The sequence below is a fragment of the Xenopus laevis genome, chromosome 4S (assembly GCF_017654675.1).
Source record: "Xenopus laevis strain J_2021 chromosome 4S, Xenopus_laevis_v10.1, whole genome shotgun sequence".
In the NCBI taxonomy this organism is placed as follows: domain Eukaryota; kingdom Metazoa; phylum Chordata; class Amphibia; order Anura; family Pipidae; genus Xenopus; species Xenopus laevis.
In genome coordinates, this window is record NC_054378.1 from 96,774,498 (window position 1) to 96,918,676 (window position 144,179).

At 39.6% G+C, this 144,179-nt stretch overlaps 1 protein-coding gene across 1 annotated transcript; it reads right to left on the minus strand.

Annotated features, from left to right (window-relative positions):
- Window positions 1-12,051: 12,051 nt before the first annotated feature.
- Window positions 12,052-111,735, minus strand: notch2.S (notch 2 S homeolog). Its single transcript, XM_018261160.2, has 34 exons — window positions 111,137-111,735; window positions 80,322-80,403; window positions 58,695-58,954; window positions 57,444-57,779; window positions 55,892-56,014; window positions 54,486-54,719; window positions 53,047-53,202; window positions 50,682-50,870; window positions 48,648-48,761; window positions 42,328-42,441; window positions 41,729-41,962; window positions 40,589-40,699; window positions 38,976-39,168; window positions 38,672-38,817; window positions 38,238-38,351; window positions 33,437-33,556; window positions 32,966-33,118; window positions 31,594-31,822; window positions 31,049-31,250; window positions 29,787-29,940; window positions 28,437-28,621; window positions 27,782-27,914; window positions 27,300-27,545; window positions 26,875-26,987; window positions 25,809-26,296; window positions 25,235-25,585; window positions 23,434-23,576; window positions 21,967-22,177; window positions 21,554-21,650; window positions 20,880-21,048; window positions 20,162-20,463; window positions 18,295-18,442; window positions 17,310-17,407; window positions 12,052-17,028 (listed from the first exon to the last, which is right to left on the minus strand). The coding sequence occupies exons 1-34, from the start codon at window positions 111,195-111,197 to the stop codon at window positions 15,694-15,696; spliced, it is 7,344 nt and encodes a 2,447-aa protein (XP_018116649.1). The 5' UTR covers window positions 111,198-111,735; the 3' UTR covers window positions 12,052-15,693.
- Between the last annotated feature and the right edge of the window lie 32,444 nt (window positions 111,736-144,179).

The window sequence follows — 144,179 nt, forward strand, 5'->3', positions numbered from 1 at the left end:
TTCTTCTAAGTCTTATTCTCCTACTGCCTCTCTGACTCTCCGTCTCTCCATCTGAACTACCCTCCTCTTGCTCTCTTCTACTAGGCACCCACAAAACATCAATCTCCTCATCATCATTCTCCTCAGATGCATCAATTTCTTCTGACACATCACAGAAGGAAGCAGCAGCGGGGACCTCCTCCTCATCACTCATTATGTCCATCTCTATCGTGTTCTCTGCCAGAATTAAATCTGGTGTAAGGTCCTCATCTCCTTCATCTTCTTCTGGCAATAATGGTTGCGCATTACTCAGTTCAAGAAACTCATGGGAAAATAACTCCTCTGACCCCAGTGAAGAAGGGGCACCGGTGGTGGAGGAAGTGTTACGTGGGGTGGCCATAGCAGTGGAGGATGAGGAGGATGTTGTGGTAAAGTTAGAAACGGTAGAGGATGGGGTGTGCTGTGTAAGCCAGTCAACTACCTCTTCAGCATTTTGGGAGTTCAGGGTCATTGGCTTTTTAAAACTGGGCAATTTGCTAGGGCCACAGGATTGCATAGCAGCACGGCCCCTAGCACGGCCTCTGCGTGGCGGCCTGCCTTTGCCTGGCATTATTTTTAAAAAAACAACAACAACAACAAAAACTCAGTTGGTTTTTCTGGAAACGATAATACACACAGCTAGATGGCGGGTTGAAGAAAACACTGTGCAAATAATGCCTACAAAGTCAACGTATACACTACTACAGCGGTGGATACGGATTACGTAAAATATATGAATGCTGCTTGAAAAAAAGTAACTCAAGTGGTTTTTCTAGAGACGATAATATTATCAATATTTAGACAAAATGTGAACAAGGTCACACAGCTCGATGGCGGGTTGAAGAAAACAGTGTGCAAATAATGCCTACAAGGTCAACGTATACACTACTACAGCGGTGGATACGGATTACGTAAAATATATGAATGCTGCTTGAAAAAAAGTAACTCAAGTGGTTTTTCTAGAGACGATAATATTATCAATATTTAGACAAAATGTGAACAAGCTCACACAGCTCGATGGCGGGTTGAAGAAAACACTGTGCAAATAATGCCTACAAGGTCAACGTATACACTACTACAGCGGTGGATACGGATTACGTAAAATATATGAATGCTGCTTGAAAAAAAGTAACTCAAGTGGTTTTTCTAGAGACGATAATATTATCAATATTTAGACAAAATGTGAACAAGCTCACACAGCTCGATGGCGGGTTGAAGAAAACAGTGTGCAAATAATGCCTACAAGGTCAACGTATACACTACTACAGCGGTGGATACGGATTACGTAAAATATATGAATGCTGCTTGAAAAAAAGTAACTCAAGTGGTTTTTCTAGAGACGATAATATTATCAATATTTAGACAAAATGTGAACAAGCTCACACAGCTCGATGGCGGGTTGAAGAAAACACTGTGCAAATAATGCCTACAAGGTCAACGTATACACTACTACAGCGGTGGATACGGATTACGTAAAATATATGAATGCTGCTTGAAAAAAAGTAACTCAAGTGGTTTTTCTAGAGACGATAATATTATCAATATTTAGACAAAATGTGAACAAGGTCACACAGCTCGATGGCGGGTTGAAGAAAACAGTGTGCAAATAATGCCTACAAGGTCAACGTATACACTACTACAGCGGTGGATACGGATTACGTAAAATATATTATGGCTGCTTGAAAAAAGTGACTCCGGTGTTTTTTCTGGAGACGGTAATATTATGGATATTTAGACAGAATGTGAACAAGGTCACACAGCTCGATGGCGGGTTGAAGAAAACAGTGTGCAAATAATGCCTACAAGGCCAACGTATACACTACTACAGCGGTGGATACGGATTACGTAAAATATATGAATGCTGCTTGAAAAAAGTGACTCCGGTGTTTTTTCTGGAGACGGTAATATTATGGATATTTAGACAGAATGGGAACAAGGTCACACAGCTCGATGGCGGGTTGAAGAAAACAGTGTGCAAATAATGCCTACAAGGCCAACGTATACACTACTACAGCGGTGGATACGGATTACGTAAAATATATGAATGCTGCTTGAAAAAAGTGACTCCGGTGTTTTTTCTGGAGACGGTAATATTATGGATATTTAGACAGAATGTGAACAAGGTCACACAGCTCGATGGCGGGTTGAAGAAAACAGTGTGCAAATAATGCCTACAAGGCCAACGTATACACTACTACAGCGGTGGATACGGATTACGTAAAATATATGAATGCTGCTTGAAAAAAGTGACTCCGGTGTTTTTTCTGGAGACGGTAATATTATGGATATTTAGACAGAATGGGAACAAGGTCACACAGCTCGATGGCGGGTTGAAGAAAACAGTGTGCAAATAATGCCTACAAGGCCAACGTATACACTACTACAGCGGTGGATACGGATTACGTAAAATATATTATGGCTGCTTGAAAAAAGTGACTCCGGTGTTTTTTCTGGAGACGGTAATATTATGGATATTTAGACAGAATGTGAACAAGGTCACACAGCTCGATGGCGGGTTGAAGAAAACAGTGTGCAAATAATGCTTACAAGGCCAACGTATACACTACTACAGCGGTGGATACGGATTACGTAAAATATATGAATGCTGCTTGAAAAAAGTGACTCCGGTGTTTTTTCTGGAGACGGTAATATTATGGATATTTAGACAGAATGGGAACAAGGTCACACAGCTCGATGGCGGGTTGAAGAAAACAGTGTGCAAATAATGCCTACAAGGCCAACGTATACACTACTACAGCGGTGGATACGGATTACGTAAAATATATTATGGCTGCTTGAAAAAAGTGACTCCGGTGTTTTTTCTGGAGACGGTAATATTATGGATATTTAGACAGAATGTGAACAAGGTCACACAGCTCGATGGCGGGTTGAAGAAAACAGTGTGCAAATAATGCCTACAAGGCCAACGTATACACTACTACAGCGGTGGATACGGATTACGTAAAATATATTATGGCTGCTTGAAAAAAGTGACTCCGGTGTTTTTTCTGGAGACGGTAATATTATGGATATTTAGACAGAATGTGAACAAGGTCACACAGCTCGATGGCGGGTTGAAGAAAACAGTGTGCAAATAATGCCTACAGGGCAAATAATGCCTAAAAGGTCAACTTATACACTACTACAGCGGTAGTAAAATAAAAAAAAGTAAAATAAAAAAAAATGAATATTAAAAAAAAAAAATTAAAGTTGGTGCTGCTGAACTACTAGGAGCAGCAGATTAGCACACCAGTCCCACTCCCCAACACTGCTAGACTAATAGCACTGGGCTCTTATAGTAGTAGTAGTAGTAGTAGTAGTAAAACAACAAAAAAATAAATAAAAGCAGTCCTTACAAGGACTACTGTTATTGCAGCAGTCAGCAGATGAGATCAGAAGCAGGACAGCTGCCCACTGCAGCTACATACAGAGCACTGCAGTAGAAGGTAGATTACTAGCCAGCAAAGCTACCTAAGCTTAAATGTCCCTCAAACCCCTGCAGACTTCTGTCCCTCCAATAACAGAGCAGTATCAAAACGATTACTAGCCAGCAAACTTTCAACTGTCCCTGAAATCACTAACAGGCAGCAGCTCTCTCCCTACACTATCTCTTCAGCACACACAGGCAGAGTGAAAAAAACGCTGCAGGGCTTCGGTTTTTATAGGGAAGGGGAGTGGTCCAGGGGAGAGCTTCCTGATTGGCTGCCATGTACCTGCTGGTCTGGGGTGAGAGGGCAAAAAAAAGCGCCAACAATGGCGAACCCAAAATGGCGAACGTCGCGCGACGTTCGCGAACTTCCGGCGAGCGCGAACACCCGATGTTCGCGCGAACAAGTTCGCCGGCGAACAGTTCGCGACATCTCTAGTTAAAAGACCTATATATCTATTTAAAGATAGGGATGCACCGAATCCACTATTTTGGATTCGGCCGAACCTCCGAATCCTTCGCGAGAGATTATACAGAATCTGAATCCTAATTTGCATATGCAAATTAGTCTTGTTTAATCCAACTATCTTGTTTTTTGCAGGACAGTCCCAATTTGACAGCTCAACCCACAGTCCTGGATTGTTACTGAAGTGTCCCAACTTTCTCTTGCATATGCAAATTAGGGGTGGGAAGGGGAAAACATTTTTTACTTCCTTGTTTTGTGACAAAGTCACAGATTTCCCTTCACCGATAACAAAAGAGGATTCGATGGCGGAGCTCTCCCCACTCCTTCCTCTCTCCCTCGTCCACGGCAGCTATCGCGGGATCTCGGTAACTCTCAACCGAGTACTCCAATACATCCAACCAATTATCCGCTGGCAGCGCAGGTAGACATATCTACGGGAGGCGGTAAGAATAATATCAATATTCGGCTTTATTTAAACATACATTGTGGTATAGCAGCAGTGGGAGTGCGGAAAACTAACGCGTTTCGTGCCCCAAACACTGGGCACTTCCTCAGAGGAAAACTAACGCGTTTCGTGCCCCAAACACTGGGCACTTCCTCAGAGGAAGTGCCCAGTGTTTGGGGCACGAAACGCGTTAGTTTTCCGCACTCCCACTGCTGCCACCTTGTGGCAATAAAGCACAATTAGCAGCAAGCACTGCATTCTTGGCGGTTTCTCTCAGTAACTCCAATTTCAATGTATAGGGGATCCTTTTGTAACAATAAGATCAGCAAAGAAACAATTATAACTATTTAAGATAATTAAGTCTCTTGGGGGAAACTGTGACTTGCAATTTAAAGGGCAATTCACTTTCATTAGCAAAACTGTAATAACACATAAAAACCACAGTAATGCATTCAAACTTTCATAACCTGCCAAATTGTGGAAAATGAACATGGTAATTAGAGGGTGTAACTACAAAAATGGGCGCAAGCAAAATTTCTTGTCTCTCCTACTATTTCTGAAATGTTGTGAGGTATGGTGAACACATGAGGCAGATTTCAGCACAAAAATCTGAAACCTTGTATTCTTGTGCTAAAATCCACCCCTGTGCCCACTGACAGCTGGATGCTATGCCTGGCAATGCTGCAACGAGACTTTTTAGTTTTGTGTTTTTTCCTCCAGTGGAGATTACACTGTGAGTGCCATTACAAGAAAGCACTAACAAATGTTGCCAGTGTCGGCTCTGGCCCGGCGGGATACCGGGAAAATACCCGCCGGGCCAGACCCCCTCTCCCAAACCGTTTTTTAAAAAAAAAATTCGGCACATCGCAGCGCCGTTTGCGCATGCGCGCCGTTTACGCATGCGCGCCTAGCGCCGTTTGCGCATGCGCAATGCGCCGCCTTGGCAATTATGCCAAGCGGCGATTCACCTTACAAGTAGGTGGGGGGGCCAGAGGGGGGGCCCTGGACACCAGTCCCGGTGGGCCCCTGGCCCCCCAGTCCGACCCTGAATGTTGCTGAGTTATTAATGGCCATTGGTGCCAAAACAGTGTTGTGAAGCAACACTTGGGGGCAGATGTATCAAAGGTCGAGGTGAATTTTCGAATGAAAAAATTTTTCAAGCTATTTTCTGTGTGACTTTGACCATTCACCATCTAAAACCTGCCGAATTGCTGTTTTAGCCTATGGGGGACCTCCTAGAACCCATTTGGAGTCAATTGGTGGACTTTGGAAAATCAAAGATTTTTTTGGGGAAAAACTTTGAATCGAATAAAATCGAATGCACTATTCCTTTGATTCAAACTATTTTAATTTGGGCGAATATGGACCTATTTGATCGAAAACTGACCTGTTCGACCAAAAAAAAACTTCAACTTCATTTCGGTTGGTCTTTTTGAATTCGAATTTCGACCCTTGATAAATATGCCCCATAGCATCATCGCTATACTACTGTATTACCATTTTACCTGATCCAGAATTAATTCAGCAAGACTTTGTCTTTAATGTATAATGTTATATTGTATGTAAGCATCTCAGAAATGCAAAGATAATTTAAGTCTGAAATTAAAAAAAAAAGTTTTAATATTTTAAAGCATATAAAAGCCCCGGGCAATAACATTTCAATAAAGAATCCCTCAATTGGCAGTCTTTTTATTTCACCCAGTAGACCTCTCATTATATACATGGCTCATTATGGCACAAACTATAATCTAGAAGTCCTGTATAAGATGGGCCTGTTGCCTTTTTCTACTTGAGCACACAGAACTGCAGGCCTGTTACATCTCATACATTTTTCCACTGGTCATGCTCTGGTCAATATTAGTTGTTGACCAGGTTCCTATTGGTCTGTGCAAGTGACAAAAATGATATTAAAATGGACCTGTCACCCAGACACAAAAATCTGTATAATAAAAGTACTTTTCAAATTAAACATGAAATCCAATTTCTACTTTTTATTAAAGCGTTCATAGCTGTTGTAAGCTCATTTAAAAATCTCAGCCGTCAATCAAATATTGTCTGCCACTCCTCTATGCCATGGGCATAGAGGTGGGGCATACAATTACTTTCACTTTCTATTCAGCACTTCATAGATGTCACTGCTCTCCACACATTCCCACTTTATCTTTATCATTTAAATGTATAGCCAGTGCATGGGGATGGACATCAGGTCCCCCATTCTGGTGCACAAACAAGATTCTGAGATGATACAAGACTTGCCTTAATAACAGTGTCCACAAAATGGCTCCTGCCTGCTTGCTATAATTATGAATTCTCAGACTGAAGGAAACAAGATTCAAATAATTTATATAGTGAAATTAAAGTTCATTTTGCTTGAAAATGTGATAAAATAGGATTTTGAATATTTTTTCGGGTGACGGGTCCCCTTTAATAGCTGATCAGGGCTTACTGACATATAGATTAGAAAAGCTGGGAAATACATTCAGGTTAGGACTTCATCAGAATGTGATTATAATCCAAGTCTTCATTATGTCCCCCTTATGTTGTCCAATCTGCAGCCCAGGCAAAATGTCTGATTTGACCAAATTGTGTTATTTCCAAAACTATAATTCTTTCTGGGTTGTGTAATATAACCTGATGCACACTAGGGGTCACCATAACAAAATATAAAGATCAATACTTTATACATGTAACGTAAAATTTGTTGGTGTGTGCTAGGCTAGTGCTCTTGCCGCAGGAATGCCTCCTGTGTGAATGTGAGTAGCACAAACCTCATAGGGGTCCGTTTACTAAAGTGCAGTAAATTTGACTTTAAGTTGCCGCATGTTATCGCTGCGAATATTTTTCTGCCAGAATATTCGCAGCAACTAAGTTTACTAAACAGCGATGCGCTCAGAAGTCATTGCAATCACTTGCGATAACTACATTAACGAACCAGCTTACGTCAGCGGTAATTTTAGAGAGTTGCAAATTTTCTGGCGACAAATTACATTTTTGCGAATATTTATGCTATAAAATAGTCTTGTTTTATGGCGGTTATTATGGCAATTTTTATGGCCCGAAATGCATCTTCAAAACTCATAAACTTTATTGACTGATGATTATACCATCCAACGACATTACCAGAGTGACACCAATCAAACATGTCTGCATCATATAAACCCTTCTGCCAATAGAATCATATGAACAAGAAATCATACCAATCTCTTTGCTTCATAGAAATGCACAGTTTAATGTAGCCAATCACAATAAAAACCAAAAAAGCGTAGAGGCTGACGAATCCTTGGCCTGTGATGCCGCTGCCAATAATACGACTGAGCTGAAATTGCAGCAGATAGAAGCAGAAGCCAAAACATCCTGTTAGCAATAGCTACAGATCCCTCTCCTGTCAGCAAAGAATGATGGGTAAAAAAAAGTATTATGGGATATTTCCTGCCTCTTGAGAATTTTCTGTAGAAAAAAAACTTTTCTTTGCGTCCGCCAGGCAGCACACCAATGGGTTAACATCCTGTTCCTCTCCTGATAGGACAGAACTACGAAACAAAAAACCAGAACCAGGTTTTTTTGAGAACTTGATGGCCGCATGAATAACCACCTTATGAGTGGGTTATTCAGGGGATTTGAATGTCCCTTAGGTTTACCTGGGATCGCAGTGGACCAAGGTTGCAGGCGATGACTTGGGGGAAAGGTGCAGGAAGCGTCCCTGTGTGTTCGGTTTGCTCTGGAGTCAGGAGCGCCGGCTGATGACGTCACTCTCCAGCAAGAGTATGGCTTTGTTTTCAGAGATGGGGGAAAGATAAAGGTTTGTCCGAGACAAACTCAATTCTAGTGACATTTCTTCAAGATGGATTTACAAAAGGGCTAAAGCCTAATACACTTAGGGTGCATATCTGTGCTTTGGCAACTATGTTAAACCTTAATTTATCTTCTGATCCGTTAATCAAAAGATTCCTGAAGGCTGTATCAAGGCTTAGACCATCAATAAAACCTCTGGTGGCTCCTTGGGATTTAAATACGGTCCTTTCAGCTTTGTGTGAGGCCCCATTTGAACCTCTGTCTCAAATTGGGTTTAAACATTTGTCATGTCCTTTCTTGTGGCGACTACCTCAGCGAGAAGGATTGGAGAGTTACAGGCATTAGCAGTAGATCCTCCTTAAACCACCTTTTTTTTCTGACAAAGATGTTTTAAGGACCTTGCTTTTTTTCAATCAAAAGTTCCTTCCACAAGCAACATTAATGCAGAAATCATCCTTCCAAAGTTTGAAGAATCCTTGACAAGAGTCAAATAAAAAACTGTGCTGTTTGGATGTTCATAGATGTCTATCTATGTATATTGAAAAATAAAAGTCCTTTAGAAAATCAGAGCATTTGTTTATTCTGTTTTCTGGGAAGAGGAAAGGTCTCAAGGCCTCGCAATCCCCTCTTGCATCGCGGGTGAAGAATTCCATTCTGACAGCTCACTCAGTCTCTGGTCTAAAGTCTCCAGATTTAATTAAAGCTCATTCAACGAGAGCTGTTTCAAATACTGGGCAGAGAAGTCTGCGATGTCTGCAGCTGACATATGCAGATCTGCGACATGGAGTAATCTTCATACCTTTGCAAAGTTCTACAGGTTGGATGTAGCAGCCTCACAAGATGCAGCGTATGGCAGTCGGATTCTGCAAACAGCCTTGTAGTGTTCTCCCTCCCCTGAATTAGCTTGCTGAGTCCCATTGGTGTGCTGCCTGGAGGACACAATGAAAATTGAAAATTTGTATTCTTACCTGAAATTTTCTTTTGCTTTAGTCCGGAAGGCAGCACAGAAATTCCTACCCAAATAAATTACTGAAGCATTTCTGGTCTGTCTATCTTTTTGTGCTGTGAAAATAACAATACCAGAGAGGGGGGCAGGGGGGAGTTTTTATAATTGTTCTGTTTTTTCGTTTCGTAGTTCTGTCCTATGAGGAGAGGAACAGGATGTTAACCCATTGGTGTGCTGCCTTTGGGACTAAAGAAAAAGAAAATTTTCAGGTAATACAAATTTTCAATTTTACGCCACTACATAGGCGGCAGTAAAATCTTGCGAATATTCTTGCGTAAATTTTGTCTTTTGCACATTTCGCTGTTTAGTAAACCAGGCATTAATTTGTACGTAGCGTTATTTTCAGCGAATGCGATAAATGGCTAACACATATTCGTGCTCAAGAACATTCACTAGTTTATATTTACCGCAGGTTAGTAAACTGGCGAAAACATATTCAGCGTCAAATTTGACTATATTTGGTGCGCATATTTTTACCGCACTTTAGTAAACGGACCCCATAGTCTGAAAGCACAGCATCACGCATGGTGTCAGAAGTGGGATTTTGCTTTATCCGAGGCAGTCATGAATTTCAGTTGTATCTGGGCGCCTTAATCAGATCTTGAAGTATCAATGGCTTTGTTTAGCTTGAGATCAGCATCTTGATTTTGTGGTTTTTTTTTTTACCAACCAAAATGTGGAAAATGTGCATTTTGTGGTAACTGAGGTGACAATCATGAGAATTTACAGGCACTCATTTCATGTGGATATCTCAATATTGCAAAAGCTTTGTCAATTCCATTCATATTAGGTCAAACCCCTTGTACCCATATTTATGATGGTATTTTAGTTCCTATTTATACAGTGACAGATACCATGGATATCGTCAGATAGGCAATACATGCAAAGGATATTATCGTTACCCGACATACATTTTCTGTCCTGTCTGTTCGACTAAACGACTGATCGCCATAGTACGAAAATTGCCAGAAGATTATTCTGAGCTCACAGACAGTCCAGCTTTACATTTAATTCATCAGAATGTGCTCTTTCCAGAAATTACAATATTTCCTGGGGTAAATTTACTTTTAGTGGCATATTTGCTTCTACAATCTAAGTTATGCTGAATTCCAGAGTGCTGCATTCATGTTATAGTCTACTGCTCAATTATTTGCTTTTTCTTCTTACTCTTCATATTCTCTTATTCAAATCAATTAATGGTGGCTAGGGTAATTTGGACCATAGCAGACAGATTTCTGAAACTGGAAAGCTGCTGAGTAAAAAGCTAAACAACTCGAAAACCAGAAATAATAAAAAATGAAAACTAAATGCAAATTGTCTCGAATTTCATTTTCTATATCGTAATATAAGTTAACTCAAAGGTGAACAAACCCTTTAGTACAGAATCTCTCTAAAATGATGTATATCGGTCATTGGCATACTCAGGGACTTCTAAATTAATTTTATTTTTCTGTATTTACTAAAATACATTTCTGATATGTTGGAAAAATAAAATAGTCCTATATGTCATTAAGGGTCAGGCCACATGAGCAGATTCAGGGAGATTAGTTGCCCCAGCGACAAATCTCCTCTTCTTCGGGGCAACAATCTCCTCGAACTGCCTTCCCCCTACCCTCCGCCGGCTAAAATGAAAATCGACTGGGGGAAGGCACACCCGGCACTTCGTTTTCTGAAGTCGTCCGAAGTTTCCTCGTAAGGGAACTTCAGACGACTTCAGAAAACGAAGCGCCACGTGTGCCTTCCCCCAGGCGATTTTAAAGGAGATTTGTCGCTGGGGCAAAAATGTACGCAATCGTGCTTGTGCTGTAATTTCTATGTAATTGTGTCCTGTGGGTATTGATGCAGGCTGCTTTAGGGAATCCTGGAGCTATGGCCAACTTTGGACGCATCCCCTGTATGAAAAGGCTTACTGCTCTCAATTCGGAACAGAAGGCAGGTTATTTACTATAATTGAAAATTTCTCACTTTTCTTAAACCACTTTGACCAAACCCCCATGCACATTTTTACCATATTATTTACTCAATCTGCTGAGGGTAAAGACTCTATAAAATCGTTGAAAAATCTGAATTGTACAGTTTTCTCGGATTGGACGCTGGAAAATTCAAATTTTTTCGGATTATCACTGGAAAACCTCACATTTTTTTGGATTATTCTACGAAACCCAGCGCAGATCATATCTTCTGATTGTAAACTGCCATTAACTTCAACATGATCTTGGCAGTTTTGAGAAGGAGTACTTTTTTATTCTGAATTTTAACAGCCTCAGGGTTTAATAGAGCTTTAAAAAAAAATTGCTATTGTGTTTTTTTCCTTTGGAAGTCTGACCAGAAAAAAAACAGACTTTCATTTATAACCCTCCTAGTGTCACTTGGAGCAATATGCAGAAGTACATGGAGCAGCTTTAGGATAGGACTACACGGACGACTTGGATGCATTTCCGTCGGATCCGACGCTGGACAACAAAACGGCGCGTCAAGTCGGATGCGACGGGAAACAAGCTAAGTAATACAAAAGTCGGATGGTGTCGCAGCGTTCGTCCGATGCGACACGATTTTTTCATGCAACAATTGTGGCCTAATTAGTACCCCTATAGTTTTATTAGGTTGAACTAAATGTTTCCCCTAAACTCACAGCACACATGACATTCAATAATTGTCTGACAATAAAAGTAAATAAAGTTCAAACGGGTTAATCATTTAGAATTGTTTAGATTAATTTAGGGAAATGTATAAGCACTGAATAATTTACAGTACAGTTCATGTGCCCTCTATTGTTCTTGTGCTTCCATATAAAAAAATGATAGCGGAAGGATATTTTTCTCTCACTGAATCCTGATATAATATCCTAAAATAGTTAACACCGGACCCCTCTGACAAACACACAGCTAATTTCTGGATTTAATTGTTAAACTGCATTTTATTTTCTGTGATAAAACATGTCATACATAAGACTTTAAAAATAACATTTTTAAAATGTTATCATATACTTCATGCAACATAGGCTTGGTACAAATGCATAGAGTTTACAAAAATAGGGAATGTTATTTCTAAAAAAAACACAGACGTATGTACAATGAGTTTAATAACAGTTACCAGCCTGGGCTGATCAAGCATTTGTGCCCAACTTGACTTCTGCTGTGTTTCATATACAAAAGGAGTTACAAATAATATTAGCCATAAGTTATATAGTGCTGACACATTTGCACTTTACAGAGTTTATACATCATTCACATCAGTCCTTGCCCCAGTGGAGCTTACAATCTATGTCCTTATTCACACTCACAAAAGGATCAATTTTATCTGGAGCCAATGAACCTGCTTGTATGTTTTTGGGAAGAAACCCACACAGACACAACAAGACATCAACATTGCCTGGAAACATTTTTGTACGCAACATGCATGATATCCACAGCACAAGAATATTTGTTTTAAATTTTATTGGCAGTGTTTAATTTTAGTTTAACTAAGCCAAGCAGGCACTGTATTAGACTAGTTATTGTCAGTCAGCTAGTCAAGAGAACAGTTCTGTATCAATAACTGCAGGGGCGCCATATTGGCATCCATTTATTCGCACCAAATACATCCATGGTTCTCCTTAATATTGATCTTATTCGAATACTGATTTCACGCTTCTCAAACCAGCAATCTTTTAGTTTTTCATGAGGATCATTTGCATTTTTCCAAAACAAATTTCCAAACTGACCAAAATTTGCCTGAAATATTAAAATATTAAATGTTTTAAAAAAAGTTGGTTAGTGGATCACTAAAGGGGTTATTTTTCAAAACCCGAATTTTTCTTAAAATTTTATTTTAAAATGTCAGAGCAAAGTAGAATTGACGATTTGACCTTATTTATTATTATAAAATCGGATTGGGGAAAAACTCCATAAAATAGAGCGAAAATTCAAATCAAATCGTACATTTTTTTCTGCTTTTTCCCGAAAAGTACACATTTTTTGGATTTTAGCTCAAAAAGCCCGAAATAGTTTCAGGCTAATTCCAGTGAAGACCACAGAAACAGAGGGACCTCACCCACTGACTTATATACAACCTCTGTAGGCCTGGGATGGAGGATTTTCGGATTCAAACTTTTTCCATCCTCGGGGTATAATAAATCTCGAAAAAATTCACTTTTTTCCCCCACAAATATTTTAAAGTGAAATAAACTCAATTTTTTTAAATTTCAGACTTCAATAAATAACCCCCTAAGTTTGGAGTTCTGACAGATCCAGAAAACATGCCATGGATGGGTTGAAAGACAGGTAGGAGGAATGTCTCATATACTTGGACCACAAATGACCATAAATCTTGTTATTGAAAATGTTGAAATGACAGAACGCCTACTAGAAATGTTCTGAAATTCCCCTAAAAAGGACTCATGACGACAACCTATGATAGCACCTCTATACATGTGGCTTGCCATTGCTTGGCCTAATATTAGATAGCAAGTGGAAGCCCTTTTGAAGTGCAATACTAAGGTCACTGACCTATTACCATCTCATGTGCAAACTCTGCCATGCCTGCCTCTTGTCTTTCAGTATTGCATTAAACAGAATGGTGATTTAGAGCAGTTCTTTGTTTTTCACTGTTATTTAGTAACTACTAGGTTGCCTCTAAGATCTTATGAATATCTCTTGGGGTATGAGGCTCCAGCAGGAAACTCTAGGACTCTCTAACGTTAGCACCATACTGTATGTGTGCATATCTATAATATCTATCTTCTTTGAAGTGCTGTTCTTAAAAAGGACAGAAATACTTCTGGAAGGTTAGCGTTTGCCTATGACAATGCTAACTAAAGAAACTTTATATCACAGTTCAGGCAATTATCAGTTGAAATGATACATTCCAATTTTTTTTCTCATGTGGGGTCCTAGCCACCAATATTTTTTAATGGGGGGCCCTGGCCACAAATGTTGTTTTATGGGGGGCCCTGACCACCAATATCTTTTTATTTTTTATTAACATGTGGGAACCCAAGCCACCAATATTTTTTTAGTTTTTTTACTGTGTGGTGGGGGGCGGACCTGTGGGGTGGGGAGGGTGGACCTGTAGGTGGGGCTTGTGGTGTGTGCAGCCCAGGAAATGTTGTCGTATGGGGCCCTGTGATTTCTGATGGTGGTCCTGTGTATGGTATGAGTAAATATGTTTGAGAAGATTGGGATGATTTTCTCTTTTAGTTTGCTTCTACTCGCCATCGAGTTTCTACGACATAGCTCTGTAACCTTATACTCTAGGGCTAAGAGAATTAGCGCAATTGATTCAGAACTGATTCTGAACCGAGTTTTCTAGTGAGAAAAACATCGCCATTGTGATAAGGATTCAAAAGAGTTTAGCAAAATCATATTTTTAGAAATTTTTTATTGGAAAATGTGTGAAGCCCTGTGTATGTATTTATTTGAAATTCAAGAAAGTTGTGAGGTCATATATCAGCCTAATGATGTCATTTCTCTTCTTCCTGTGACATATATCAAATACAATTTTGGGTGCTCTGGGATTGAAACTGAACATATTCAGTGACAACGTAGCACCATATAAAGTAAGAAAAAATCTGTAGAAAAACGTACAGTTTCCTAAATGTGGTGTTTTTGGCAGAAAAAAATAAAAAAGGGAAGAAGAAAAAGAGGCTTTGTTTAGCTAAGTGCTTGCTTCCAACTGCTCAGACCGTGCCAGAGTACTGGAAAAGTCCTTTTCTTTTCACAAAACATAGAATAACGAGCATTTGTAACGGACAAAAAAAATGGCAAAAGATATCAGACGTTTATATTGAATGCAAGTTGATACAGCTTGTTAGATTTTTGTGTCATTTTGACAAGTCCATGTATACATAAACCTTTCCAGAACCATCACATGACACTGTGACACAATCCACTGGGCACAGGAGTCGCTATAACATTTCTACTGACAAAAGTCAACTTTTTTTTTTATTTACAACATTCTAAGTGGAATGAGTTGGATAAGTTAAAAAAAGGAATATTGACATAAACTGGTCTTAAAAAGCTGAGAATAAAAAAAGGCATTTCAAATGATATTTTACATTTAAACATGTAGTTATATATAAACATACATCCCTTGTAAATGGGACTGACACGAGCACCCCTGCCTCCATGACTACAATTTAAATGTTGCACATGGATTTGATCTTCAGTTATTCCCAGTGAGCGGGAAAAGGAAGGAAGTGTCAGTGTAAGAAGCGCACGTCTCCAGAAGGGATCTCTCATGCTCGGACTGACCTGTGTCTCTAATTAAGGCACTGAAAATGTTCTTTAAGCCCAGATACTGATCTGAGCAATGTTTCTGTTTTTCTAAGACATTGTATGAATTCAGTCTAGATCCTTTGTTCAGTCGGGAAGCGTTATTACATTCCATACATATTGAACCCTTTCATCAGTTGATAAAGGAGCATCTGCAAATGAAATGGGTACCTGTGTGGTACAAGGACATTTATAGGCAGATGCCACAGATGAAGCAACTTCTGAAAGAATGAATTGTCTCCAATAGCCTTCATTTGTTCAACCATTAAACACAAATTGCACCATGTCCTACGCATAAATCTGCATGCCATTGTGTGCTTGTTCAGGCATATGTTTGCTGGGAATTTTTTGATTGCCATTAGGGGTTGGACTTGTTGTAACATCTGACCAGTCGGAGGCAGAATTAGGCGACGAGCTAGACCACTGATCTGGAGATTCTGGTGAAGGGGTCAAGTAAGGATGCTCTCCTGGTAAATGTCCATTGTGGTTTGGGGTTTTGTCAGTGGAAGCGTAGCTGTGTTGGGATGGTGGGGTTGGATATTTTCCCATTGAGTTCTGAAGGGGATGATAAGCTGTGAGCATTGTTTGAGATAACTGTCCATCGTGCTGATGCATCATTGCTATAGGGACAGAAGAGCCAGTAAACCGTGCTCTGTCTTGCATCTGATACATGCCACCCACGTTCTGACAGTGACTCGTCTGCTGCACTAGTGTCTGGATGCCAGACTGCTGATTCATTCCACTCTTTGGGATAAGCTGGAAAGTCATAATTGGTGGCAAAGCATCCCTAGCCACACCCATATGCAGCGTTGGCTTGATATCTGCTTGGATGATCCCATTTTGTTGAGGAATACATGAGTGGTTATTTGTATCATGGCAGACTAAACCAAACATTTCATTATACTGGGTGTTGTTTCTTTCCATGCGACTCAACCAATCAGATGATATATTGAGCTGCCTTTGTCCAGTAAGAACATTATTTTGGGCTGAGTGTGATAATATCTGTCCAACAGAAGGCAGCATATTATTGGCTGCACAACCAATGGGCTGAAGATTAGTCAAAGACATAGTTGTGTGTGGTGGCTGCAATGTAGATGTGGCAAGCATTTGTCCAGGGGACGTATGCAGAGCTCCAGGAGATTTAATGGTTGGAGATGAAGTAGCATGGGGAGATTCAAGAGAATCCACAGGGGATAATGTTACTGAGCTTTCAGAAAGCTGCCCTTTAGTGTCAGTATCTGACTTTTTCCTCCTCCTGTTTTTGGTATCTTTTGGTTCTTTGGCTAAGTTTGGAAGGTTTCGAGGTGCTACACTTTTGGCACTTGGTCTCCTGGTCTTCTTGGTTTGTGCGGCATGTTTCAGGTTAAGGAAAGATCTGTTGGAACCACAGACTGCTGATGAAAGAGAGTTTGTAAGCATTGTACCAGCCTGTCCTTGTTGGCTATGGACTAAGTTATACTCGTCCAGCAGACGCACAATGTCATGATGCATCCTGTCCTTGGCAATGTCACGAGGAAGACGATCCATATGGTCAGTGATTTCTCTGTTTGCAAAGTAATCCAAAAGCATTTTAGCTGCTTCAAAACTACCTTCTCTTGCAGCAAGAAACAAGGGAGTTTCCTCCTACATCAATAAAGAAGAAGAGAATGTAATTATCAACAATGATACTTGCTACTACAGGAACATTGTACGGCAGCAGAATCGAGTACTTATATTTAACAACAATGAAATTTATTCTGAGAACACTTCTTACATTTCTCTAACCAAACATACCAGACTCCAGACATTCAAAGAAGTTAAATATATCAAATAAAATATATTTTTGCTTAAACCCTGGACCAGCAGAGATACTGCAATACGGTACATCCATATACTTGAAGAGCAGCACATAACATGATGTGTACCTTATTGTCTTGCATATCCCGATTTGCTCCGTTCTTGAGCAGAACCATTGTAGCCTCAACATTGTTTACTGCAGCCGCCCAGTGAAGTGCAGATTTACCTATTGGTAGGAATATTGTTTAGACATGACAAACTGCAATCAAAGCATTTCTGAAAATACTGTTCAGTCCGGGTGCTACATTGCACAGTACCTGAATAACCCTAAATGAAATATATAGGCAACCATAGTTTCCTCAGGCATCATTTTGATGGTCAAACTATTGTTTGCCCTTTAATGTTTACATGTCCAAAGGGGTTTTGCAACATTCATCTTCTAAACCACTAGGGGTCATTGCCCCACTATTGCTCCTAGCAATAGACTCTCAAACATAAATAAGTTTCTGGTCTTCAAATAGAAAGGTCCTTTTGGGAGCTGGAGGAGCTCCAAGTTTTCTCAGGAGCCCATCATAATTTACCCGTATAGTACAGGATCTAAGCACTATATGGTGGAATAGTTGTAGCTGTTAAGACACCAGCAACCTCAACATAATAACTCATTACAGGCTGCAAAGGCCCATTGTAGGAACACCTGTCTAGAGATTGTCTATCCTCTTTTGGAACAGTGTTCCAGCATGATACCTAGGCCTGATAAGCAAAGTCAAAAACTGAATTTACACAAGCCAAATAATTGGTCAGACCTACAGAAGCTGGAGAGCCTATGCAACCCATGCTTTCTAGAGAGAACTAGAAGAGTTTGAAGAGCATACACCTTCACAGCATCAGTTACCATTATCAAGGCCAACTGATTCCAACTTTGAATTTTTCTTGTGCGTGTACTTTTCATGTAGACAAAGCAGAGTCCTAGAGTACTTAGTCATAGTCCTCCCTACATGTAATAAGTCTGTCCTTATATGCAGCCTGATGATGTTCCTCAAAATCAAACTGGCTTCCAGAGAGCCACAGCAATCAGTTCTAACTAATCTGACTGAATATGATTTTTCTTCTTACCATGGTCATCCACTGCATTAACATCAGCCTGGCAATTTATCAAGTCTGCAACCATCCCTTCCACTGCGAGACGGGCAGCCAAGATCAGAGGAGTTGTACCATCGTTCATTCTTGCATCAAGGTCAGTGACTCTGTTTCGGATCAAAATCTATTAGAAAGGAGAAAATAAATAGGTAAGCTCCTATGGAAAGATGCAATATGACACAGAACATACATGTAAGTTATAAAGGTGAGATTTAAGAACAATATCACTGATTTAAAACAGCAGTATTGGAATAATAACTCAGTGGAGTGATGAGACACATTAAAGGCAGAACCGTCCTTTCCTGCAAACTGTCCATGAATATAAATGATTTGAAACAACAGTTCTCATGAGCTGAAAAATAGTTTGGGTGAGGTTTTGGTCTTACTACCCAAAAGATCTAATGCAATAAATATAATTCACCAGCACAATCACATTTTTACAGAAGTCTACCAAAGAATGCATTTTCATGGTCATACCCTTTGCATGCAAGTTTTTCACTATGGTTTTCTAGCCACTGCTAAAATACAGTCCCCAGTGCCCACATAGGCCAAAGCATGCTGGCCAGCCAATAGATGTCAGTAAGACTTCACTAGAAATCTAAATTTTGGAGATCACCACTCTTTAGATAACGCAATTATATTTATTCCTATTACCTGAGTTTAGAGACATACACTACACAATAAATATGCAACACATACACCAGTGCATTTAGTATTAGAGAACCTTGTAGCACCAGTTTCTATGGCAGATGTAACCTCAGTTTCTGCTAATGTTCATCAAACACAACCTCTTAGGTACACAGGTACTGAGCATGTGCAGTGTCACTGACACGCATAAGATGGTCATTTGGGATAAAAGATGGGGAGCTGCTTTGGATAACATAGAAAATATCATTACTATTATTGGGCTACTGAACTAGCTGGTACAGTAAGTTCAGCATATAAAGTACAGTATCTCCTGCTATATACATTTTAACATTTTGGATAACATAAAGTTATTTAAAGTAAAAACACATAATAATACATTATTCTAAGTATGTATTCCTTTTTTATTCCAGAATGCTTGCAGGCAATAAAGAATCCAAGCCAGCAACACAGTATCAAAGCAAAGAAGAAAATAAAATGTAATATCTACATTCTTGTGCTTTTCTCTGAAAATTACTCAACAAGTTGTGTCCACGACACAAACCATGCCTAATTCCACTAAGAAGACCATACATATGCTTGTGCGGGTTCTAGATATTGGGAATATGGAACGTGCGTCAGTAAAAGAGCTGCAACAAACTCAGCAGTAACATGTTCTCCCAACAAACAGGCTGCCCATGGAATTCTGCCTCTGGTTGCACTTCTTCAAACTACTTCCAAGCACTTAGCCAACTCTGCAGTGACATGTCCAACCATACAATGCCCTGCAACAACAAGCATCACTATTCTTCCCACAAGCCACATACTGCAAGGGGATGGGAATTTGAGCTTTTTCTCCATCTGTACTAGCCCTGGAACAACCTGCTGAAATTTATATTTACTACTCCTTTCAAATATATCTCACCTAAAACCAACATTAGTCGTTTGCAATGTAATGGCAGTTACTGAAAATATCAGTTACTGGAAATATCATAATATATCTCTAAAAATGAAAGCCATAATGCTGATTTATGTTATAAAATATTGAATAACATTAAAAGAAAACCCCACCCAACAAATTATGAAGATTATAGCCATTTTTTAAAATTATAAATTATATTACAAGTGTAGCTGGTGTAAAATGATAAAAACTAATAGATATATAGTTAAGAGTTATAGTTTTATCTAATCTGTCTGCTGCTTTCGTTTGGACAAATACCTGGAAAACCCCTTGTGCATCAGCCGACACTGCTGCATGAAGAGGGGTCCGCCCCATACTATCTTGAGAATTGGCATCGGCTCCAGCATCCAGCAAACGTTTGGCGGCATCGGCTCTTGAGTAGCGAGCTGCCAGGTGCAGAGCAGTTTCTCCTGTGCGATCTGTCTGGGCCTGCAAACAAGCTCCCTGATAAATCAGGTCGGTAATAACATTAGCAGATGGATCTTCTGGCTCATCATCATCCTCTTCTAGGTGTGTGTTTCCCATTCGTAATGAGGCCAACATAAGAGGTGTACAGCCATCTGTAATGCAAAAGGAATTGAGAAGTTAAAAAGGTGCTCAGTAACCAAAAAAAAGAGATCATAGCCATGACAGTCCTATAGTGTACTCTTAAATTACTTTCAAAATGAAAACAAAATGGGTAAGACTTATACACCAACCCCATGCAACGCAAGGGCAAGAATAAAAATCCTTGTGCTTATATCAGCTCCCAGATGCCATGATCTTAACCAGCTTCTGTAGCCCATATCCCTGCCTCTTATCATTATATTGGTTCTTACAGCTGGTAAAGAATTAGTCCTTATTCAAATGAAAGGAAATATAGACTGGATGCCCCCTTTAGTCTAAAAAACATGGCATGCATAAAGCTATTATGTCACTGAATTAAGCACAAATTTAGTTCTTCATATTCTCTTTATATGAACAAGTTGCTACTGACCTGGCCCTCGCACGTTGACATCTATGACATCGATTTCTTGCTCTGCTTGAGGAGGTGTGAGAGCAAATGATGGGGTCATCTGAATATCTGCAGCCACCAGGTGCTGCTGTGTCCACTGACGGCTATCTACTTGGTCATCTCCTCCCGACAGGAGAGCCTGACCTTCAGACTAAACAAAGGACAATAATGTAAGAGTAGCACAGCAAAAACTCAATTTATAACCCAGGTTGGGGCCTAGTACAACAGCAAATAATGAGTTGTGTAGTCGTAAGTGCCTCTCAACACTGGCTGCTGACTCCCATGTTAACTGCAGGTAGTTACAAAGATGATAATCCAGTTACCCCGGAGAGCACAGCACGCTTTATAGCTTCATCGCAGTGATTTTATTGTGGAAACTTGTGGAGACTTCATGCACTGCATGTTTCAGCCCAACAGCCTTCTGATAAGCACCTGAGGACCAATGTTGGGCCGAAACATGTAGTGCAGGAGGTCTCCTCAATAAAGTCACTGTGATGAAGCTATAGGCCTAGTACAACAGGCAAAGGCCTCAGTCTCATGACTGTAACATGTCCCTCAGAAAAGCAAAATTCTGCAAGTGAAGAATAAGGCTTCCCATTAAAGTTATTTCCCCTTACTGCCCCCATACTGCTTTCCCACTTTGATTAACATGGTACCTTGGATTTCTTGGGCTGTGGTCCTTGATCATCCGACCAGTGATCATTTTGATTAGAATCCAGTAAGTTTCCATCCACTATGGGCACAGATAGATTTCTAAGAAGCAAAAACAGTTAATAATGTTAACAAATCTATATCTCTAGCACCCTTTGGGTTAACATGCCCTTGTTTTTTTTTTTACTGAGCCCTAAAGATCCCAGCTCTGTAACTTGAGGTCTCGGAATTATAAGGTGTGGCACCACATTAAAAATCTTATGGGGCAAAAAAGTCTTACACAGGGGATCCACAGTGCTTAAACTGATCCCGACAGATATGAAAGGGACACTTCTCAACTGGGGCATCACTAGAGAGCCAAGAACTGCCCACTGTTAGACTAATACTAAATAATATTACAATTTCTAGGTGAACTTACTTCATACCAACAGCATCCTGCCCAACAGGCTCTCTGCGCTTCTGATTGCTGTTGTCCCGATGCAGGAGGAAACCTTCTGGGAACCAAAGGGCGCCATGTTTGCGCTTCTTTTTCGCCAGAAGCACAACCAGCAGTAGAATGACAATAATAATGGCCAATGTGACGGGCAATATGTACATCAGTATGAGGTGCGACTGTGGATCATTTTCAACTATTGCAGAAAAGATCAAAGATACACAATGAATATAGATTAGAACATGGAAGCAACATAGGGGCAAATTTACTAAAGGGCGAAGTGACTTATGCTGGCGTTTTCGCCAGGGTGAAGTCATTTCGGAACATCGCCGATTTACTAACGGGCGCAGGTGTTAGGAGATAGACTCTAGCGTTAGTTCACACTCTTATGCCTGGCGGATTTGCGCTCTGGCGAATGGACGTAACTCCGCAAATTCACTAAGATGCGGATTTTACTGAACGTTACCTCTTGCGCCAGACTTGACTTCGCCACCTAAGACCAGGCGAAGTACAATAGAGTAGATAGGACTTCCTCAAAATTTAGTTGAAAATTTTCTAAGTCCCAAAAAACGCTAGCATCTTTTCCCTATTTCAGGGTGATAGGCTGCAAAAGTCCGTAAAAATTTTTTTGGGTACCTGGGCTCCCCCATACATTTCCTACCATATGGCACATAAACTATACACTGGGCTCATGTGTAGGGCAATATAACACATCTATTTTCTTTTATTAAGGTTCCCTGGGATTGTGTAATGTAATGTATTAGATGCAACATACAGTATAAGTCCATTAAACTTTAACTTCCCGCCGCATGCAAATTAGCCAATGCTAGCGCAACTTCACTCTGCTTGCCGAATTAACGCTAGCGCAACTTCGCCCTGGACGCAACTTCGCATGTTAGTAAATTAGTGTTGTCTGAGTGAATTTTCACCTGGCGAAGTGTTGCGCTGCCTGCGAAGCCGCCGCTGGCGAATTTTCGACGCTTAGATATTTGCCCCATCGTGTTTGTTAGCTCTGCTGCTGTAAGATTGGTTTTTATATAACAGAAAAATCCCTTGTCCAAAAAACTGCAAGCTCCAAGCATTTCAGAAAATAGTTCCCTTGCCTACACTGCTTTGGATAGGTAACCTCTGGCACTCCAGATACTACATTTCCCATATTTCAGCAAAAGAACATGATATGATGTAGACATGCCACCAGGGCCCAAGGTTGCTTGTCCTTGGACTAGTAAATAATCCCAGCTTTGTATTACCCAAAAGTATTAATGCATTTTGATTACCATAACAGAATGTCCTTATGATCTACTGTCTGTTTTAAGAAGGTAGAGGAATATAGAGCTAACCATAAATAGTGTTACATAGTGTGTATTTTCATCACCAGGGATAATTTGTATTTGCTTTAGCCATACTTTCCCTTTTACATATAATAAAGTTATGTTGAACAAAATGACTTACCCTCCACAGAGACCAGGGGGTAATTGAGTGTACCGCGTACAGCATGGGCAGCCAGTAGGGCAGCAGCGGAGTCTGTCGTTTTAAAGCACTGATCTGAATCCAGGACGCACTGCTGGTTGTCAATTTCTAATGAGACTTTTGACCTGCAGAACCAGACCAGATTATTATTTTTAATGGTAGTATTAAAACATATTTCACAGCACTGTATGATAAATGGGTGTACACACTGAACATACAGATGCCATTTATATTGTGAAGCCATATTATGATGGGCATACACATTGAGAACCAATCATTTTGGCCTAAAGCTATACACTATTAAATCTGCTCATTTGGTAATGTCGCCAAAAAAAACGGATCTTAACCCGCCTACTAACGGTTGGGTGATATCGGCGCCCATTCGTAGATTACTAGGCTGCGAATGGGCGCCGACGGGTCACATGACTGCATCCACTAGCCGATGGGGTCCTGGATGGAACAAAAAATTCAAACTTGCCGATTGATATCTGGCCGATTTTTGGCCTGATATTGATCGGGGGACCCCGTCGGGAGCGACCCCCACAAGGGCAGATAAGCTGCCGAATCGGTCTAAAAGACCGATATTGGTAGCTTTAATCTGCCCATGTATGGCCACCTTTACTGTATAACAGGCTCAATTGGACAGATTTTTCAGGTGACTCACAACGGCCTCTGGGCAAACAGATCTATAGAATACCACATACATATGCTGATGGACCAGACTTCCCATTCTTTGCATTTGTTGTCAATTCAGTATCAAAAAATTGGATAATCCCATCATTTAAGGCCCATACACTGAGTAATGGTCTGCCAATTAGGCCCAAAACATTCATATCGCATACTGACCTCTATTATGCCTGCCAGTAGAAGGCAATGTTTCAGCACTGATATTTTTCTATTGTATATAAAACCTGAATTTATCCAAATCACAGAACACACACACTCAGATCAATTCTAGAAAAAAAATTTATTTGGGGGCTTTGGGGCAGGGTCATATGAGAGACCAATGCCCTTTGGGATCCTGTATGCAGAACAAAACTTTGTTTAATTAAATTATTTAAACTGGGAAGGCCAACATTAGGCGGTGGAAGGGTTTGTTATCCTCAAGTTCTTCTGTTAAAGGCTCATTTGCCAAGTGCCCCAATAGCTCATCTGTTTCATAGCCAGATAGTTGTGTATTTGATCAGCAATAAGCAATTTAATTCCTCAGCCATCCCAACTATATTCTACTGCTGTCCCATAAATACTGAGATGTTGTACAATCTCTCTAACCAAGTCAACATTTCAAAAGAGAAAAATGTGAGTGTCCCCCAAAATAATGAATCAATCAATTGAAAAATGAAAAATTTATTAGGACATCAGAGCAAGACCTAACGCGTTTGTGCCTGCTGGGACACTTACTCATAAGTAAGTATTTGAGTAAGTGCCCCAGCAGGCACGAAACGCATTAGGTCTTGCTCTGATGTCCTAATAAATTTTTCATTTTTTAATTGATTGATTCATTATTTTGGGGGACACTCACATTTTTCTCTTTTGAAATGTTGACTTGGACTTACACCCTAGGACTGGGGTGAATTGTGAGTATATTCCCCATGATTAACTTTATTTATTTTTGATTTTGAATTACTGATTAGTTTTGTAGTAGTACCTATATATAAGGGATTTTTTGGCACCAACATAAACCATATTATTATCAATCTCTCTAACCAACCTAGTTTGTTGAATACTTTAAGATGGTTACTGTCTACTAAGTCAAGGTAAAGAAAACGTAAAATGAACATACCCAATTGGCTGCTCCTCCATCTCCCGGACTACTCGTAATTTTAAGACAGATCTACGTAACCGGTGGCTGCTTGCTGTTTCTCGAAAATATGGAAACACCATGTAGCTCCCATCTGGATTTTTCTTGATTCTTAGGTTGGTGCGAAGGATGTTGCCCAAGACCCTGAGAAAATTTCTGGAATTTTTTAGAAGTTCGTTTGGGGGCATGAGCACTACTATAACCAAGGTACCCTCAGCAAGATTCTCAGGTCTATCTGTAGAACAGTCAAGTCCATCCCAGCCACATTCTTTCGTGTTACAACTTTTGTCACAGTGATTATTTGCATAGTGATCTTCACAATACTTATCATACCTACAGGCAAGTAAAAGATGACTGTTAAAAGATGGCATATTTTTAAACATAAAAATTACGTGAGAGCCCATTAGTTACTTAAATATCAGCCAATAAGGGCAATAGTCTACTTGTCCAAATAATCACATCAGTGGGAGAGAGCCATTGTAGCTCGTCTACCTACTGGCCACATTCCTAGGCTAACTCAACAATAACATAGGTAAAAGTTGAAAGGGTCACTTACTTGCAGATTGGTTCTTTTTCTTGACACTCAAAGTTGTCAAACAGGCACTCAGGTGTATTACACAGCTCATCACATTGACCATTAAAAAGTTCCCAACATCTCAGTGAGGAGGAGCAGTTGGCCCATGGGTCTCCCATTGTTAAAGAGCAGTCTCCACCATCCCAAAGACACTCGTGTATGTTACACTCCTGATCACAATACCCGTCTCGGGCTTTCTCAGGACATTGGTAGATGTGGCATCGATCGGTTTCAGTGGGAAATAGGCTTTCACACTGGGGCCCAACAAATCCTTTAGGGCAATGACAAGTATAATAAGGAGGTTGATCCTTTCTCTGGCAAGCTCCATTGTTTTCACAGGGCTGGCTAGCACAGCCCGAATTAGACTGGCATGCATGTCCCAAAAGAGTCTGAATACAGTTTTCCCCAACTTTGCATTTATAGGGTCCGCATGTATTATTACTGTACTGGCATTTAGAACCAGAAAAGCCCTGGGAAAATAGGGAAAAAAAGAGATTAATAATGCTGCCAATCATTTTACAACTAAGACACTGCTATCATTGGAAAGACAATTTTATATAGAATAATACATTTAGCAACATTATTTTGTTTAGGTTTTTTTCATATGTTATCAAGCTACCTTGTGTACATTTCCCAGTAATTACCTAGACATAATACTGTATATGTTTTTTGCAAGGTGACATTTTGTAGTGAGAAATTCATTCTCAGAGGTGTGATGGTTGGTTTGGAAAAGATAAAGTTGTCTGTAGACCTAGTCTGGATAGGAATTTAGGGTATTGCCTTTATTAGTGTCCAGTAATCCGGCTAATGGCAGGAGAGCTTGTTGTTTTGGGTTGATTGGGGTTACCTTACAATATCCTTTCTGCTATCTGTAACAGGTAAGCCTACAGTCCTGCTATTTGGATCAACTGGCCAAATCACACTCAGTCCCTAAGTATAATCCACGGGCCAACATAATGAATATACATACAAATACCCTTTATATTTATATTCCTTAAACAGACATCCAAGTGTACAAGGTCAACATAAGAAGTCAGATTTTACTCACTGGCGGACATTGACAGGTAAATCCCTCAGGCATATTCACAGCAACTGCGCATGTCCCACCATTCAGACAAGGTCGACTTGGGCACAAATCCTGTATTGTCTCACAGTGGCGACCTGTAAAATAGGCCAATGAAACGTTTAAATTGGAATGTCATATTTGTCTTATTTTATTTCACTCTGGCCTTACAGGTAGACTTGACAATGCAGTTTCTCCTAAATTCCCAATGAATAGTATGTCTAGAAGGGTTGACTTTATACTTTGGATTGGCCCCTACTGGTGCTTGGGCTGGTGTTACTGGTCCCTTCTACAGACAGAGATACATCTCAGGGATGCAATAGAATTGCTTTATTCCCCTCTAAATAGAACATTTGCTTTCTGAAGAGGCACAAGGGGTGAAGCCATGAACTACTTCCACCTCTTCTTACCTGTGAATCCAGGCCTGCACTTGCAAAGATAGTTGTTGGCCAGCTGAATACAGTCCAGGCTTCCCTTTGCTCTACAAGGACTAGACAAGCATTCGTTCACATCCCCTTCACATCTCTCCCCTGCAAACCCAGGGAGGCATTCACAGCTGTAGCCACCAATTCTATCTATGCACCTTCCACCATTGAAACAGTGCGGCCCGTCAGAGCTCGGAGCACAGTCATCAATGTTTTCTTCACAGAGGGCACCTGGTTATGGAAAACAAGCCAGTATTTAGCTGAAATATTCAAGGCCAACATAGATATTATATAGAAAACACTTCCTATTTCTCGTATTAAGGAAAATGGAGAGTAGAACTTTCAAACATTGCTGCAACAAGGTAGATCTTGACAATCCATACTTATACAAGAAAACATTAAAACCAGGGAATGTATTTCAGTAGCAGCCGGATAGGCATAAATTGTCCATTCTAACTTGCACTGACCTCGTGTTCCTGGAGGGCAGGAGCATCGGAACTGATTCACTAAGTCAACACAAGTCCCACCGTTATGGCAAGGCTGGAGCTGGCACTCGTCTATTTCATACTCGCAGTTTACTCCTTGGTACCCTGGCAAGCACTGTCACAACAAAGATAAATAGTAAGAATGCATTAGTGAGCATGGTGTAATAATGAGAAGCAGTGTGTCGCCTACTACCCAGGAAAGACCCCCATAAAAAGTAGGTGTCTCCTAGCAAGACATTTGATTAAACACTAGCAGTCAAGACAAACTAACCCCACCTATCACTAGCAGCAATTCCATTGGATTTTAGTGGAGTCAATTATAGAATACACCCTACATTCAGATACTTATCCTGCAGCTGAAAAATTCTGGAGGAGAATGTGCCCTGTGGACCATCAGTCTAATTTTGCGATTAATTAATCACCCAACCTGCCAACGATTGTTGACAAATGAGACAATGATTCAATAAAAGTTGGAGGGTCAGAGGTAATATAATATTACTACCAACGGATTAGCAAAGGTGAGCCAAGGCTAAAGCAGATATTGAAGGAGCTAGCAATTGCTTCGATACAATGATATTTCCTCTCTTTTGAATAAGAAGCTATATCACTATGATTCCAAAGAGATGAAAGAGGATACCTTGCACTCATATCCCCCATGACGATCCACGCAAGTAGCGCTATTCTGACACGGATTGGAGGCACACTCATCCAGTTCCCCTTCACAGTAACTGCCCATGTAGCCTTGTCGGCACTGGCAACGGTGACTGAAGCCAGTATTGATGCAAACACCAGCATGCTGACACAGATCTTGCACTGCCACACCTGGGGTAATAACACAGGAATCAGTATCCCATCATCTCAAATGATTCACAGACATATAAATGTTTTTTTAATGGCCTAAGACTCAACAGCTCCACAGAAAGGCCCTTATCTAGGAGCAATGCATTCTGCAGAACACAGGAGTGCCCATAATTTACTAATGCAGGGTCTACTTTTAGTGATACAAAAACAGATAGGTGGCACTCTGGGTAAAATGAATTAAGAGAGTATTTATTCCAACAATTGATGGATCCACATCACCTTACACGTTTTGGGAAAGACTCCATTAATCATAGGCTTACTTTTAGTGATGTTGTCCCATTATGATCTACATTCATAATATCACTGTTAGCATTCTATTCCATGAAAATATTACTTAAATATTAAATTGATTTATAAGAGAATTTATTTACTATATTTAAAAAAACAGCTATTTCTTATGTCACCTTAACAGAATAAATATCTGAATGAAAAGAATAAAACAGAAGGGTAATTTAGACAAGCTGTTTGTTGACAGTGTCTTGAGATCTACTGATCACCAACTGAAGGTCTATTGATAGATCCCAATCTACCTTTTGGACACTCCTGGCATAACAGATCAGTTAAGATATTACTGTGAAGTAATGAAATGTGGTTGTGTCTAAAGATCACCTGTTATGGGTAACCGTGCTGGTTTAGGGCAGAGACACACTCTCAGATTCGGGGAGATTTAGTCGCCCGATGATAAATCGCCTCTTCTTTGGACCAACTAATCTCCCCAAACTGCCTCCCAGTAGCTAGAATCTAAATTGCCGGTGGGATGGCACTCGGAGTGCTTCGTTTTACGAAGTCGCCCGAAGTTGCCTTCGGAAAACGAAGTGCACCGATTGCCATCCTGCTGGAGATTTCGATTCTAGCCGACGGGAGGCTGTTCGGGGAGATTAGTCGCCCCACAGAAGAGGAGATTTTTTGCTGGGCGACTAATCTCCCCGAATCTGAGCATATGTCTCTGCCATTAATTTAACACCCATGTAAATAAAAGAGACCCAGTATCTCCCCCAGCCTAGACTGTTTTCCTTACTCTAGAGGACAGAATGCCTGGGACTGTCAGTACAAAAATATAAGCCTAGGCCCTGCCAGCACTAAATCTATAACAGATACAGTATGAACTGATAAAAAGGTAATATACCTCTTTGAGACGCTGCCACTTCACAAGAGACATCTGGAATATCACAGTAAATGCCGGTCCAACCTGTTGGGCAAATGCATTTAGGTTCTGTTTTCACTTGCTTGCAGATGCCTTTGTTTTTACATGGAAAACCACTGCATAGATCAACCAATTCCTAAGAGAATAAAAAGGGATATAAGATTCACTTGGTAGGAATTGAATAGGTTTAGCATCAACTACTTCCCTTTATTCATCAGAATGGCAAACAGGTTGCCTTCGGGACACCATAATACCATTAATCAGGTATCATTTGACTTTACAGATGTCAGTGTTCTCTGATGATAGTTGTGCATTTGTGCTTTGTCTGCACCTCATGTGCCATTCCTTCACAGCTCTTGCACCCAAGGTAATAATAATTAATAATTACTTTTATGGATGAAGAATAGATGACTTTAAAGATGAAGCACTGGCAAATGCAAAGAATATGATGAAAAACTGGTCTTCAACCAAAATTTTGAATCTTTGAGTTGGGATCCTAAAATTGATTGTTTAAAGGACAAGGAAAGTCTAAAATAATCTAAAATGAGTTTTGCATGGCTGGGAAGTAAGGCGGGGGCTCCCCCTGCTGTTCATAAGTATGATTGTTTCCATGCTCAGCAGTTAGGGACCATCTAACAATTCCTATCCACAGCAGTAAATGAAGTGAGAATTTCACTGCATACAGTCAGGTTTCTTATAAAAACGGTACACATTTTTTAATTAAAGTATATTGGAGATAGGTTTCTTTTTCATTAAAGAAAGTAAAAATGGGATTTTATTTTTTTGCCTTTCCTTGTCCTTTAAAAGTGCTTCTTACAATAAACAACTGTTATTAAATTAAATTAAAGCACATCATTTATTCTATACTAATTTGTGCTTTGCCAGACTGATTTCCAAACTTCATCTGAGTCCCCAGAAAGAAAAATGACTGAAACTAGACTACAAGTTCAAGCATCATAAGGGATACTGGGGCTCATTTATCAACACTGGGCAAATTTGCCCACGGGCAGTTACCTATAGCAACCAATCAGTGATTAGCTTTCTAAAGCCAGCAAGTGGAACAATGAATGCAGCAATCTGATTGGTTGCCATGGGTTACTGCCCATGGGCAAATTTGCCCAGTGTTGATAAATGAGCCCCAGTGAGAGCTGTAATACAACTAGGGTGAGATGATTGCAGGTTGGACAACAATGACCCTATAGTTTTTTGTTTAACAGATATTAGCAAAGCTGTATGGTACTCACCTCACAATTCTTGCCTCTGTAGCCAACAGGACAAGTGCAGTGATATGTTCCCATTCCATCCACACAAGTGCCCCCATTAATGCAGGGGTGTGACCCACACTCATTGATCTCAAACAGACAAAATGGTCCTGTAAAACCCTGAGGGCACTGGCAGGTGAAGGAATTAACTCCATCCACGCAGGTAGCACCATTAAAGCATGACCTGAAAAGAATGGCAGAAAGAAAAGTTCCTATGGGGACAGATACATGGAGCTAATAAAAATCATAGACTATTTTGTTGGCAGTCCTCACAATGATGCTCCATTTCTACTACGGTGATGTACTTTGGGAATTGTATGCATTACTCGAATATAGATAAATAAGTAAATATATGTTCAATTTTAAGTCTCTATATTTATCATCAAACTCTGGTGTTACAAGCCTGGAGCAAAAAATGGTATCAACATGGAGAACCAACCGCCCAAAACTGGATCTTAAAAGGACCAAATGTTCAACCTGTGAAGGAAGAAAAACAAAAGAAAATATTTGCCAGAATGTTCCCTTACGTGTCTGTGCATTCGTCAATGTTGTTATCACAGTGGATTCCATCAAATCCCGGCTGACACTTGCACGTGTAGCTGTTGACGTAGTCTGTGCAGGAGCCTCCATTTTTACAAGGGTTGCTTGCACATTCATCCACATCTTTCTGGCACTTGTCCCCGTGGAAACCCGCCAGGCAGTTACAAGAGAAAGTGTTTATTCCATCTACACAGGAAGCTCCGTTCTGACACTGATCTGGAATTATTATTATTATGGCATGTCACATACAAAATGTCACTTGGGACTGGAAAAGTTGGGTGAGAATATCAAGGCAAATATAATGGCATACAGATGTCACTCTGCCCATGTAGCAATTCCATCCACTCTGTAATTTGGTTTTACGCTCTGTTCTCTAAATCTCATTGACTTTTGACTCTGGGGGGCACATTTACCTAGGGTCGAATATTGAGGGTTAATTAACGCTCGATATTCGACCATCGAAGTAAAATCCTTCGACTTCCAATATCGAAGTCGAAGGATTTACCGCTATTCCTGCGATCGAACGATCGAAGGAATAATCGTCCGATCGAAAATGCCTTCGATCAGAAAATTGTTAGGAAGCCTATGGGGACCTTCCCCATAGGCTAACATTGGCCTCGGTAGATTTTAGGTGGCGAACTAGGGGGTCGAAGAATTTTTTAAAGAGATAATACTTCGACTATCGAATGGTCAAATAGTCGAACGATTTTTAGTTCGAATCGTTCGATTCCAAGTCGAAGGTCGTAGTCAAAGGTCGAAGTAGCCATATTCGACCATTCAAAATTCAAACTATTTTTCCTCCATTCCTTCACTCGAACTAAGTAAATGGGCCCCCTAGGTATTGTCTTTATTTACAGCAACTGCATGGTCAAAACATTTGGTGAGACAACTGGATGCTGCAAAGTAGTCCAGGCTGCAAAATGTATTTAATTCTGGTAATAATCCTGTGCCCATATCTCCCTGGAACCTAACACTCTTCAGAACCAACTCTAAAGGTGGCTATACACTATGAGATCTGCTTGTTTAGCGAGGTAGCTAGGAGCGGATATTTCAGGTAGTCGGATTGAAGGCTGCATCAACGTGCGAATGCAGTCCATGATCCAATGGGAAAATCAAGACTGCCTGATCAACATCTGGCTGAAAATCAGGGAGAAGGCCCCTCAGAGGGCCTCATATATGGGCCAATAAGCTACAAACATGGTCTGTTGGCTGCTTTTATCAGCCTATGTAGAAAAGTAATAATCTATAATTTACATTAATTTCCAATTAGTAACCAAAGAGGTAATGGAACACATATCCTTACATTGCAGTGGTCTATACATCAATGAAAATAATACAGCCAGGCAATATAATACTTACTAGAAAGGCAATCGTCAATATTGTTCTCACAGTTGACTCCACCGAAGCCATCGAGGCAATGGCATATGTATCCGCCTTTGGTATTTTGGCAGCGACCATAATTTTCGCAGCGGTTGGTTATACATTCATCAATATCAATAGTACACCTTTGACCTGGAATATAAATCATTAACAAGCTTAGTTGCCTAATCCATGGCTAAAATATCAGTTATTTCTCCTGTTCTAAGACCCAGTCAAATAGTTCCTACATTCACCACTACTATGTATTGAATTTGAAATTTATAACAAACATTCTGGCAACGCTACAACCTTTTGTAAGTGTCTGCTTTTGGGCACCTGGGTACATCACCAGTCTGCTTTATGTATTTCACACTGGCCTGTTTCTCACTACATTCTCTGTTTGCTGCACCCAAAATGATTTATCCAACTCTGTTCACAGACACGTAAGTACAAGCCTCTGTTTATTATTACCTTGCCAGCCAGTTGCACACAGACAGCTGAAACTTTTGAAATCTTCAGATTCCTGACAAATTCCACCATTGTAGCACGGTTCAGGGTTACACGGGGTCAGAATGTTCTGGCAGTTTGTACCTAGTTACAGGGAAGAAACATCTTAGTATGCAGCTATATATACTTATAGACAGTATGAACCAACAGTACAAATAAATTGCACGGCTTTTTTTTTCAAAGTTATTTAAAAATGATTTAAAAAAATTACATTATATGTATATATTTTTTTTTTTTCCAAACAGACATACATTCTTATATGATCAACATGAGAAGCATAAAGACAAAACAATGTGTATAAACTAGTAAATGATGAAGTAAGCTTTATCATATATAAATACACCAGTAAACCCTCAAGTAATGCTGCTCTGAGTCCTCTGTCAAAAGAAACACTGCATTTCTTTCCTTCTATTGTGTACACATGGGCTTCTGTATTAGACTGCCAACCCAAACCTCCAGGGCTAGGGCTTGAGCATGCTCAGTTTTCTCCTCTCCCCCTTGCTTTTCCCTCCCTGCTGTAATCTGAGCCCAGAGCTATGAGCAAACAGGGAGAGACGCAGGAAGGAAGTGATGTCACAGCAAGCTAATATGGCAGCTGCTATACTAAGCAAACAGAGAGAGTTTCTAGAGTTGTTTATTTAGGTATGGTAAAGCATTCTACAGAATAAATATAGTAAATAAATAATGTTATAGCGTGCACTACTGTGGCTAATCTATTGGCAATAAACTGCTTTGGTAGCTTTCCTTCTCCTTTAAGCTAAAGGAGACATATCACAAATATAAAAATGTAATGTAAACTTCATCTCATGGAAATATTGAACTTTCTAAGTACTTTCTAAGTTCAAATTACTCATTAGTATCCCCTTTACACTCTCTCTTCATGCTAGTAAAAAAATAACTTGATCATTTCAGAAATAGAAATAGAAACATATTACATTGATTATATTGAGAAAATGTCTTATTTCCATCAGGTGAAGTTTGCGTTAAATTTTCATTTTCACAATACTTCCACTTTAGAAACCAAGTCATTGTGACCTCAGTCTACAACTGACATTAGAGAACAAAGTTTTCTGATCATTTTGTAAGCAATGTCCATATACCCCAGGGATATAAAGCCTGAGGTCCTCCTGTTGCTGCTAAAACTCTCAGAATAATGTTGGTTATACAACAGCTGGAGGACCATCATCATCCCCGTAATACACAGAAATGTCTGAGTCCCTGCAGTACTACAGGCAAAAACAGAGATGCCTTTGTTTTATACAATCTGAAAGCCGTTAACTGCAAAATAGAAGATAAATAATTGTAATTACGGTTCGTTTAAAAGAGCACAAGCACATCTGGAACCAAATACTTTCCCTGGAATATTAAGGTTCATATTACCTGCCTTTTTTTTTTCTTCCAAGCAAATTCATCCTTTCCAAAAAAAGCACGCAGCAATAAAGGAACACATGTGGAGTTAATAATGATTTAATAGTCAGGAGATTCAGTTATGCAAAACTCGCAGACCATGAAGAAATGCTGTTCTGACCCTCAGGCATTTACATTTGTATTTAAATCCAAATTCCCCAACACAGCCAAATCCACTATAAGAATTCTTTGTCATGCTCTGAGCAAGATCTGGTCCCATAACCATGCCCTTGTCACATTTTGACAATTTTGGTCTATGGTTTCTTAGTTGTGGGTGCTGCACCTCTGCTGGCGTTAGATATTATTACACAGGCCTGTCTTGCTTCTAAGTTATTCTAAGCCCAAGGCAAAGTTCCTGGGTAGAGACAAAGTGACTTAAAATACTCTGAGCTCTACTGTCTTAAACCTGTACACTTTTTTTTTTTTTTTTGCAAACATGGGGACAATGATTTTCATCTTGAAGAAATCTTCCTTCCAAACCCTGGCCCCCATGCAAATTTAGTTTAATATCCCATCCTTTCCCATGGTTTCCTATTCATGCCAAGCCTTATGTGCAGGTGGAAACTATTTGCCATTTAAAAATCGTAACATTCTCTTCTAAGACCATAATTAGCATTGAGAAGATGATGAAGGTAACAAGGCTTCCAAAAATAGAATCTGCTCAGGAAAGAGTTCAGGAAACATAACCCCCTAAGGGAAGCAACTGAAGTTAAAATGAAGTGTTACAATGCATCCAATGGGAGAGGAGTATTCACAGGGACTAGCAGTCTCCAACATCTTGTTATTGCTAAACTACAGCCTTAGGAGGCAACAAGTTGATCTATAGCTACTGCAGTTTTAATGGAGTCAATTTCCATTAAAAAGGTTTGTGTAGAAAGAATAATAATTTTAGGAATTGGCATTCCATCCGTAGCTACAATAAGGATTAAAAAAAAAGGAGTAAAATGAAATATGAAAACTGAAGTTTAAAGGGGTTGTTCAACTTTAAGTTAACTTTTAGTACGATGTAGTGACATGCTGAGACAATATGCAATTGTTTTTTATGTTTTACTGTTTGTAGTTTTTGAGTCATTTAACTTTTTTATTCAGCAGCTCTCCAATTTTCAGTTCCAGAAATCTGATTGCGAGGGTCCATCTTACCCTAGCAACTATGCACTGATTTGAATAAGAGACTGGAATATGAATAGGAGAGAGCCTGAATATAAAAGATGAGTAATACAAAATAGCAATAACAATACATTTGTGGCCTTACAGAGGACTTGTTAATGGATGGGGTCAGAGACCCCCATGTGTCAGAAGAAGGAGGCAAATAATTTAAAAGCTTTAAAAAAATAAAAAATAAAGACCAATTGAAAAGTTTCTTAGAATAAGCGACTCTATAACATACTAAAAGTTAACCCAAAGGTGAACTACCCCCTTAAGGGGCAGAAGAAGCTTCTTTGATTGGCTGGCCACGTTGTGCTCTCCGTTATTATGAAAATGCGGCTGACTGTAACCTAAAAAATTGGTTATGAAATTCTGGACTGAAAAACAGAGGAAATAGCTGAATGCAGACAGTGAAGCAATGGGCTGAATGAGCCATTCAGGAAAGCAGAAGCGGGTTCTAATCAGAACCTGATTCCTTTGTTAAGCTCCAGCAGGTGCCATGTCTACTCAGCCAGGAAGCCACAAGTGATAACTCCAGCAGAGGCTGTTTTTCTTTGTATGCTTCAACCAGATTCCCATCATTTCATTTCAGATGCACTTATTATACTGAACTAAACTGAACAAAAATCAGAACAGTAGGAAAGTATGCCCTCTAATGCCATTATCAGCATGTCAGATGTTATCATATAAAAAGACTACAGTAAGTAAGGAGATAATGGCAAAGAAACCAAGGATCTGATTCTTTGTCCATCCCTAAAAATATAATTCATACAGTATCCATATACAGTATATATATATATATATATATATATATATATATATATATATAATTTTTAATGAATTAGATGCAAGTTGAGCGTAGTAACTGGTCACACCGGAGATGACTTTGACGTAGCTCAAGGCACAGAATGTTTCAATGTCCTTAATATATTGATAATGGGTTGAGTGCAGAGGATCTCTTGCATTTGTCTATGTGAATTTTGTGGTCACAGCCTCATTGCACCCCCGCCTAATGGTTTTCAAAATTAGTGGTGAGCACAACTTTCCCTTGTTTGTTATAGTTATACAGGAGCAGTGACCAGCTCCATGTTGTAGCTCCCACCCTTCCCAGCTATAGTCAGGTGATCCCACTGGTGGTCAATAAAAGGGCAGCCAAGTTTGGGAGTTTTACTTTGAAAGCAGCGAGTAAGTTGCAGGTAAAAGTCCCTTTGTAAAATTTATATTGAAGCAATAGAATTCTTAATGAACCAGATGAAAATTGAGCATAGGACTGGCCAGATATGGGATGACTTTGACGTAGTTGGCCAGCTTAAATATATTGCAATATATGGACAAACAATCCCTGTTTTGTTTAAAGAGGAAGGCATTTTTAGCAGCTTAAGGCACAAAGGGGGTCATTTATCAACACTGGGCAAATTTGCCCATGGGCAGTAACCCATGACAACCAATCAGATTGCTGCATTCATTGTTCTACTTGCAGCTGGCTTCAAAAAGATAATCAATGACTGGTTGCTATAGGTAACTGCTCATGGACAAATTTGCCCAGTGTTGATAAATGAGCCCCAAAATGTTTCAATGTCCTTAACATATTGACAATGGGTTGAGTTTAGACCTCTTGTATGTGAATTTTGTGGTCACAACCTCAGTGCATCCCCTACTTAATGTTTTGAAAGACTAGTGGTGAGCACAACTTTCCCTTGTTTGCTTCAACCAGATTCCCATCATTTTATTTTAGATGCACTTATTATACTATATGAAACTGAACAAAAATCCGAACAGTAGGAAAGTATGCACCTTCCTATATGCCTCCACAAGCAAACAACCTAATAACACAATCCGTATACCCTTTATACATATAATTGATACATTATCCATATACAGTATATATATATATATATATATATATATCCGCACTCCATTATGTGAAAAATTCAAAGTTCTTTTATTGTGTACATAATAAGGATCCCCCCAATGGGGGGCTGAAACGTCAGATTTATGTACACAATAAAAGAACTTTGAATTTTGCACATAATGGAGTGCGGATCTTTTCATTAAGATTATATGCAACACTTTGGATCCTGCACCCAGATTTGATTGTCCAAATATATAAGTTTGAGTCCCAGGAAGATTAGGTATCCCCAAAGTCCAGCAAATCTTAGGAGAAATCCCGTAAGACAAGCTCTTCCCATGAAGGCGGGTGATGCACACTTACCGGTGTACGGCAGCACACAGTGGCACGTGTAACCATTGATCCCATCTCTGCATGTCCCATGGTTCAAACACGGATTTGAAGCACATTCATCGTTGTCAATCTGACAGTTGTAACCTACACACACACATCAAACAAATGCATGCTTATGGAGGGTTTGGAAGTTTCTCAACATTCCAGAATAAGCAGGGCCTTAAATGATTGTAATGTCACAGGAAAAGAAGCCAGTATCGCATTTTGTAGAATTTTTCTATTCCATGCATTCCACATATGAAATGGTATGTTCCTAGCCCCCTCTAAATTCCCCATGTCTCAGCACCAGTAAAACCCTCTCAGTTCTCATTAAAATAATCATCTTTAAAAGTCTCTTACCGGTAATTTTAATAAAGTATGTTCCCTGGTACTGGATGGAAAGAATTATCTAGCGTCTCGCTTACCCTTGAACCCCTTCTTGCAGGAGCATCTGTATCCATTCACCAGATCATTGCATGTCCCCCCATTCTGACAGGGGTTGGAGAGACACTCGTTTTTATCCCCTTCACATTTCTTGCCGGTCCAGCCTGGTTGGCAGAGACACTTGTACCTGTACAAATATTATCTGATATGTAAAAGCTGTAAGGGCATAGGAGAAGTGTACGATAACTATTCCATGTTAGACCTATCGCTGGGCCTGGGTTATATTAAATTCTTACATAATTTGCTGAATGAACACATGATAAACACATGAAAAATGTGACCCACCCATTGACATCATCTGTGCAGTTGCCGTGGATACACGGGTTATTGACACATTCGTCCACCTGCGAAAAACAGCTGGGCTGTCGAAATCCCTCGGGACAGATGCAGCGGAATCTGTTCTGTTCATTTATGCACGTTCCTCCATTATGACAAGGGTTCGAGGCGCACTCATCAATGTCATCTTTACACTGCGGGCCTAGTAAATGCAGAATAAATCATATTTGTTTGAAGGGAACACATGTAGCTTTACTTGTTAGAGGGCAGCACTTGTATCTGGCATTTTTGATCCCTGATCTCTATCCTGTGACACAGCCCAAGCAATCATGTGAGAGCGATCCAATGATTTGTGTTGTGCAAAGCTTACAACTAACATGAAAGCAATGGAGATGTGACCTTGCATGAATGCTCCTTTACATTATCTGGATATTTTCCATAAAACTTTATTACAGAAGTGTAACTTTTCATGGAAAAAAAAGAAACATTAAAACAATAAAATGATCTGATTTGATGTGTCCATTAAAGCACTCAGGTTGCCACTAGAGGTCTCCCCTTTACTACTCATCATCAGATTGTGTCATTACTGCTACACAGTTAGCGGCAGATTTACTAAGGGTCGAATTTCGAAGTTAAAAAAACTTCGAAATTCGACCCTCGAATTGAAATCCTTCGACTTCGAATATCGCCGAATTTAGCGTACGAACAATCGAAGGAAAATTGTTCATTCAAACGATTTTAGAGGACGATAGAAGGATTTTCCTTCGATGTACAAAGACTTAGAAAATGATTGTAGAAGGTCCCCATTGGCTAACATAGCACTTCGGCAGGTTTAATTTGGCGAAGTATTGAAGTTGAAGTTTTTTTAAAGGGACAGTACTTCGATTATCGAATGGTCGAATATTCAAACGATTTTTACTTCGAATCGAAGTCAAAGTAAATTCGAAGTCGTAGTATCCTATTCGATGGTCGAAGTATTCAAAAAATTACTTCGAAATTTGAACTTTTTTAACTCGAACCTTAGTAAATCCTCCCCTTAGTCTCTAAAAATGTATCATAAATATTGTGAAAATGTAACAATCTATTGTGTTTATTACCTAAAAAGGAAAATAATTATAATAACTCATTATAATATTATCTACAGCTCCCTGCGCTTGTCTACTCGCAGGATCCTTACTGGAACTATTGGCTTGATGTTTATAATGTGCCTTGGTAAAACTGCATTTAACTAGATCACTAAGGAATACTTTTTACTGTCAGACTCAGATATCCGTTCTGCATCTAAACACCTGTGTGCGCCCTGGGTAATAACGTGCCAATCACCGTACAACGGCCAACTCACAATGATAGAAAAGGGTAATTTAGTCACAATTAATATTTTTTTTTTTAGAATTCTCTTTGTGTGCAAAGTACTATGCAGCTTGTGTGGCAATGTTGCATGGAGTGTATTTTGGTTCAGCTTATAAAGGCCATTTTTGTTCCAGTGCAGGAAGCAATGGGGGCCTGAGGTGAATTACTGAAAGTGAATTACTGTCTCTTTCCTATTTCTAGGGTGGCTAGTTTTTTATAAAACATGGTGAATGATGTATATAATGTGCTGCTTCTCTATTAGTAAACTGTACCTGTAAATCCCGGGGAGCAGACACAATCATAGCGGTTTATTCCATCCACGCAGTTCCCATAGGTGCAAGGGTTGCTTGCGCAGTCATTAACATTCTTCTCACATGTTGGACCTACAAGATAGGAACAGGAATTAAGCCTGGGAAACCTCAAAATGCAAAGTGGATATCCCTTATATTGTAGCTGTTGTTCAGTGCAGAGAAAATGGGGATATGCTGTCCTGTATTGCTGTATATTTATTGTTCTAAGTCAGTCCCAAGGAGTTTTATCTCACTCTCCCCCTTTGTGAACACAGACACAGTCACTTTCACAGGCTGTTATCTTGACAGTATTTTCATCAGCTTTTCCCTGCATCTTGGAAATCCTGAAAATTGTTTAGATTTGCGTGCAGCTCATCCCTAGTAAAAAGTATCAACACTACCCTGAGCAATGCTAACGCCAGGGAGCATCTGAGCAAAATGGCAGCTCCTCTGTGCTTCATAAAAAACAGAACCATCTGACTAATAAAATTCTAATGACGTATCTCTCTCACTGTGTCTACAATTTCAAGCCATATCATGAGAATCCTGCAGTATAATAAACTTTATAGCTGCAACCCCCATATATAAACAGAGGCAGAGAAAGATTAAACACCTGGGTAGATCTGATACATTTCTCATAGATCAGCAAGGATTTCTGTTACATATTTCTGTTTACTCAAGATATAAGTACATGTGAAGTGCAACACACAGACTGGCTCCCGGGAGCTTCCTTATCTTCTAGGCATTCCCAATTTCTAGCTTCTCTAAACAATCAGTGAAACATTTGTTCCTGTACTAAAGAAAAGTTCATTATACAGAGTGGAGTGCACTGGGTGTTAAAGTGGGACTAAATCAGTTCTTGTCTCTAACAGTACAGGGTCTACTAAGGGGAAAGTATGAAATGGTATAAAATCTTAAAACAAAAAAGTAATTTATAAAGTAAAGTGCTAAATTGTAAGCTCTTTTGGGAAGGACCCTCGGTTACTGGTCCCTGTGTATTTAATTCTGTATGTTGTATAAAACCATTTATTGTACAGCGCTGCGGAATATGTTGGCACTCTAGAAGTACACGTTAATAATAATAATAACATGTTAAGTTGGTTAGAGTATTTTTCCACTTACCAGATGTTCCAGGTAGGCAGTTACACTGATACCCATTGACAAGGTCAACACATCGGCCTTCGTTGAGACAAGGGTTACTCAAACATTCATTGATCTGATCACTGCATATGGCACCCATATAGCCAGGCTCACAAATGCACGTATAGGAGTCGATGCCATCTTGGCATGTTCCATAATGACAGGGAGGTGGTTCACAGTTGTTGATATTTTCTTCACACAAAACACCTGTGAAGCCTGCAACATCAAAGAATAAGATATATATACTATAAAAAAACACTGATGAATCAAGAATAATGTATATCAAATGCTAAAAATATGTTTGGACAATGGTAGGCCTGCAAAGCCCAAGCCTGGAGGAACATTGGCCTACAGAAAGGAAGAGGATTGAATAGAATGAGCTAAAACCAACATTTTGACTTTATAGTATAGTTATCTTAAATGAAGCTTAGTGTATTATTCCCACATAATTTAGCAAGGAATTATTAAATTATGTTTTTTTTCATAAAGAATAAATGATGTACTCATCCTCATACAAAAAGTGGAGCGATTGTGACTCCTTGAATGGACCTGTAGCCAATGTCCCTAGTGATAAGGCCTACCTATTGCACAAAGACAATCATAGCCAGTTGGATGATCAACGCATTTGGCGCCATTCTGACATGGAGTGCTGTTGCAGTCATCTATATCAATCTGGCACACTGTTCCGGCGAAACCTGGAAAGGGACATCATGAGAAAGAAATTTTACAACATACCATATAACATGTACAATAGCACATAGAAACGAGGAACCAGTTGATAGTCACAGATCTCCAACAGGGATTGAATAATTCTGCATTTTGGTTTGGAACCCAACTGTAACCATGGTCGGTCCAAACAAAAATGGAAAAGGTGCATTAATGACCTGAAAACCTGGAATTTCTCTTTGGAGAGGGCCAAAGGAAACTTTTCATTTCATCACCACCAAAACTTATTGGGTATGGTTCTTCCATCGGCCCAGGGTTCTTCCAGCAAGCACCATGGAGCTGTCGCTTTTTCAGTTGCGCATGCACAGTAGCACGAAAAGCTGAACAAAGAAATCGGCTATTTTGTTCTACTGAGCATGCGTCTGCCCAGGGTGGCAAAATTTTAGGGGCGGCATGCTGCCCAGCTGCATCCTAATTTGTATTGGGATCACACAGTTACCCTGCGCTGTAGCACATGCACGCTCGCGTGCGGGTGGGGTGTTTGGACAGTAGGCACTAGGACCCTGAGGCCTCGGGTGCCTCTGAGGGGAAATCTCCCCTCCCCTCAGCTCCATGGTGCTCGCTGGAAGAACCCCCGGACCAGTGCAGCTTTCTCCTGATAGGAGCACCAGGGTGTGAATTAAGTATATCACTTGGGGTGCCTAATTAAATATGCCTTTGCTTCTCCTTTAATTGTTATAACCACTATCAACAGCTGTTTCTTCTTCTAAATCTGTCTCTGTACCAACTGTACATACACCAACTGGGGTAAAGGCCAGAATCTACATCTATGTGGAGCAATAAACCATTCAGAATTCAGTTCTCACAAACGTAATCTGTAATTTATAAATTAGGACTTGGAAGCCAGGAGTCACTGAAAAAATATGACCAATAAATTAGCCAGTTACTTATTACCTGAATAGAAGCTTTCTAACACTATGCTGTCCCACGAACAATGTGTTTTGGCTTAGAGCAAACAGACCTTTATCCTCACATACACTTTCCTTTACTATGTTTCTCCTGCCAATTTAAGTGGAATGCATTAAAAGCTCAAACTTAACACATTACCTCCACCCTATAACCCCATTATTATGAAAGCCAATATTATTTCCATAAGGCCATTTCTTGGTTGCATTCCATCCCTGTCTAACAACATATTTCCCTTAATTCTAACAAAAGGGGAAGCCTGTGTCTGATAGACGGTGCAAAGTTTACTCAACTCTTCTCAACTGGGAGTCTGTGTGTCTGGGACAACTTGGCCAAACAAGCTGGAAAGTTCTTTAAGCTTCAATAAAACTCAACAGAACCATAGATCTATCTTTAATCAGCTATAGTGTGAACTTGATGCCAATTAATTCCATAATAATAAACATTTGTAGTGCTGTGCAGTTAGTCAGACATTAGAACTATTTTCCATATCTAAACTGTTAGTCAGGCTTGTGCAGTTCTGCCAGTTTGTGGTTAATGAACTTTGGTAAAGGGTTGCTCACCCAAACTGATTTTGAGGGCTACTTACATATAGCATTGAAGTGATTGTTCAGAAATAGACCAAATATATGGAAAAATATGTGCATGACATGATGTCTTATCTGTCACTAACATCCTGGTCAACTAAGGAGCAACTTTTCTCAAAAAACTGAAGCATTAAAAACAATAGGATTGTTTTGCCACCAACATACATATATGCAGTTACCATCAAGCACAATGTACTGTTTATTATTGCAGAGAAAAAGGAAATTCAGACAAAAAAAATAAGAATTGTTTACTAAAATAGGACTCAATTGAAGTATTTCAGAGCTTTCTGCATAAATGGTGTATGGATAATGGATCCCATCAGTCAAACAAATGCAACAGTCAGGTATACTTTAGCCATAATTTATATTATTTCATTTTCTGGAATTACCTTAAAGGAATTTGTTGATGTACCATCATACTAGTAGATCTGTACAAAGATATTAGAAGTAATATGATACATTTAAGTACCATGATCAGAGCTGGAGGACATTTTTAGGACATTAATCAGTGACTGAAAAGGACAAGACCAATGTCCATAAATCTTAGACATGTAGGAACAAGACGTAGGACCTGTCATGATGAGCATGAATGTGAGAAGTCCCTGGGGGAATCACTGCATTTTTATGATGGCAAATGAAACAGAAAAAGGGATGTAAAAGGCAATGAGCAGGGCCATAAAGATAGCCTGAAGAAATAACATGCCATGGTTTGAAGTTTAAAAACAAATCAAATAGGAGACAAGGCAGAGTAGGGAATGAATTTAGAAGGTAATGGCATGCTGCAAATAAGCTATGGACTGAAAAGGCCTCAGCTAGGAGATCTCTCTGATTTTTAACTTTCAAGTTTTTTATTTTAGATATCTTATAAAAAATCAGAATGGGGTAGGAGACAAGAAAATATTCAGCAGGATTCATGGAATTGTGTACAATGTACCTGTACTGCACCTACTGTTTCTCATGGTCACTGACAAAATAAATACAAATCAAGTAGTGTAATAAAGTATGATCAAATCATTCGACCCCATTGGGATGTAGCAGTTGAGATAATTCTGAAATGATGAGCTGATTGTGCTTAGAGGCCATATTTGAACTTGCTCAATAAGCAGGAAGAAACCTTTGCTAGGGCACGTGTGGCAGGAACTACAGTGATACACTCACATGTTGGTGTCTCACAATGAAAAATATTGTCAGACACACACATGTAAGAGATATTGACATGGAGACAAACATGTCAACAACTAAGACAATTAAGGATGAAAGGACAAAGCAGACACACAGCTCTGAATCACCTGCCTGCAAAAACTCATAAAAAAGGCCATATCATCAAGCAGAGTGATTCAGAACCTCATAGACAGGGATTACACAGTCATGTTGCAATGCTACAGATCATTTATACTGTATACACTGGGCAAATTTATACCTGGGCAGCAACCCATGACAATGAATCAGCTCAATGTTCAACCTAAAGCTGACATTTGCCAAGTGTTTATGAGACCTTATAAACTTGCCTACTGGGTTAAGGAAGATTTGAATGAAATAATGCTTTATTTTGTAAGTTACCTAACTATATTTCTTCAACACATGGAGGATATACTCCATGCATGAATATTGCTCTGAGGCCCAGATCATTATTGTGATCATTGGTTGATGACATCTCTGTGAATGAATTTACCTAAACCATTAAACTTGTTCAGTTCTGCACAATTCAGCCAACAGCCAGATGCAGCCACACAAATTAGCAATTAGCAATGTCCACATTTAAGTAGGAAATACAAAGAAAGAAGGTGAATTCTCATTACTGTGCTGGCAAATACTGACACACCTCACAGTTAAACAAGTAATTGGGCTAAACACGCAGAAAGGTGTGGGGCTTGAGGCAATAGACTAAATATTTGTTTCCACGTACAACAATCCGAGAGAACAATAGGTTAACATTAAACAATTTCAAGATCTTTCTGCTTCTGTATCTGCAGCCTTGCCTTAGGACAGTTTCTCAAGATATCAAACATTCTTTCTCACCCACATCTCTTTGGGCCCAGCAGGATGCTGTACATTTTGCTACATGAGTGAAACAGTTGAAGAAATTTTTGCATAAAAGCTCCTTTAGCCAACAATCACAAGTCTGCAGAGCTCTGGATTATAAGAACTGAACAAACATGAATTCTGGCAAAAGTGTTCTCTGTGGTTATTCTAAGCAGAGGCACCGGCAGTTTAGGGAGAGTCCTATAGGGAGTGGATAAGCTCTGCATGTTGTATGGAATAAGTATGTCTGAGCATCTCCTGTCATGTAACCTTGGCTCCTTACCACCCAACACACAGGTTTTAGTCGAGGCCTTTTACAAGATACAAGTACAAAAGCATAACACGTGTAAGATATTTTCATTAGAAACATCAGGAATGTCTAGCCTACTGCCCTCTAGCTGTTGTTGAACTTCAAGTCCAGTATTTTAGTTCAAGAAGAACTGGAGGACTCCAGTATGGACATTGCCAATTTATGTAATTCCACCAACCCTCAGAAGGGGGGAACACAAGCTATCTACATTGCCAGGGACCTCTCTATTTTAACTCCTGGACAGCCAACAATTAAGGTACAAATTATGGATTTGTAGTTCTACAAAGCTACTCACAATTGGCATACCCTGAAAGCAGTAAATCATTTTAGTTGTCATAGTATTACAACTGGACTCTAATAAGAAGCAGAACTGCATTAACATTAATACAGTTCATTAAAGGGATACTGTCATGGGAGAATTTTTTTTTTTCAAAATGAATCAGTTAATAGTGCTGCTCCAGCAGAATATTGCACTGAAATCCATTTCTCAAAAGAGCAAAGAGATTTTTTATATTCAATTTTGAAATCTGACATGGGGCTAGACATAATATCAATTTCCCAGCTGCCCCAAGTCATGTGACTTGTGCTCTGATAAACTTCAATCACTCTTTACTGCTGTACTGTAAGTTAGAGTGATAACACCCCTCCCTTTTTCCCCCCAGCAGCCAAACAAAAGAACAATGGGAAGGTAACCAGATAGCAGCTCCCTAACACAAGATAACAGCTGCCTGGTAGATCTTAGGGTAGGGACACACTGGGCGATTTGGGGAGATTTAGTCGCCTGGCGACTAATCGCAGCGACTTTTCTCCCCGAATGCCTCCCCTCACTCTGCGCCTGGATAAAATGAAAAGTCGCCGGCGCTAATCACACACGGCGATTCGTTTTCCGAAATCGCCCGAAGTTGCCTCACGAGGAAACTTCGGGCGACTTCGGAAAACAAATCGCCGCGTGTGATTAGCGCAGGCGATTTTTCATTTTATCCAGGCGCAGAGTGAGGGGAGGCATTCGGGGAAGATTGGTCGTGGAAAGTCGCGGCGATTAGTCGCCAGGCGACTAAATCTCCCCAAATCGCCCAGTGTGTCCCTACCCTAAGAACAACACTCAATAGTAAAATCCCATATCCCACTGAGACACATTCAGTTACAATGAGAAGGAAAAACAGCAGCTGCCAGAAAGCACTTCTCTCCTAAAGTGCAGGCACAAGTCACATGACCAGGGGCAGCTGGGAAATTGACAAAATGTCTAGCCCCATGTCAGATTTCAAAATTGAATATAAAAAAATCTGTTTGCTCTTTTGAGAAATGGATTTCAGTGCAGAATTCTGCTGGAGTAGCACTATTAACTCATGTGTTTTGAAAAAAACATGTTTTCCGATGACAGGATCCCTTTAATAACATTACCTGTTCATCTGTTCAAAATGCTTTCATGAAATGATTGCATTCCCTTATCCCAACTAAATATTAAAATGTTACATTTTTTTTATCGAACAAAAAGTCTGATCCCTGATGCAGGAAACAGAGTACAGAATTTTGCCAGGTTGTTAAATCTTTAAGATGTGTTTTGGTAAATGTTTCCCCTCCGTTCCCACTATACAAGCTACTCTGCCTTGATGTATACCTGAACACACCTAACACATCTGGAAAACCAGTACGTGAATTGCCCCAGGCTGTAATAGCTGACATGGGTTTAAATGCTACTTTTCCAGGGATGATAACAATCAGTGATGACTGAGTAATGGACATAATAAACTTATTTACTTTTTTTTAGAAGTTATAGGCCCCTCCAGGTTCCTTGAGTTCAAAGGAGGAATGTTGAGTTGACACCACCAAAACAGGAAGATATTAGTATTAGAAAAGAAATCCCCTGGGGTCTAAGATATAGTTTATGATAGATTTTCCAAAAATGAGATAATTCCTGGGCATATAACCCTCCAGCTGTTATTGAATAGCATTTCCAATCACCCCAGGGAAGAAGTTGAAGGGCCAAAGGCTGGACATCCCCAAGCAAGTTAGAATGTCTGCAATACATAGGAAGGGTACTATGGGAAGCCATTTATATTCTCTAACGCATAAAGGTTATTTTATGAAGGGCCAGGCACAAGTTCAGATCATGGCCCTTAGAACCTCCTTTCCAATAAGCCCATTTATATTTTATCTTAGAAACACTCACTAAAATCAGTGGACTAATTCTAATCATTTGTAATGCTGTTCATTTATATTTATTTTGCATAATAAGCAAATTCATTCATACTTCACTGTTTATTCAATACATGAAGATAACCCTACTTACAGAATTGTTATTTGGACGCCCCTAATTGATCATTTGCAGCTTTGGTTTCTGGTCACTCACCTGGAGGGCAAACGCACACAAAGTGATTGACTTTATCAACACACTGTCCATTGTTCACACAGGGGTTGCTTTGGCATTCGTTGATCTCAATTTCACAGTGTATTCCCTTGTAACCTGTGGGTGAACACGAAAACATAGACTTTATCCAGGATATGCATTTTTGTCTTCTCTTATTGTGTAGGGGATTATTTTTTTTATCTTTAACACCAGCACTATACAATTTCTATATCAAATGGGGCATATTGTAATAAAAATATCCTTATATGTTGCAAGAGGTTGCACATCATTCCCTATTAGACCTGTTATTCACAATGCTCGGGTTTACCGCATAACAGATCTTTCCATAATTTGAATTTCCATACATTAAGTCTACTAGAAAATCATGTAAACATAAAATAAACCCAATAAGCTTGTTTTGCTTCCAATAAGAATTCATTATATCTGAGTTTGGATCAAATACGGGGTACTCTTTTATTATTATAGTGAAAAATTAAATCATTTTTAAAAATTTGAATTATTTTGATAAAAGGAAGTCTATAGGAGAAAGCCTTTCTGTAATTTGAAGCTTTCTGGATAACAGGTTTCCAGATAACAGATCCCATACCTGTACAATATTTAACAGTATAAAAAAGTGGAAAAGTGTTGGAAATAAGGAAGAGAATTGTCCAGGGTTGGGGCCTGAGACTCTTGGGTACCCTGGAAGGCCAGCCTAACCTTAAGAAAGTTGCAGGCACCTATGACTAAGTGCCAGAAAAAGGATCCATGAAGATCCGAAACATGTTGTGCTCAATAAATCTTTTGCAGTAAAAGCTGCTATATTGTGTGCTCCATCCTACTTCGATTTTGCATATTATATTGGTCAGACTGGTGTGGCTAATCAGGAGAGAGAGCAGAAACAGATGGTGGAATTTGTTAGAACAAACTTACCTTGTTCACAGGGTACAAAACGCGTAAGGTGGGCCATGTGGGGTCAGTATGTATCAAAAACCTTTTTAAAATGTAAATACTAATAAATAATTTATTTTTCCTGAAAATAAGCCTTGGGACATATATCTTTTGATATAAAAAATTTTGTGTGCTGATGGAACTGGGGCATGTCCCTCTGGCTATGTCTAAAGATATACGGAAATCAGGTGTATGGACTCCCGATTATAAAATAATGTATGGTATAGTTTCATTGCTATGAAACAGCATGGATTAACATATACAATAAAAAACTGATAAAAAGGGATCAAAAACAACTCAAAAACACCAGTTGTACATAGTGTTGAGTCAAAGCCTGTTTCTGTGCTGTCATTTCGAATGAAGATATGTTTCTTACACCCCATTTGCCATTTTCATGTGATTTGATTTTTTCGTGACCGTAACCACAGTTTTGGGGAAGAAGATCTGTATGATTTGAGTCGGAGTAAGAATAGAACCATACAGAATAGACACAACTTAAAGTAACTTCATCAGCATTATTACACTATGCCATGAGAAATGTTACAAACACTGCAAGCAGTTATGGAAGTACTGAAATCTTTGCTAAGTACTACATTTTCTAAATACTATGAAGCAGAATTATTAATTTGGAATAAAAGTACAGCTTCCAAAAAAATGTAGATGAAACTTAATACTAATTTTAGTATTTATTTTCTTGTACCCTTTCTGATGGATCTTTTCTTTAAATGTTATTGCACATGAGTGCTTATGGTGCTCTCCACTCCTAGGGGGCCCTGGCATTCACCCATTCATTTATATTTGATATATGAAATTAGATGTGAAATTCTCTCTCTGAATCAGTCGTACAGGCTGATACGTTGGATGGCTTTTTAGCAAGTGAGGGAATTCCTCTGGATTAACTAGCAGTTATTCAGGTCATATATAGACTTAAAAGGTTGAACTTGATGGACATGTGTCTTTTTTCAACCTAACTTACTATGTTACTATGTATATCATATCAAACATATCTATTAAAGTAACCCTGTTGGCATATGCAAGTGAAAGAGCTAAGTAATATAACGGCCTTTTTATTATTAAAGAATCACCAACCTGGCATACACAAACATGTGAAGCCTCCTATTTTATCCAGACAGGTGGCATCATTCTGGCATGGCTCAGATATACACTCATTAATGTCCATTTCACAGCGGGGCCCAGTGAAGCCCTTGGAACATTCACAGTAAAAGGAACCTTCAGTATTCACACATTTTCCTGCATGCTCACAGGGATTACTGTTAACTGTACAGACAAATAAGAGGCAAAAAGTACACTATTAATACATATTTATACATATGTCATCACCCAACAACTGTCCATTCTTAATTGATCCAACACTGCACTAGGCAGCACTAACCATATTCACTATTAGTCTGTCAATGAATCTTACCTGTTCTATACTATATCATGCAAGAACCGTCTTACAGGAGCAGCACTTCTTAAACAACTAATAATTAAACAGCTAAATCATTCTGAATGATTAAACAGGCATCTACTCATTATAAACTCATCCTAACCAACAAGCTTGCCTTTCACCTTTACAGAAGGTCACAATCTGATAAGTTCAGTAAAGGTTGCAAGGAAAAAGAGAACTAAGTCTCTGTTGTTCTTCTGCAGCCGGCAGTCATTAGTAATATAATATTTTGAATGCAGATCTAGCTTAATAGGGATTGCATCTTTTTTTCCTTGAGCTGTCTGCCTTTGCCAAGCTGGTCACTTTCACCTGATTTCCTTTCCTGATGTTATCACAAGGTCTGCTTAACTTGGCAGAGAAAAAAGGCAGCGATTAACCGGATCCAGCAGGAAAGGGTATGTGGAGAGACTGAATTCCACTAAAGGCAGCAAGCTGTTAATGATCCAACTCAAATACAACTGTGCCCAAAACAGCTCCCTTTCCAAAAGAGCTTTATTGAAGTGATTATCCAGCCTGCATGTGAAAGGTATGATTAAATGTCTTGGATCGTAATTTTAGATATGTGCTCTGCATCTAATCCCGCAATGACCTTATGAGTTTAGCAGAAAGTGCAGTTTTCACATTGAACCTTTATTGCCTGGATTTCAGGGATATTAAACTGAATGTTAAATACAGGAGGATATAAAAACTCCAAGGCTCTTTTATATTTCAGCACAACTGGCAACAGTAACAATAATACTTATTTTCTAGAATAAGATGAGGGGATGCAAGTGAAACAGCAGGATGGAAGGCAGGAGCTGAGGAGGAAGAGGTGATGCTGGAGATAGTGAGGAAGAGGTGATATAGAAGCTGATGCACACACACACACACAAAGATAAGTGCTAAAATAGGAGAGAGAATTTATACAGTACTAATAAAAAAAAGAGTAGGTACTTTTTTATACAAAAAAAGTGATAAGGTACTTAAAAGACACGGAAAACAAAATGACAGAGATAGTTCATATGAATATTATAAATAAAAAAAAAAGAAGAGATACTGCAAAAATAATACAGAGAATGTGCACATGAGCTGGGAAGGAAGAAGAGATATAGGAACTGAGATGAAAAAAGTTATGGAGCCTGGATGAAGTCACAGATACTGGAGTTATGAAGAAAGAAGTGATATTCAAGACAGGAAGGAAAATACAATGACTGGAGCTTAGGATAATTGATACTGGAGCTGTGGTGGAGGAAATGATATGACAGTTTGGGAGGAAGACTTTATTACAGAACAGAAAAAAAAGAACTTTTGAGATAATAGATACTGGAGCTGAGGAAAGAGAAATAACATCAGAGCTGGGGGAAAGAAATTATATGGGAGGTTAGGAGGAAGAACTGATTACAGAATAGAAAAAGGAACTTATTAGGGAGAATAGATACTAGACCTGAGGAGGAAGAGGTGAAGAGGGAGCTGGGGGGGGGAAGCAATTATATGGGAGGTTAGGAGGAAGAACTGATTGCAGAATAGAAAAAGGAAATTATGAGGGGAAAATAGATACTGAAGCTGAGGAGTAAGAGGTGATAAGGGAACTGGGGAAGGAATTGATTACAGGAAATAGAGAGGAAGAAGTAATAGGATATGCTAAGGTGATACAGAATGGGAAATTAATGCTGGTTAAAAGCTACAGACTTGTTCCTTCAAGTCATCAGTTATTTGGGCCATGTATGGGGGGGCCTAACGATTGCCTGCCCAACTGATATCTGCCTGAAAATTTAACAGATACTAATTGGACAGGTTAGAAAATCCATTTGAGTGAGGACAACATTACCATGTTGATGTAGTTCCCTCCTGACAGGTACCCCATTATGATTCAATCAATAGCCAGGGGTAAAGTAATCGTAACATCACACTGTGTTGGTGGTCAAATGAAGTAAAGACCACTCATTTGGCAACATTGCCAGCTTAGACATTCTACATGGTTTGTATGTGGACAGTCCATTTAGGGCATGAAGGAAACATACTTACCCAGAGAGCATTCATCTATGTCCTCAGTGCAGGAAGTCCCTTTGTACCCAAGGGGGCAAGTACAAATGGCCTGTCCAGTCAGAGGATTAGTATCACACAAAGAGCCTATGTGGCAAGGATTACTAATGCAGGCGTTATTTTTGTGACACAGGAGTCCTGGAATGCAAAGAAATAAATGTAAGTGCCAAATGTTTCATCTATAATGTGCCTCAGTATCTCAGTGTGTTGTTAAATTCTCATCAAACCAAAGATTTATATGTACCAAAAAGGGCCATATCCCTGGACTCCTTCATGATCACTGGGACCATTCTACATCTTTTCAAGGAATGTTCTGTTTCTTCAAATCCAAGTAATGCCCCTTGGGCTACAGTACATGCACACCTAATTGGCCAGTTAATGGCAACATCTGGCACGCACATCTTGTGTGTCTGACTGACATTTGTGATGACTCATCTGGACTAAAGCACTAAACACTGTGCAGAACATAAGAATGTGTGATGCTTTGTGGGTACATCACAAACAAAATATACAAACTGATCAGGCCTTAGCCAAAATGTAGTCCTCTGGCTTATGCAACGACTATAGCTCAGCTACAGGCAATGTTGAAAGAAAACAATAAGTTAACCTCAGTGTTTAGATATAATTTACATGGTGGGTTATGTTGTAACCAAGAAAGCAAGATTTGCCTGGGTCCAATTATCCTTAGAATCTAATTAGTAGGTAGCTTTGGTCAACTTGATGCAAGTAAGATGAGGAAATCTACTGTCTTGTTCATATGGGCGTTCACCTTATGGTAACATTCTATGTTCTCCTTCAGCCATGGGAACGGGAATGAAATATGAATAGGTCTTAAAGGGATACTGTCATGGGAAAAATTTTTTTTCAAAATGAACCAGTTAATAGTGCTGCTCCAGTAGAATTCTGCACTGAAATCCATTTCTCAAAAGAGCAAACAGATTTTTTTATATTCAATTTTGAAATCTGACATGGGGCTAGACATTTTGTCAATTTCCCAGCTGCCCCTGGTCATGTGACTTGTGCCTGCACTTTAGGAGAGAAATGCTTTCTGGCAGGCTGCTGTTTTTCCTTCTCAATGTAACTGAATGTGTCTCAGTGGGACATGGGTTTTTACTATTGAGTGTTGTTCTTAGATCTACCAGGCAGCTGTTATCTTGTGTTAGGGAGCTGTTATCTGGTTACCTTCCCATTGTTCTTTTGTTTGGCTGCTGGGGGGGAAAGGGAGGGGGTTGATATCACTCCAACTTGCAGTACAGAGTGATTGAAGTTTATCAGAGCACAAGTCACATGACTTGGGGCAGCGGGGAAATTGACAATATGTCTAGCCCCATGTCAGATTTCAAAATTCCCTGAACCAGCACCTTCAGGGAAGAGAAAAGTAGGTGAAGGCAGATGAGTATGGCAAAGTTCATGGTTCTTACCAATCTTTCCTTCTGGACAAACACAAAGAAAGGAAGCAACACGATCAATACAAGTAGACCCATTGGCACAGGCAGCAGTGGCACAGTCATCAATATTCTGGCTGCAGTCATCCCCACTCCATCCGTTAACACAGACACAGTTGTAGCCTCCATTGCTGTTGGTGCAAGTTCCTCCATTTTGGCAAGCATTGGGCTGGAGCTGGCACTCATCCACATCTTCTGTGCAGAACTGACCTGTCAGGAGTATTGATATACTAAATAACAGCAGGTATCATTCAGTCACATTATATAATATTATTTACATACGTTTAGTTTCTATCAATACATTATATTGGTTTCTTAAAAGCAAAAATGATGTCTTTCTAGGTGTCTCAATTTAGGGAACATTTACTAGCAGTTCTTCTATACAACCTGTTTCAATAAAAAAAGAGTTTTATGCTGTATCCTACCTGGCTTTAAACACAGCACTTAGGTCTCTATAATCTGCATGCTCCTGCCATGGAGTATGGACCCCCTAAGGTCTAATGCAGACCTTATAAAGTCTATTGAGGCATTATAGTAGTTTATCTAGAGTTGATTAGTAATGTAGAGAAAAGTTGACCCTGTGCCAGCCAATAAAAGCTGCCAACCTCACCAATTATGGTATGGTGCCCACTAAACGGCCTCTCCAACTGATACCTGCCCAAAAATCAGGCTAGTTATCTATTGAGCATATTAGAAAATCCATTTGGACTAAGTCTAAGGATTTGGCCTCAAACTAATCTTGCAGTAAGTGCTGAGATTCTGCTTAATCTTAAACGGAATCAAGAATCTGGGTTAATAATTATATATTAACAGTATTTTTGTCAAAGATGTCCCACCCAACTGCTGCTCAAGTATAGCACTCACAAGCAGCCAAAGGCTTGGCGAAAAACATGCAGGCTGAATAACCCCAAGACTGTACAAGAACTGTAGTTCTATGCTGTACAAGGGTCTCTAAAGATGGCCATAGGCGCCAGGATAAAGTCATACGAATTTTCATTTTGCACGATTTTCTGAATGTGTGTGGATTGTCCCAATATTTTTTGTACCATAGTGATTGGTTGTTTAGTCGATTGGACTAACGATAATATCTCTGTATGTATTGCCTATCTGACGATATCAGTGGGTGACAGTCACTACTATTTGTGGCCAGAACATTGTCTGATTTGTTCATTTTACTACTTTATTATTAATCTGAATGGTTAGTTGTAGGTCGGGAGATTGCACCTCACAGTCGGACATAAGGATAATTCTGCACGTCTATGGCCAGCTTCAGGCTCACTGCCAATGGATGGCCAGTTTGCACTGCTTATATGATCAGCTCAATGACTTCATTATATAGTCACATGGGTCTGAAAAAGTCTGCTTATGCCCCTTTATCTTACCAGTCCATTGGGGAGGACACCGGCAGTTGTATGTGTTCACCCCATCCACACAGGTTCCACCATTCTGGCACTTGTGACTGGGACAATCATCTATGTTGGTTTCACAATTTTTCCCATCGAAACCTTCATTAAAATAAGATAAATAGTCAAATTTTAAAATGATTCCGATTTTATTTCGACATTTTCTGCTTCAAACTCCAATCAAATAAGCTCGGGTTTTTACGCTTATTTATTACACTTTCCCGAAAAACTTTTGGAAAAAAATCAGATTTTCAATTTTTTTTTTTTTGTATTTTACACCCTAAAAATCATTGGGACTTCTCCTTATATGCAACCTCGACAGGTCTAAGATGTCAGATTTTCTGATTCAAACTTTTGAATCCTTGGGGGTTTAATTAATTCTGAAATTTTTTTGACTTTTTAAAAGTCCAATTTTAAATAAAAAAACAACACATATTTTTCGGGATTTTTGCATTCACAGTTTAGTAAATAACCCCCTTAGAGTATGTTTTACTATACAATACTGATTAGGTGTACACATTAAACATACATTACATACAGATACCAACCAAGCTTACAATCTAAAAGAGGAGTGATGAGTAGTGATGGGCGAATTCATTTGCCAGGCGCGAATTTGCGGCGAATTTGCGCAATTCGCCGGCAGCTGAATACATTTGAGAAACGCCCGCTAAAATTTGCCCGAAAAAATTCGCCAGCGTCCAAAAAAATTTTTAGTCGGCGTCAGAAAAAACGGACGCCGGCGTCAAAAATGGGTGCCTGCGTCAAAAACGAGATGCCGGCGCCGTTTCACGGATTTTCGGCTAAGCGAAACGGCCCAAATTCGCCCATCACTAGTGATGAGATAGTATGTGTTGCAACACTAATAGGATCCTTGCTAAAAAATCAATAATGTTTTACATGTTGCTCCAGCCTGACTGGATGTATTTTGGAGTTCTCCACATTATCTGCATGCAGTTAGTTCCTACAACTGATGCAGCTTCTATGTTGATGTTGGGGTTTCTCGAGAAGCTATTTTGGAATTTGTAGCTTTGTGGTTGTCAGCCTTCTTAAGCATCTATTAAATTCTGTCTTAAACACAGGGCTGAAGCTGGATAAGCAAAAGGAAATATTAAAAAAAAAAAACTTTTTACATTGTGACAGCGCTTGATCAGAGTTGTCTTATTTCAATTTGGACGTGGGTCCCAGGACAAAACCAAAGGCTTTGGGGGCCCTCATTATTTGTATGGTGGTCTTTTATATGATGGTCTTTTAAAAGGGGCTGGACATTGATCTACAGCAAGATGGGTATCATATATTAATGTTATTGTTACTATCTAACCTTACTGTACTTGGCAACCTATAGCCCCATTCCCAAATGTTACTGCTCCAACTGCTTCTATAAGCACTAAAATGTAAAATTAAAGGATCCCCCAAGAGTAAATCAATGAGCAAACAAAATACTGATAAGTGAAGCAGTAAAATGCAGCAGTTGCAATAATATTTATAAGAAACACAGAGGAAAGTCAGCCTTATTATTATACATGACTATTACCTGGCAGGCAGTTGCACTCATAGGCAAAATCAGTAGTCTGACGACAGGTGCCCCCATTCATACATGGGGAAGGAGAGCAAGGGATGAAGGGGCTCTCGCAGCGCTGACCAGTGTATCCCGGATGGCACTGACACCTGTAGGACCCGGGAAGGTTCTCACAGGTTCCTCCATTTTTGCATAATCCAGATGAGGCGCACTCGTTCACTTCCACTTCACACTTGGGGCCGGTGTATCCAGCCTGACAAGTACAAGCATACTGGTTTTCCTTGGGGATACAAGTGCTGCCATTGGCACATGGCTGAGAGGCACAGGCATCAATGAATCTGCAGTCTTTTCCTGCCCAAGGAACACAACAGAACTTGACATGGTGCTTGAATCCAACAAATTGCATGCAATACATATTTAACACTTTGCTTTTGAAATGATGCAGCTACACAACATACAGGGGGTCTACTGGGTCTTCACTGATCATATTTAGCTTTACCAAATGTTTACATGTAATTAAATGCAGTTTAATAAACTCTAAACATACAGCTAGTGCCTGTGTATTTATTATATACATGCCAATCACTTTAGGGCACAAGTTTGTATAACATGGGTGTGCTTCCTGCACTGGCCATGGCATATGAGTCAGTTTTAGTGATAGCAGCCTGCTGACAGCAGAGCCATTAACTTCTTACACTGATATGCAGAAAAATTATTGTACATAATCAGCATATGGCTGATCCCTTTAAAGTCAGAAAGTTCCTCTTTAATCACATTACCCTGACAGACATGCTTTAAATCAAACTTGTTTTTCTTTGGTGGTACACTTACGGCCAGATTTAATTATGAATTTAGAGCTCACTTCATACAAAGTCACCCACTTTCTATTCCTTCCTATGGGATTTTAAGAAGCATACTTATCAAATGGTGAACTCTAACTCACTGATAAATACGCTTATGCAGCTGCACTGTTTAATAATAGCAATGTAAATTATTACATGCCTGCATGGATGTATATACAGTAAATAGTTATGCTATATAAAAATAAACATAGAAATTCATATTTCAACTATTTATATAGCAACCCCTCCCATCACCTACGAGAAAGAGTCGCCTTTCTCCTTTAGATGCTGTAACAAACATTAAATAAGGGAGTAGATTCCCTTTATAGAGCAATATTTGTTAAGAACAAACATCTGTAGTGTATTACAAATGAAGATAGTTTTGTATAATATCATCTATAAAACTTCATAAGAAACCACATACCTCTCCATCCGAAGGGGCAGATACATTGATAGAGTTCCAGGGTAAGCAAGCGGCAGGTGCCGCCATTCATACAAGGCTGGGTGAGGGAGCAGACGTTGGCGACTGGCTGCTTGCAGTTCTCCCCGCTGAATCCTGGGGCGCAGGTACACACGCCTTTAGAGAGGTCAGGGCTGACTTTACATGTGCCTCCATTGAGGCATTTGGTTTCTTGGCAAGGGTTTTGCAGTTGGCAATAGGCTCCAACAAATGCATCTGTGCATCTAAAGGGAAAAAAATATATATAATATACATCACTCGGCAATGATTATAACGTATAACATCATCTGTGTTGCTTATAAGGATATATGTTGCAGCATATTCATGGCTCTTGTTCATTATATAGTTATAAATCACATTGGATAATTGATTGAAACAACCATAAGGCCCCTCTGTGTCATGACCAGGATATGGGCATGAAGTTTGTTGATATCATAGCCATAGTGTATAATTGTATATCATCAATGAAATGGGTTATTCACATCATGTTTAGAGTTCTGTAATAGCCTGGGGTGTTGTACAGCGTGACTGTATGCCTACAGTTTAAACCGGCCTTGAAACTGATCTGCACAACTTAATCAATCCCAGCCTTTCTCTCCCTTCATTTATAATGGGTTTGCGCTGAGATGCAAGGAGCTGTTGGAAGGGTACGGTTCTACCCCTCTGCCTCACACGAGGACGCATTTTCTGAAGCTAATTCTCTAAATGATTAACACCGCACCCAGCTGAAAGCTGAAGATACAAAGGCTGTGCAGGGAATGTGGTGAGGAGGAAGAGAGCAAGAGAAATCTCATTCTTTCTATCATGTGGGCAAACTCATTCACACAGCTGCTTCTTATTAGGTTTTTTTTCTCTCCAACAGGCTGGATTCCAGAAGAAATAGTGCAAGCCTAAGAGAACCCATCATCCCATTGTAAGCGAATTTACTTACTCTTATTACGAAACTTTGCTTCATTTTCCTCTATTTAGTTAAAGGAATTTAAAGTAACAATATCAGCTGTGTAAATAATATCACATTTTCCTATTTAAGGGTAACTAAAGTCTAAAATAACCTCTGCCAGTCTTAGAGCTGCTAAGGGAGATGCAGACTATGATGATTCTTTTTTCCATTAGGCCTGTCACACTGTGGCAGGATTTTTTCCGCCAGCATAGAAACACAAGCAGAAAAAAGGCCAATTCTGTCTTTCAAAGATGCATTTTCACACCAAAATCTGTATGGTGCATGCCCTAAGAAGCAGACAGCATGCTCAGTGCATGCAAAACATGGAAGACACGGTGGATTTTGTTACTGTTTTTAACATTGCATAATAAATCTTGCCCCAAGTGTGCCACTGACCTTATATTTCTTGTGGGAGGAACTGAAAATTGGTGTTAAGGCAGATTCGGGGAGATTAGTGGCCCCATCGATTTTCATTTTAGCCAGCGGAGGGCAGGGGGAAGGCAGTTCGGGGAGTGCTGCTCACTGGAACGTTTCAATTTGAAAATGCAAAATGAATATCTGTAAGGCGTCCCTTACACTAGAGTTCTGAATTCAATATCATAAAACCTACGTTGCATGACAAAATCTGAGCACAGGGGAGTGTACATTTGTGTATGGGCCATTAGGTTTTTGCATGTGACCAAAAATCCAGAATTTTTATTTTAGAATATTCCAGGTAACTCATGTGTGTCATGTGATTTCCTGCAGGCTACTGCCCTTAATAATAATTTTTTTGCGAAAGATTTTTTTTTTATTTAAAAACATGGGCCATGGAACAGTATTTTTCTGTGACACTTAAAGCTCCCCATAGACGCGACGATTCTTCTTACCGAACGACCGATTTTAGTGAAGTACAACCAATCCTTCGAAATTATCGTTCAGTTAGTGGGATTCGAACGATCGACCATCTTACGATTTTTCGGCCAACATCTGTCAGGAAATTGATCGGCCAGGTTAAAAAATCTTTGTCGGTCCCAGTGCAATCTATCTATGTTTGCAGGGCCAAGCAGGCAGCTCCCCTTTGTTTTCCTGGCAAATAGGTCTTTTTAGTTGATGGTCAATTCGTACGATCGTTCCAAGATAATTGTAGTCCTACGATGACGATCGGATCTTTTAAAAATCTCAATATCTATGGCCAACTTTAAGGTGCCTCAAGTAAAACTGGTAGTTACATTTCTGCAAATGCCACAGATCCAAGGGATTTATATGACTGTTCTGTATACCATAAGTAGCCATTTTAAAAAATGTATTTTCAGTAAACAAGAGCAAAATAAAACATATGCATGCAGCTTGGGGCAGTGTTGTTTAAACAGCGTTCAGATCTACTCTATCAGCAGATTTGTATCCAAATACACAAAACAAAACACAGGCCAATACGTGAGCTCCGAGGCCCTACTTACACTGATATTTCGACAGTAATGTTGGCTGCCCTGCTGGAAAAGGTCAAATTTTCAGACAAAATAGGACAGCAGATGTTTGCGGGATTTTTTTTCTCTAGGATTCAGTGTACATAGGGAGGAGAGTGGAAAATTTGTTATAAAGGCGAGCGATCGTTTAAAGGGGAATTAAATATTGTGGGTATTTTTATATTGATGCGGATATGTTAATAAGGTTTCCCTTTATTGTCCACTACCCTAGGGACCTGTCTGCTAGTGAGTCACTCACGGGCGTTGGCCTAGTGAGTCTAAAAACTCAATTCGACCTCAAACCTGACATAGTTTAACTTAGATATTGCCTGTTCTACTAATTCAAAACTTATTATGCATACCCATCACCGCCTAACTTTGCCTATGACCACACACTTATATATATTCCTGAGGACGGCTTAAGTTGTAAGCTCAAACGTTGAAATAAATTAAATTTTCCATTCACTGTAGAAGTCCTGTGAGTGCGGTTTTTGCTGTGTTTGATATTTATCTCCGTTTAACCAGCACCCAGGCATTGTTGTGATTTTTTGGAGTGCAGTCCAATAAATATATATATATTCAAAACTTTAATCTCCAATGCAAGTCACAACATTTCGGATAACAGCAGCAGGGGGAAAGCAACAATAATCAGGAATAACATGCAGATACACTGCTTTAGTTATGATGGAGTCTGTTTAAAGGAACAGTAACGTCAAAAAATAAAAGTGTTTTAAAGTAATGAAAATATAATGCAGTGTTGCCCTGCACTGGTAAAACTTCTGTGTTTGCTTAAAGGAACAGTAACACCAAAACATTTAAGTGTTTTAATGTAATGAAAATATCATGTAGTGTTGCCCTGCACTGGTAAAACTGATGTGTTTGCTTCAGAAACACTACTATAGTTCATATAAACAAGCTGCTGTGGAGCAATGGCGGAAATTGAAAAACGGCTATATGGTACAGGATAACTAATGGATAACAGATAACACCATTAGACAGACAGAGCTTATTTGCTATCTGATGTGTAACCTGAGCCTTTTCTCCTTTGAATGTCTGCCCCCATTGCTACACAACAGCTTATTTATATAAACAATAGTAGTGTTTCTGAAGCAAACACAGTAGTCTTACCCGTGTAGGGCAACACTGCATTATATTTTCATTACTTTAAAACACATTTATTTTTTGACGTTACTGTTCCTTTAAGATTCTGCAGAAGGAAACAATTTTTAAAAAAATTAAGACCAATTGCAATGTGTCTTAGAATTCTGCTGACTACACTGTATAACAGTGAAACAATTCAAAGCACTTTTTTTTTTTAAGCCTAAACAAGCTTCTGTGAGTGAGAGATGTGCAGAGAAAGGTCTGGAGCCGCTTCCTGCCTCAGCCCCTTAACCCTCTGGTATCTGACTTGAGCTGCTGTTGACATTCATGGTATATACAGTGTTAAACTTGTAATATGAAAACTTAAGAGAATAAAACATTTATGTAAATTGCAAAAGTTTGATAAGAGCATACTGTGCAATTTAACATTTTTATTTTGCCTTGCTTCCCCTTTAATTTTAAAGTGAATACCCCTTATATGCTTTTAATTGCAGACTGCCCATATCTGAGTTATTCCAGCTCAGTCCCATGCTTCAAGCTGAAAGGTCACAAAGCTAAAAAAAACATTTTAGAGTTATATATGATGGCTTGCTCTCATATCCTGTCTTATTCGCAACTGCCTCTTGTCTCTGCAGAAGACTTCCAGAAACCACATCTATTCTCCAAAGTATCCTATTTGTGGTTTCCCATAGGAAAATGAACAGAGAACTCAACATAATGTGCCTCTGTATTTTTAGGTTTTTCCTACCTTCTGCTGGAGTACCATGGGCTCAGTCTTTATTTGATCCCAGAGCAGAGAAATCATAGATCGCAACTTTGAATGAGCTGCTCCAAAACTAAAGTAATGTTCCTGCAAATGTATAGGAACTCCATATGCCCTCACTTGCATTGATTTATGGTTAAAAAAACGTATCCACAAATGGTTAAAATACTTCTCTATGTGCGGATAAAAAGCAGGTACTGTCTAAGTGTATCTCCCACTTTTGTCTGGTTTCTGTATTACTGTCATGTTTTCAGAACCACAGCTGTACTGCAATAGTAAAAGTTGAACCTCTTCAGAGCCTTGAACTTCATCCCAAAATCAAAAGCTAAGAAGTCAAACCTACGACTCGTGATGGGGCGAATAAATTCACCTGGCGCAGATTCGCGGTGAATTTTCCAAGTTTCACCGCCGACGAATACATTTGCGAAACTCCCATGAAAATTCGCTGGCGTCAAAAAATTTCGGATGCGCGTCCGAAAAGACAAAATCGCCGCCCATTAACACTATTCGGACGGCCTTGACTTTAACGCCGGTGTCAAAGTTGACACAGGCATCAATTTTCAAGTTTCACTAATTTTGTCAACGTTTTGCGAATTTCGCAGGAAATTCACGAACTTTACGGCGAAGCGAAATAGGAAAAATTCGCCCATCACTACCTACTACCCCAAAACTGAGCTTTATCCATGCCTCCTAGTACTGTGCTTGTAGTTGTAAATCTCTAATCTAAGGTTTTACCATAAGATTCCACCAAACATTCCCCTCTTGCTAGCAGGGTGCACCGACCTACGTTTTCACCATGTGTTGGACTTGGTACACTCTATCTATTTAGATGTTTCCCAGTTGGGTCAATGTTTTTATAAACACTTGTCTTGGTAATTTCTCCTTGATTTATATCAAACTATAGTATAGGTAAGGTTGTACTTTTATATGATCACTAAGGCAGAACAACCAAGATTACAGATACAGATAGCGATGAAACTATTTTGAATACAGATACAGCCATTACACTTAAATATTAATATGAACCTATTCCCTATTTTTATCTTAAGGGTTTCTTATTAACAGAAGAGAACAAAGTAAATGTCTCTTGCAGTGCGGCCTAGAATCCTAGGGACGGTACAGTGGCCCACTTATTAGCATTGGTAGATTCCAGTGCTGGGGTCTTTAATTTGATTCCAAGCTGGGCACCATCTACAAGACGTTTGTATGTTCTCTCCAGTAGCGTCACTTGAGGGGGGGGCGGGCCCTGGTGCGTGACACACATCCGGGCCCCGCCCCCTCCATTCGGCCGCATTTGCCCGTTTTTGTCAGTGGAGCGTGAGCTGCTGGGGGCCCTGAGGGGGTGCGGGCCCTGGCCCGCTCGCACCCCCTGCTCCCCCGGTAGTTCCGCCACTGGTTCTCTCTGTATCTGCATGGCATTCTTTTAGTTTTTAGTAGACTGAAAACAAACAGTCAATATTATGGTCATCCAATGAAAATGACCCAAGAGTGAGTGAATGTGACAAGGACCATAGATTGCAAGCTCCACTGGTGACAGGGACACAAATGAAAAAAAATATACCAGAGATTAAAATAGTCCAACAGCCCCATCTGGTGAATATAGTGACTTCTTCTTTTAAATGGGTGGTTTACTTTTAAGTTAACTTTTATTATGTTATAGAATTGCCAATTATAAGCAACTTTTGGGGGCAGATTTACTTAGCTCGAGTGAAGGATTAGAAGGAAAAAAACTTTGAATTTCGAAGTTTTTTTTGGCTACTTCGACCGTCGACTACGACTTCGAATCGAACGATTCAAACTAAAAATCGTTCAACTATTCGACCATTCGATAGTCGAAGTACTGTCTATTTAAAAAAAACTTCAACCACCTACTTCGCCACCTAAAACCTACCGAGCACCAATGTTAGCCTATGGGGAAGGTCCCCATAGGCTTTCCTGGCAATTTGTGATCGAAGGAAAATCGTTGGATCGATGAATTAAAATCCTTCGAATCGAAGGATTTAATCATAATAAGTCGAATGATTTAACTTCGATGGTCGAATATCGAGGGTTAATTAACCCTCGATATTCGACCCATAGTAAATGTTCCCCTTGGTCTTCATTATTTATTTTTTATAGTTTTTTAATTATTTGCCAACTTCTAACGCTTTTTAGCTTTCAAATGGGGGTCACTGGCCCCCTCTAAAAAATGTTCTATAAGGCTACACATTTATTGTTATTGCTTTTTATTACTCATTTTTCTATTTAGGCCCCCTCCTTTAAATCAATGCTTGGTTACTAGAGTAATTTGGACCCTAGCAACTAGATTGCAAGTTGCAAACTGGAGAGCTGCTGAATAAAAAGCAAAATAACTCAAATACCACAAATTATAAAAAATTAAAACCCATTGCAGATTGTCTCAAAATATCCCTCTCTACATCATACTAAAAGGTAACTGGAAGGTGAACAACCCCTGTAAGGACTTCTATGCTTGTACAGTGTTTGGTTCCCATATTAGAACTTAATGTGTAATATGGGATTGCTGCTACATTGGTGCCTCGAAGAATAATTTCTGCTGCGTAAAATGTGGTGGCACTGTATGTATAAAGAACAATAATAATAACTGCTCTGTGACATTTCTTCTTCAGTGTAAAGATGACGACGTAAGGATATGTAGCCTTCAGTATAATGAAGTTCCTTATTGAATGTCACACGACAAGTTAAAATAACAAAGGGGAACTTGCTTAGTTTGAATTGTACTAAGGCAAGGGTATTGCTAAAGAATATTTTGGGTGAAAAACATCTATGGAGTTAATATTTAATCATCAGCATAAGAAACAGCTAAAGGCTATTAAACGGCTAGGTGAACACATTTGCTGAATAAAATAAAGAATCCGAATACCAATTTGCATATGTAAATTAGGGGCAGGTAGGTTTTCGCAAATTAGGATTTGGATTCGGTTCGGTATTCGGCCAAATCTTTCTCCAAGGATTCGGCGAAATCCCAAATAGTGGATTTGGTGCATCCCTAAGATTTTCCACAAGGAGCATGGCAAAAATTGTTTGACCACGTCCATTTTGGTGGCCACACCCCCTAACTACCATGTTCCTTTTACAAAATTTGCCAGGTTATGAAAATTTGAACACATTTCTGTGGTATAAATGTGTTATTACAGTTTTGCTAATGAAGGTGAATTGCCCTTTAAGCTGCAAGTCACAGGTTCCCCAAGAGACCTGCTTATCTTAAATAGTTTCAATTGTTTCTTTGCTTATCTTAAATTGTTACATATGTATCTAAGTGCACTTGCCACATATTCTGGGTTCTCTGCCAAAAGCCAATTAAGTTTTAGAAATCTTTTTCTGGCTGTTCAGTGCAGGAGATCAAAAAGAAAGTCTGGACATTTCAGTAACAATCCGGGACTGTGGGGGTTGTCAAAATCAGGAATGTCCCACGAAAAACGGGACAGTTGGGAGGTATGATAATTTATTTCATGCAAAAAGTTCTAGTAACTGGATATATTTTTATTATAGAGAATAGGGGATGAAGCTATGCCACTTTTGTGCAGGGCCGTGTCTACAAAGTCTTATAATCAGGGTAAGATGGTGTGTGACCCTTGGTTGCTCCCTCCTAGCAAAACAGAATCTAATTATGTTCCAATCATCCAATCTCAGAAGTCATTCAGTTTGTACTTATTCCTCTCTAATTCTTCCAATCATGTATATAACATCCAAGGAGGAACTCACAAGTAATGCTAGCCTATTTGTCCCTGCAGCACCATTTATTACATTCCCTTCACTCTTTATCTAGCTCTGCGTGCCTTTTCCCAGTGATAGATTATTTCAGGCACTGCCATACCCCATATCATTTTGTATTTTCTCGCCTTGTCTAATCTGTTTCTGATCTCCAAATTTTCTACCTACTTTCAGGATGAGCAGGCCAAATTTTTACACTTTCCAGATGTTCCAACTGAATATAAGTCGGGGGAATTCTTCCCCGAGTCCCTGTTTGCATATTGCCAAGTTCTTGTGAAATCAGATCGCTATGTGACTTATTATTTTTTTTAAACTCAACCAAAATTAATTAGAAGGCACAGCAGAAAACTGTTACATTGAGGAGCTGGATTCGTGTGAAAGCTTTCTGAATTATGACCCTAAACTATAACATTTACAGAACCTGCGACGGACAAAATGGCATTCAGACATTGAACCCATTGTAGTCTATTTTTGTTTGTTTCAGTGTGCATAAGAAAGCTACCTGTCTTAAAAAAACAATATTAACCCTCTTATGTTCAGCAGCGATATTTATTTGTTCTCAATGGTTGTGGAAAAGCAGCAGTTCAGTAGTAAAGGTATGAGGGTATAAAGCTTGGTTATGAGCCTGATCATTTTCATCAAAATGAGATTGCAAGCTCTATAAGGGAAAATCTCGACCCAATAGTTTATAAATTCAGGTTTTATTGTTCGCAAAATCCCTGAAATCCCTGAAATGAAAATATGGAATGACTAGCCCTGTACTTGAATATTTCCAATCATTTGTAAAGGGTTGAAGGTCTAGGACCTGATTGGCCACATCCATAAAATCATCAAAACTTTTAAATTTGTTGTTATATTTTTGTTTTTTACAGCAGAACTGACATCCCATGGATTACTTCACTCTGCAAGAGGCTACTCCAACCCGAAACCTACTTCATAAGGTGCCAACTAAACCCCCTTCTTGTCCCAGAGCACTTTCAGCAACAGCCCCTCTGAGAATACACAGCAGGGATACCTTATACTTTTTCACTGTATACTGTACATGTATAATTGGTGATGAGTGAAACTGGCTGAAATTACGAAATTTCTCCAAATACATTGAAATCAATTGGAAGGCAAAAGTACATTTAAGTTAAGGCATTTTTAGCTTTGCAATAGCATATACATTGCCCGATCTTGTTAGAGAAGCTCTAGCTCTTCCAAAATGGTACCCAGACAGAACAGGGGAGGGCTGAAGAGGGTTCTGATCCAAATGGATGATGTGGAAGGCAAGGACTGCAAAATAATGGCATTGATGTTTTTCCAGCGCAAAATAAAAAAAAATTTCAAGCAAAATATACCACGTAGTGGAACACTAGCGTGTATTTGTGAAAATGTTTTTAGTTTTTTGACTGGGAGTTTCCCCATCAAAACTGTACCAGGCAAAAAAATTCACTCATCGCTACTCATGATATATTGAAGGAGCAGGAACCAATCTAACAGCAATTCAGATATCTCACAAGCACAAGGCCAATTATATTCCGATTTGTTATATATTATTTGTTGATATTCCGAATGAACAGATATACAGCCACCCACTCAATAACAGTTGATCAAACTTCTTTAAATGCTTAAAGTGATCAGATGTGAAACACTAGACAGTGTGTAAATGTTGTTGGCTACCTAGAGGAATTAGGGGTTTGACTAGTATACTCCAGTTTACACTAGACTAGACAGTGTTGCAGTCAAGGAAAGCATTGGGGAAGGCAGATACTTTTTAAGGGACAAAGCAAAGTATTGGGTTACATTTGATGGGATAAACATCATGTCCTCTGCCACTCCAAATTCTCATTCCTGGAAGTAACCCTGGTGACCTCTGTGTCAGAAGGTTCTAAACTCACATAATACTGTTTTTGTTTAGTGCAGGGAGATTACAAGACCAGATTTGTTTGGGGTAAAGAACCGCTTTTAAAAGCAAACATTACACACTTTAAGTGAAATAAACTAGAATACAATATTGATAACACAAGCCCTATAATAATTGTATACAGTTGGCTTTAGAAAAAGAGTAACAATAAAATTATATATTGCATTTCTAGTAAAACTCCAGATACAGTTGCCGGAATAGAGAATCGGGTTATTCCAGGTCCAATAAAAAAAAATTCAGAGAACAAAGAGCATCAGAAATGATATGTTGATGGCTTTACACTATATTTCTGACACAAAGTATATATTGTATTCTGGCAGGGGAATAAAGGAAAATCAATTAAACCATATGCCTCATATTAAACATCTTATTAGAAATAAGGAAAGGGATTGGCTTTATACATATGGCTCAACAAATTTGTTCTGGATTAAATAAACCTTTGCCTGGATACATATGTCCTGTTTTATTATGCGGGGTATGAGGTCTAAAATATATTTATCATAACAATTACTATGTATGTATAACCAATAGTCACCCATCTTGATCCATTAACTTATATATTAAATATAAGGGAACCCAAAGGGGTTTTTTGTAGCTTTTAAGATGTGAAGTAGGTTCTTGCTGAGTGTCTAGGCAGCATAGACGCTCAGGTGGTAGCCCGTCTGGCTTGCAGCATTCATGCAGACAGCAACATAGTAATGAAATCACAAAGTGAGAAAAGGTAGTCATAGGGAAATAAAAGAAACATAAATTGAATTGCATGAAGTTTTTGTGCAGTCTAATATACCAATTCAAATGAAACTAACAAATTGCTTTGCTTGAGTTTAGGGACAGAGGTAGCAGGGTTGGACTAGGTCAGCAGGACACCATGCAAGGGCTCCACCGTCCAAGACCTCCTCCCGCTGAAACCCTACATGGTGCCCCCTGACCTCCCCCTGGCCCAGACTGTGGCCAAAAAAAAGAGAGAAAACAAGGTACACTTGGTAGGAAAGGGGTCGGGAGGAAGGTCGTGACACCAGGAGGAATTCATGGCCTAACGCAGCAGCCCCCGTGCGTTCCAGTGCCCTCCAGATTTCCCAGTCCAATGCTGGATCGCAGCCTGCCAAGAATCCACTCCTCCACTGCTCTCTGCTTTGTGCCTGCACTTGGATACATTGCCTCTGCTTGGGTGCAAACACCTGCTGTGGATTTCATCGCAAAATTAAAAATCTACCTTGTCAGTCTTCAAAGGTGCAGGCCCCTCGATCAGCAGAGCAGCTCAGAGGAGGAGCAGATTTCCGCCTTCTCGGCCTGCGTTTCACTACAGGCCAAGATCTGCTATGTCTGTCCCTATACTAATTCCCCTTTAGCTGTTTCTCCCTTCTAATTTTATCATATTATAGAAACTCCTCTGTATGTGGAGCTTAGCTTTACTGTCCCTTTTATCTTCCCTATGTGACATCACATTAACCCTCAGATAAAATATATATTTAAATGTCTTCCTAGTTTCTATGGAAAAGCAACATCCCTCTTAGTCTTTCTGAACTGAATTTCATGGGTCGGGCATGTCACATGGAAGTAATAATGCATCACATCATCCTGAGTTCAAAAAATTGAAAATTGTATAATTTCAGGGTGTGACACACCCACGTGCAAGCATCGTTTCACTTATACTTTTCAGTACCAAGTTTCCAGTAACATTTCTCTTTCCATGATTAAGTGGGAGAATCCAGCCTTCGCTCAGGAGTAATGAAATGAAGAGAGAGAGCTGGTAATAATTACACTGTTTGGACATTTTGCTAGCTGATTAAAGCTGCATTTCAGGGTCAGGCAGGAGAGATGGCAGGACTCACAGGCACAGGAGGTCAGAGTGTGTAGGAGGGTAAAATTCTTTTGCTCCTTTTTTGAAAGAAGAAAAAACAACTGGATTCACACAAGGGCTAAGGCAACTGCTAGGAGTGGCAAGATCCACCCCCTTATAACTTAAGGGCTCATAACCTTTTCTAAGACATATACCGGGGACCCCTATGCTAACTTTATGGACTTAATAACGATATATTATGTAAATTTGAGCAAAAAGAGTTCCACAGAGAAGCCCTAACATCTCCCTGCTCCTGCTTGGTCCAGTAGTCTTCTAAATGAATTAACTGGCAGGTTAAATAAAATACAAACCCTGTGCAAGGTTTTGGAGCTTAGATAGACTTCAGTTAGACAGGGGATCTCCAAACTGTAGATGTGCAGCTGTTATTGAAATACACTGAATTTCCATTAAATCTGGAAGAGCAAAGAATAAATGCCTGGGGAAAATGTTAAAGTAAGAAAACTTTCCTAATGGACTAAGGATTCTCATTCTCTTCCAAAATAGAGATGAGAGGTCACATGCGGCGTGAAAGAATGATAGGATAATCTGGGGACAACACTTATAGTGCAACCCAGCTGTAAATCATATTTCAAGATTAATGGGGGAATGTAATATATTTCGTAAGCACAAAAAACGTTGGCAAAGACCATTGCAAGTGTAAGCGGCCATGTTTGTGTCCTTTTTGACAGATAACAGACCTTGATGGATTCCTCGAAATGTTTGCAACCAAACAGCTTTTGTGAACATTGTTAGTGTATATAATAAAATTTCACATTCACAAAGTTTTTTTTTTTTTGGCAACAAAATATTTAACAAAACTCCAGAGCAGGTGTTAACGCTAATCACCAGAGAATACATTTATATTGCGAGCAGCGTCATTTTAAACATTGCTTGCGATTTTTAATTACATTCCCTCTTTAGATTTGTAAAATGTAAAATGTATCCTTCGCTCTAAGATTTTTTCCTGCAACAAACAAGTCATTTTGGAATCGTGTTGGAATCAGTTTGTAATCGCAAGATTAACTCAGTCTATAGTATGACTCACAGCTCACAGCATAATAAAGTTATTTGCTGAAGCTCCAATAAAGCAATCTTAAAATATCTAGAAACTTTTCCTTGTCATTCGGAGTCCTATAGGCAAATCATATTCTGCATGTTTTCCGTTAATCAGTGCATTATATATATATTACCAACTGCTTTTTTATAATGGGCGTCCATGGGCTCCTTGCCATTATTAGAAATACAACACAAAATGTGGACATTATTTTTACTAAATTGACATTTCTGTTAAAATCCCTATATATACTGATTTTCCAAACAAAGTAGAATTTCGTCCTTTCCCTGCCTGACCCAATCTGTCACATGAGAAGATGGTAAGATAAGCACTACATGCATTTTCAATTTGTCTATGAAACGTAGCCTATAGGCCAAGCAAGAGGTCAATCAGTCTATGCATACAATTTCAGCATTGCACATGTTAAAACCCTGGGTCTACTATTCCAGTTGCCTGCCTTTAGGGCTATAATAACAGTTATGCACAGCTTAACCCAAACCAGCCCTGACAGATGTTTATCTAACCTGCTCTCCCAAATACTAACTAGGTGCCATACTACAACCTTCCCGGGTTGCTTATCTGTATTGCTGATACACCAGCCTCAAAAAAAAAAGGTATCACCCAACTGATACACTTGGTTGGTAGTGTCTCTGGCTCACCATAGCGTCAGGCCACACAAGCAGATTCGAGATTAGTTGCCCCATCGACAAATCTCCTCTTCTTCGGGGCGACAATCTCCCCGAACTGCCTTCCCCCTGCCCTCCGCTGGCTAAAATGAAAATCTCCTGTAGCAATTCACACGTGGCGCTTTGTTTTCCAAAGTCGCACGAAGTTTCCTTGTGAGGCAACATTGACCTTAAGTTATCTCCTGAATTTGCACTGCTTGATTATCAAGTAACATCTTCTGCTATTTGTATCCCGAGGATAAAACATTGGAACAAGTATAAATATTTCGTACATCTGGCCATTGCAGCTACCCGTAAATCTATTTTTTGGCATTGGATTCAGGAAACTTCCCCAGATTTACTATTTTATCCTATCTTAAGGTGGCCATAGACGCAAAGATCCGCTCGTTTGGCGACATCGCCAAACAAGCCGATCTTTCCCCGATATGCCATTAACCGACATGGCTATATCAGGGGTAATCTGAACATTTGACCCTATGACCGAACGATCGGATTATGATGAGAGCGCTATGGACTCCGGTGGGACCGTCGGGACAAAATTAAACCTGTCCGATCGACCAAACGACCGATCGAAAAATGACAGGACTCTCCACACACGGTCCGAAAATCGTACGAATCCTCGATTTGTACGATAGGATCTTTGCGTCTATGGCCACCTTAAGGTCTCTCTGCATGGATGAAGAGATAGGTTTTAGATATGGTAACATGGGCTTTAGAGAAAATTATCTAAAGCTTTGGTCTCCCTATTTTAAAATTCTGGAGTCTGAAGATAGAGTCTTTATGGAGAAGTTTATAATTCTGACGAAGACTTTTCTCTACATACTCATTGTAGTTCCAAGTTTAATTGATCATGTGATAACTCATTAATTTGGTAAATATATTGTTTGTTTGGCCGTTAGAGCAGTAGATCTTATTTTATATAACTTTATTTATTTATTGATGAATTTTTGTTAAGTTCGTTATTTGATGTTTTATTTGTCATGGATTGTTAAGTTATACAGTAATTCTTTTCTTTTATTATGTAAATTGACAAACGTTATGGTGAGCTATAGCTTTGCCGGTTTTGCTCTTGCTGTCTAAGCAAAATACCAATAAATATAATTGGAAAAGAAAGATACACCAGCCTCTCGCACATGGAACTGATTACTCTTTTTTTTTTTGGTAATAAGAAACATGGCGCATTAGACATTGGCCTTAGTCTTTATGTTTTTCCAAAACATTAAAATGAAGAAAGGGGTCAATAAAAAAGCAGACAGAACAGAAACAAATTATGGGAAATATCTATGGTTTTGGCAGCATGATCAAATCGTGACTATAAAACTAACTCCCAACATGCCAAGCTGCCAAAGAAACAAAAGGTAATAAAATCGTGAAATCGAATTACGTGAGATTTACCCTCTTTTTCCACGCTTTCAAGCTAAGTATTTTTAGGTGTCCGGGGGCAAGAGTAAAGTCATTTCTCATTCCTCCAGAATATCCCCGGCAGGGCTTTGCCTTTTATCTTCATGTGACTTCACTGCAAAACTGGATGATAGTTCTTCCACCCTGTTGTCTCAACTCATATTCGCTTAATGACGCCAGAAGTTATTTTTTTAAGCACATTCACATATTAGTCAAAAACTGTTTATTAATAAAAATGTAGAAAACTGTGAGGCAATGTGATTGCTGGAATGCTGTATGGAATCACTTTGCCCTGGAAATGATATGGCACATGGGGTTTAGTCATCTTTGTCAGACTATGGCACATAAGACATAAGTGGAATCTCAGGGGGATGTGAACAAAGTTCTGTGAAATACTGTGACTAAGCTGGACTTGTACATTCAGGCTTATTCCCTTAAAGTGGACCCGTCACCCAGACATAAAAATCTGTATAATAAAAGTCCTTCTTAAATTAAATATGAAATCCAATTTCTTTTTTTTATTAAAGCATTGATAGCTGTTGTAAACTCATTTAAAAATATCAGCTGTCAATCAAGTATTGCCTACCCCGCCTCTATGCCTAGGCATAGAGGCGGGGCAAGCAATTACTTTCACTTTCCATTCAGCACTTCCTAGATGTCACCGCTCTCCCTACATTCCCCCGTTCTCTTAACGATTTAATTGTGTAACCAGGGCATGGGGATGGACATTGGGTCCCTGTCCCCTGGTGTACAAACAAGATTCTGAGATGATGCAAGGCTTGCCTTAATAACAGTGTCCATAAAATGGCTCCTGCCTGCTTGCTATAATTATGAGTTCCCAGACTGAAGGAAACAATATTCAAATAATTTATACAGTGTAATTAAAGTTCATTTTGCTTGACTAACATGATAAAATAGGATTTGGATAATTTTGTTTGGGTGACGGGTCCCCTTTAATACTCCTCCATTCCCAGTCATTTAACCAGTGGGTCAGATGAGAGAATTATGTGTGATTTATCCATGAAGGAATGTCCGTATTGTACTCTTTCAACTGGCTGACTGCTGGACTCTATATCTAGAAGGAAGGAAAGAAGGAAAGCTACCAAAGCAGTTTATTGCCAATAGATTAGCCACAATAGTGCAAGCTATAAGACTATATTTATTCTTTTTTTTTGTAAGTCTTTATTTTTTAGAGTTTTCAAGGTTATATGGGGGTACAGAAGAAAAAAGGGGGGGGTAAGGGGTACAGTATTATAATAAAGACACTTAACATGTTTAGCATACAGTATAGAGCATTTATCATCAGACTGTTCCTTCAATTTATACCCTTTTGTCTTTTGTGTGAGGTTGATTTGGAAGCCCTTTTGTGTTTAAGACTATATTTATTCTACAGAATTCTTTACCATACCTCAGTAAACACAAAGCTCTCTTTGTTTAGGATAGCAGCTGCCATATTAGATTTGTGTGATATCACTTCCTGCCTGAGTTTCTCCCTGCTCACTCATAGCTCTGGGTTCAGATTACAGCAGGGAGGGGAGGGGGAGGGGGAAAAGGGAGGGGAGGAGGAGGAGGAGCAAACTGAGCATGCTCAAGCCCTAGTCGTGGAGGTTTATGCTGAAAACAGGAAGTCTGATACAGAAGCCCACGTGTACACAATAGAAGTAAAGAAATGCTGTGTTTCTTTTGACAGAGGATCTGAGCAGCATCACTCTGAGGGTTTACTGGTGTATTTATATAGACCTTTCTGATAAAGCCTACTCAGTTTTCACCTTTAATTCTCCTTTAATTAAAGCAGAAGGGAGCTGGTGTTTTCTCTAACTTTTGAGTCTATAAATGACCTCCTTCGGGGACAGATGTAACCCAATGGCAGACTTCATAATGTATCCAAAGACACAAGCTGCAATGTAATGTCAGAATAGCATGTATACATAAATTGCTTCCGAATATATGTATCAATAGTCAATGATTTAGACTGAATATACATACATACATCTCTATAACATGGGTTAGCAAATAACTAGCTCTATGATATAACAGGGTTATGGAATGAGCAAAGTCTATCTCACTCTCCCAGTAGGGGAGATAGTCTGCAGGTCACTTATAAAAAGGAACATACTGAATTTTCAAATATAAATTTTAAGACTAATTTTGTCCCTGCTTTTATTATTTTTGTTTGTTACAAGCGAAGATAATTTTATTGTACTATTACAGGTATTGGAGAATACCAGAATGCTCGGGACCTGGGGTTTTCCGGACAACAGATCCTTCCATAATTTGGATCTTTGCATCTTAAATCTACTAGGATGGTCTTGCTTACAATAAGGATTAATTATATTTTGGGATTAAGTACAGGTATCGGACCTGTTATCCAAAATGCTCATGACCTGGGGGTTTTCCGGCTAACGGATCTTTCTGTAATTTGAATCTTCATATACTAGAAAATCATGTAAACATTAAATAAAGCCAATAGGCTTTCCAATAAGGATTAATTATATCTTAGTTTGGATCACGTACAAGGTACTGTTTTCATATTACAGAAAAAAAGGGAATAATGTTTTTAAAAAATTTGATTATTTGGATAAAATGGAGTCTATGGCAGACAGCCTTTTTGTAATTCAGAGCTTTCTGGATAATAGGTTTCCGGATAATGGAATCGATACCTGTACAGGGTACTGTTATATTCTTACAGAGAAAAAATAAATAATTTAAAAAAATTTGAATATTTGGATAAAATGGTCTTTCTGGAATTCAGAACTTTCTGTATAACAAGTTTCTGGATAACAGATCCCATATCTGTACTGTTAATCATAATGGCAACTCAGTGCTTTTTTTCCCGAGCTTACAAAACCACAGGCTTTTATACATTTCTGAAAAAAATATGTTGCGTCTGCCTAAGAATATCAGCATTTTTAAAAAAAATCATGTTACTTTTTATTAAACTCTGAAGTGTCGCAGGATTATTCTAATTGTGATAACCAGCTCAGAACCACTTTACAACACTTTATATCTACCAGATAATGGTCATTCACTGCCTTCTGCTCTGGCACCCACACAAAGAGTTCAAGAATAAAGGAAGCCTGTCCTATAGTCAAAGCTTGCAATGATATCAGCAGAAAGTGTTCCTTCCAACACACAGGCTTCAGTGCAAGGCATCCCAACAAGATTAAATAACAACCACAAGAGCTTTCAGTTTCAGTGTCAATGCATGTCACTGTAAATAACAAATAAGAAATAAGAGTCATTCTGATAGGCAGTCTGTGCTTAGATACATATCTTAAAGGAAAACTATACCCCCAAAATGAACACTTAGGGGCAGATTTATCAAGGGTAGAAGTGAATTTGAGAGAATTTTCAAAGTTAAAAAATTCGAAATTCGAAGTTTTATTTTGGATACATAGACCATCGAATATAATACTACAACTTGACTTCGAATTCGATTGGAAGTAAAATAGTTTGAATATTCAACCATTCGATAATCAAAGTACTGTCCCTTTAAAAAAAATTCGAATTCAATACTTCGCCAAATTAAACCTGCCGAAGTGCTATGTTAGCCTATGGGGACCTTCTAGAGCAGTTTTTTGAAGTCAAAGAAAAATCGTTCGATCAAACGCTGAAATCCTTCGTATCGATTTTACTTCGACCACAAATCGCCAAATTCGATGAAAAAAAAAACTTAGACTTCGATATTCGAAGATGAAGTAATTCGATGGTCGAATTTTGAAGTATTTTCAACTTCGAAATTCGACCCTTGATAAATAAGCAACAGATAGTTCACATAATATTAAGTGGCATATTTAAGAATCTTACCAAACTGGAATATATATTTAAGTAAATATTGCCCTTTTACATCTCTTGCCTTGAGCCACTATTTTGTGATGGTCTGTGTGCTGCCTCAGAGATCACCTGACCAGAAATACTACAACTCTAACTGTAACAGGAAGAAGTGTGGAAGCAAAAGACACAACTCTGTCTGTTAATTGGCTCATGTGACCTTATATGTATGGTTTGTTGGTATGTTTGTGTGCACAGTGAATCGTACAATCCCTGGGGGCGGACCTTAATTTTAAAATGACAATTTTCTATTTATGATTACCCAATGGCATTTAATATTAGAAAAATTTTCATATATATATGCAATATGAACTACATTGTTTGGGGGATATAGTTTTCCTTTAAAGCTAATAAAAATCCTGCAGTGCTGGGTATTCATAAGATTTCAGCTGCAAATTCCTGAAGCACAGTACATATACTATATATATATATATATATATATATATATATATATTTTTTTTTTTTTTTTTCATGCTGCATCAATGACTTAGCCGACATCAGATATGAGCCAAACCTGGCAAAGTCCCAGACGGACACACACTAAACTGCAAAAACGACAAGGAGAAGAAGCACTTAATTAAACGTATACGAAATTCCCTCCTGTTTCAATCACTTCCTCCTCTCCTTTGAACACAAACATTTACAGACAGCCTGCTGGGAGTTTGGCATATCCCACATTTTTCTGGAGCCTTAGCAATGGAATTAAAGTCGCTCAGGCGTTTCCTACGAGACCTTCATTCTATTCATTAGCATAAGAAGGACAAGCTCTGGATATGAGAGGGTGCAGAGCTACACCCGACATAATACATCCATTCTTTGGATATAGCAATTCCCTTTAAAGCTGCTCTTTGAGCTGATGGAAGTAGCTTCGTGAAAGTCAGCAGTAAACTTTGCTGGGTAACTTTAAATTCTTATATGCTCAGCTTCTTTACACACAGAACTGCCTTTGTGTGCCCAGATAGAAAGGCCATACATCAAACAGCTTCTTAGCCTTATGTGACCTGGAGTAACTCATATTGTAGCTTCAATGATAAAAATCCATATAGGGAAGCTTCTCATATCCCAACTGAAATTGAAGCAGAGTGGCAGGAAAAGACAGAATAAGACCTTTCCCACGACTCAGCATATGTATATGGAATACAGGTGGTGGGTTCTGCCAGACCAGTCTTTTCACATAATTATTGTAAGATTTCTTTATGGGACAAGGTTCAGATGTAGGTTGAGTTACACTGAATGGGTTTGTCTTTTTTATTTCCTAGCACCGCAGAGAGCTGCTGTACAGTTCCCCTTTCACCTTATGCATCTTAAGGTGGCCATACACTGGCTATCTGACCATTTGGACTGTGAATCAGACATATGGCTACAGAAGCAGGGCATTGGCCACATTCCATTGTCCCCTTTATTAGAGCCATCAGACTAAAAGAATGGAGCTGTAGGGAGTGAGGAGAAGCTGAGGATCCATCATACATATCATACAGCGGCACTATGACGTGCTACAAGAATGATGCTTTTATATAAGCAACAGGGCTGAACTTTTAAGCTATGCATAACAGTAAAATTTTGTCTTTCCTAATAGTTTTTTATGTTATAAATCAATGAATGCTATAAATAGTTTTTTTTATGTGAAGTTATAAAACTTATGGGGCAACCTTGGCCACTGTACTACAGGGTTCCCACAGAAAATAACCTCCGTCTGTCCTCTTTTGATTAAATAAAATAAACCTCCAAGTTTGACCCTAACCAGGGCCTTGTCTGCATGGAGTGCTCTCCCTGTCTGTGCCAGTGCTACATAAACAAACCATACTGCTGTGTGTTCCTCAAGAATTGCTACATGTTTCAGAAGGTTTCGCAATGTAAAGTGATATTAATTGCTAATTGTTTTCATGCTCGGGTTACAGGTAATCTAAGGTTGATGATATATAGTGAGAGGTGCCATTATTTAAGCAGGGGTGTCAAATTTACATCTGTCCAGATACCAAGAAAAATAACCCGGGACAGATTAGGACAAAAGCACAAAAGTTTTGACAGCAGGTAGTACAGCAATATTGGGTGACCCACTTATTTTCCATCATACCCCCACTGCCTGCCCATCACTTCTCCCACTCTCCACTGGATAAGATATAAGTGCAGACAGTGGGATTCTGGGTTGTTTTTGGGAGGCCAGGAACAGTGGCATAACTAGATATTACTGGGCCCCACAGCAAATTATTTTTGGGGCCCCAAAATGTCTAGAGGTTGACCTGTTTTGCCAATATTTATTGAAATTGTATATTAATTAGGGCCTCATGGGGTCCCTATACCTCCTGCAGTGCAGCCACAGGGTCTGCTTCCTCTGTAGTGATACCCATGGTCAGGAAGCATCACCATCACCAAACACCATCAACAAAAGCCTTTATAAATTGCCCAAACTGGCACAGCCCACATGAATATGTTTTACTTTACTAAACCAATTTACCCCATCTGGTATCATTTCGGCAGGGCCGGCCTTAGGCCTATTGGACCAATTGGGCCCAATTGGGCCCAGCGCCTCTGGGGGCCCCGCACCAGAGGGCAGCACAGGTAATATTTCCCCCAGCACATGATGCTGCCTGGCCTGCCCCCAACTCCTCTCACTCTCTTACCTTGTCTGCCCCTTTCCTTTCTATTTTGTGCCTGTATGCCCTTATTTTCCTAAATACTTGGTGTGTCGGGAGCCAGCAAAACTTTGTCTAGGGGCCCCGCCAACATGGTCCCAATTGGGCCCCACATTTGATAGGACCAGCCCTGCATTTCGGCAATACATTTCCAGTCTACTGAGCACCCAAGTCATACCCAGGCAATTGTCTGGGGCCATTCACACAGATAGTATATATTGTATATGGAATTACAGCACATTGCACATATGTCACTTACTTGCAGTATGCAGAGCCATCGTCATTGGTGATACACTTTCCTTCATTTAAACATGGCTCACTGGCACCTCGACACTGTATGCCTGGAAAATAAAATATCATTTAGTGAAGGACAATACATACCAGTCACCCCGAATAAAGTTTTATTCAGAGTGCTAGAATCCCAGCCATAAAAAAAACACTATCATTATTTGCTTTTGCTTTAACGATCAAACTATATGCGGAAGCACAATTCCAGGATAGACAAGCTGAAACAGAAACAATATGGGTTTTTTTGTTTGTTTGTTTTTTTAAATTAAAACACTTAACACCAGACGTCATGTTCAGGCACAAACACAAAAAATATTTTGATAACGACATACATGTTGAGTTAATCCAGGGATCTGCCCCACTGACTTTTTAACGTCTCAGAGAAAATATCCTGTAACCCTTTTTTAAGCAAAATGGAAACTTCTGCAGCAGTTTATTTTCTTTTCTATAGGTCAGTAAAACTCAAATGTGAATTAAAGAAAAAGGGAATGGGAGAAGGCAATGCACTTTGCCCCACTTCTCACTGCCTGGTGCTGTCACCTTCAACTCTTTGTGCCTCCAGAATGGAATGTACTCTATCAAGTGTGACTTACACCCACCATGACATGTGCATAGTACAGGGGCCCATTTGCAGAATTAAAGGAGAAGGAAAGCTTAGGAGGCATTTTATTGCCAATAGATTAGCTGCAATAGTGCAAGCTAGAATGCTATATTTATTCTGTAGAATGTTTTACCATACCTGAGTAAAAAGCTCTAGAAGCTCTCTGCTTGTTTAGGATACAGCTGCTATATTAGCTTAGTGTGACAATACTTCCTGCAAGAGTCTCTTCCTGCTCACTCATAGCTCTGGGCTCAGATTACAGCAGAGAAAGGAAGGGGGGGAGAGGAGCAAACTGAGCATGCTCATGCCCGGGGCAAGGAGGTTTAAGCTGAAGGCAGGAAGTCTGATACAGAAGCCCATGTGTACACAATAGAAGGAAAGAAATGCAGTGTTTCTTTTGACAGAGGACTCAGAGCAGCATTACTGAGGGTTTACTGGAGTATTTACAGTATATAGACCTTTCTGATAAAGCTTACTTAGTTTTAACCTTTCCTTCTCCTTTAAAGTCAAACTGGCACACAGGTGTAGAAGGCTGCTGCTCTGCACCAGGCAGACTGTGAACTTGCACCCAGTATTCGTATATGAGCCCTCAGGTCTATGTTCATTGATGTTGATCTTCCTGGAAATAAAACTTGTGGTTTCACACAATATGAATTTTCTATAATTCTCTTGCTTACCATAACCCCTTCTAGTTATTTCCATGGTGGTAAATAGTGATGGGCGAATTTATTCGCCAGGCGCGAATTCGCGGCGAATTTGCACGATTCGCCGCCAGCGAATAAATACGCGAAACTCCCGCGAAAATTCGCGGCAAAAATTCGCCGGTGTCAAAAAAAAAATTTCCGAAAAACGGACGCCGGCGTCAAAAACGAGACGCCGGCGCCGTTTTGCGAATTTTTCGCCGTTTCGCGAGTTTCGCGAATTTTTCGGCGAAGCGAAACGGCGCAAATTCGCCCATCACTAGTGGTAAATTATAGGCAGATGATAGTAGTAGTGGGAAGGTTGGTGACCTATAAGAGAAGGCAATTGTCGTGGGCCCCCAACTACCCGGGGGTCCATTGAGGGAGGAACATTATATAGAAGTACAATGGTCAAATTGTATTTAAAATAACTGGACGGTTTAGTCTATGCCTCAGGGATCCCTAAGTTGTGACCCTCTTGTTGTTGTTCTTCAACTGTGAAAATATACAGAAGAATCCAGGCCAAAAGATGCACAGGGTTAACAAGCTTGCTCCACACTGTTGAAGTGTTTAGTATTGTGCAGTCCTGCAAAATACTATGCACTTTATAAATACATTCTAACAAAAATAATCCAAACTGTGAGCTCCTGGGCAAATGGTTAAGCAGAGTGCTGAGGCAGCTTCTGACCAAAGGGTCACCCTGTGGCTTGGGACCACACACAATCGCAGCACGCTTCTGACACCCCGCACATTCCACAGACAAAGCCCCATGAATAACAAGCGGAGGAAGCGGAGGCAAGAAGTGGAATTTGTAACTAAGACAGCAGCCATATCTGTTGATAAAGTGATAGACACAAAACGCGCAGCTTCATTGCTTCATGCCAAGTAAGTCCAACGTGCCAGCATGGATGTGTTGAAGAGGTTGGACCAGTGCCCAGGATTTACAGATCCAGTTAGGAAATTAGACAATGAGGGTGTTTATTAATAACGCATATGAAATAGAAGTCTTTTATTATGAAGAGCATTAGGGACCTCGGTCAAGTATGAATTCAATGTTAAAGCTGAATGAGCCTTGTTTCATACAGAACCCTGTTCTACATAGAATGTGTTACTGTTTCTAATAATCTGATTGTCTTCATAAAAATTTCTAATGCTTACAGGTAGTGATGGGCGAATTTTTTAGCCGGGCGCAAATTAGAGGCGAATTTGCGCAATTCGCGAAACTTCAAAAATGGATGCCTGCGTCAAAAACGACATGCCGGCGCTGTTTCGCTAATTTTTCGCCGTGTCGCGAATTTCACAAATTTTTCGGCGAAACACTGCAAATCCGTCCATCACTACTTACAGGTTACAGGTTGCTTTAGCTACAATGGCTAATTCTATTGCTTTGATTGGCTATAGGGTGGTATAGCTGTACCAATGTTCTTCTAAGGGTAAGGGCACACTTGGGGGCACATTTACCTAGGGTCAAATATCGAGGGTTAATTAAGTCGAAGGACGAAGTAGCCAATTCGATGGTCGAAGTAGCCAAAAAAAACATTCGAAAATCGAATTTTTTTCCTCTATTTTCCTCTATTCCTTCACTCGAGCTTAGTGAATGGGTCCCTTGGACTAATCGCCTCTTCTTTGGAGCGACTAACCTCCCGAACTGCTTCTCTGTGTCTTCCGTCTGCTTCAATGAAAAAACGCCTGTGGCAATGCACTTGAGGCGCTTCGTTTTTCCTCATGAGAAAACTTCGGGCGTCATCGGAAATCGAAGCACAGCAAGTGCATTGCCTCAGTCATTTATTGTCTACGATAAGATAAAGACTTATCAGTGTTCTTTTAATGCTCTGCTTAGCTATAGGGTAGAAAACCATATCAATGATATACTAATGCTCTGGCTACTGGGAGGTATAGAATACAGGATACAGGTTGGTATAGCCATACCAATGTTATTCTAATGCTCTGACTGTCTGCAGTGTATTATAGCTAGACCAGCATTCTTCTAATGCTCTGATTGGCTATAGGGTAGCATAGCTAAATCAATGTTCCTCTAATGCTCTGAGCTATAAAAATATAATCACTCTTCAATGTTCTAATTGGACACTTACTGTTATTCTAATGCAGACAGCCTACAGTGTGTTACAGCTATACTAACATTCTTCTAATACTCTGATTGCCTATATAGGCTGTTATAGCCATAACATTTTTCATCAAATACTCTGATTGATAAAACAAAGTTTTTCTAATACCCTAACTGGCTACATAGTCATACCAATGTTCTTCTAATGCTCTGGTTGGATACAGGATGCTATAGCCATACCAATGTTCTTCTAATGCTCAGAATGGCTGGCTATAACATAATATAGGCTTCCAGAGTTATTTTCAAGTCCTGATTGGCTACAAATTGATCCAGCAGATGAATATTCAATGTTCTGATGTTTTTACATCGGTTCTAACCCTGCCCAGTTAAATGTTTGATACACCAGAACGGATACAGTAAGCATTTACACTCCATTTAAACACGCTTTAAAAAGTAAGCTTAACCTAAGGTGGTGCATGGACACTCAACAGAATGAACAAACTGTACACTCAACAGGCAATTAAACAAAAATGTATCAAGAGATTAATTTGGGAGAAAAAATGGCCTTTTCTGAAGTCCTGTAACTTTAAGCATTGAAATAATTATACTACCATGCCATTTGATTTAATTTTAGAGTGTTAATCAATGGTGTAACTAGATATTACTGGGCCCCACAGCAAGTTATTTTTCAGGCCCCCAAAATGTATAGAGGTTGACCTGTTGCACCGATATTTATTGAAATTGTATATGAATTAGGGCCTCGGGGACTGCTTCCTCTGTAGTTACACCCCTGTTTTTGACAAATAAATGAATGAGGTCCTGCCTGAAGGGTTCACAATCTCATTTAAAAAATTAAAACATTTTTGTTAAAGGACGCGTCACCAAATGCCCCAAAAACACTACCATGTGAAGAGTAATATGTACACAACATAATTTCACAGTTTCCTACACTCTGCAAGGCAGTTAATATTTATCAATGGTGCGTAGCCTATGATTAAGGACTGGTTAAGTCCGAAACGCGTCAGGCAATGATGCGGTTACATGCTTTTATGTAATCTTTTTCTAATAGTAAAACAATAAAGGAGAAACTTTTTTTAATGGAGGTGAGGTCCACTTTTTCTCAATGTCAGAAAATACCATTTTAGAAAAGAAATGTCCAATGTTATATTTATAGTTATAAGGCAAGCAAAAAGCTGGCTATGGTGTATAATGTCTGCACCCGCTTTGCTATGCTGTGCACACACACTTAGATAAATAAGCCACTAAGACACAGCGGAAAATCACATTTGATTTGGCTGCAGTGAAGCCAAAAACAGCACAAGGGACTTTCTATTAATATCCTTCCCATTAGCAATGCCCTGCTCTGCATCTGCAATCATCACCAATGGAAATTGAGGCAGTTGCTATAAAGTGAAGAGTATTTTCAACATTATTATTTCTAAAGCGCTGCCATATTCTGCAGCGCTGTACAACATGACATCAAACATATGGACAGTTCAGTATCACAGTAACACACAGTGAGTTTTCATTTGTATTCCTCATGTAACTTGGCTGTTCCAATTGTAGGCGTGCTAGCATAGCTGCTGCAATATAAATACAATTATACAATCCCGTGGTCACATTATCATTCATCTGGCTTCCTGAGCAGATGTCAGAAAAGCTGACTTTATATATTTTCAAAGTAAACGTTAACATCTGGTGAAGTAAAAAAAAAATCTATAATTTTTTTTTTGGGGGAATGGCAAAAACTGCAGATATTTTGCTCAGGAATCCATAAATTACAACTACAAAGGAGCAGAAGAGATAATGGCCTTCTCTTACGTTCCCAAATAAATAGAGTATGGAAAGTTACGTTGTTATGTTGTAAATAATAATATGGAATCTAAGCAATTTTCCCCAGCTGTCCAAAGATAAAATCCACCTGCGGCCTAGCCTTGGACTTGGACACAAACAACTGGGTCGCTAAGAACTAGAACTGAGAATGATTCTACAGTATAAAAAATCCAGTTGGCCATTTACTGCCTGCCCATGTGCTATTCAACTGACCTCAATGGCTACAGCTACCTATGATCCACTTATTGAGCTGCAGAACTTTGGGCTCCCATTCATTTGCATAACTGTTAACTGTCCCGTTTTTGGATTTTGACAGCGCAACCCGCAGTCCCCGATTGTTGCTGAAATGTCACGACTTTCTCTTTGATCTCCTGCACTCAACAGCCAGAAAAAGATACAACGTTTCTAAAACATAATTGGCTTTTGGCAGAGAGCCCTGAATATGTGGCAGGTGCACTTAGATACGTTTGTAACAATTTAAGATAAGCAAAGAAATTTACTATTTAAGGTAAGCAGGTCTCTTGGGGAAACTGTGACTTGAAGCTTAAGGGCAGAGACACACGTGGAGATTCTGAGAGATTTATTCACCCAGTGACAAATCGCCTCTTCTTCAGGCGACTAAGTTCCCCGAACTTCCTTCCTGCTGGCTAGAATCTAAATTGCCGGTGGAATGGCACTCAGAATGCCCTTACAAGGGAAACTTTGGACAACTACGGAAAACAAATTGATCCAAGTGCCATTCCGTCAGCGATTTAGATTACAGCCGGCAGGAAGGCAGTTTGGGGAGATTAGTCGCCCGTAGAAGAGGTGATTTGTCTCCGGGTGACAAATATCCCTGAATCTCCACGTGTGTCTCTGCCCTAAAGGGCAATTCACCTTCATTATCAAAACTGTAATAACACATAAAAACCACAGAAATGTGTTCAACCTTTCATAACCCTCCAAATTTAGTTAAAATGGACATGGTAATTAGGGGGGTGTGTCCACAAAAATGGGTGTTTTCAAACAATTTTGCCGTGCGGAGCCCCTCTTTCTATTTCCAAACTGTTGGGAGGTATGCATTTGCTTGTACATAAGAAGCTGCCTGTATTCTAACTAGGGGCTGTTGTTCCTAAATGCCAGAAGAGGTGGAAGAGCACATTAGGAATCAATAAGGTGGCCTGCTGTGAACATGGCAAGTGTCAATAGCACCATGACATTACATTTAGCAATCACTGTGTGTTTTTCCCCCTGCTCATCCTTTGCACACATTCCTGAGCTAATGATTAATTGCCACAATTCCCAAGTGAATACATTTACCTTGGAGCCACATTGAACTTCTAATTACCCATTGCTGGTTCTTTCTATGGGCTATAAATCACAATAAATCTGCTTTGCTTTTCATTCACTCTAAAATTATGTTTTAAAAAATATGCAGCAAAGAATACCATTGCCCAAAATACCATTGTGCCAAAATAATACTTGATAATCCATCATTCATCCACCCCATTGTCCTGCCACGTTTCCCAGCGTGCGGTGTTTAGTTCCAAAATGTGATTACAAGAGGGCAAGCCAAAGTGCACATGGGATTGATGCAGACGTACCAGGCTCTTGACCACAAACACAAGTCTACAATGTCGGCGTAGCCTGCCCTGAGCTGGGGTTCTTTGCCAATACACACCAGCATGCAGCAACATTAGTACATAGAGGCTGCAACATGAAGAATAAAACATGGCAGTGATAGAGGGCATATATCTCCTATACTTAAATTTTAATTTTAATATGTAAACTTTGGGGGGATGAGTTTACATTATATTCTGAGACAATTTGCAACTGGTTTTCATTTTTTATTATTTGTGGTTTTTGAGTTATTTATTCAGAAGTTCTCCAGTTTGCAATTTCAGTAATCTGGTTGATTTTGTCCAAATTATCCTAAGAGATTGCAATATGAACAGGAAAGGGTCTGAATGGAAAGACGAATAATAAAAAGTAGCAATAACAATACATTTGTGGCTTAACGGGCTTTGCACATGAAGGGCTTTTTGGCTCCTTTTAAACCATGTCACCCTAAACAGGCTCGGTTCTCTGCTTTGCTACTCCAAAAGTAGAAGCCATGTTCCTATATCTTGCACTGATGAGATCTGATTTGGATATATGGCTCTGAACTATTAGGCTGTATCTGTGCTATAAAACCAGTGGTTTTAGATGCATAGTTGGCCACAGGGACATAAATAAATGATGTGCATGTCTCCACCCATAATGCCTTATTTTTCTCTCATTTTTGGTATTAAGGCAGTGCTATGTATGTGGCTAGAGGCAAGCAAATGCTTTCTGTTTTCAGAAGGCTGTACGGTGCATGTCTTGCATGTGAAGGCCTTATTTTCTTGGCTCCTTTTGGCCTATCTCACCATAAGCAGGTTCAGTTCTCTGCCTAGACAGAGGTTTTTTTTTTTTAGAGGGGGTCAGTGACCCCCATTTGAAAGCTGGGAAGAGTCAAAAAAAGAAGGCAAATGCTTAGAATTAGCCATTCTATAACATACTAAAAGTTAACTTAAACAAACCCTTTAAAAGTAAAAATGTGGTACAAACCTTTAGCAATAATGCAGTCATCACTAAATAAACACTGCAAATATGTACATGGATGAAGGTCCATGTCAGGGTTTGAATATACCTGTGTAGTCCAGTTAAAATGTAAAAAAGCAAGTATAGCAGTGTTTGTCTCAAAGATGGGAACTTTACAGCTGAGATTGTATAAGCGGGGAGCTTGGAATGGAATAAAGTTCTGGTTACTATAGTGTGAAATATGATGTATTTTCTTCGTTATGTGTGTTTCATTCATTTGTTTAGTTCACTTTTTTAGAAAATACTGCATCACTGAAACACAAATACAAGAATAAAATTGTACTTGATATTTAGAAACAAATTTATGGATAAAAATGTAATTTAAAGATATTTATATATAATCAGCGATTCCTGCCATGTCTGGATTACAGATGAGCGTCTGTAGGTATCTGAAAATGAAAAGGGTATCATCACTAAGCAATGCTTTATATAAAAGGGCTGTCCACACCTCAAAGTTCAGGTGCCCACTCCCTACACAGATGGTAGAACCCTGTTTCTCTGCTCCACTGATAGCATTACATTGCATTGGAATGAACTAGGCATTTCTCCAACACGAGAGTGACATTAAGGTAATATATTAGTCTAAGAAATGAATGAAACGGCAACAGCTTTATATTCACAGATTTCTGCACTGCAACCAGCACACCTTATAGGTTTTTATGCAGTTGTTTTGCTTCTGCCCTCACGGCAGGGAATGGAAATATATGGCTAATTATATACAGATGGTTCCACGTCTATACAGTCAAGTGACTTTTTACAGCCAAGTTTCTCATTAATAATTTCCGCTGAAGATCTAGTGAATTTTAGGGAGCAAGTCAACCAGCAGTTGTGTTTAAATTTCCCGACTACTGATTAACGAACAGAGCCAGCTTGGTTCCCTTCTGTATTCTTTGATTTGCACAGGAGCTGTGTTTTTATTGGCAGGGCCCAGTTACCAACTAGATAAAACTTGCACAAATGCAGGAATATCAAGGGGAAACCAAATCCTTGTCATTTATATGAATGCTCATTTTACTGAATATTTGCAATGGTTTAAGTCTGACAATAAAATGGCAATTCCAGATATTTGAATAAAACTGTGGCTCTGTTTTTAATTTGGTACAACGTTACATGTTTTACCCTGCAGTTTCCTGCCTTTAAGTCACTTGTTATTTTATCCACAGGGCGAGCGCTACGCAAGGCTTCCAGAATAAAATAAGCACTTTTTTTCATGGCTGCATTCCTCATATAAGCATTTATTGTACTATATTGAGGCTGGCTGTAAGAATGACTGCAACAGGCTAATCACACACTGTAAATAGCGGAATGCCTTCTAGACAATGGTCTCACATACACATTGGACAGAACCCAAGTTCCCTATGACGCCACATATACAGTGAAAAGATAGGTATGTTATATATGTAACAATACGTATTTTTAATATGGCCCATCAATCCTAAAGCGGTCACATTCCATGCTGGTTAGTTTAAGAAAACTTTTCATTAACTGTAACCCAAACTGGAATACCCGCTGACATTTAATACTGATCTGCCCATGGGTTTTCCAGTAGGATCAATGCATTGTGGCTATCCAAACTGCCCAACACCTAGCTGACTGCCCTGCAGGCCAGAAAATACAGGTATAGGATCTATTATCTGGAACCTTACGGACATGGGTTTTTCCAGATACAGAATGAAGTCTGTAATTTGGATCACCACAGCTTAACTGATTTTTTTTTTTAAGATAAAAAAATAATTTAAACATTAAATAAACCCAATAAAATGGTTTTGCTACCAATATATATTTATGCAGCCTAGATACCATCAAGTCAAGGTACTGTTTTATTATTATAGAGGAAAAAAAATAACATTTTTGTTTTATAGAATTTCAAATAATTTGATTCAAAAGGGAGGCAGCCTTTCCACAATTCAGAGCTTTCTGTGTATTATGTTTCCGAATAGGAGATTCCATACCTGTAAAAGAAAATCAGCCTGGGTGCAACAGTTTTAAACATATCTTTCTTGAGGACCTCAACATCTGCTGTTGGATGACAAACTGTTTTTAGGCTATAGCCCAGGGATCCCCAACCTTTTGAACCCATGAGCAACATTCAGAAGTAAAAGGAGTTGGGGAGCAACACAAGCAAGAAAAATGTTCTTGGGGTGCCATATAAGTGCTGTGATTGGCCATTTGGTAGCCCCTATGTGGATTGTGAACCTACATTGAGGCTCTGTTTGGCAGTAAGTCTGGTTTTTATGAAACCAAATATAGCCTCCAAGCTTGGAATTCAAAAATAATCATCTGCTTTGAGGCCACTGAGAGCAACATCCAAGGGGTTGGAGAGCAACATGTTGCTCACGAGCTACTGGTTGGGGATCACTGCTATAGCCTATAATTACCTAGTTCAAATAATTCCAAAGTAATAGGTATGGTGCATATGAAAAACAGTGGCAACATCAGCAACTACAGAGTGATATGTTATATCTAGAGAAAATGATAGAGCTTCAATATGAAGCTACAGGCCATACTGACCTAGACAACTGAGAATGCAGGAGAGATATCAGTTACACATCTCAGTTTATCTATCTGACATCTATCTTATCCACCTCCTCATTTCACACGTGACACAATGAGATTAGATAGCATGGGGGGGGATGTTCCCACTCTGCACTGCTTTCTCTTTGTATCGTCATTCCAGGAATTCAGTGTTTGTACTGAAATCCAAATGACATATGAAATATATATGTTTAGCATTTAAGGGAACAGTTCTAGCATGCTTATATAAATGGTGCTATGATAAAATATAACAAATAATAAAATTTATTGTTAGAGAGAAAATAAACAGTTTTCTCCCTGTATATTACATCTTATATTTCCACATCTATATTGTATTTTATTGTTCTATGGTTATTTAGTGCAAAATGTATTATTTATCCCAGAACAAACAATATTTACACTAGGAACAGTGGTTGGCTACAAAGTTTGTTGCTGATTCTTATCATCCTTAATACTTGTACCAATAAGCAATTTTAGACTATGACACAAACCATATAAGTGCATTTCTTAATGGATTTCTTAATAATGACTTACTTATATAGAGTCAAACTTGGGGAATACACACTGTGGTGTCCATACAAGGGATTTGTCTGAAGTATCTGGCCAGCTTGACTGGTTTTAAATATTTGATTAATTAAACAATGCATGTTTTTTTTAGGGCAGAGACACACGATGCAATTCCTCTTCGCAGGGACTTATTTCCCCTGCCTTCCCCCCGGCTAGAATGAAATCCGTCAATGGGATAGCACTCGAATCGTTTTGTTTTCCGATGTCGCCCAAAGTCTCCTTGTGAGGCAAATGAAGCGCTCCTAGTTCCATCCCACCAGAGATTTACATTCTAGCCGGCAGGAGGCAGTTCTGGGAGATTAGTCGCTCTGAAGAAGAGGAGGTTTGTCGCCGGGGTGACTAATCTAGCCGAATCTGATCGTGTGCCCTGACCCTAAAGGTGGAGGATTTTTCTTAGATTTTCATAGATTATCTGGCCTGGCAGAGGTCCAGAAGATAAATGTGGCCATACACAGGTGACTAAATGCTGTCAACGTATTATGCGATGTGTTTGTGGCCCTAGATATCAGGCATATGTCAACTGTACAGGTCTGAAGATCCCACCAGACGAGGACCACATAAGCATTTGCCCATGGATAAACAATTCATCCCCATTTGGCTCACTATACTGCACAAACTAGATCCACTCGTTTACTATGTTTGCACAGCTTTAGAGTGAATGGACTTCAGAGAAGATGAGTGCTACAGTAGATATGGTGGAAAGCTGAGGACAATTAGAGGAATATTTAGAGAGAGAGAGAAGAATAGTCATTACAGCCATACTGCTGAGAGACAGGTTTTTCAATTGACGTTGAGAGAATATTTAGAGGCAATGAAGGGAATAGCATCACATCAATCAGCAAAATGTCAAGCTCTGAAGTTCTGCTACTATAAGAAGAAGAGCAAATATCTAAGTATATTTATACATGCACACCCAAGTGTGACACTGTGAGCATTCATAAAGTACATTCCTTGTCTCAAAACAAAATAACAGTGTGACTGAAAGGTTGTCCATTGTTGGATGAACACAACAGGGATAGGCACAGAGTCCAGGAGCTTCCACCTGATTTAGAACACTTGGACTGTTTTTTACTTGTTGTACAGCTAAGTGTTAAACTATCTTACTAACAAACTTTAAAGACCAAGTAAACTTGGTTATGCCACTGGGTTGAGGTAGTTCATATTTGTAAAAATGTATTTCCAAAATCTAGGACTTTTAGATTTTGCTATAGGACTCAGTAACTTTTAGTTATGACACTGCTAGTGGTTAAAGCTTTCTGACTTTTCAATGGGGGTTTACTCTTACCATACAGAAAACCAAATATATTTATGTGTGTGATATGGTATATATTTTAGATGTGTCAGTACCAAGAGAACCACTCAATTTTGAACACTGTCCGTAGTTCTTCAGCCCAAACAAGAGAGGAATGTGTATATATTGCAAAAGGTCTTCCCAAATGCCTTGAGTCATGATGTTCTCATCGTCTGAGTTGTCTCATTTGAGTTGTCTCACAATGAGGCAATATTATTCTGCAATTGTGGCAAGTCAAGCAACAAAGGGATGTGCAACCCTTTCATTCCTAAGGGTAAGGGCACACCTGGAGATTCGGGGTGATTTAGTCTCCCGGCGACTAATTGCCTCTTCTTTGGGACTACTAATCTCTTCGAACTGCTTTCCCGTGTCTTCTGCCGTCTTTAATGAAAAAATGCCTGCATCAATGCACTCGCGCTCATTTCCGAAGTTGCCCGAACTTTCCTCACAGGTAAACTTTGGGCGACTTTAGAAATCGAAGCGCCGCGAGTGCATTGGCACAGGCATTTTTTTTTTTTTCATTAAAGCTGGCAGAAGACACAGGGAAGCAGTTCGGGGAGATTAGTCGCCCCCAAAGAAGAGGCGATTAGTCGCCGGGCGAATAAATTTCCCTGAATCTCCAGGTGTGCCCTTACCCTAACTTTTGACCATATATACTGTATATTTAGTTACAGAAAAGAATGATCTTACTCAAACACAAGGAGCACTCACAAGTTGATCCCTTCAGTGCTTAAATACCTAAGGAGATGATGCTGGGCTAGAGTGACATGAGTGTAACCTTCAGAAATCTTGTGCTCTGCTCTGTTAATAAGTTTGTGGCTCTGGGTGTGTCAAGGATTTTGACTATTCTCAATAGTCCTCCTCATCCAAAATATACAACTGTAAATTATATTCATGCTCACAGTAATGAAGTCAGAAAAATGAAGGGCATCCAGAGTTAAAACAGCAAGAGAGCTGTTCTTCATATTATTATTGTTTCTAAAGCAACAAATATCAGAGGGTGTAAAATTGATTGTCTCATAATTTTTGTTTTTAGTGGAATCCAAAATCCCATAGAACTGAACAGAGAGTGGTGGAATTTCACTCTAGTGGACTGTGGCGATTTCTAACTTCACTCTTTGATAAATATACCCCAAAGTTTTCTGGCCCTTGGTGCCTACTGTACTGGGAAGTCACTAGAATCACTTGGTCAGCAGTTTAAGTGTCAAAGATACCTGCTCCTGTATCTGACCTATATTACCTATATTATTAAGCATATCCTAAGCCTAACCTTTAATACCTGTGAACCACATTCAAATGTAACAAGAGCTGGGGAGCAACACAGGCATGAAAAAAGTTCCTGGGGGTGCCCACTATGTGCTGTGATGGGTCCTATGTGGACTAACAGGCTACAGGAGACTCTGTTTAGCAGTACCCCTGGTTTTTATGCAACAAAACAGGTCTCCAAGCCAGAAATAAGCACCAACTGATTAGAGGCAACTGGGAGCAACATCCAAGGGGTTGGTGGTTGGTGATTAACATGTTGCTCATGAGCCATTGGTTGGGGAATCACTGTCCTAAGGTACACTCTGAAGCAGAATTGTTTTGTATGTTTAGTAGAGTAAACCAAAAAATTGAAAAAAAAAAAAAACATCAGCTAGAAATGATCCCAAGCTAAAATACTGAAATTATAAACGGAGAAAAGTTTGTTTTCTCTGCAAAACTTTAAACTGGTACACTGTATATGGATGGGTTAAAACATACTGACTGATTGACTAGAGTGACTAAAAGTTACTAGGCTGGACTATTAGATATATAAAAAGGCTAAGTTGCCAAACACAGCTTTTTCTACCACCTAAGAAGTCCTTCTACTATGGAAAACAGCAGCCACAGCAGTGGTAGGAACAACCCCTAAATGTGCACAGAGACACACTTAAAAGCTACATCAGCATTATTAATTATTAAAAACAATTTAGGAGGATCATTTTGAGGTATACAATAGTTGCCTTTCAACCATAAGAAGAACATGATGCTAACTGCCCAACAGACCACTGCATAAAGAAACAACATGATAGCACCAGGTGCCACTTCATTCACTTCCAGTTTCATTTTGAAATTAGAAAATTTTGTAAAACTTTGAGCTAAAGATATGTAGTATGGAGAAAGATTGGTACAAAGCATTTCCAGTTCTCCCATATTTCCCCCAGAGCCTGGAATACGAAGAAAGAAATTTCCCCATTAGTAATGCAATTTAGTGAAGGAAGGATTACAGGAATAAATCAGCAGTAGGATTTCCACATCGAATGTATCTCTTTAGCACTTATTCATGGGAAACAATGGCATGTAATTCATGCTGATCTCTTTGTGTTACACTGTTTGCTCAGTCTGTCTGGTCAGAGATAATTAAAACCTTAAGTAAAAAAAGCAACGCCTGGGTTTTAAAGCTAATCACAAATTTAAGGTCACGTATTCAGTGCAATTTGATATGAGCTGCTACAGTTCTGATTGGTTACAAGTTGGTTTAAATGCTGCGACTTTCTACAGGATGGTTCTTGCCCCACTTCAAAGCTAATTGCACTCAGACGCACAATAATTCTCTCCAACGCAGAGATCTAAGACACACTTCATGCAATTAGGCAGCAATGTCTCAATTGTTTTCTATTAAAAAGTCTGAAGGCAGAACAACTTTGGGCCGTATAATTAATTATCAGCACATTTTGCTTCACATATATATACTGGGTAGCATTTTGGAATTGTCTAAATCAAAAAGAATGACAAGAGAAAATAATTTGATACAGATATATATATACAGTATATACAATACAATACAGGGAAAATTTACATGCGTTTTAGTTTACATTTTTAGCTTTTATTCTTTCTTATAGATTATGAGCATTCCTTATGTTTTCTGTAAATAAACACAATAACTTTTTCTGGCATGGCTGCTCTCCTGACTGCTTACCCTTTAGACCCCTAAGGACAGTGATTAAGCAAGCCCAGAGCTATGGCAGAGAGCACTGCTTTTTATTGTCCCGGGTTAAAGGTTAGCAGTATAGGTCAAGACAATCAAAAAACCAAACCAAACCCAAATGGTACCAGGGCCTATAAATCATGGTTCAGTTTTGTTTACTTCTATAGTCCGTTGTAGTAAAGCTCAACATCAGAGCAGGCAACAAGCAAATGCTTAAGTCCTTAGCACAAAATCATCAAGGACTACAGCATTATGCAAATTATCAGGAAGTGCTTATTAAGTTATCAAGCTGCTTAACATAACCCAGAATCAAAGAATAACCTAGAATCTGGTATTATGTATAGAAAAGATATCTATCTTTTACATGGTGGGAAATCTCTAAAACATTAAGGGGCACATTTACTTAGCTCGAGCGAAGGATTAGAATGAAAAATACTTTGGATTTCGAAGTATTTTTTTGGCTACTTCGACCATCGAATTGGCTACTTCGACCTTCGACTACGACTTCGAATAGAACGATTCGAACTAAAAATCGTTCAACTATTCGACCATTCGATAGTCGAAGTACTGTCTCTTTAAAAAAAAAAACTTCGACCACCTACTTGGCCACCTAAAACCTACCGAGCACCAATGTTAGCCTATGGGGAAGGTCCCCATAGGCTTCTAGGCAATTTGGGATCGAAGGAAAATCGTTTGATCGATGGATTAAAAGCCTTAGAATCATTCGATCCGATCAATCGAAGGAATTGCGCTAAATCCTTCAACTTCGAAATTCGAAATCGAAGGATTTAACTTCGAGGGTCGAATATCGAGGGTTAATTAACCCTCGATATTTGACCAATAGTAAATGTGCCCCTAAGGGCCTTATTTATCTAAATAAAAAACGTCCAACCAAACTAGAATCCACAATGTGACCTTATTTATTAATAAAAAAGCACAATGTAATCGGATCTGGGACAAACTCGATAAAAGTTTTTTTCCCAAATTGTTAAATTTTTCTGGCTTGTTCCAGAAAACTCCGAATTTTTGGGATTTTTGCCTGAAAAGTCCAAAATATTTTTGGACTAATTTCAGCACAGACCACAGAAACTTACAAATAGGATAGGGACCTCTCCCAATTTACTTATATACAACCTCGGCAGGTTTGGATTTTTGGATTCCGACTTTTTACATACTCTTGAGTATATTAAATTGCGAAAAATTTTAGGTTTTTTTTCTACTAAAAATTTGGATTTTATAATAAAAAAATATTAAATTTTTTGAGATTTTGGCATTCAAACTTTTATAAATAAAAGATAGGTCTGTACCAAATGTAGACCTATTTGGTGCAATACAGAACTCCATCTATATTTTTTTAATGAAACCTCTAATATTAAAACTCAAGCTTTACTCAGTTTACAAGAAGTGTACCAAGGTAAGTCCCTTTGGTCAGGAACACATTGAACAAACAACCACTGGAATCTTTGAATGGCAAAGCTCGATATCAACTACTGGAAGCTATCCCATCATAATGCCCATTGTTTGAGACTGGGTCTTCCAGTCCAGTTTTAAAACTAAAGGAGGTCTTACCTCATGCACTACAGTGGCTCAGTCAGTGCTTTTTAATGAGACGGGCAGGCATCTCCTGAGAATGGAAACACTTCAAAGCCTTTCTTTGGCTTAGTTGGCCCAACTAAGGCTTAAATTTATTATCTGGAGGTTAGAAAAGTTAACACAGCTGCAACACGCGCCTTCAAAAGAAACCACAGGAAGCCGGAATTTACAAACCTAACAACTCATGTAATATTTATTTATATTTTACAAATATCTAAAATACATATTCCCCCATTATAAAGCCACAACATTTCTGGCAACTAACATTGCAACAATTCTTAAACTTGAATGCTGCCTGATCAACGGGAGGCCCAGGGGTTGTATGTGGTCCTACAAGAACTATGATACCCTCCATAGGCTTTTCCGCAGTATGTAAATTCAATGTTGGACACAATTCACCTGCATATCCCCTGCCTAGTGCAAGAAATACCAAAAACCATACATATTTCCCTTTTTAAAAAACATGCAAAATTAAATACTCTACTCAGTGAGCTAATGTTGAAGGAGGGGGTACCCTGCACTCTTGCGGCCTCCAGAATGAAACAGAAAAAAAGAGGATTCTGCTTGAAGAATAGCATCATTTTAAGGCTGGTGCTACATGCAGCGCATATGCTATAATGGCAATTAACCCCTTCCTTGCCTGTACCCGGATACATTGAGCTGGCCAGGTGCAGGCACATAGGGCTGAAATGCAAACTCTTGAAATGGAAAGGGTTAATTCTTGTCATGGGAGTGGATTCTAGGCCTGCAGGCTGAGATCTGCTATGTGTGGGACTAGCTCTAACGTTTAGGGAACAAATGGGTAAACCCCACAAACTAATGTATTTGACACAATAAAGGCAAAGGCCTCCATGCTTGGAATTACCCATGTGTGCTGTCTGCATACTCTTTCCCGTATATCAATGGGTCATAGAGTCGTAACGAGGAGGCACCTGGGGCCATTACCCATTATAACAGCTGCCAGGGCACATGCTCAGATTTGGGGAGATTAGTCACACGGCGACAAATCTCAATTTCTTCGGGGCGACTAATCTCCCCAAACTGCCTCCCGCCAGCTAGAATGTAAATCGCTGGCGGGCTGGTACTCGGAGCACTTCGTTTTACGAAGTCGCCCGAACTTTGGAAAACTAAGATCTTGAGTGCCATCCTGCCGGCGATTTACATTCGCCGTGGGGATGTCACTCGGAGCAGTTTGGGATATTAGTTGCCCCAAAGAAGAGGAGATTTGTCGCCGAGCCACTAATCTCCCCGAATCTAAGCGTGTGCCCTGACCATTACTGAAACTAATTTTTCTCAGCAGGTCCAATGATAAGAAATATATCAACTAATGTATCGATTGAGAACAGTTTAGAGAATTGGCAACCCTCCCTCCCAGAGCTGATTCAGAATAAAATATGAAGGTGAAAATGTAACTTTAAACTTTAAATAGAAAGTAACTGGAAAAAGTAATTAATGAACTGTCTAAAAAGAACTGGACTGACAAGTATTGGAAGGTGAACAACCCCTTTAACTCTCGATTTTATGTTATGCTGCAGTCCAACACTATCACACAAGTAAGATAGATGACTTCATAACACAGTGGGGGTCATTTATAAACTTCGCGCAGGGCAGATTGGTTCGCAAAGTGAATATATTTGCCCTGCGCATGGTTATATTTATAAAGCTGAATAAGAGGGTGCATACAGAATTGCGAATTTTTTATTCACAATGCGAATATCTAAAGGGGCTTTATAAATATGTCACAATTCGCAAATTGCGAATCTTTATGCGCACACTCTGCGACTCAATTACGCCACAACTTTGGTGGCGGATAAATTATTCGCAAAACAGTTTTGCAAACTGCGAATTTAACGCTATTTTCGCGCACAACAACCTCGCACATTGGGTGCGCTCGCGCAAACTACTGTCTCATTTGCGCGCCATTTGCGAAAATTTATTCACACTGCGAATTCGCAAAAACCGGAAAGACGGGCAGAGCAGTGCAATATATTAGCGCTCAGCAAAAAACATGCGCAATACAACCATTTGCGAAAAATATGCGCTGCGCGAACTTTATAAATGACCCCCAGTAACTTTTGCCATATTTACTACCTACAAAAGATAAAACCAAATAGATCCGTGATGTGTTTGCTAAGGTCTCAGTGAACAATTACAGTCATCACTGGATTAGTTTAAAGATATGTGCAAATTTGCTAGAGGGACAAATGAAAGGTGAAGAGCGTGGGTGGTTCCTCTTGGTTAATCCAACCCAACCAGTTTAGTGACATGAACTACATAAGAGGCCTGGGGAAAAGTGTATGACAAAAGAACTGAACCAGAACAACCTGATAGAACCAAATTCAGGCAATTACTTGTTAATGATTTTAACTTACAGCATCCATAAAGGGTTGCCAACACTTTCAGTCAAGCCTTCATGGCTTAAGCTTAATGGAATGTGGAACACCAAAGCAGACGCACACTTTATTATTTAAATACATTCACAGCCTGGGTATTTGTAAGAGGCAAATTAAGTACAGAATGAAACTCTATTTTTCACTTTGACAAGCAATATCTATTTGGACACCTCCCATCATCTTTAACAAGTCCATAAGTGGCTGAGTGTGTTTAAGAGAAAAAGTAGTTAAACCACATCTGTCAATAATGACATCACTTGTATAGCAGCACTGATATAGCTATGGGTGTATTCATTATTCATCAATCAAGCTGCATATGTACAGCGTAAAACAGATATTCTTAAAGGGACAGGAAACACCCCTTTTCAACATGAGCTCAATGAATACAGATAGTGCTGAACATAATTTTTGCCTATTTTTTTTTTAAATACGAAATATATATATTTCTTTTTTGAGGGGGACTAAATAATAATATAAACCATAGCATCTCAGCACTTCATGTTGCTTCCTGGTCTTTACAGAACTTCAGAAGAGCTGATAAAACTAATTACCAGTCCAATGAGAGGCTCCTGGTAATGTGATGTTCAAAGGCTGCTGCTTATATTGTCAAGGACAGCTTTGAACAATGAACAAATTCAAAAGAAAAATTCAACAGTACATAACCTGTATATTGGTAGGCAAAACTACGCAATTAGTAACTCATCAAATGTAATACATAGTTCAGGTGCACCAGCCCCACACCCTCAGTTGGGGGAGCAGAAAACAATATATAGCAACACCAAAATGGAGTTGGCAATCAAAGAAAAAACTCATAGGTCACCAGAAAAAAAGGTTAAAAAGAAACAAAATTTTGACACACATCTCATGCCTGGGGGGATCTATGTGATTATTGTGAATGGCTACTCCATTTTGGCGTAGCTCTGTTTATAACTGCCCAGTTTATAAAGAAAGGGAATCAGTGACAATAGGCAAACTTTCAAATTAGTAAAGGCAAAAAATTACAAAAATATGGATTTTGCATCAATCCAGCATAACTATGGTAAATTGGCTCCCTTTGCATTCTCTAACAATTAATGCAGATCAAATACTTAGTTTTAATTGTGACAATTGTAATGTTTTACAAAGGAAAGTCTTTTTCGGAAGATTTGTTGTTCAATGTAGTGAATATTTAACCATGGGAAACAAATCTCTCCATGTGCCATGGCCCTTACTACCACCTGTATGGGGTTAAAGCACACACTATTACTTGTCACAGCCTGTAGCCTCTCTTATCATTCAAAGATTTTAAAAAAATGTAAGAAACTTTGATTTTCCGTGTCATTTTCTCATGTGAGAATATTGAAAACACCTATGAGAGCAAGCAGTTAGCGTGTCAATCAAATGACAGCTCAAATTGACAAAGTTCCATTTACCCTAGATACTGTATATGATATAATATCCTGAGTTTGTAAACTATTGGTCGGTGTGTAGGAGAAAGCCAAAAACACACTTTGTGGATGGCAAACTATATGATTATAGCGAAGAAAGTAACATGATACAGATCGAGAAAAGCTGGAGGTGACTTGATCAACTAGGAAATAATAATAACTCAAAAGAGTGAAATTTACAAGCCACAAAGTCTGACACATTCCATGTATGACTTTCACCATACAACCCGTATAAAACTGGGATATTCAGATCTCACATGAACCACAGCAAAATTGCCAGGAACTTTATTGTAGGCACATTAAAGGGATCCTGTCATCGGAAAACATGTTTTTTTCAAAACACATCAGTTAATAGTGCAATTTCAGCAGAATTCTGCACTGAAATCCATTTCTCAAAAGAGCAAACAGAATTTTTTATATTCAATTTTGAAATCTGACATGGGGCTAGACATTTTGTCAATTCCCCAGCTTCCCCTGGTCATGTGACTTGTGCCTGCACTTTAGGAGAGAAATGCTTTCTGGCAGGCTGCTGTTTTTCCTTCTCAATGAAACTGAATGTGTCTCAGTGGGACATGGGTTTTTACTATTGAGTGTTGTTCTTAGATCTACCAGGCAGCTGTTATCTTGTGTTAAGGAGCTGTTACCTGGTTACCTTCCCATTGTTCTTTTGTTTGGCTGCTGGGGGGGAGGGGTGATATCACTCCAACTTGCAGTACAGCAGTAAAGAGTGATTGAAGTTTATCAGAGCACAAGTCACATGACTTGGGGCAGCTGGGAAATTTACAATATGTCTAGCCCCATGGCAGATTTCAAAATTGAATATAAAAAAAATCTGTTTGTTCTTTTGAGAAATGGATTTCAATGCAGATGACAGTATCCCTTTAAAGGCAGAGACACACGTGGAGATTCGGGGAGAATCGCCTCTTCTTCGGGGTGACTAATCTTCAGGAACTGCCTTCCCACCGGCTAGAATCGAAATCGCCAGCACTCAAATCGCTTCGTTTTCCGAAGTTGCCTCAAGAGGTCCCCGAATCTACACGTGTTTCATTGCCTTAAAAGCCGAAAATTTATAGAATGTCTAATTTATAGTTTAGAAGACGCATAAGTAAGCATATTGCACAGACCCTTCCAGAGGCGGCCATGTTGAATTGTGAAAGCAGTCAGGAGATCACTGGCAAGTGAATAATGATGCCCTGGAGAATTTAAAGAATTCTCAGCTAATCATTACAAACATTTGTTCTGATGACTTTACTGTTTATATATGTTCTAACCGAGATGGATCCTAAATCTAAACAATCCCCCCTTCAATCTCTAACTCCAAAGAAACAATAAATTACACACTGGAAAAGCACCTTTCAAAATACATTCTAATTTAAGATCAATGATTTGCCAAAGGCTTCAAAGGAAGTATGCAGATGCCGATAAAACTGGTCTTTCCTTCTGAAGAAGGACCCGTGTTTTAATAGCTGGATTTAAAAGGAAAGTCTCGACTTTAGGGACCCTTGAAAGCTGTGAACAGAGAGTTTATACAATCAGTGCAATATGTTATTACCAACTTATAAATCAACTGAACATTATATTGGGATAAAAGCATCCACTCACAGTTGAGTTATCCCTTTACAAGTGTAATTCAATCACTTATCGGATATAGAATCTTCGAAAACCAATGCAAAATAGCCTAAAAATTCCCCCGGCACCTTTCCATTCATGAGCAAAGTTTGCTTTAAGTTATACTTGTCATTTGTTTGAGTATCAGTTCTATAGTTTAACAAAATATTTGCCTTAAAAAATTACTATCATTCCTTAGAGAAAAATCTCTCGCTCGTAGTGACGCAGAGAGGGGGATTAGCGTGGGACTGCCCCAGGGTCCATCTCAAACAGCTGCTGCAAAGAGGGATGATCTATAATAACCCCTTGTTATTCATTCTACTGATAAACAAACCTATTATTTGCCAGCTACTGTACTTCATCTTCAAGTAAACTGGCAAGTACTGCTGGACAAATGATTTAGTATGGTGTAAATATGGCATAAAAGGGATTCTGATCAGACATGTATAAATATCTGTTCTGTACCGTGCCCTCATATGGTTACCAGGCAAACGTTTCCACCAGAAAACTGCTGGTTTTTATCAGAGTCCATCCCAGCAAACTAGTCCCCTTCTAGAAATGGAATCAAAATGCTTCTATGGCATGGTTTTACTCAACCACACATGTAATGTAGTTCAGCAGGGTAAAAAATTAACCCTTCTGGGAAAGCAGTAAAAATAAATGAGATAAACCACCATATTATAAAACAACTTCATCTTGCGAGACTAAAGGTTTATTATTTTTCACTGAAATTTCACTTTAAGGAATATTTTTTAAGAGCCTATTTCTCAAGCATGACTCATTGTATCCTACACTGCCCTAGCCAAGCATTACACCATGACCATTTCATAATTATACTGCGAAATATGTTGGCGCTATATAAATTCATGTTAATAATAATAATACTGCTGAGACAAATCCAGTTCATAGTCCTTCTTATAAGAACTTTGCTGAGTACCAAACCCCTCTGAACGGCTTAACTCAATCCCCATAGCTTTGAGGGTAAAGCATTCTCTAACCCATCATGTGATGGAATTTATTCAGTCTTTTTTTTTCCTTCAACCAGCAAATAATGACACTGTAGTATATGAAAGGATCGCTCATTGGGACTAAGGCTTGCCATGGCTTGTAGACTTTTAGAATGCGGCACTGATATGTAGACACAACTCTGTACACATCAATAGCAAGTTGAATGCACCAGCCATATTCGATCATTCCTGTATACAGAGTCTATTCTATTATTCTATTATTAACCACTGTGGGCACTGAGTCTCCAACACATGGATATATATATATATATATATATATATATATATATATATATATATATATATAAAAGATTCCTCTGCACTCAACCCATTATCAATATATTTAAGACAGAGACATTTTGTGCATACTGCTACTAAAAAATGCCTTACCCTTTAAACAACACAGGGATTGTTTGTCCATATATTGCAATATATTTAAGCTGGCCAACTACGTCAAAGTCATCCCATATCTGGCCAGTCCTACGCTTAATTGTTATCTGATTGATTAAGAATGCAATTGCTTAATTATACATTTTACAAAGGGACTAAGTTTTACCTGCAACTTACTTGCTGCTTTCAAAGTAAAACTCCCAAACTTGGCTGCCCTTTTATTAGACACCAGTGGGATCACCTGACTATAGCTGGGAGGGGTGACTTCGCCACCTCAAACCAGGCAAAGTAGATCTTCCTCAATCTTCTGTCACTTACATCATATCCAGTGTGCCGAAAATGCATTAAAGTTACAAAAACGCAAAGATTGCTTGCAAAAGCGCAAGATCACTAGTGTATTTTTGATAGGCACAAACGAACGCTAGCGCAGCTTTCACTAGTGAAAAGTCGTCATTGTTCCTCGCCCAGGGCGTAACTTTGCTTATTATTGAATTAGCGCAGTGGTAGCAAATTTACACCTGGCAAAGTGGTCGCTGGTGACAATTCGCTAGTGAATCTGCCCCTTCGTATCTTCCCAAATCCCAAACCCAACTTTCTAATTAACTGCATTTATAAGCAGATCCTGTTATATAAACATTAAGGCTGGGCCTAAGAAATGCTACTAATTGTTTTTCATTTCAACAAGAGCACAGACATAAATAAAGCAGACTGCTGTGTACAAGCCCCTGGGAGAGAGACACACGCTCCCATGAAAGCTCAGCTCCATTATCAGCCAGCAAGGAAACTCATTTGGTTGATGTTACTCCACTTTAAAAGTGACATGTTGAGCCAAGAAAATTTACCCTCATCCCAACATTTAGTTCACTCGTGTTCTGGATCTTTTCATCACAGTACAATGATACCGCTAGTAAAAGTATAGCTCATGTCAGACTTGTTGAGAGAGACACTTAAGGGCTTATTTACTAAAGCAGGCCTGCTGTAATAACCCACAGCAACCAATCAGAGATCTCATTTGTATTATTCTGTTTATAGAATCTGCTAACAGCAAACAGCTGATTGGTTGTTATGGGTTACTGCAGCTTGTCAAATGCTAATAAGTCCTAGATGGTTAAATGCTCTGCCGTTTTCTTATGATGCCCTTTTATTTTTAAATCTCAAACATATTGTAAAAATGCTGTTTATCGGCCTAGGGTACCAGCGCATTTATTACAAGATGAGTGGCACTAAACACCATGCCCAGCAAGCCTTAGTTTTTTTATGAATATCAAACTGTCTGTCTACACTGGGCTAACAAATAGCCAATCAAAGCTGCAGTGCCAAAGTTAGTCTCTGGGTTCCTGTTCCAAAATTCCATTCTCAAACCTTTTTGGAATTAAGGCCCCCATACACGGGCAGCTTATTGGTCCGACGGGCTCCCCAATTGATATCTGTCAGAAAGTCGGGCAGATCTCGATCCGGCAGGTTAAAAAATCCCTTCAGATCACATCTATGAGTCTATGCGGTCCCGTGATCTGACTGCCTGTATTGGATCCATTATGATCCGATCGTTGGGCCCTAGGGCCCACGATCGAATCAGCCAGATATTGCCCACTTCAATGGGGGCATATCGGAGAGAGATTTGCTTGTTTTGGCGCCAAACAAGCAGATCTCTACGTCTATGGCCACCTTAACTCAACGAAATCTTTCAGAAACACATCAAATCTGACACAAGATTTATTTTGAAGGGGTCCTCCAGCGGAAAAACTTTTTTGCATTGTGAAAGAGCACATGATTCTGAGCAATTTTCCAATGCACATTCATTAAAAACCTCCAAAGTTTTTCAGTTATTTGTAAATGTCTTTGCTACTAAGGGCAGAGGCACACACTCAGATCCGGGGAGATGGCACTCGGTGCGCTTCGTTTCCTGAAGTCATCCGAAGTTACCTCATGAGGAAACTTAGCCCTGAAAAGGCTTATTTGTTTATCTATTTCTGTTCGTTGGGAACTCTTGAAACAATGTAGCAGAAGTCTCCTTTAGGTCTGTTAATCAGCTGGCTTCTGCTACACTGCTTCAGGAGTCAAGGCCAGGAGTGAAGAGATTATACAAAGCCAGACAGATACTGCCTTCTATAGCATTTACATTTAGAAACAACTTTAAAACCATTTAAAATTGTGCAATTAATGTATATGGAAATGGAATGACAATACTTTTTTTCACTATGCAAAAATAAATTGGAGTTGGGGTCCCATTTTATCACTAAAAAGTGAAAGGATGCACGCCACCGACCTGCCCATAAAAATGGTTGTACAGGTATGGGAACCACTATCTGGAAACTCATTATCCAGAGAGTTCTAAATTAAGGAAAGGCAATATCCCATAGACTCCATTATAATAAAATAATCCAATTTGTTTTAAATGATTTCCTTTTTCTTTGTAATAATATAACAGTACTTTGTACTTGATCCAAACTAAGATATAATTAATCCTTATTGGAAGCAAAACCAGCCTATTGGGTTTATTTAATGTTTACATGATTTTCTAGTAGACTTAAGGTATGATGAACCAAATTACGGAAAGATCCATTATCTGGAAAAACCCCAGGTCCCGAGCATTCTGCATAACAGGTCCCATACCTGTATATGTTTTTATTAGACTTTATTCATTACTAATATTTGACTGGCACACACAGTGGTATACAGAGAAGTACTTGTCTTTTCTAAATCACTTATATTTCATTCACAATCATATATAATAAGCATTTTAACCAAAGGGCCAACATTCATGAAGTGCATCAGCATATTTGTCTCAATCTCACATCTGGTTGAGTCCCCAGTTTCCTCTATAGACAGAGGCTTCATACGCTGAGCACTTGCACCATTTCCTTCTCCCTGCAACTGCACAAGACTGCATCTGTGTTAGGCAATAACGGGATGGGTAACACTAAGGTAGTGACTATGAAACCACTTCAGTAGCGCCATTACGGTAATATTTAATGACATACATTTCCACTGACATAAAGGAGATGTTATTGCCTCTTATCGTTCTGCTCGAAAATATTATACAAGGTGCAACAAGTGCTTCATGGGAAGGAAACTGCACCCTATCCACGCTTATTAAGGAAATCCTTAGTTCAACATCATTTTGCTCATCAGCAAGTGATTTGTTTTTCTTGGTCATCTGAGTTCTGGATGTAATAACTGCCCCCTGTGAACCCACATCCCCTACTGATAATATTCAGCATTGTTTCAAATAATAATAATAACTAATAACTAAAAGTCGGGTGTTTCCAACCATTTGTTGAGAAATTTGCTTCCAAATTAATCGGCTGGTAGGACATCAATTTGTACTTGAATATCTGGAACCTGCATCCCCAGATAGCCAAAAACTGTCATATGCTAGTGGCCATAGTTCTACTAGAGTTGGAAAGATATCTCTTGGACCTGTCATGCTAAAAACCTACATCCCCAGATAGCCAAAAACATGGGAAGCTGGAAAAATTAGTTCTTCTATAGCTGGAGGGTCATCTCTTGGACTTGGCATTCTGAAACCTACATCCCCAGCCTAAAATTGTCATGGGATGCTGAAGCTGTAGTTCTACTATGGCTGGAGAGACACCTCTTGGACAAGAAACCAAACACCACCTATATTCAATAAAGGACCACAGAAAATGTTGAAAATTATGAAATGTTATAGAACCACAACTCCCAGAGTACCTCAGCAGCATTCAGTGGAAGCTGAGTGTTGTAGTCTAACTACAATTGCAAGCTGCACGTTAGTCATCTGTATTATAAAATGATTGTCCATTTCTCTTTACTAGTTTTTCCATTGCTGCAGCCCCTCTTTCAAAAGGTATGCCACTTGGCAATCATGCTTACTTACTGGCCATACTTTCAGTTAGTGGCGTAACTAGATATTACTGGGCCCCACAGCAAATTATTTTTCAGGCCCCAAAAATGTCTAGAGGTTGACTTTTTTTATTTAAAAATATATAAAATATATGAATATATATTCATATATATATATGAATTAGGGCCTCATGGAGCCCCTTTACCTCCTGGGCCCCCCTGCAGCCGCTGGGTCTGCTTGCTGTATAGTTACACCCCTGCTTTCAGTTTCTGAAAACTAGTGGAGCAAACATTCCTAAGCAGGACGCGTAAACACGGAACTGCTCAAAGAGGAACTACAGCCCATCATACAAACTCCAGATTGTGCAAACGCACAGAAAATGGCTCCTTTGTCTTCCCCCAAAACGTTCCACCCAAGAAGGCACTTTTTGACAGCCCTGCCTGTCTCTCGGCTGCAACATTAAAGGCAAGGGTTCTAATCAAATGGCAGCGGTTAAAAAGGAAATAAAACTGCTGCCTTCCTTTTATTGCTGAAAGCCTGTGTAACAAGAACAAAAATACAATTCACAGCTCGGCAATGTCTCTCATTTACTGGAAATGTGTCATTCTTCTTCTCATCTGGTCTGTGCCTCTTCCTCCCCTAATTATTCATATTTATTCATATGCCACAGATAACCACGCAAGGGGGCTTGGCTTTTAGAGTTTTGTGCAACCCATTAGATTGAATATTTAGTCCTATTTATACCAATGGCAACCTTTATATCACATCTAACCTTGTGATCTCAGGCACTCCAGCTGTTACTATACTACAACTCCCAGAATCCTTGGGGTCTGCTTCTAATCAAGCCAAAATATCACCTCTGGTTGGCAATAACCTTCTCCTTCTATATAGATACATAATAACTTTATTTATTTTCCTAGAGCCGTCTATTACAATAATCTCATTCTGTATGGATACATTGTATTTATCCACAGCCAATTTCCACAGGGCTCAGCCAATGGCAAAAGACATGTACCTGGAAACTTCCACCAGTTTGTAACAATCTAGTGGCCCATCAAAGATTTTTTTTCCCATGTCTTTTACATTAAGCAGACTCATTTTCTGTCATTTTGACAGGCGACATTTTACCTCTGATTGATTAGCCTCAATTACACACGTCTCAGGGCAGTGTTTGTAGAGACGGGTGCCTGTCGGTAGTTGCACATAAATAAATCTTGCTCCGCGGGGAAGCATTCCTGATTCGTTATACCAGTGCTGCTACTCCAGATGTTATTGCTCCACAATTCCCAACATCTCATCAATAGCCAAAGGCTGCCACTGGGGGGGGGGGGGTCTGAGAGTATTAGTGCACAAACATCTATAGGGTCACAAGTTGGCCCGCTATAAATATGGCTTTAATAGTGCCTTGTGATCCCTGCTACTAGCAACAACCCCACTGCAGCTTTTTTTCTTGCCCAGACTGAATTCCACAGAGGTTGCCAAGGTGAACCAGTCAAAAATCCACAGGCCCTATCTGAGCTTCCATAAGAACAACCCAAAGATCAGCAAAGTTCTTGTGGCCCCCACAAGTGTTTCTAAACGGCAACTGTAATTCCCAGCACTGATAAGGGTCAGGGATGCGGTTAACTGCATGTTACAGCTGAAGGGCAAAATATCAACTACAGACTACCCCAGTTACACTGCACAGAAGAGAGACCCTTCAGAATACCTTAGTACCTATAAGGACTTTCCCATCATATATATCTAAGGAAAGATAAACTAATGCTCAAACCATCCAATCTGTCCCCTCCAAGGCTATATGTCTGCACAGGTTAGAATGACTTTAGTAGAGGACCCTTTTTAATTTATAAATCCCACCAATGGTCATTTAGCCTATTAGTTATAACTGACACAGTTATTGTGGGCCCCTGATCTGAACACCACTTGTATTAAGGTGGCCATAGACGTGCAGATTTACCTTCATATCGGACAAACGATCGTTCGGTGCCATCTCCAGACCTGCCATTAACCATTCAGATCAAATAAAGTAGTAAAAGAACAGATCAGACAATGTTCTGCCCCTGACAGCAATCGTACGAAAGTTACGTCAAAAGCTGGTGACATTCTCCCACTAATATCGTCACATAGGGATGCATCGAATCCAGAATTCGGTTTGGGATTCGGCCAGGATTCGTCCTTTCTCAGCAGGATTCGGATTCGGCCGAATCCTTCTGCCTAGCTGAACCGAATCTGAATTTGCATATGCAAATTAGGGGTGGGGAGGGAAATTGCGTGACTTTTTGTCACAAAACAAGGAAGTAAAAAATGTTTTCCCATTCTGACCCCTAATTTGCATATGCATATGCAAATTAGGATTCGTTTGGATTCAGGGGTTCGGCCGAATCCAAAATAGTGGATTCGGTGCATCCCTAACGGCAATACATGCAGAGATATTATTATAAGTAGCCAGCAGAAATTTTCTAACCTGTCCGATCAACTAAACGACCGATCAACATCTCACGAAAAATATCAGGACACTCCACGAAAATCGTACAAAATGGAGATTCGTACGAACAAATCTTTGCGTCTATGGCCAGCTTTAGGGCCCAGGCAGATGCTGGCCATTGAAATTGATTCTTGTAAGCATATTAGAATGGGAAGGCTATTAAGCACACCCCAAGAACTTGCAATCTGCATAGAAAAGCTTTTTTTTTGTACTATACAAATTCCTACATTTTCCAATTTTAGTTACTGACCTCCAGGTCATAGTCAGAGGATGCCGGGAGTTGGAGCTGGTTACCTGTAGGGATACAGGCAGGGCATAACTGTTGTACACATGAAGTGTGTGAGTGCAAATGCAATATTTCAGAGAATGCTGGGAGCTGTAGTTAGATCTATAATTCTACACAACCGTATAGACAAGCACATGAGTGAGCAGGACACATGAATGGTAGTAGGACTGTGTGTGTGTGGCTATATGGAAATAAAGAAATACAGGCAGTGTCAGACTGGCCCACCGGGAAACCAGGAAAAGTCCCGGTGGGTCCAGGTTTCAGTGGGTCCTCCTGCTGTTAAACATTTGGCCTATTTCATGGCCATTCCCTATTTTTATGAGAACAAAGAGGCTAAATATATGGAAAAATAGATTAAAGCATGTAAAGAAAAGAGACTAGGAGAATAGAGGCTGAGTGAGTAGAGGAAGAAAAACAGTACTAGGAGTGGGCCCCTAGTCTAAGATGAATTGGTGGGCCTCTGGTCAAAGGTTTTTGGGTGGGCCCCTGGTGTCCCAGTCCATCACTGAATACAGGGACCAGTACAGCAACAGATTTGATCATTTCACCGGGAACTCACAAACAGTAAACTGTGACACCCTCAGGTGCTTTTCATATTGATGGGCATCTTGGCATAAGCCCCAGGCAAGGGCACCTGTACTGACTCACCGTCACAGCACCGCATCCCCAGGAGCAGGACACACAGCCCAAACACAGCCTGCACCCCCATCTCCTCTCCACATCCACATAGGAACCACTAGGCAACGAGAATGGTAAAAATCCAACAATATCCGATTTTCAGAATGCGATGTTGCGCAGTGTACGTCCAGCCATTAGACTATTGCGCTTTCACTGCGACTCTGCTGCATTTATCAGTAATTCCAGCGCAAGCTCCAGGATGCTCCCAGCAAGGTCAGTGCAATGAGTTTGTCAGACTTCAATGATTTCCGTCTCCCAAATCCCCTGGCCCCCCTCGGTGTACTTCGGGCTTGAGCAGCAGTTCTCCGGCTTCTGTCTTCCCCTCCCTTCTCGAGAAGATGCGACTTGCGAGCGTTCACTTTTTGCCCCACAAAGAACCGCCTTTCCTGGGTGGGTCTGTGCCGCGACAGTATCTAGTCCGAGACGCAGGCGATCGCCCTCCCCGGGTAGTTTTTCCACAGGCAGGAGAGAGAATCGCGTTTAAGTGCCCAGAGGTAAAAGCGCAGCAGCAGCAGCAGAAGAGCCAGAGGATAAGCGCTGGGACTGAGCTGAACTTTACTCGCGCAGGACTGAGGGGGAGGGAGGAGGAGCCAGAGGGGCAGGCGCACGGGAGGAGACAGACGCACACACACACACTTCTTGCTGCAACTTCTGAGGCTCACTACTTCATACTCTTCCTTTTCTTTCTTTTTAATCACCATTTCTGGCACAATGCACTGGCTTTCACCCTCCTGGCTAATCTGACTAGGTAGCAGTGGAGACCCTTTAAAAGCCGCCCTAAGACTGAGCAGATCTATCCATGTATCCATTCATCTGTCTAATCACCTATCTAGCATCTACTCAGTGGCACAACTAAATGTTACTGGGCCCCACAGCATATTCATTTTAGGGCCCCACACCCCAACAAATAAAGAGGTTGTCCTTTTATCAATTAATGTTGAAATTGCTCATCAATTAGAGCCTCATGGGGCCCCCTATACCTAGTAGAGTAACTATAGAGATAGCAGACCGCTTCCTCTGCTTCCTCTATAGATAATAAGAAAACCACCTCCTCCCCAGCCGCTCTCTTACCTGTGGCGAGGAAGGGGGACTCAAGTCAGCACTGAGTGGGCAGGGTCAGGGTGGGCAGAGGCGGGACAGGATGGGAAGTGGGCGGGAGGATGGGGATTGGAGTGCGCCAGGCCCCTCTGAAGGTTATATTGCAGGGGGCCCTGCCCACTCTAGTTATTCCACTGCCTATGCCTATACAGGGTCTGCTTCCTCTGTAGTTATGCCCCTGCATTTATCTATATAATTATATAGCTATTTATCTATCTATCATCTACTTATCTATCTAATTATACAGGTTCGGACTGGCCCTGTGGGACACCGGGAAAAAACCCGATGGGCCCTGACCCTCATGGGCCCCCGCCAGGCAAGACCACCTCTCCCAATATTCGGATTCTACAAAAAAAATTGCGGCGCCATCTGCACATGCGCACCAAGCAGCACTATTCACGCATGCGTGCCGAGCAGCGCCTTTATGCATGTGCGCCACAGTAGGGGGGCCAGAGGGGGGCCCTGGACAGCAGTCCCGGTGGGCCCCGGGCCCCCCAGTCTGACCCTGTTTATATATCTAGTTATCTGTCTACTATCCATCATCTACCTAACTATGTAATTATTTATCTATCTATCTATAACCCAGTAGAGAACCCAGGCTTCCTTTTCACACTGCCAATAATAATACATTTAAGTATAGAACCCAAAGGGATGTGGCAAATCCATGATTCTCCACAAAAAATTCTCATCAATACCAAACCAAATCCAACCCTGATATTGCAGATTTGACCAAAGTCATACAATTGCATTACCTTCAGTTTTCCTAGAATCACATGAAATGTAGAGGGTTCTAAGGATTTGGCTGAATCTGAATCCTGCAAAATGTGCTGGAATTCAATATAAAATAGCAGCCAGGGGGAACACCCACTATGGATTACACCCCAAGATAATCAAACATCTTACCTGGATTATTTTCATCCTGAAGATGAGGGGCAATATTACGCCCATAGACTATGTACTGTAGAAAAAAAAATCACACTGTTTGGAAATAATTTAGCAAAAAAAAAATGGCCATTGACTTCAATCCATTTTGCAAATTTTCTGTTGTTTCTCTAATTTTCTGTGAATCGAAATGGGACAGATTCACCCATCACTAAAGATGAATACATAATAATTGGGCCCAGAGAGTTAAACAATCCACTGATTTGCCTTGTATATTTGGCTTTCCCATTTTCTTTTGCAGATGATTTGTAATAGCCACATGCTCACAGACTGGAGCCTATTAAATAGACGATGGTATACAGAATGCACATGGGATGAATGGCTAGACTGAATACTATAATATACTCAGTTTAGTATGTGTTCCTCCAAAGAGAGCCATGACTGAAGTCAAAAACCTTCTCATCACAGACATTAGTGAAGACATGGATACCCAGGATATACTATTGGTTCCCAAAGGATAGAGTGTAACCTAGCAGCAGACCATAAATTGGTGAGTATGAGACCAAAACAAAAGCAGGTTGCGCATCTAATGATCAGCAATGCTTTTTCTCGTGAAAAATGTTTTTTGTTTTAAGAATGCAGTTGCATCATCATGATGCAAGGTATTAAAATGAAAATTTGGATTATGATGTCACAGTTCGGCATCTGTGGAACAGCTGGACAGAATGTGGGCCATAAATTAACTTCCCTTTACAGCTTACATCTAAGGACTGTCCTATCTCATGTGCCAATACGTTAGAGTCCTGCACGGGTCCATTTTTTGGAACCCGTACCAGTACCTGACCCGTACCCACAACCTGCAATCCGGACCCGCATTCTTACCCGCTTGGACCCGCTACCCGACCCGTAAGTACCTTATCCGCTGACCATCAAGAATCAGGAAGTGCTGTCATTGTAAACCGGAAGTGACATCATCAAAAGTAGGCGTGATCAGAATAAAGGACTAAAAGTCACTATTGAGAAGACCCACGGCCTGACCCATGACTTGCAAACCCGCAGAACCACGACCTACGTCTATACCCGCACCCGGAACTTCTACCCGCAACCCGCAGGGTACTGCAGGTTTTTGCAGGTACCCGACCCGCTGCTGGACTCAGTGTCGGACTGGGGCACCTGGGGCCCACCAGAGAACCTGATCTGAAGGGCCCCTCCATATACTTACGAAAACCCTCAAGTGAAAAAAAAGGAAATGCATACTAAAGTGAACATTTTTATTTATATACTATTAAACAACATCAAGTTGCCATAAATATTAAATAACCTTATTACCGAAAAAGAACAAAGTTGTTTTATAAGAAATATAATTAAAGCACTGCACATGCAGTATAAATGTGTAGAAATCTTAGTCACCTAGAACACACATAATCACACAGAACAGAGCAACCAATCTCAAATTAGTAATTTCTGCAAGAGGGAAGATGATTTTGCAAAGTTATCAATTATATCATCATAAATTAAATTATTTGCAATGTCCCTCTCAATGTTAAGCAGCAGAAACGATTCTAGCAACTCCTGTCCAATCATAGATCTTAAACGGGTTTTTACTATTTTCAGCTTAGAGAACACTCTTTCACATGACACCTGAGTGCAAGCCAAAGTTAGTAGTGTTTTATACACAGCAAAGAGGTTTGTGTATGCAGAAGAGTGTAAGTTGTGGTCGTAGAGAAGCCTGTAGCAACAGGTCAGACAGTTTTCACACACACTCTTTTTTAAGTCACTGGCTATTTCCTCCTCCTCATCACTTTCCCCTATAGTGACAGTGGCTGTTTGAGGAAGGCTGGGTTTTTTTAGCAGTGGGTAGTTGTCTTTAAAGTTCAAAAGCTCAGATTTTAACTGAACAGTATCCACACCAGCCAAATCAGCAACTGTATGTAAGGATTCTTCTGGAATGTCCTCTTCCCTGATGTTGCTAAACTGCCTAGGGTCTAGAAATGCAAGATCTTGTATGAGCTTTTCATTTTTGGAGAATTTTTGGTCAATGCTGTTTACAGCCTGATCTATGACTGCATAATATGTCTGGACCTCAAATCCTTTCAGAGGATCTACAAGAGGCTCATCTGCAGCCAACTCCCCAGGCATCCTTTTTTTCCTTGCTATTCTTTTATGTGGGAGACTCTTCTCTAGCTCAGCACTGACAGACATCTCATCAAGGGAATGGTCTATCTTTTCAATAAAAGCATTTGCCAGACTCACAAGCTTCGGAAATGATGGTCTCAGTTTCTGAAATTGGCTTTTAGCCATTTCAACCATTCTCCAAGCTTGCAGGATGTCCAGCCCACTAGTCTGAAGGTAATCTGATACAGGTGTGGCTATTTCGAAAATTTGCATGAAGAGAAAAGAAACAAGCAATGTTTCATATCTTGTCCAACCATGAATTAGATATTTTGCCTCACTGACCACTTTGCTGTCAAACTGGGTGGACAAAGAAATGTGCTCAAGACAGCAAATCAGTGTACTGTACAACTCTTTTGACTGATCAGTGCAGGACCCAAAAATAGTACTGAGTGCTCTGGGCTTACTCCACCATCGGGTGGCACCAATTTTTTTTAGTCTGGAAAGTTTTTCCTGCCCTTGACGCAGGGTAGAAACTTGTTCTGTCCACACAGACATCCTCTTGTACGACTCAGAGAAAAAACATGCAGTCTTCTCTAAAAGGCCAAACAGTGATTTTACAGGGATTACACACTGGGTAATATCCACAATTACCAGATTCAGTATATGAGCATAACACCATGTATAAACAGAACTGCAGCTCACATTTCTTATATGGGCCTGAACGCCATTGTAACACCCACTCATGTTTGCAGCACCATCAAAAGAGCAACCAATGATGTTACTGACACTCAAAGATACCTTTTCCAGCTGATCTTTGAGAGATAGGTAAAGTGCTTCTCCTGTTGTGCTCTTAACATTTATGAGAGCAATAAGTCTTTCATGTACATCTCTCTCTCTCACATATCTCAGAATGATGCTGCATTGTTCCATCACACCTACATCCTGGGTGCTGTCCATTTCCACACTAAATGTCACTGCATCTTTAACTTCCTGGCTAATTATTTGCTTCACCATCATTCCCATTACAATTATCAAATTATTTATTGTAGTTTTACTTAGGAAAGTAACTAGGCCTCCTCTCCCTTTGCTCTCAGGATGGCGCTTTTTCCTTTCCTCGCTCATTGCCACTACCTCTTTGACATGATTTTGTAGAACACTGTCATATTTACTAAGAAGTAAAACCAACTCGAGGAAGTTACCATGGTTCAAGTCACTATTTAGTAAGGCATGTGCAGCTTCATCCTTTCCTCTGTAAGCCAGGCCAAGTTTTGCAATATGCTGAATAATGTCAATTAACCTCATTATGACTAAACGATTATGCCTTATTTTTTCCTTTTGTTTGTTAACTAAATTTACATTGATTAGTGTTTCAATGTCGCTTTTCCTTTCTGCTGTCAAATAAGATGTTACTGATGCCTGATGTAGGACAGATTCCTCATGTTCCTTGACTCTTTCATTGACATGCAGTCTATTAACTGGCCAGCCACTAATAAATATACTTCTCCTGTTAGTACAGAAAGCCATGCAGGTTGAGCAGTAAAGTTTTTGGTCATCAACACAAAAAGAAAGCCATTTTCTCTGAATTGCACTTCCACCAGGCACTGATCGGAAATATACTTTGTGTGCTTGGAAAGGAAGTGTGTGAGTAGCATCTGAAAGTGGCTGAACTGGGTGTGCTTCCATAAAATGTAATTTAACAGAAAGATTGCAGGTTTGGTCTGGTGCCTTAAATGGATTACACTGAGCATATGTGGAAGTAACAGGGGAGAGCACATTAGGCTCAGCTGAACTTTCTGAATCTGAGTCTTTATCAGATTCTATAGGAATGGTAGAGGAGTCTTTCTGTTCACCTTCCTGTTCTCTTATAAGCCAAGAGGGCCCTTCACATTCCTCCTCAACCCTAGATGATGATGATGATGCAGCCATTGCTATTGGTAGAGGGGCATCTTCATGGGTTAAGACCTGAAGCTCTGCAGAGCTCTGACATGGCTGGCCTTTTGGTTGCCATAACTTTTGTTGCCCTGGTGCTGTCCCTGCATCCACTAGCCCTTTTCTGGAAGCCTGTAACCTTTTTTCTGAACCTGTTTTATACTTCTTTTTAGGGATGGCTTCCTTGCTTTGATCTTTTGAATCAGTAGCTCTTTTAGAAGACATTGCAGATCTCCTATCAATAAAGAGTGCATTCTGTGTATTAGTATCCCTAACCCTAAATAAACCTAAACTTGTAAACTTGTGCACCATGCCCACGCTGAAAAACTGTGATACAAGCAAGAGAACATTGAGCTTCAAACGGACACACCATGCACAAAAAAACATGCCATCATGCTGCGGCATCATGCTTAAAAACATGCCAAACATGCATTTTGCTACATAACAACAAATAAGCCAATTTCTTTCTTTCCCTGATAACGTCAGGGTCCAATCTGTCTGCCTATGATTGAATAACTTTTTTAACACCAACCAGTCTTACTTACACCAAGCAACTCAATGATTTCAGAATTCTGCAACAAGAATAATATGTTATATTTAAAAACACAAAACTGTAATTGTATCATCAAGCAAAATCAGTAGCAAGCATGCAATTGCCCAAATAAATCTATATTTAATATATACAAGTTTCGGCATTAACAGATAAATACATAAACATACAACTAGGGATGCACCGAATCCACTATTTTGGATTTGGCCGAACCCCCGAATCCTTCATGAAAGATTCGGCTGAATACCCAACCGAATCCGAATCTGCATATGCAAATTAGGGGTGAGAAAGGAAAAACAGCTTAGATGTCCTTGTTTTGTTCAAAAAGTCACCAACTCCACCCCTTATTTTTCGGTTCGGCCGGGAAGAAGGATTTGGCCGAATCAGAATCCTGCTGAAAAAGGCAGAATCCTGGATTCGGTGCATTCCTACATACAACTATAGATTACAGTAGCCTTGGATATTATTATTGTCCAAGAAAACATCCAAGCCCCTCTTAAAAGCATTAACACAATCAGCACAAAATCACAACATCTTCTGACATTCCCCAACCTCACTGCGAAGAACCATATGCACTGCTGCAGGTTAAAATTCCGATGGTCACTTCAGTATTTAGTAATGACTAACTTGCTTGACTGATGGGAATGTGATAGGGCCTACGGATAGTATGCTCCACTGGGGCAGTTACTTGTGGGAATTTAAGAGGGACCTTCGATTGTAAGCTCTAATGGGACAGGGAGTGATGGGAATGTGATAGGGCCTTCTGATGGTAAGCTCCACTGGGGCAGGGACTTGTGGGAATGTGATAGGGACCTTAGATAGTAAGCTCCATGGGGCAGGGAGTGATGGAAATGTGATAGGGCCTTCTGATAGTAAGCTCCACTGGGGCAGGGACTGGTAGGAATGGGATAGGGACCTTACACTGTAAGCTCACTGAGGCAGGAACTGATGTGAATAAGATAGTGACTTTAGATTGTAAGCTCCATGGGCAGGGACTGATCAAAATGTGATACCTGCAAAACACAACTGAAGCTTGAAAGGCAGCCCATGTGCAAATAAAGTAGGAAAACTATAATGTACACACATTTTATAAACATTACACCAGTACTCCATCAGCTTTATGAATTGCATTCCATTTAATCAAATGGTAATTCATTCATTGATTAAAAATTCATGTTATACTGCATTAATCAAGTAAAAAAATCATTGAGCATTTAATTTATTTTATTGTTTTTATTTCATTTATTTTATCGTTTTTATTTCATTTATTTTACCATTTTTATTTCATTTATTTTATCATTTTTATTTTAACCATTCCCATCCCAGTCAAATAATAATTCATATCTCAGATTAAGCAGACAGATAAAGCAACTATTGGCAAAGACTGGAGATGGTCAGATTAAAAAAAAAAAGTCAATGTGGGTTATTATGAGTCTTATTAAGGCCAACATAGTTCATAGTCCAAAGTCAATACACCTTCCCCCAACCCCCCAGGGTGGTTAAGGGCAGGCCAGGCCGGCATAGTCCATTTCCCCCACCCCTCCCCCTTAAATTATTTGCTCACCAGCACTGCCACTGACTGTAGTATATTCTTCAAATAAATGGCTAGAAGGAGGAGACAGGGAGAACAGAGAACTGCAATCGTCATTACCAGCCCAACTTGCCCAGCGAAAGTGAATGGTGCAGCAGCCAGCAATCCAGGATCATCAACCAAAGCAGCAGCAGTAAGTACCGCTTGCTCGCTCCCTCCCTCTCTGTCACACTACTGGACAAGGCGGCGTCTCTCTCTCCTCCCCCACGTGAAGGACGTTCAGTGACGTCATCCTCAAGCGCGGTCGCACAGCCACAGTCAGATCAGTAAACACATGGATCGATGTGATACCGTACGGGCACAAGCAGCAGGATCCGAGTCAGTGCCTCAGTCAGTGAGCAGGTTTGACAGGCAGCTCAGTAGGAGTAGCGGCAGGCGGCAGCGCTGCAGGGCCCATTCCTCAGGAAAAAAAAAAACGGAGTGCTGAAAAAATAATAATAAAAACAAAAAAAACATGCTCGTGGGGGCCCACAAGGACTGGGGCCCACCGGGATATCTCCCGGTGTCCCGGTGGGCCAGTCCGACACTGGCTGGACTCTACAATACGTGTTTATATATTCAGGAGCACAGCACACATGACCAGGACCGCCATCAGAAATCGCAGGGCCCCATACGACAAAATTTCCTGGGCCCCCTGGGCTGCACCCACCGCAAGCCCCACCTACAGTTCCACCCTCCCCACCCCACAGGTCCACCCCCCACCACAGTAAAAAAACAAGAAAAAATATTGGTGGCTAGGGTTCCCACATGTTAATAAAAAATAAAAAGATATTGGTGGTCAGGGCCCCCCATAAAAAACATTTGTGGCCAGGCCCCCCCATTAAAAAATATTGGTGGCTAGGACCCCACATGAGAAAAAAAAATTGGTGGCCAGGCCCCCCACATTATGAGAAAATTGGTGGCCAGGGCCCCTTAAACGTCCATGCCTTCCCGAAGTCAGCAGCTCTCAGAAAGTTGGGGGGCCCGACTAATCAGGTTAGTGTGGCATGGCCGGGCCCCCCTTACCGTCGGGCCCCCTACAACTCTCCCCCCTGTCCCCCCCTGATGGCTGCCCTGCACATGACTATGTCTTACAGCCAGCAACACCCCCTGGATATGTGCTCGTTGCTTCTGTTTCATGGTTTCATGTTTCAGCGCTGCGCAATATGTTGGCGCTCTATAAATACATGTTAATAATAATGGTTTGTTTTTATTACTGCTTCTCTCTGTGTAGTAGTACAAATACCCTTCCAAGAAGAACTCTACAGTTCATACCAAGGGACGCCCTCTATTATTACATGAATATGAGACAGAACTAAAAGGATTCATGAAAGATGGGGATTTAAAGTAATGCTGGCCAGGCGCATGGGAATTAATATTTGTGTGTCTGGCTGGCCTTACATTAAATCCTAATGGTGATGGAAAACGGATACAGTGAGGTGTCAGGCTACATCTCCTTCCTATAGCTGTTTGCTTAGCATGGGGCGTATTTCATTTACTCTGCAGCTATAAAACAAATTTCTGATTTAGGCAGGATATCATTAATCCTAATGCACTGGGCAGGAGGGTGGGATGAAGGATGAAGTACTAGGTCTAACCCCATAGCAATCAATCAGCAGCAAGGAATGGTTGTCTATGTGAAAGCAAATATTTAATCAGTTGCTATAAATTACTGGGCCTGCTGCAAACTTTAATTACTTCACCTTAGAAGTGTCATTTTTTTCAGCTGCACTGTCCAGTAAGCATACATTTATACAGGTATGGGATCTATTATCCAGAAAACTGTAATACAAAAAGCACAGAATTACGGAAGTCGATAGACTCCAAATTTTATCAAAACATTTTTTAAAAAAATGATTTCCTTTTTCTCTGTAATACAGGTATGGGATCCATTATCTGGAAACCCATTATCCAGAAAGTCTGTCACCAATAGACTCCATTATAATCAAATAAATCCAAATTTTTACAAATCATTTCCCTTTTCTCTGTAATAACAAATCAGTACCTTGTACTTTATCCAAGCTAAGATATAATTAATCCTTATTGGAATCAAAACCAGCCTATTGGGTTTATTTAATGTTTACATGATTTTCTAGTAGACTTAAAGTATGAAGATCCAAATTACAGAAAGATCCTTTATCCAGAAAACCCCAGGTCCTGAGCATTCTGGATAACAGGTCCCACACCTGTAATAAAACAATACCTTGTACTTGATCCAAACCAATATATAATTAATCCTTATTGGAAGCAAAAGCAGCCTATTCGGTATGGAGGTATGAAGATCCAAATTACAGAAAGATCTGTTATCCAGAAAACTCCAGGTCCCGAGCATCTTGGATAACTGGTCCCATACCTGTATATATACCTGTTATGCACCTGCTGAGTGTAGGTAGTACAGGGATGGTATGCCAATTGGATGGTAGGCAAGTACAACTATGCTCCCATCCTTCCTCTACAGACACAATAAGGGCACTTTCTTAGGCCATATCATTGCTACTGACTAATATGAATAGTGGTTTGAAAAGCATGATAATGAATGGCATCTGTTTGCTGACAAAGACTAATATGCCAAACAGGTCCAGTGATAGGCAAAGCCACGCAACAGCATGAAACCCTAATACATCAGAGCAGGACATGTAATTAATTAGGAGATACTGCTCATGTTCTTCAGCTAACATACACATTTATACAGCACTTTACAGAGATTCCTCATCTTTCATATGCCCCAGTGGAGCTTACAATCTAATGCTCCTATCACATTCACAAACACTATGCTCAGTTTTATCAAGAGTCAATTAACCTCCTTGTATGTTTTAGTGTGGGAAGAAACTGGAGTACCTAGAGGAAACTCACACAGACACAGGGAGAATATGATACAAGCTCTTTGCACTGCGGCTGGAATAGAACTCAGAACCTGGATTTTTTTAAAATGAGAAATATGTTTTAGAGCTCTTTCAAGAACAGTTCGCCAATTCTGACAGTTCAGTTGATTCAGTCTCAAACTAACATTGACGTTTCTTCTGTTGCACAAATCAGATGATTGTTCTGTTACAGCCTATAGGGGATATTGTCTATATTTGAGAGTGGTACATACTCTGAGACCCAGTCTGATCACCTGGTTGACTATTTATTCACTTGCCTATCCCAACCAACCTTTATGACCTTGTTTCCATACATTTATTATGTTATTATGATCTAACATGGGGGATATCAAAATGTTAGAACCCAAAGGGGGGGAGGGGCATATTCACAAATTCTAAACCCCAGTCAGATATAAACTAATTCCATAGCTGTCATATACCGTATGGGTGACATTGAGCAAAAAATTATTTTCCCTTATCATTTTTTATAATATATTATTGCAGACATTTCTAAAGCACCATCATATTCAGCAGCGCTGATGGGTAAGTAACAACAGACAAAATGTAGGCACAATGGGGCAAAATTTACGCCAGCGTTTTTTGGGACTTAGAAAACTTTTCAACTATTTTTTTAGGAAGTCCTATCTACTCTATTGCACTTAGCCTGGTCTGAGGTGGTGAAGGCAAGTCTGTCGCAAGAGGTAACGTTCAGTAAAATCCGCATCTTAGTGAATTTGCGTAGTTACGTCCATTTGCCAGAGCGCAAATACGCCAGGCGTTAGGGAGCAAAGTATCACTAGAGTCTATCTCCTTCGCTAGCGAAGTTAAGCCAGCGACCATTAGTAATGCCTGCGTTAGTCACTTCGCCCTTTAGTAAGTTTGCCCCAATGAGAGCACTGCCTGCAAGGGCACTTTTATGTCCATTGTTTGAAAACATGGACATAAAAGTGGTAACAATAAATGAAACTAATGATATCTGTAGTTGCAAAATAAATGGGGATTCTTACATGTTGCATAATAAAAGGCAGAAGATGTGAAGTATAAATGCGGTCCTCGGCTGCAGGAAAAATCAAACCTGCCTGATATCGATCAGGAAGACCCGTCGGAAGCCCCTACACATGGGCAGATAAGCTGCCGAATCGGTCTAAAGGTTCAATATCGGAAATCCATCAGATCAATGAGCTTGCAATCTTAAATCTGTCTCTTTCTGGTTTTATGCAATTTAAAAAATCTTTGGAGGGACTGAAAGTAAAACGATAGAGTAAGTTGCAGTAATCCTTTCTTGGTACTATGTGTATGTTTGGATACAAGAATTATCTTACATAGTCCGGTTGGGACTTACCTGCTGGTTTTAAAACACTGGAATCTTCTGCAATGGTACAGCATTAATAGACTTTTGGGTAATAAAAGCGGTAAAGTTTGCACTTTGCAGTTTTTACTTAACCCATATCAAGCAATAAATGTTTCATTCAGACGGCTGACACTTGGTTGCTACAAATCACTAAACCTCATTCAAACTAAAAACTTATCCTTACCATGAATCCAGTTTCTGGTTGTCGTCTTACTGACTTTAAATATCCAAGATGCAGGCTACTTTTATCTTGTCTCTATAACATAATAGGTCATGACCCTAATCCAACCAAATCACTGCCCTCCAGTTAGTAGAGTTTTCAGGGGAAGGAAAATGCTTTGTGCTCCCCTTGAGTACACCGTTCCTGAAGGCAAGGTACAGTTAATACATTTTTAGTCCTAGAAAATACACACATGACCCCACGTGGGTGGATCAAGTGAATTATTGTCTCCTTTAACATATTCTTTTAATTATTAGGAATTTGAGGCTCATTCTACTACAAACAACAACAACATGACAGCTTGACTTGTGGCAAGGAAATAGTACTGAGAAAATATAATAACAAAGAAAGTGCTAAAATAATTCTAGATTTTCTAGCATAGAGACCCAATATATACAATTTCAGTTTGTGCTGTGTACAAATGTAATAATTGGGCCCTTTGTGCCAGTGTTGACAATCCAAAATGTAGCTTTTTTTGGGCCCCAGTAATGATTGGGCCCCCTACTGTTACATGCCCTGTAGTCCCCTGATGGCTGCCCTTGCTGCAGGGGACCCCCAATGAGTAATGTAATAAAGGGACCAAAAGTTGCACCAAGGCAAGTAATCCAATGCAACCAAAATGACTAATGATTGGTTTCTATGGGTGATAAAGCTAAAACTACTCAAAATATGTTGCAAAAAGGTAATGACATCAATCATGACTGAGAGGTACAGTAACTGAATAGCCATGGGCTCTCTAACACCCCACACATGCCAAAATCACAACTGTATAGGGAGCAGGGTCTTGATACACATTTGGTTCTTATAAATCTTGGAGAGGCTATCCCTCCCTGATTGTAGGTAAGAATTTGCATACACACTCACAGAATAATAACATTATAAAGAAAAGCTAAGGAGTTATAATTTGGGACTTGGTACAACCCCTAGACTTTTCTTGCAAGGAACGATTTAGCCATGAAATTATTTTATTTGACTCTTACCTGATGGCACACCAGGAGATTAATTACTAGCTATAAGTCTCCTCTAATGCTTTTCCACAAAAAAAAACTGAATCGCCGACGGTAAAACCCCCTGTATCGCTTAAATCTTCCAAATTCTCCTAAGTTGCCTCAAGAGGAAACTTCATGCGACTTTGGAAGACTGAAGCAACACATGGGTTTTACCACCAGTGATTCACTTTATCACCAGTAGGAAGTCATTTACAGAAGATAAGTTGCCTGCAGAAGAGGAGAGATAGGATGGCATATATTTTTAACTCTGAGAAAGGACAGAACCAGTGGCCTAGTGTTTCACTTTTTCATTTGTGTTATTGCGTGACTGCCAGCTTTGTGAAAACAACTAGTCATCAATCACTATGACCGGCCTGCATGCAAGTTTGGCAAATGACACTCAGCTGAACCACAACCAAATACTAGAGTCCCGCTAGAGCCAATCTCCAGATCTTTATAGGTATGCTCCTGTTTCTAATAGTGCTGTAAAATAAGGAATTACCTTGTGAAATGTAGCAGAATGAAAGGAAACATATCAGCAAACCAAAGGAACCAATCATAAATTAAAGAATAAAATTAAAAAGTTGTAGTTATGCCATGGAAATTCACCACCAGCGATACACGCGGCGATACGTTTTTCAAACTCGCTCGAAATTGCCTCACGAGGCAATTTCAAACGACTTTGAAAAATGTGTCGCTGCGTGTGAATAGGCGCAGGCGACTTTAGTGCTAGCGGGTACAAGGTACCAGCAAGCCATTCAGGGAGATTAGTTGCCGCAAAGACGCGGCGATTAGTCGCCTGAAATCTTCCCGTGTGGCCTAGCCCTAAAGATACCAAAATGCTCTCTGTAAAGGTTGCACTTGGTGCGCTCAGTGGTTCCTGCCTCTTATTCTGAATCGAGCTGTTATATCTATCGGAATGGATGGGATCAACTGGATTTGGAAAACTTTCAGAAGATTTGCTTCCCATTTCTGCAAAATTTGGACTTTGCGCACTGCACTTGCAAACACAAATAAGCCCCATAATTTCTATAAATGTACTGCGTACATATGTCAGTGCAATAGAAATAAAAATATATAAAAATATATAAAAATACAAATTTATCACTAAGGTATAAACTATGGGACTGTTGAAAAACACAGTATAACTAATTTTCCTATACATTTTCAGCTTCGGTGGACTATGTTTGTTTCATGTTTTATTATCACATCTTAAATATAATGAAACAAGCGTATGAAAGTGCAGTCTGATGTTGCATCCCAGTGAGTATTTATAAGTATATCTTAGTATATCTTATATATTTAATATCTAGCCTGCTGGCTTCCAACAGTGGGATCTTATTTTCAAACAACAGCTACAGAACCTCGATAAAAGATTGAAGTTTGTAAGCAGGTTCATTTCCGTTTTTGCAGAAGATTCTGTTCTACAAATATAATAAGGATATATGCATAAGTGTTCATGGTTTATATGTCTGGCCGTGAAATAGTTTAACGGTGACTGCAGAAAAACTGTGCAGCGCCAATACTATTATACATGTAAACTCCCCATGAACCAACATGGCAAACAAACTATGGGCAAGGGCTGGGTTGGAAACAGAAACCAATTACTGCTGCCACCTCCCTGGATAGTAATGCAATTTCCCCTTTCTATTTTCATCCAAATCCTCCAACTTTTAGTTGCTTGGTTTCTCAAACATCTTGAGTTAAAGGAGACAGATTGGTACAGAGCCCCGAGGTGGCAGATTTTTTCAAGGTGTGTTCTCCCCGCAGAGATGTGAAAAGGGACAAGGAATCTATATGCAAGTCCTGGCAGGCTGCAGAGACAAGTCAAAGGAAGACATGGAAGTAAAAGATGCCCCAGGTGTTCCAAGAAAGAAGGAATTCTTTGTGCTACGGATGTTCCGAAATGCTGACATTAAAGTATCTCTAGTAACAGGGGAAGACAGAGCTCAAGGACTGATGTTAGGAGAGATAGAAAAGGAGTAACAAGTAGGGGCACGGGCTCTCTGTACTTTTAATAAAGAACAGGGCAATAACGGTTTTAATTGTGCTGCCATTGTAAGAGACGGTGGTGAAATAAAAGTTTTCATCCCTTTAGATTTCTAGAAATCAGTGTTTTTTAACTTTTCATGACACTTTTATACCAGGCTGGTTTTAGCTAGCTAGCTAGTAATTTTACGCTGGGGGGCTGATGTAGTAACATTGGCAAAAGTTTCCTCTAGTCCAGTAATTCACTATAACTTTTCCATGGTTACATTTATTTTTGCCATTCCATTTTGCATTCCATATAAATTCCATTTATATTGAAAGCAAAGTCCTCTGGTTTGTGTCTACATAGGAACATTCAATGGTCCTAACTAATATAGCAGCAAATTGTGTCAGATATAAAAGAGGAGTCATGACAACAATGAAATGACAAATGTGGTATGGATATATAGAGTTCTCGCACATATACTCACAGACCTGAAACGAACGAAAAAAATTAATTAACAGAGCAGAAAAAAGCAAGTTACAAAATTAACTTCCATAAAGCAGATCATGCCCACATGTGTAATTTTGAGCTTCATACCTTAAGTTTACTAGCAAACCATGTATACATTAGAAAAACCCAATATGCTGGTTCTGCTTCCCATAAGGATTAATTATATCTTAGTTTGGATCAAGGTACTGTTTATTATTACAGAGAAAATGGAAATAAGTTCCACATATTTGGATTATTTGGATAAATTGGAGACATAGGGGGAAATTTACTAAAGGGCAAAGTGACTAACGTTTCCGAAAATTCGCCAGCGTGACGTCATTTTGGAACTTTGCCGATTTACTAATGGGCACTGGCGTAATTTCGCTAGCGAAGGAGAAGGCGAAGTTGCGCTCTGGCGAACAAATGTAACTACCCTAATTCACTAAGATTGAGATATGACTGAACGTTACCTCTTGCGCCAGACTTGCCTTCGCTAGCTCAGACCAGGCGAAGTGAAATAAAGTAGATAGTACTTGGTCAAACGCTGGCGTCTTTTACTTTTTACAGGGTGATAGGCTGCAAAAGATCGTAATTTTTTCGGGAGGTACCCGGCTTCCCCCCTACATTTCCTAACATATGGCACATAAACTATACGCTGGGCTCATGTGTAGGGCAATATAACAACTCTGTTTTATTTTATTAAGGGCTTGCGTAGTGTAATGTATTGGCTGCAACAAATACGTCCATTCAACTTTAACTTCCAGCCGTATGCTAATTAGCCAATGCTAGCGCAACTTCATAATCGTTCTGTGCCCTGGATGCAACTTCGGATTTTCGTGAATTAGCGTTGTCCTGGCGAATCTACGCCTGGCGAAGTGTTGTGATGTCAGAGAAGCCGTTGCTGGTGCAATTTCGGAGGTAAGTAAATTTACCCCTTAGAGAGCTACCTTTCCATATTCGGGACTTTATGGATAACAGGTTTCCAGATAAATGATCCCGTACCTAGCCAATAGAAAGAACTAAATTAACTTGTAACGCTATAAGTGGAAATTTACCAGACCCGTGTAGGGCAGCTCCTCCCCAAATGAATTAATTTTCTTTGCATGCAGCTTATATATTGGAACTTTATAAATACATGTTAATAATAACAAAATATAAAAATGCGCGCACGCACACACATATTTTTTTTGTAAAGGCTTGATTGGCCATTTTTTAAGTATTGCTCCAATGTCACCTTAACAAACACATTTAAGTTAGTCCAAAATGAATAAAAAGTAATCCCTTTAAAAGGGAGCCTTCTCAGATATCAAAAAGGTAGCAATTGGAGGCTTTTAGCTTACAATTTTCATTTTAACTGTGCATGAAATTATGGAAACAGAAAACCCAAATGACAGTGCTGCCCCCCATTTTCTATTTACTTTCACCTCTCTGGACAAAGGAGGATAAACACGGAATGAAGAAGGCAAGACGTGTGCTATTAAGCAGACAGGGGAATGCCTATGGCAAGTTATTAAACACTTTGAAAAGCTTAAAGTAAGAAAGGAAAGAATTATAATTGTATAGAAGCTCTTGCTTAGGAGCAGGCTGCTGGAGGAATTTAATCATGTGAAGCTTCCCAGTATCTAAGCAATACAGGAGAAAAAATACATTTACGCAGCAGGATAAACGAGCCGGCCCTGCAGTGGGGACTGTGGTTTTATGGAATGGGCTAAATAATAATATATATGTTCCAGCAGCATTTTATCCAGTCACATTTATAATATTTGTTTTTATAAAACGGTGATTGCCTCAGCCTCTTACTCTAAATATCAGAGATATCAGTTTCTTCATGAACAGTTACCGAGTGACATTTAATGAATAAATATCTGTTGGCAGTATGTCTACCTTAGATTATTGTGAAGGCATTTTTGGGAGTAAAATGATAACACGGTAGAATTAATCTGCATTTAGTACTGATTCATGACCTTTTTCGCATGATAAGTGGACCACAGATGTAGGATGCGTTATCAGGGAAATAAAACTGTATTCAGAAAGCTCAGAATTATGGCGAGTCCATCTCCCATATACTCTATTTTAATCAATTCTAATTTTTTAAAAATTATTTATATTTTTCCCTGTAATAAGAGGATAGGACCTTGTACAGGTATGGAATCCGTTAACCGGAAACCCATTATCCAGAAAGCTACGAATTATGGAAAGGCATCCCTCATCATAGACTCCATTGTTTCCAAATAATCCAAATTTTTAAAAATGTTCTTTTTCTCTGTAATAATAAAACCGTGCCTTGTACTTGATCCCAACTATGATATAATTAATCCTTATAGGAATCAAAAAAAGCTTATTGGGTTTATTTCATGTTTAAATGATTTTCTAGTAGACTTAAGGTATGAAGATCCAAATTATGGAAAGATATGTTGTCCGGAAAACCCCAGGTCCTGAGCATTCTGGATAACAGATCCCATACCTGTACTTGAATCAAAATAAGATATAATTAATTATTATTGGAGGCAATATAATTTTATTGGGTACAATTAATTTTCAATTATTTTTTTAGAAGACTTATGGTATGGAGATCAATATTACAGAAACACCCCTTATCCGGAAACTCCCAGGTCCCAAGTATTCTTCATAACATGTCCCAAACCTGTATTCTGAAAAAAGAAACAGGTCTTTTGAACATTGGCACTTGAATATTCACTAAACACAGGAGAAATGTGCTTCTTCAATATAACATAACCTTTATTTTTATCTTCATTAAAATTTTTATCACAGAGACTTTGCCTCTGAAGTGGCGAGAAGCCATGAAGTGCGTTAAGCATACGGTGTAAAGCTGGCCATAGACGCAAAGATCCGATCGTACGAATTAACGTACGATCGGACTTTCCCATCTCCCGACCCTCCACTAACCATTCAGATCAAAGTCTTTACCATTCCGATCAAATAAGAACAGATCACCCAATGTTCTGCCCCTGACAGCAATCGTACGATACTTATGTCTGACAACACTAGTGACAGTCTCCCACTGAAAATCGTACGATCGGCAATACACGCAGAGATATTATCGGCAGGCGACAGAAATTTTCTAACCTGTCCGATCGACCAAACGACCGATCTCCGACGGACGAAAAATGTCGGGACTCTCCACACATGGTCCGAAAATCGTACGAATCCACGATTCGTACGATCGGATCTTTGCGTCTATGGCCAGCTTTAGATCAAAGTCTCAGAGAGAAGAATTGCTACATTTTTATTTTTGAGGCTTTTGAATTATGTACTTAGCAGTTCTCCATTTTGGCATTTTAGTGGCTGGGCTGATGCCCATTTATGCTAGCGACTAGGCAGTGGTTTGAATGGCAACTCATATGTAGAAGAGGGCCTTAACAGATGTAATAAAAAGCATTAGCAACACTGAAGGGGTTATTTACTAAAGTCTGAATGCAAAAATCACGAAAAATTTGTGATTTTTTTATATAAAATCAGACTTTTAAAAAAATCACAAATTTTTTCGGAAATGATTAAACCCTGAGGATGGAAAAGTCCAAATCTGAAAATCCGGCATCTCAGACCTGCCGAGGTTGCGTATAAGTCAATGGGAGAAGTCCCATTGATTTTTTGATGTGCACTGGGTTTTTGGCAATACCCTGAAGTTTTCTGAGTTTTCGGCAAAATTCTGAGTTTTCGGGTGAAAAATCTGAAAAAATTGTGAAAATCAGATGAAAAATCCGAAAAATCCGAAAAATCCGAAAAATCCGAAAATCAGTTAGCCTTTTAAATTATAGAAAAGTTGAATCATTCAAAATCTATAAAAAATATTAAGAGCAGTTGAAAAGTTGCTAAGTTGATAAGCAGTTATACTAACAGAAGCAAATTAAAAAGAGAACTATCCATTGAATTAATGACTGATTCATGACCTTTTTCACGTGATAAGTGGACCACGGGCATAGGATGCGTTATCAGGAAAAGAAAACTTTATCCAGAAAGTTTAGAATTATGGGGAGGCCATCTCCTATATACTCTATTTCTCAATTCTACACTAGATACAAGAGACACTCATGGGAATATTTGTGTAACATATAATGGACCACATTTAATTAATTGAGAAAAAATGTGTGGTTTATTATGTGAAATCTAGAGGGAAATTCGAGACTGAATTAGCAGCTATTGTCATTGAATTGAATCAGTCCTAACGTGTGGGTAGTTGCAGGCCTGCAAATGGACATCCCTGATTCAGGCAGTTCTTGTTTGGGGACTTTTTGCACTGATAAGGGCCCTCTCCTTTCATAACTTCCCTGTTCTGAGATATTTTAGATTCTTGACAATCAACAAAAGGTTTCTTATAAAAAAACATATTTAAAAAAACATATAACGCACAAAACACAGATTTACACCAGTTTTATATCTCTAACCTGATGTAGGAATATCTGACTGCATACATGCCAAAACTTGCTCAGAATAATGAAGAAACCCCATATGCGCATTCACTTTAGAACATTAAAGGGTTCTAAGTAAACCTATAGCCCCTTCATTATAATGCTACACTGGATTATTTATGCTTAGGTGCCTGAATACAGTGGCTGCTTGTTGCTCGACATGGTACATCGCTTTCACATAAAAAAGGGCATTTTAGGGACAATGTAAATACTTCAAAGAGCCACATTTTTTAAACGAGACATCTGTATGACACTGTTTTATCAGGGATCTGTCATATAAATACAGGGTGATGGTTGGTGGCTGTGAAAGAAAGGCAGCAGAAAAGATGCATCACATGGAATGAAGATATTTTTATGTTCAAACTAGAGGTTTTAAGAGTTTAGTGACTCACCCGTTGTGACTGCCACCCAGTTCGGGATCCAGCTTTTAAATAATTACTTGCAGTGAAGCTATGATAACATGAGGAGTTTAAAAGAAGGAACTCTACAAATTATTTTTTCATCCTAACAAACCACTAAGATATGTACAGTACACCAGTGCACCTATAACAATTCCCACCATACATACTATCATACATTTTTAATCTTAAATTGGCTTAGCACTTACAGATATTAGTGACTGACTCAGCCTATGACCTGGGTATGTCTCATTCTGATATGGATCAGGAAGGCTACAAAATCCCACGAGGTGAGGGACACATTGGATTGGGGATGTGGTCTTCTACCAATGTTTGATAACGACCCATTTATGACCATCTTTAGCGGCTCTAAAACACCCTTTTAACACAACCTTGAAAGACCAGAATTTATGTGAGCAAAGAGGTCAGTATTCCAAAATCCTAATCCTATGCATTATTCCAACAGAGATGGACGGTGTCGTACCTTGGAAACTAATACAACTTGGCCTGACACTTGAACAAGCAGATACATTAAATATACAAGAGTTCCAGATGCATTTTATGCAAGTTAGGGGGCTACTGTATTAATACTCTTAGCACAATTTTGATCAAGGGTCTGAACTGATTGTATTTTGCAGTCAAGAAGGTGAGTCCTCTTTATTTCTTCCTATACAGCTATTTAACTATATCTCCCTACTGGTTTTTCTTCCAGTTTTTCTTTCTCTCCCAGCTTTGGACAACCACAATTTCATCATCTTTACAAGTCAAAAGATCTCAGTATCTCTCAGTTCTCTTTTTTCCTTGGTCCCCCCCGCAGGTGACACTTCTTCCTCCATATTTTTTACTATAGCTCCCTGTTGCTTTACCATGTGAAACATTGGCACGGCATAGATGGAAGAGCTGAGTGAAAATGTAGAATTTATGGCACTGACATTATGGTTTCTTTATACCAGTGCTGTAGATTCTTGCATTAAAATAGTTAAAACACCAAATTGCACTTAGAGGACCAAGCTAGTCTTACTTCTGAACTGCCCAAACCCGAGTGAGCCGCACTTCTTTCTTGGGGCAGTGAAACAAGATTGTTTTGCCCAAACAGGAAAAACAGAGTGTGTTTAGTATGTATTGCTTCTCTGGCATCGGAGCCAAAAGGGTTAACAGTAGTACATATTTAGGCTTCTGCAGCTGCACTTTTATCCCTTGAAATATATGAGTGTACCCACTGCTATAATAAGGGAGAGAAAAGGCTGCTTTTATGCAGTGCACCGGGATTTGATTATAGGAAATCTAAGAAACGTGTTAATATGTTTTTTTTTCATTTGCAGGAGATTGTATGATATTTGAGAGGTTTTTATTTCAGGTCTTGGCAGGATCAGGAAATCATGGCATGCTGAGAAGCAGCCTCATATACATCTGAATATAATATTAGTCTTGTAATTCTTACCTCGCTATGACTCCCAACCCTCACTGGCTAATGGGATACATAGGGGCATAATTTAGAGTCAATTTTCTTTCATAATATTCTGAATTACAAAGGGGTTTATAAACCAGTTTTCCATGTGCCCTCAAGGTCAGCAGTATAAAGTGAGCAGACTGTGGCTCACACAGAATAAGGCATGCAAACCATTTTCATTGGTTAAAATGGTCTTTAGTTAGTTATTAGTTAGTTAGTTAGTTAGTAGTCAGGTTGGAAAAAGACACACGTCCATTAATTTCAACCTTTTAACTCTATTTCAACATGTCTAATTGATCATGCTAGTTGATCCAATGTAAGGCAAAAAACCCATTTGAAGCCTCTCCAATTTGCTTCAGAGGGGGAAGAAATTCCTTTGTGACTCCAAGATGTCAATCAGACTAGTCCCTGGATCTCCCAGCAATACTCATCTCTTTTAGGAAAGTAGTACTGAGCTGAATAAATATCTATCAAGGTGTGAGCGTCAAGTCATGAATATTCATGTCCATAAAACCAGTCAAATGGTCAGTCAGAAATGGAGCAAACATGGTCGCTAACATTCACAAAGGTGTTTGCAAACGTTTTCTGCGCTAACGATATTACATTCCCCCAATAAGGTGGCAGATTCAGCCATAGCCAGACAGTGAATTCTTGGTAATCAATGGGTGCTATAGATTCACCTGGCATCACTATAGAAAGATTAGGGTGCCCATTCGTGTTGGAGGAACTCATATAAATAGAGGATGTCCTATATGTGGCCTTTGGACAGTTGGTCATCACTGGGGAATATAGTGAAATTATCGTACAACTATATATATATATATATATATATATATATATATATATATATACATACACAGTAACAGCCAGATGAGTATCTGCACTCCAAGGCTCAATGTAGGGTAGGGGTGCTCAGTTATAACATGTATAAAAAAACATCTTCTAACTGGCGCACCCTTTGTAAAAAAACTATTACCTTTTTATTACATTGTATCACAATGTAATAAAAAAATAAAAGTTTTTTTTTACAAAGGGTGTGCCAGTTAAGATATTATATATATATATATATATATATATATATATATACACTCTATTTATTTATTTATATCCTTTCCATTTTTATCTAAAAATCAGGGCCATTCATGCCTGCCATTTTTTAAACCGGAAATTCCTGCTGCCTGCCACTATTTTGGCCACCGCATATTTATTTTTAAGGCAGTTCACCTCTATATTGTGTTTGCTTGGGAATACGACGGATCTTTTATATAGACCTGTAGGCTTCAACAAACCCTGGAATTCACTGTCCTAAAGTCCTTAAGGAATGTGGCCCAGGGATTTCTAGGATTTAAGAATAAAGCCGGCCCGTTATGGGGGGATTTCAAATAATGTTAGCTAATTGGAGTTGTTTTTTCTCTGTTGTTTGGTAATTATTCTGAATTATTACTTCAAAGTGAAAGAGGAACAGTTTAATTATCGATCAGTTGATATTCCTTGCTTCCTAAACTTGGAGATAAGGTTTGGGTAAAAGTACAGCTTTTTGAATAGAATATTTTCTCTGTAATTTGTTCATCAACTAATTTACCATCCTTAATACTACTTTTTTACTGTCGCCTTTTAATTCTGTGCCTGGAAAAAATCTTGTTTTTCTACAGAAAAACTGTATCTGCTGGAAAACAGTAACTACTGCATTTTTATGCAACAATTGCCTGAGTAAACCATATTTGATCTATTTTAGTTTCACAAAAGGGTTCAAGTCTAGGATTTTTCTATTTCATCCTCTGTATATTGTACATCTGCTGCCATAGGAAAACAAAGGCTTTTTAATAAGATTGTGGAGTGCAGTCTTGTTTATTGCTGTTAAGGCCACTGTATTCATAGGTCCAGGCGTTTGCCATTGTAACGATCAATGGGTGATTCGTGAAGGTTTATTTATTGAAGGTCGAATTTTAGTGGTTTTAGAGATTTTTTAAACCACAACTAAGCTCACAAACTCTAAAAACATGATTGTCATTTAATTTATTAAAAGATCGGAATATAAAAAGTGCAAAGGAAAAAAAAGCTAAAAATGCTAAAAAAAAATGCTAAAAAATTCGAAAACCTCTATTCGAGTTTTTCAGGGAATTCCAAGTGAAAAAAAGTCCGAAACCTCTAAAAATCCAACTTGATTAAAAGTGGCCCAATAATATCTGCACAGCTCCCACCGACTTCTATAGGACCTCAACAACTTTTATTTGGTGAGAGTAAGGGTTTTTCGTTGTTTTTTTAATTAATACATTTCGAATGTGTAGAGCTTTTTAGAAATTTAGGAACACTACACATTTTTTGGTTAGTAAATGGGACCCCTAGTGTTTTGTCTCCCTCCATCTTAGCTTGAAATTGTAGGCATCATAATACTCTGAATCACCCCATGTGCCATTGCCCTAGCATTGCTTGTAATGCAAATTATAGCAATCTGCTAATTTCTTGGATCCTTCCATGTCAATTTAACAATTGTGCTCTTTACATCTGTAAAATTTGTTATAAAGTGTGTAAAAGTGGGTTGAACTATGGTCACAGAAATGGGCCAATATCAATATTTTTATTTGGATCTGCCTAATGGAAGTGGTAGCGGTTGATTGGACATGTATTTTCCATTCAATATACTTTCATAAGCTTCTGTGATGGTTTTACTGGTTGTGTTTCCAGGTTTTTGTAATTCCACAGGCATTAAATCATACTGTCATGAGAAAACATGTTTTGTTTCAGTTAATAGTGCTGCTCCAGCAGACTTCTACACTGGAATCTGTTTTTCAAAAGAGGAAATTGATTTTTTATATTTAATTGACATGGGGCTAGACATATTGTCAGTTTCCCAGGTGCCTCCAGTCATGTGACTTGTGCTCTGATAAATTTTAGTCATTCTTTAGTCACCCCCTCTCTTTTCCGTCCCAGCAGTACATCAGCAGAACAATGGGAAGGTAACCAGATAACAGCCTGGTAAGAACAGCACTCAGTAGCAAAAATCCAATGTCCTTTAACACCTTTTGCAGGGGCTTCAATTGTGTTTATACTCACATTACAAGAAGCTAATAGAGCTGTAGTGTTGTATCATCATGGACATGGTCATGACAGCAAGTTGGGGTCCCTGTCACCGTCAGAGCCCTGAAAACCAATTTATAGTACTCTCCTGTAAATAAGAACCCCAGTTTAACAGTAATAAACCTATGGTATGTAATAAACTTGGTATAGAATTATTTTGGGATACAAATGTACTTATTCATAATGCAGCTTGTTTCACATAATTGAAACAAAATGAAGGCCGAGAGGGAAGTTGTGACCACTGCATAAAAACAAATGCAAGTGTGCGCGTCCGTGCTAGCAAATCAGATGAAAAGAACAGATAACATTTCAGTGTCAGGATTGTATACTTTTTAGTAATTGTGATGTTTGTCTGTGATTCAAAGCTGCACACTGTGGGAACCCTGTAATTACTGCCATGTTCACAGTGGAGGTAGTGCCAGGGTTCGATCGCATCAATAGGTGCACTTGCATGTGATTCCGCATAAGAGGCAAGACAGATGCAATGGCACTTGTAGCAACTACACAAAAGCATAAGGAGTGCATTTGCAAAACTTCTCAATATTTTGGATATAAAAAGAGGGATAAAAAAATTGCCACAACCATTTTTGTGGCCACACCCCCTAATTACCATGTTCATTTTACAAAATTTGGCAGGTTATGAAAGTTTGAACATATTTCTGTGTTTTTTTTCAGTCATTACTGTTTTGCTAGTGAAGTTGAATTGCCCTTTAAGCTGTGAGTCTAACTTCTCCCAAGGGACCTGTTATCTAATTTGTTACAATTACTTATTTGCTTATCTTGAAATTATTACAAAAGTATCTTATCTGAACCTTATGGCTGTTCTGGGCTCTCTGCCAAAAGCCAATTAAGTTAGAAACATTGTTTCTTCTTTTAGCTGTTCAGTGCAGAGAAAATCTGGACTTTCCAGTACAAACACGGGTCTGAGGGTTGAGCTAGAGTGCTGTGTGGGTCCATTTTTTGGACCCCATACCCAACCCGTGCCCCTGCAATCCGCAACCCGTACCCGCAACCCACATTCTTACCTGCTTGGTACCTTATCCGCAACCCGGACCCGTGACCCACTGACCATCAAGAATCTGGAAGTGCGGTCATTGTAAAGGGGAAGTGACATAATCGGAAGTAGACATGATCAGAAAAAAGGACTAAAACAGGAAGTGCTGTCCTTGTAAACCGGAAGTGACATCTTCAGAAGTCAAAGTGATTAGAAAAAAAGAGTGAAAATCGCTATTGAGAAGACTTGCAGTACGACCCGCGACCCACAGAACCGCCGACCTGTGTCTGTACCCGCTGGGTACCGCAGGTTTTTGCGGGTAGCCGACCTGCTGCAGGACTCTAGGTTGAGCTGTCAAAAGCGGGACTGTTCAGCTGAAAATGGGACGGTTGGGAGGTGTGCATTTGGACGCATAGACCTTTTATGAAGATCTTAAATACATGCAACATGTATGTCAATTTTAGCTTTGCCTATGTAAATGAGCCTTATGGTTGTTGTTATTATAAATGTTCTACGTTTAAACCCTGTAAAGTAAAATGTAAAGGCCAGCCATCTTCAGTGTAGGACTGGGGAAGACAGGGTCCACTGGAAAACCAGAGCAAAGGGCCCACCACTCTGCCCCCCAGCTAAAGGCCCACTGCTCCCCATAAATACCAGTACCAGTGCAGATAATTATCACGCAATGCATTCCAGCCCCCTATCACAACACCAATGTACCACACAGCCTGCCACTGGGGACCAACAGGCCCGGGGCCCACCAGGTTTTCTCCAGGCACACCAGCAAGCCATTTTTTTACAGTTTCTGCTTCAGAAATGCATGTGATTTGGACAGGCATCCAACTAGTAATGTAGGACAACAGATTAGGGAGATACATTCTTGCTATGCAGTGAGTACCTTATTTCCATTAGGCCACTGGCAAAACACAAAACCAACAGATTTATAACATATATTTGCTATTTATTTGTAAAATGTAAATTTATATGTAAAGAAGCTGGGCTAGAATTGTATCAGTGTGTTTGGTACGTCAATCACCGTTAATGTATTTCAGGGGATAGGACTTTTCCTCCAGGAAATCCAGGACTGATGTAGCAGAGTCCAGAGCTGACACCACAAACAAATTGTATTTCAGACACTGGGAAACATTGCATGTGTTTATTTAAACAGCTGGAAAAGTCGTGTGTTACTTGGTCGGAAAAAGAACTGCCTCCCAGAGTAAACACTGCACTAAGTTACACAGAATGAAAAATGCCTTCATGAAACTTTTCCACAGAAAAACTAAAACACATTTTGACTGCAAGTAAATAAAGGGAGGGGGGGGGTGACTGCATTCATTTCTATGGAAACGTCCCTCCTACATCAGGCAAAGTTTCTCCGCTCAAAATTGACCACAAAAATACTCCACAACCTGACTTACTGGTATAGGTTTAGAGGAAATGATTTGTATGTTTTTATTTATATAAGTCTGACTAATCACTCAGCAGGTCCCTGTCCCAGTGGAGCTTACAGTCTACAGCCATTTACACATAGGGGCAGATTCACCCACCGCAGCACTTTGCCAGGTGCAAATACACTAAGAATATGCTAATTCGCTAAAATGCGAAGTTTCGTCCGGGGCATCGAACGCTGGCGACTTTTAGCTAGCGTTACTTTGGCAGTGTGAGCATTTCATACCGAAGATGCGCTAGCATTCATTTGTGCTTGCACATAGGTCAATTTGCATAGGATGGGAAATTTAAAGTTTTATTAACATTATTAACATGGATATATATAGCGCCAACATATTGCGTAGCACTGTAAAGTAACTGTGATTATACAACTACATCACATGAATTACATACATAGAATATATGGAGTAACAAACATCACAATCAATACAGGTACAAAGAGGTGAGGAAGGCCCTATGCATAGGCATACAGTCTAAAGGGAAGGGAGTAATACACAAGGTGTGGGAGTGGGCAAGATCGAAGTAAGTGGGTGAGAAATGTGGTGTTGTATGTGGTGTTGCGTTTGGTAGTTAAGCAGAGTGAGGGTAGGCTTCTCGAAAGAAGTGCGTTTTCAGAGATTTTTTGAAAGCAGAAAGGTTGGGAGAAAGTCGGACAGATCGTGGGAGAGCGTTCCAGAGGAGGGGTGCAGCCCATCCAAAGTCTTGAATGCGAGCATGTGAGGAGGTAATGAGAGAAGAGTTGAGTAGCAGGTCAGTAGAGGAGCGAAGTAAGCGAGTGGGTGAGTATATAGAGATGAGTTCAGAGATGTAGGGTGGAGCAGAGTTGTGAAGTGCTTTGAAAGTCAGTGTCATTAATTTGAATTTGATTCTGAAAGGTAACGGAAGCCAGTGCAGGGATTGACAGAATGGCGAGGCAGAGGATGAGCGGTTGCTGAGGTGTATGAGCCTCGCAGCAGTGTTCATTATGGACTGGAGAGGTGACAGTCTCTGGAGGGGGAGGCCAATTAAAAGAGAGTTACAGTAGTCTAGACGCGATATGATGAGAGAGTGAATAAGAATTTTGGCAGCGTCTTGGGTGATAAATGATCGTATTTTGGATATGTTCCTTAGGTGGAAGTGACATGATTTAATAAGTGACTGGATATGAGGAGTGAATGACAGGGCAGAATCTAGGATAACCCCAAGGCACCGGGCCTGGGGAGAGGGGGTGATAGTGGAATTGTTAACTATGATGGATACTTCGGGGATGCTACTGGTGTTTCTTGGAGGAAAGAGAACCATTTCAGTTTTAGAGAGGTTTAATTTAAGGTAGCGTTGCGACATCCAGGTAGAGATAGCGGACAGGCAGGAGGAGACGCGAGTTAGGAGTTCTGGGTTGAGATCAGGAGATGAGAGATAGATTTGAGTATCGTCAGCATAGAGGTGGTAGTGGAAACCATACGAATTTATTAATTTGCCAAGGGAGGAAGTATAGAGGGAGAATAGTAATGGTCCCAGGACAGAGCCTTGAGGAACTCCAACAGAAAGAGGTAGGGGAGAAGATGATACTCCATTGTAGGAGACACTGAAGGAACGATTGGTGATGTAAGAAGAGAACCAGGACAGGGCTGTGTCACAAAGGCCAAGCGACTGGAGGGACTGGAGGAGGAGAGGGTGATCTACAGTGTCAAATGCGGCTGAGAGGTCAAGCAGTATTAGTAGTGAGAAATGATTGTTGGCTTTAGCGGTTAAAAGGTCATTAGTTAGTCGAGTCAGGGCAGTTTCCGTGGAGTTGTATGGACATCTTTATTATAAATGTTGCTGGAAATGATTTAAGTTACTGGTTTATATTTCACATGTCCAGGGAACCTTAATAAAGACAAGAGAGTTATTATAATGCCCTACACTTGAGCCCACTAAAAAATTAATGTTCCATATGTTATAAAATATGTGGAGAAAACCACTTACCCAAAATAGTTGTGAAAAAAGTTAGGACTTTTGCAGCCAATCCTGCTTAAATAAAGGAAAAGTCGCCAGTGGTTTTTGAACATTTTCAGTACACAGGATATGATGTAAGTGACAGAATATTGAGGAAGATCTAGCTGCTTTATAGCACTTTGCCTGGTCTGAGGTGGTGAAGGGAACTCTAGCGAAAGAGGTAACGTTTAGTAAAATCCGCATTTCAGTGAATTTGAGTAGTAACGTCCGTTCGCCAGAGCAAAAAGTTGCCTGGCAATTGAGTGCGAATGACCGCTAGTGCTGGTCCCGTTCACTAGCAAATTAGCGACTGCACCTGTTAGTGAATTGGCTATGTTCCTGCAGGTGGCAACACTGGTGAAAAATCGCTAGCGTTAGCCACTTCGCTCCTTAGTGAATCTGCCCCATAGAGACACAAACACACAAGGGACAATTTAATGAGGAACCAAACAACCAATTAGTACGGTAATGACACAATTGTATGTTAATATCATGGAAATGTCATGGATATAGACCCTGTCAAGGTGCAAAAAGGCACACCTTTATGCTCATTCAAAGACCACCTCTACCCAGGGTCTGTCTGCACCTAACTCCCAATTCCCAAAAGTCTGACACAAGCCACAACACAAGGGGTAAGTGCAGGGCCCCATTATGGTCTGTGCCAGGGTTGGACTCAGCTGGCACACTTGCCACACTCCCCCTGACCTCCCTAATTGCAGGCACAAAAGGAAAGTGAAAATGTAGGCGTAGCGGGGGGAGGGAGGGTTGTGGCCTCTGGACAGGTCAAGACTGGGATGGGGACCTCTAAGGGGATGGGTGACCCTAAGTTGGCATCCCTGGTGGGCAGGACCCTGCAGTCCAACCCTGGCCTGCACCAACCATTTGTATAGAGATGAAAAGACATTTTAAAAATGTGGGGCTGTCCCATGTCACTAAGTAACAGACGCAGAAATCCCAAAAATCAAAATCTGGGCCTTTTTTTTTTTGGCTGACCTCTTCCTGGCTTCACAGACAGAGGCTCCCGTCAGCACATATCAAACACAAATGAACATGCACATTTGTATAAAGTGTTAAAAGACAAGGAAAGTCTAAAATAGAATAAGGCTAGAAATGCTGTATTTTGTATACTAAACATAAGCATGAACTTACTGCACCAAAAAGCCTAATCAAACATGATTTATGCTTTCAAAGTTGGCTACAGCGGGCTGTCATCTTGTAACTTTGTTAAACATCTTTGCAAGACTAAGACTGTGCACATGCTCAGTGTGGCCTGGGCTGCTTAGGGATCGTCATAAACGAAGCTGCTTGAGTTCTGCATGGCTGGGAAGTAAGGCGGGGGCTCCCCCTGCTGTTCATAAGTATGATTGTTTCCCTGCTCAGCAGTTAGGGACCGTCTGACAATTCCTATCCACAGCAGTAAATGAAGGGGGAATTTCACTGCATACAGTCAGATTTCTTATAAAAACGGTACACATTTTTTAATTAAAGTATATTGGAGATAGGTTTCTTTTTCATTAAAGAAAGTAAAAATTATATTTTATTTTTTGCCTTTCCTTGTCCTTTAAGAAGTATATTTTATTCAGGTAACAAAACAAAAAGAGAGGAACACTGAAATGACCAACTGCAACTTTGAGGCAGAGTTCAAAAATATGGAAACACATTACAACAGTATTCAGTGATTTTTGTTTTTGGTAGAGAGTTTTCAAGCACTGATCTTGCCTAGATAACAAAGATGCACAAAACCTATGTTACAGGCCCCAAACAGAGGAATTCACAGACAGTGACCTACCCATAGTAACCAGTCAGCAGTCAGCTGTAACTGGTCCCATGCAGTTTCTGGAAGCAAAACTCATTTGTACTGCAGAGTGAAAACCTGATAATTTATGTCATAATAAGTGACCTGTCACATACATATCAGTAAACATTGTGATGTTCTGAATGCTGACAATGCAGCTTCTAAATGTAAGATAGAGAAGAAGACTCAGCTCTGTCTATTCATTGGCAGTGTTGTACACATATGTTTTCACACAAATAAGGAGTCTGGTCTTTTTAATTTATTTTATTTTACCCGGGAAGTGATTATGATATGGTGAGTACTGGTATCTACAGTGACTATATATATATATATATATATGAAAAAATGGCAGAAAGGACCAGCACTCCGTGTTCCAAAAAAATTCAACGGTTTATTCAAAAACTCACAGTGTCTCCAACGTTTCAACCCTCTTTGGGGTCTTTATCAAGGATAAAGACCTTGATAAAGACCCCAAAGAGGGTCGAAACGTTGGAGACACTGTGAGTTTTTGAATAAACCGTTGAATTTTTTTGGAACACGGAGTGCTGGTCCTTTCTGCCATTTTTTCATATATAACTATATTTGACCTAGCACCCGGCAAAAAAACACATGTGAAGGAGTGCGGGTATTTTCTACATTTCTGCTATATATATATATATATATATATATATATATATATATATATATATATATATATACATACAGGGGCAAATTTACTAACCTCCGAAAATTCGCAAGTGATGGCTTCGCTCACAGCGCAACACTTCGCCAGGCATAGATTCGCCAGGACAACGTTAATTCACTAAAATCCAAAGTTGCATCCAGAGCGCCGAACGCTGGCGAAGTTGTGCTAGCGTTACTGTGCCAAGCGAAGTGAAGTTGCGCTAGCGTTGGCTAATTTGCATACAGTGTGAAGTAAAAGTTCAATGGACGTATATGTTGCAGCAAATACATTACACTACACAAGCCCGGGGATCCTTAATAAAATAAAGTTGTTATATTGCCCTACACATGAGCCCAGTGTATAGTTTATGTGCCATATGTTAGGAAATGTAGGGGGAAGGCGGATACCCCCCAAAAAAATTACGCTATTGTTCAGTCTATCACCCTGAAAAAGGAAAAGACGCTATCGTTTTTGGGACTTAGAAAAATTTTCATCTATTTTTTGAGGAACTCCTATCTACTCTATTGCACTTCACCTGGTCTGAGGTGGTAAAGGCAAGTCTGGGGAAAGAGGTAACAGTTCAGTAAAAACCTGCATCTTAGTGAATTTGCATAGTTATGTCCATTCACCAGAGCACAAATTTACCAGGCTAGAGTCAATCTCCTTCGCTAGCAAAGTTACGCCAGCAACCGTTAGTAAATCGGTGAAGGACCAAAATGACGTCACGCCCTCGTTAGTCATTTCACCCTTTAGTATATTTGCCCCTTAGAGAGTGA

What these genes read in the sequence shown, in the direction of transcription:
- notch2.S (XM_018261160.2), bottom strand. Translation starts at nt 111,197, where the DNA reads ATGGGGGTGCAGGCTGTGTTTGGGCTGTGTGTCCTGCTCCTGGGGATG. An exon ending in GGGGATGCGGTGCTGTGACG is followed by an intron (nt 80,404 to 111,136) that starts GTGAGTCAGTAC and finishes TTTATTTTCCAG; the next exon opens with GCATACAGTGTCGAGGTGCC. An exon ending in CATAGATGAATGCTCTCTGG is followed by an intron (nt 50,871 to 53,046) that starts GTAAGTATGTTT and finishes TTGTCTGTACAG; the next exon opens with TTAACAGTAATCCCTGTGAG.